Source organism: Amaranthus tricolor, chromosome 15, assembly GCF_026212465.1.
Source record: "Amaranthus tricolor cultivar Red isolate AtriRed21 chromosome 15, ASM2621246v1, whole genome shotgun sequence".
Lineage (NCBI taxonomy): Eukaryota > Viridiplantae > Streptophyta > Magnoliopsida > Caryophyllales > Amaranthaceae > Amaranthus > Amaranthus tricolor.
In genome coordinates this window covers 15,036,600-15,180,778 of record NC_080061.1, presented here as the reverse complement: position 1 = coordinate 15,180,778, position 144,179 = coordinate 15,036,600, and the positions used below count along the sequence as shown (strand labels likewise).

The following is a 144,179-nucleotide window of genomic DNA, read 5'->3' as shown; positions in this document are numbered from 1 at the left end:
TTTTTAAAATGAGTCTTAAATATAGAGGTGTTATAAAGTGATATCAGTAGGTTAAGGTTATGATCAATTGGGTAATATTTAGTTAAAATGGGTTAAAATAAATATGATAAAACATGTATAATTAAAATGACTTGGAGCAATAAATTAATTAAGTAATTTAATAATTGCATGTTTTGAGCATGCGATACGATGGGATACATATTTGGAATGTTTAATTTTTATGTTATTATTGCTTATATGTATTAGTATTTCGCATTATAATATCCTAAAGTATATTTTATTTATTTGCAAGATGATGTAAGAAACAACCCATCCAACTCAAAGCCTTTCATAATTTCTTGTAGCGAGTTATCTTTTACTTACTTTGAATTAGTAAGTTATTAGTTAAATTTTGACTATAAAATCGTGTAATTAAAATATTTCAGTGTTTATAAATTTTAACTTTAAGTTTAAGGATGAACTTTTATGTTAACGGAGAGTGTATGTAACATTCAAAATATTCTAAAAATAATAAATAAATAAATAAATAAATAAATAGTTAAATAAAATAGAAAATAAATAATTAATAATGTAAAATCCTGAAAATTAAATAAAAAAATAAATTTGTTAAAACAACTAAGTTAGACATTTTAAAAAATAAAAAAATATTTAAAAAAAACTAATAAGTTTGTTAAAAAAGAACTAATTAACCCGATTTTCAAAAAAATAAAAAGAAATAAGTTTAAATAAATAAATAGATAAATAAATCGGTACAAAAAATTTAATTTTAATTAAGTAAATGTAAAATCAATTTACCTGGTTAACTTACAAGTTATAACATCATATAACTACCCAAATAACATTTTTATTCAACCACTTTCTACCACTCTTATCCTCTAATTCTATTAATCTATCTTATTTTACGCTTATAAATTAAACCATTTTTACTCTTTTAATTCTTTCACCACTTTTAATTTTCTCTTTTTTCCTCCTAATTCTTTTCTCTCATTAATAGTTGTTTTTTTTACGTCCATTATCAATTTCTTTTTCTATCTACAATTACAAATAACAATTATACTTCAAACGTCAAGTTCGTAAATGAAGATTATAGGAGCGTACATTACATTCTAGGGCTGTTTTACAAGATAATTCTCAATGTTCATCCAATTAGGGTATCCCGTTAGTATTATGTGCTAGTTGATAATTGATGTGTTTATATGAAAGCGTGATTTTGTATGATGTTATACTTTTTATATTGTATTCTCAAATTATATTTACTACTAATTTGTTACATATTTAATTTATAATATTATTATTTTGATAAAATTTATATTATTATTTTATTTTAATAACGATTTAAAAATATGGTTGCATTTGAAAGGGAAATATATTATGATATTAATTGTTGTTGCCACCATAAAATGGTGATTTGGCAAAAAAGATCAGTTGGATATTCTTGAGATATATTTTTACTGGGAAAATTTATGATTATAAAATAAAATAAAATAGATGATGTATGTTTGATTATATGTTTTTGTGCTCGCGACTAATTATTAAAATATATTAAATCACGTAAAGTGAAACACGAGGGAAATGAAGCTCTTATATTTGTTGTCATCTAAATATAAGGGTGATGAACATGTTGCCCTGTTTTGTTAGTATAGTTGCCGACAGGTAGAGCTGTTCAAAACAAACCCGACCCGAAAATCCGACCCGGAATCGAAAATTATCCGACCCGAAAAAATGTAAGTTTTTAAGTTTACCGAACCGCAATTACCCGAACCGATACTTCACTCGAACCGTTTGATAACCGAAAAGGGCAAAATCGAACTCGAACTGCAACCGAATTTTATAACCGACATATAAACCTTAACCGATGTTACCCGAACTGAACAGTGATCGACCCGAGTCAAATCTGACCCGAATTATGCACGTAACCGAATGCAACCTGACTAAAACCGATTAAGATCGAATTATTTTTAACCCGAACTGATACAAACCCGAATCGATTATTAATCGAACTGTTTTTAACCCGAACTGATACCAACCCGAACCGATTGTTAATCGAACTGTTATAAATCCGAATCAATTTTTTCACATAATTTTAGCAAATTAAGTCCAATTTCAGTTTTCTAATTATACATCCACCAAATATAAATATACAAATATTAAGTTTTTAACCCCAAAAATTTACATCCATTACTTATACATCCACCAAATTAACCTATACAAATATCAAGTTTTTTACCCCAAAAATTTACATCCATCACTTATACATCCACCTAATGTAAATATACAAATATCAAGTTTTTAACCCCAAACTTTTACTCACCTACAAATATCATATCCATATAGCCAACTTCGGGTTGTGATCAAAGTCTCAGCACTCTCCAGTAGTAAGGAAGCTCTCCATTTTGTTAGTATCCTACTTCCCAAGCTAAAACTCGACTCGGAAGCAACAGTAGTAATTGGAATACTTAACAAATCTCTTGCCATACTTGCATACTTAAGTAATTCTAAAACCCTGCCGAGTTAGCATACAGTTACAAAATTAGTTATAATTTTTTTAATTAGACTTTAATCGGTTGGGCGACCGACTGTTACATTTATACTTTCAAAGTGGTTGAATTTAATTGATAGAGTTAATTTCTTGAAGATATTAAGTCATTTTTGCTTTCCAAAATTATTAAATTTGGACACTGAGCGATTGTCCTTTAAACTTATCTCAGGAACTGGTTCTGCAAATTAAACAACCTCTACGTATTATTATATTGTAAAATTCAATATTTTTCATTTTATAATTCACTAGCCTTAATCACTAATGGATACTTGATTTAAAAATTTAAAATCCCAAATCGAAAAAATAATGTCGAGGCGCTCTTTCTTCCCACTTAATTTTCCAAGCACTAAACAAAACTCCAAATTATCCATTTGCCACGTCATTGATCCTCAATAAAGTAAAACAACCAATAATATTGCCACGCCTGTCAATGACATAGAGCGTGAAGCATCTTCCTCTTTAAAATTTTAATATCAACCGTCCGATTATTATACAAAGTTGAACAAAATCAATGTAGGAAAAATGCCACTTCATCAATCCGTGTCCTTTCGTATATCTTCCAACAAAATCAACATTTTCTACCCTATAATTATAGACCTAAAATCATTATGTTTCATTGCAATCTACAATTCTGATAACCAGACACTAATCCTTCAAATCTCAAAGGGCATTACTATTTGTTCAAAACCCGTTTTTTGCGGATCGGGTTTTTTGGGTTTAGCGGGTCGGGTTCATAATTGACAGTTCTACTAATAAGTAATAGCATTGAGTTAACTGTAAATGATAATCTGTAACTGTAACTATAACTCTATAAACTAATTGAAATAAATTGATCTGCCATAAAATGAGCATACATCAATTAAAAACCTGATTATTAACTTATTTCGATATTGACCCGATCAATAGTTATCCGTAACCGATAATTACTCGAAAAATAAAGCTCGAACCCGTTCGGTACCCGAAAAAACCGAACCAATTAGTAATCGATGACAACCCGAGACCGATTGACACTCGACACGAACTTCAACCGACACCGAACTGATGCTAACCCGATAGCTTGAATAACCGATCTCCAACCGAACCGTGACTAACCGAGTCGACCCGAGTGTGACCCGTTGTAACACACAGCCGAAAAATAACCGATCCGAAATGCAACCGAACCGAATAACACCCATCCGAAACCGACCCGATCAACCGAATGAACACCTCTACCGACAGGTATTTTATGTCTGATATTTGATACGATTTTTTGTCTTCCTTCTTTTTGTTGTGATCGAAGTAGGAAGGGTGTACACACTAGGGTTACTTAAGGCTACTTTGTTGGCCTTAAATTATTTGGGGTGACGACCTCTTAATCAAATAGGTATAGGGGTAAAGCCTCGGGCTACTGGCGTCTCGCTCCCTCAAATTAATAACGGAATTTGTATTGGTTATTATTAACTATTAAATTAATTAATTGATTTTCGTGAATTTATATTGTTTATCAAATTGCTCAAACAAATACTCCCTCCTATTCACCTTAGGAGTCCCATTTGACTTTTTACGGATTTTAAGGAGAGTCAAAAGTGGGACCCTAAGGGTAGGAAAGAGAGTGGTATTATGGGTTTTTTAATGTAAGGAAGGAAAATTAGTATGGGTAATGGCGGATATTATTGAAAATAGGATAAAGTTACTAAAGGCATAAAAGTCAAAAACCCATACCAAAAATAGAAATGGGACAATTAAGGTGTATTGACCATAAAAGGAAATGAGACACATAAGCTGAATAGGAGGGAGTATTATTTTCTAAAATTATTATCAACTCATTTATATTTTATTTTCTTAAATTATTTCCAAATTTAATTATTTTACAGGATGGAGTTGGAATTATTCAATTTTCTAATTTTCGGAGTTTTTTCCTTGTCTTTCTTGCATTATTATTTTTTGAAGGTTATTGTTCGTGTGGGGATCGTGGAGTGAGGTTCACTTAGAAAATTAGTTTTTATTAGTAGTCATGTCTCAGTTAAAATTTCACCTTTAGTTGTAAGAATTGCTTAGTAGTTGAATTGTATAAAATAATTTTATATATTTGTTTAGCTATACATTTATTATTGATCATTTGTGGCGGTAATGCTCCTATGATTAGGTTTGGTTTATGTTTTAAAAAATTCTTTTTAAAATTTGACCTAATTATGGGAGTGTTACAAACAGCTAGCAAAAGAAGGGTAAGATTGTGGCAAAGGGTAAAACGACCACTTCAAAGGCATCATCTTAAAAAGACTCTTAAATGTAGTCTTGATTAGGAATTATGTACTATTAGTGCTATAAATGCATCTTTTGTGTAACTATGTACTCCCTCCTATTCACTTTAAATGTTCTATTTGGTTTTGACACATTTTCCACTAGACGTTTTCAATCTTAAATATCTCTAATTTGTGCTTGAGTAAAAATTATAAAAAGTTGATATTAATAAAATTTACGATAAGACGAATCAAACAAGATCCTAGTTGACTATATCGTTAACTTATAAATTAAAAACAAAACACATAATAAGAATAATTGATGAATACTATTTAAAATTCAAATGGGACATTTAAATTGAATAGGAGGGAGCATTCGTTCTTGAAATGCATCTTAAATGTAATGTGTGTAAATGCTTTTGAACTATATAATCCTAGTTAAGTACATTAAGTGAACATTGACTTATGTAATAGTGCTTTAAGACACTTTTATTAGAAATGCCAACAATTTGAATGAAAACAAAATTGTTACAATATTTGAGACCGTTGATGACTTCAACTTCTACTTATGTAGTTTTCACTGGAGTGTTAGTTGAAAATCTGACCATCACTAATGTCTGGGATCGGAAGAATATGGTGCTTGAAGATGGTGAAAATGGTGGAAAAACCTTTTAGGGAAGAAAGCTAGTTGTGTTGCTGTATAAAAACTGTTCAAGGAAAATAATAAAGAACACAACAAACACTTAGTAAGGATAGAAACGTCAAAGTATTAAATTAAATGGAAATAGGCAAGAATTCAACTGATAATACGTCAGTTAGATAGTGCATAAATTGATAATGCTACGTCAGTTAGATAGTGCATAAAATAGTAAATTAAATGGAAATAGGCAAGAACACAATTAAGTTCGATTGTACCATGTAGAATTTTCCTTAAATAAATTAAATAAAATTAGTTACCACCTAAATTGATCAAAATCAAAGTTAACTTGTAATAATAAAAATGTTATATACTTGTGTAAAATTATCCAAACATTGATTGAATGACCCTGATAGTAAGGTAATGTCGAACCATTGATCGACATGTAAAATCTCGGCGCCCGTGTTAGCCGGCACTTTAAAGGCGGTATAAGATAGGGGACCTATCCTATAGAAGCTTGAGCATAATTTTATTGGAGGGGTGACGATCCCCCACCACAGTTAGATGTAGGGCTTCAGCCCTAATTTAGCTAGACCCTTACACATATCAGGTGTCATATTATTGTTTTTATTGATTAGTGATAAACGTACATAGTGTTGATGTTATGATGCATGGTATGGTTATGAGTATTAATCAAATGAACTTACTTAAGTATTAAGATTACCGAATTGCATAAGTGACAGTAATGTACTTCTGGCATGGTTAAGAATAGCATCTTAATGACTTAAAGTATGAGCCAGTAAAAGAATATAGTAAAAGTATACAATGGTGTCAATTAATTATAAGTTCGTACTTTAATTATTATTTTGTAAACTTAATGTATAATTTTCGTATTATGGATGACAGCGTTTTACAAGATTTAGTTTTAGGATCCGATACAGGCCGCAACTACAATTTATTTGTGCTATTTTGGACTTAGTTACATTTTGTTATATACTTAATGTACTTAAATTTAATTATTTTTAGAACAAACGATATGTATTTTATTTTCCAACTTGGATGTAATATTTATCGTTTTCATAATCAGTTTTTTTAGTTGTAAACATTACCATCAATATTAATTACGTATCGAGACTGCCGCTTCTGCTATAGTTAAGATGTCTTCCTCGATCTAAGTGGGGTATACCAAGTTGGTATTTTGGATATATCGATTAGGTATTAGTTTTACCCAGTAGGTTTTTAAGGTATGTTAGGTAGGGGTGTGAGATATACCAAGTAGGTATTAGGTTATATATAGTAAGCAAGTATTTGGGGTTGTCACATAGATGTTTGAGGGTGTATTAAGTATGGGTTTGGGTATATAAGTAGGCATTTAAGGTGTGTCTAGTAGTTGTTTGAGTTATGTCAAATAGGTGTTTGAGGTTTACATGAATCAGATGATTAAAAACACCTACTTGACAACTACAACATGCTAAACATGCCTAGTTAACATACTATAAACCTCTATTTGACGTATCCTAAATGTCTACTAGAGGAATCCTAAAACCTTACCGAGTAAGCATGCAGTCACACTATATTTTTGTAACACCCCGGCCCCTCGGACCGCTGGTGACTACTCTTGGAGAGTGTAGACTAGCCCCACAAACCAACACAAGTCTTTCCAGCGCACTTTGGCCTCACTCGTGCGCACCCGGAAAAAATTCTCAGGAGGTCACCCATCCTAAGATTGCTCTCCACCAAGCATGCTTAACTGTGGAGTTCTTAGCAAATGGGCTCCTTAGAAAAGAAGATGCACCTTGTTGATATGAGTAGTCTATCAATCCTTTTTCAAGCTAAATTTGGGGTATTACACTCACCCCCACTTAAGAATACAACGTCCTCGTTGGACCGTAACTTCAGGATCTTTTTCCCCGCTAGGTGCACTAAACACTATCAGCCACGGTCGCAGGGTTGCTCTAATACCATTTGTAACACCCCGGCCCCTCAGACCGCTGGTAACTACTCTTGGAGACTGTAGACTAGCCCCACAAACCAACACAAGTCTTTCTAGCGCACTTTGGCCTCACTCGTGCGCACCCGGGAAAACTTCTCAGGAGGTCACCCATCCTATGATTGCTTTCCACCAAGCACGCTTAACTGTGGAGTTCTTAGCAAATGGGCTCCTTAGAAAAGAAGATGCACCTTGTTGATATGAGTAGTCTATCAATCCTTTTTCAAGCTAAATTTGGGGTATTACAATTTTTCATTTTTTAAAAAAATTATAATACGCCTGCCCAATTAGATACAATTTATCAAAGAAATGATCTCTTACAACAATTTGTGTGAAGAAAAATGTAATGGTTTAAAAACCCTTTGTGATAAAGGTAGATGTAAATTCGGGTATTGGAAAGGTAGGTAAAGATTCATCTAAAATCCATTGATAATGTGTATTTAGTCAATGGTTTATAGTTAAACTTTTTGAGTAATTTCACAAATATGTGAGAAAGGAAATAAAGATATTTTTTATCATGAAAAATGGATTGTTAAAAATACTAATACTGATAATAAATCTCAAACTGTATTAAGATACGATAATGTATATGCTTTCTGAACTAATGATATTATTTAAGTAAATTTCAAGTGTCTCAAAGCTTTGACAAATGAATCAAACTCTAGCACAAAAGGCTTGGTCATGTAACTATGCATATGCCTACAAAACAAGAATTGGCCAATAAACGATTGCTCAAATGATTTCCATCATTTGACACAACTTGTGATGTCTGCATTAAAGGTAAATAAGTAAAGAGTTAATCTAAACACGAAAAGATTGTAAGTACTTTAAGACCTTGTCAACTCTTGCATATAGATTTATTTGGACCAATGCATGTCAAAAGCATGTGAGGTAAGTTTTACATTTTTAATAACTGTTAATGATTATTCAAGATTTACGTGAGTTTAATTTCTAAAGGAAAAAGCGAGGCACTTAAACCTTTTTCAAAGCTTTGTAAAGAACATCAAACTCTTTTAAACCTTCATATTGTTTCCTTTAGAAGTGATCATGGAAGAGAATTTAATCAACTTGATTCTGATCCTTTTTGCAAAAAACATGGTATTCGCATAACTTTTCTGTACTACATACTCCACAGCAAAACAACAAGGTTGAAAGAAAAATTATTCTTTAGAGGAAATAGCTCAAACTATGACTATTAACAATGGATTACTTTAGTAATTAGGCAGAAGCAGACTTTGAAATATATTCCGAACCTCCTATCGATTGCACACCCACTAAAAATGTAGCACCTGAATAGTCAATCAGTAGTCCATCCATTGGTGCTTCTTCTACTTGTAGAAGAAGATTTAGACTCGCTTATCACATCCTCCAAATAACATCATCGATCATCAATCCCTAATAGAGATACTCAAACTAGATCTCCTATATATCAAAAATCTTTTTGCATTTTTTCTTTTGTTTCTCTTGTAGAACTTAAAGACTATAAAGGACCTCTATGTATATGAACTAGATTGAATCATTATATTGCAATGTAAAGGGAACTCGATAAGTTTGAGCACAATAAAGTACAGGTTCTAGTTGAAAGACCCTCAGATCGAACAATCATAGGTACAAGATGGGTGTTCGTAATAAGCTTAATGAAGATGCTAAAATTGTTAGAAAGAAGCATGGTTAATAGCATGGGGTTATAATCAAGAAGAAGTTATAAACTATCATGAAACTTTTACTCCTGATGCTCATTAAAAATCTATACGTATTATTCTTGCCTTTGCTTTTTATATGAAAATTAAATTATATCAAATGGATGTGAAGTGTGTTTTTTTAAACAGATATTTACAACATGAATTTTATGTTAAACAACCTCTAGGTTTTGAAAATACTATCCTTCGAGATTATGTTATTGAATTGAATAAGGCTTTATATCGTTTGAAACAAGTGCACTTTAGCTTGGTATTTATCGCTTTAGCTCTTATTTTCTAGAGAATGATTTACAACAAGGTAAAATGAATAAACTTTTTTATTAAAACAAAAGGTAATGATATGGCTTACAAGTATCGCAAACGTAAGATGGAATTTTTATATGTCAAAGCAAGTACATCAAAGATTTATTAAAGAAGTATAACATGAATTAGTGCGAAAGTGTTAATACTCCTATAAGTTTAGATTAAGATCTTGACAATAAAAGTTTCGATCCAATTATATCGTGGTATAATTGGTTTTTTACTAATTTTAACTACTAGTCGTCCATATATTATGCTTAGTGTATACCTTTGTGTTAGATTTCAAACTAATCCTAATAAATCTCATCTTACTATTGTTAAGAGGATGATCTTTAGATATTTTCATGCACCTAAAGACTTTGGTCTAGGGTACCCTAGTAGTAGTGATTTTGCCTTGGTAAGATATTCAGATGCAAATTAGGTAAGTCATAAGGTTGATTGAAAAAGAACTTCTAGATCATGTCAATTTTTGGGTTCATCGTTAATCTCAAGGCATTTCAAAACGTAAAATTTTGTAGCCTTATGAACTGCACAGGTAGAATAAATTGCAGCTGAGCATGTTTCTCTCAAATAGGATTTCACAACAACTTTAAGATCTTCACATAAATCTCAAAGGCATATCAATAAAGTGTGATAATACAAGTGTAATATGCAAAACCAAAAATCTAGTTCAACAGTCACGTACAAAACATATAGAGGTATGTGGAAAACGGTATTGTTTCACTTTCTTTTGTTCCTACTTAACATTAATTTTCTGATATATTTACTAAACCCTTGAATTCTAATCTTGTTAATTTCATTGTTGACTAATTAAGAATGATCTTAGGAAGAGTTTATTATCTTAATGAATGATTTTATATTAGCAAGAGTTTACTATATGTGCATGTCTTTTGTTCCTATTATCTAATTCAAGAATATTTAATATTCACAAATTAATTCTTTCTGTTAACTGTTCACACAAATTTACCTCAACATGAGAGTTACAGCAAGTGCACGGTGTTGTAGCACATACGCGTCAAACACAAGGAGAAAGGGTATGCAACTTTTCTTGTAATTAGTTTGGATAAAAAGGGGTTTATATTGGAAATGATAACAAAGAGAATATGCAAATGAAATAAGGATTAACAATCAATGATAAGAGGGGGTAAGGTTAACTCATTCATGACGACTATTTGATGGCAATACTCTAGCTTCTTAAGAGTCATTAAAGGGTAGCGAATCGCACTAAGAAGAGCAATCTGATCCTGATTGGGCTTGGGATTGCCTCCAAGCTCTTCACCATCCTCACTCTCGTGAGTGAAGATGTAGGGCTTGGGCTATAAATCATACGCTAGTTGCTCATCCTTCCTTACTCTCGTAGGTGGAGGATAAATCCCTTAGATGAGAGGGTGGATGCAAGGTTCAATCCTCATTGATCCCTTACACTTGATTCCATCCATTGATCAAAGATTAGATTACTCAAAATTGAACTCTCGTTGGTATATTGGAAGCAATCATGACAACCTTTGGCCAATGGGTAGAATAACTCCTCATATAAGCCATTATCATAAGGGTTGAGTTAACCCCAACCCTAGAAAAATACTCACTACTCATTTTATTGCTCCAAAACATCATAATGGATACTAAATAAGATATTGAATGATTAGCAAACACAAGAACACAAATAATAAAGCTATTGAGCAACAATGGTGAAAACCACAAACAAGCATTAAACAAGAACAAATTATCATAATAACTAAGGAGAAGTATTAGAAGATACCCACAAAAGATGAGTGCGATTGAAGAACAAAGTTGTAAAACCCATAAAATAATGAAGCTCAAACCCTCAACAATGGAGGTTGATGAAGAAGAAAAACTCCAAACTTGCGATAAACTAGTGGATTGAATAAACAATAACTACAATAAACCTTAACTAAAGTATTTTATGATTTTTAATATTAAGTTGCAAAAATTAAAAGCTAGGATTCTTTGTAAATGAAAACTAAATCTCCAGAAATAAAAGCTAGAGTAATGAAAATAGGGAAAAAACAAAACTAAGTATGTTTAATGCGTACCAACTCTCCTTATATAACACCTCCCAAAATGGTGAAACCCTTTTAGCCTAAAATTAGAGAATAATTCTTTGAATAACGTGTAGAAGGCCACCAAGTCAGAGAAATCAGCAAAAGACCCATCCTTGAAAAGAGATCGATTGATCGACCAATCAATCACTTAACTCCTTAAAATAGCTACTTCTGAAAGTTTGGGACACAAGATCGACCAATCGATCAAAAGAGATCGACTGATCAATCACTTTGCTCTTCAAAGGATGCTTCTAGATAATGTAAGCTACATTGATCAATCTAAAGTGATCGACCAATCAATCTCCAAATGATGTTGCTTAAGGCTTCTGGAAATGCTGCTGCAAGGGATCGACAGATCGATCTAAAGTGATCGATAGATCGATCTCATCAAAGACTCCTAAATTGCTCAAGCCTAAGTCCTTTTGCCTTCTTTCCTTTACATGAATGCTTAAGACTATCTCCTATCCTCGGTTTAGCACCATTCCCTCGCTAAAACCTCCGGGAGATTAGGGGCACATCGTCCCCAACTTGTTTTACTCGGAAAAAGGTGGCCAATCCTACAAAAACGAGTAAAACACATAACACCCAACACAAGGGCGATCAAATCCCATAAAAATAATAAGATGGAACAACAACTGCATGAAAATACACACTGAATAGGCATAACATAAGAGCAAAATAGAGGGTTATCATTAACCAATTTTCTTTATAAAATTCCGTGGAACATTAAATAGTTTTTTAATTAATTCTATGCACCATAAAAAATTTAATGTATCAACTCATAATTACCCCTAATCGATTAAGTCACATACAACCTATTTTAATCTTCCTTATCCCTATAATTCTTTAAAAGCCTTTAGATGACATCACATATGTTAAACGTAGCATCTGTAGACAGTGTTAGAGATGGGAACGACAACAAGAGGGGGGATGAATTGTTGTTTTAATAAGTTTAAGTATTTTAGCCTTGTTTTTGCGGAATTAGATTGAAGAATTCAAACTTAAACTTAGTGCGAAAAAGTAAAAGAGACAACACAATTTTACATGGAAACCTTCTAGGCCTAAATATGTTTTAGGCAATTCGTTACAATTATATAAAACAACTTGCTTCACTCAAAGCTTCTCTTACTAGGCCAACTTCTCTTTCTCTTTCTCTTTCTCTTGCTTCACTCGAAGCTTCTCTCTTAGTTTTACTCAAAGCTATTCTCTTCTCTAGCTTCACTAGAAGCTTTCTAATTCTCCCCTAGATTTACCCAAGGCTAGTTACAACAATTCTCTCGAAAACCCTTTACAAGGATAAATTCTCTAAAGATAAAATTAAAGAGTTGCACAAGAAAATATTATAAGTTAATTGGCAATTTTTGAACAAAATATTTCTTGTTAATTTTATCAATCTCTCGTATGAATTTTTATGGCTCATATGCAGCAAAAATTGAGGAACAAACAAGTCCTCTATTTATAGAGTTAATTTAGCTAATAAAAAGAAAGTAACTACCCATTATTCCCTTATCCCTAAAATTAAGGAGAATAATATGGATCTTGAATTACAAGGTCAAAACCCACGGTTAACACTTGTACCTTTTCTCATAAATAAAGGAGAAATAAGTGGAAGCTTGGTGCTTAAGCAAAAGCTACGGTTTCCCTTTTTCTAATAATAGGTAGATTAGTTACTTATTTAAATTAGATCCAAAATAAAAGCCTTTTTAAAAGGGGAAAAATAAGGAAAGAAATATTCCATACTTAGAAAATCACACGGTTATATTTTTAGGTGATTATAAAATATTTTGCCAATTAACTTAATTAATAAATAATGCAACAAATTAATTTTAACTAATACATCAACTAAAAAATCAGAAAATAACTTAATCAGAATTTTCCAACAGACGTAACTTCTCCAGACTCCAGTCTGGGAACAATGCACTGTTTCCATTTTCTAGTAACGTTAGATCATCAAACCTGGGAACAGTAGACCTCCTGTCTATATTTGACATCCTAAGCGATACACCTTATCTAACTTCTTTGGATTCTTTTGACAAGTACATGTTCATAGACAAAGTCATAGGCACTATCAACGATCTTAATCACGACCGGATATCGACCTACATACAATCTCTAAAAGTACATATGTTTATATAAAGTGTAGTCATCATCAAAACTTAAGAGAGCCAACAGCATCATTTGATCTTTCTTCATTGTTACTCCTTCTAATTCGTCATTTCCCTTCCCCATTTCAACAACCAGTTTTATCTTTCACTTTCTCATTTCTCAAGCCAATACTACTCTTCTGAAATGGCACCAAAGACGGAAACATGAAAGGAAGAAAAAGAAAATAAAGTATTGATGCAGTTGTATAATAAGACATTTCTTAATTGATTTCATAATTAGGTAGTATATAAACTCGATAGTGGTCAGAAACTGTTAAGTAGTATGTTTTTTGTCCCCGTGAAGTTGTCAATAAATATGAGTGTTATGATGTCAACGTGTTTGAATTTTCAACTCAAGCTCAAGATAAGAAGTATTATTTTTGTAAAACAACAGTGACTCAATTTTAGTGTTATCTATAATTTACGCAAGTGCTAAGCATCAATCATTGGTTGATGCCAAATTTTAATACTACGGGCGAGTACATGAAATATGAGAGCTTAAGTACTCTTGTTTCACGATTTGTCTTTTTTAATGCAAGTGGATGGATCGCAATTGACGATGCGTAAACAATGATGATCCTTATGGATATACTCTTGTAGAATTAACTCGTTTGCATGATAGTGAGGAAGCATTTATACTTGCTATATATGCTAACCAAGTATTCGACATTGTAGACTATGTATATAAAAAAAATGGTCTATTGTTGCATCGAGAAAAATAATTATGTTGGACCTCTTGAGTTTTGATGATGACTACACTTTATTTAAGCAAATATGTTTTTAGAGATTGTGTGCAGGTCGATATCCGGTCGTGATAATGATCGTTGATAGTACCTATGACTTAGCTTATGGAAACGTACATGTCAAAAGGTTTCAAAAGAGGTTAGCAGAAGCATATCGCTTGGGATGTAAAATGGAGACAGCAGATCTACTGTTCCTAAGTTGGATGTTCTAGCTAAACTGAAGTCTGGAGACAGCGCACTGTTCCTAAGCTGAAGGTTGACTACGTTGACTGAAAATTCTGGTTATTATATTTTAATTATTATTTTTAGTTAATGTATTTAATAAAATTAATTTGTTGCAGTAGTAATTTATTAAAATTAATTGGAAAATCGTTTTTCTTAAATAAAATGAATTAATGTCCTTATTTTCTTAGATCCTTTATTTTAGGATCTATTTTTAGTAAATATTGAATTTACTAAAAATAGAATTAGTTGTTGTTGAATGGGTCTTAGCTATCATTCTTAACCATCTTTATACCTACAAGTTAGTAAGTAACCATTCGTAATAAGCATAACCGTTTCTATTTATAGCAAACACGTTCCAACAATTAATACTGGAACAGGAACAGCTATTGAAGAAACTGCTGCTTAAAGGGAACATAAGTTATTTTAAGGCAAATGGGAACAGCGGTTATTTCTGTCTGGTTTGACTTAATCAAATAACCGTATGGTTGCTTTATCCACATTACTCCCATGATCTTTTGATAATGGGATAATGGATTGGAATATTCCATTTTCTTAGGAATCTTATTTTCTATAAATTGCTATGTTAATTCCGGTTTTTATAGATGAGAAAATCCAACGTTTTGTGCTTAAGTGTTTTCATACGATTTTTGGATTTTACAAGAAATATTTTGTTCTTAAAATTGAAAATTAATTTTATAATATTTTCTTGAGCAACTCATTGATTTTATTTTAGAGAATTATTATTCTTTTTGTAAGGGTTTTTGAGAGAATTTGTAATTAGACTCGAGTGAGTCTAAGGGGGAAATTAGATAGCTTTGAGTGAAGCTATTGTGGAGTTTAGCTTTTAGTGAAGCTAAGTTTGTTGCTTTGAGTAAAGCAATTTGAGAGAGAAGAGTTGGCCTAGTTGTTTCGCTTCGAGTGAAGTAAGGTGTTTATTGTAATTGTAACTAATTGTCGTAAACATAGTGGAGTTTTTAGAAATCCCAAGGGGTCGTGGTTTTTCCTTCTGTTTAGGCCCAGAAGGTTTCCACGTAAAAATCTCGTTGTCTCTTTCATTTATTTTGCTCTAAGTTTAAGTTTTGTTTATTTTATTCTATTCCGCAAAAATATCACAAAACGCTTAAACTAGTAACAACAACAATTCACCCCCCCCCCCCCCCCCCCCTCTTGCTGCTGTTCCCGTTCCTAATTGAGTCTACAATTGGTATCAGAGCCCTGTTCCCAGTAGATCAGGAAACCCTGAGGGCAGATTCTGGTGTTCCCGAAAATGTCAATTATGAACGAGAGAATGGAAGAAGGGTATTCAACTCAAAGACCGCCAATGTTCGATGGAAAATTCTATACATACTGGAAAAATAGGATGGAAATCTTCATCAAGGCTGAGAACTATCAAGTATGGAGAGTCATCGAAATCGGAGATTTTGAGGTAACCATTACTAACTCCAACAATGAAGTAGTTCTCAAACCAATAACCGAATATGAAAAAGAAGATTTTCAAAAAATGGAATTAAACGCTCTTGCAGTAAAATTGCTTCACTGTGGTCTTGGACCAAATGAACACAATCGTATAATGGGGTGCAAATCTGCTAAGCAGATTTGGGACCTGCTAGCCGTTACCCATGAGGGAACAAGTGAAGTCAAACATTCCAAAATTAATTTGTTAATGTCTAAATATGAAAGATTTGTTATGGAACCGAGGGAAAGCATTCAAGAGATGTTCACTAGGTTCACCAACATAACAAACGAATTTGTCTCTCTTGGAAAAATAATTCCCACCGATGAACAAGTAAGGAAGATCCTTAGGAGCCTTCCTCAAGATGAGCGCTGGAGGGCCAAGGTTACTGCTATACAAGAGTCCAAAGATTTTACAAAGTTTAATCTAGAGGAGCTGGCTGGTTCCCTAATGACACATGAATTACATTTGGGAACAGCCGACAGTTCCAGGAACAAGAGACTGGCCCTGGCAGTTGGGGAACAGGACGAGTCAGAATGCGATGAGGAAGATGCTGCCTTACTGGTACGAAAATTCAAGAAGTTCTTCAGGAACAGCAGGTATACAAATCAAAGAAACAACAAAGAAAGAAGAACAAAAACCGATCTTGAATGCCACAAATGTGGAAGTACCGAACACTTCATCAAGGAGTGCACTATGTGGAAGAATGAAAAGGGCAAGGGAAAGACAAGAGATTCAAGAAGACTGTTGAACAAAGAAAACTTTAACAAGACCGACTTTCGCAAGGCCATGATTGCTGCATGGGGAGAAACTGAAAGTGAAAATGAAACTATTGTTCCCGAAGAAGAGGAGACAGCTAACCTATGTCTCATGGCTACGCACGAAGGCAAGGAAAAGCAGGTAAATACTTCTAATTCATTTTCTATCCATCCATCCAATTTAAGTAAAAATAAATTAATTGAGTTGCTAAAAGAGACACAAGCCAATCTTGAAAATTGTAATGTTAAGTGTCTCTAATTAGAAAAGGAGCTCAAGATAAGCAAAGACCATGTCTCCTATATAAACACTTTTAGATATGATGTCCAAAACAGATTGTTCGGTTTGTTGGATCAAAACATAATCCTAAAGGAAAGTATGGAGAGAATTAAAAAGGAAAATGTTATTCTTAATATTGAGTTATCACAATACAAATTATTAGGCTTAAATGAAGAATTGAATGATGCATCTATTAAAGATTTATGCTATGATTTTCAAAATTTAAAATTAAATCAGGAATCCGACCATAACAATGATGACAAGCTTGAATTAAGTTCAAGAGAAAAAGGGAAAATCAAAATTACTCCCAAATGGATTCAAGATGCTAAAAGTAAAAATTCAAAAGGCCTAAAATATTTTAAGAATAACAAGAAGAAAAAGGCTTACGTTGATCTCCCTAGCGACAGGCTCTGTTCCTTCTGTGGAGGAACTGGTCATCTGAAGGACCAGTGCACCAAAAGGGAACAGTACACTGTCTCCAACAGAAACTATGTCGATAACATTCAGATTAAGAAAAATGATTCATGCAAAATCGACAAGGAACCCAAGAAAGTCTAGGTTCCTATAACTAACCATTAATTTTTTTTCAGGTCCAAGTGAGGGGGAACAGCTCATGGTATCTCAACAGTGGGTGTTCCAAGCACATGACGGGTGACAAATCTAAGTTTCTCTCACTTGAAGCCTATGATGGGGGAACAGTAAACTTCGGTGACAATATGAAGGGTGAGATAATAGCCAAAGGAAAGGTTGGAAGGTCCTGTTCCCATGCAATTGATAATGTATTTGTAGTCGAGAATTTGAAATATAACTTACTTAGCATTTCTCAATTTTGTGATAAAGGTAACTCTGTAAACTTTACTTCTGAAAGATGCATTATCTCTAGGAATGACACAGGAAACACCGTTCTTGAGGGAATCAGAAAAGGGAACACCTATGTGGTGGACCTGGACACTGTTCCCAGAAACAGTCTAACGTGTCTAAGTGTTATAGAAGACGACCCACTTCTTTGGCATAAGCGTCTAGGTCATGCTAGTTATTCATTGATTAATACATTAAGATCAAAAGACCTGGTTATTGGACTACCAACTATAAAATTCCTTAAGGAGGAAATTTGTGATCCTTGTGCCAAAGGAAAACAAATGAGATCATCTTTTAAATCAAAGAATATTGTGACCACCACTAAATCACTTGAATTATTACATATGGATCTATGTGGACCTATGAGAATACAAAGCCGTAGTGGCAAAAGATATGTGTTTGTTATTATTGATGATTATAGTAGATTTACATGGACTTTATTTTTAGTTAGTAAAGATGAAGCTTTTAATGAGTTTGTTTCCTTCGCTAACAAAATACAAAAATCTACAAATAATCAAATTATTCACATAAGGTCAGATCATGGTAAGGAATTTGAAAATTCAAGTTTTATGAGTTATTGCAGTGAACATGGAATAAGTCATAATTTTTCCGCACCAAGAACACCACAACAAAATGGTGTAGTAGAAAGGAAAAATAGAACTTTAGAGGAAATGGCTAGAACCATGTTAATTGCTAGTGGTTTACCTAGAAATTTTTGGGCCGAGGCTGTTAATACTGCATGTTACATTTTGAATCGTGTGTTAATAAAACCAATCACTTCTAAGACACCTTATGAATTGCTTAAAGGTGTTAAACCAAATATTTCCTATTTTCGTGTGTTTGGATGCAAATGTTTTGTTCATGTGAATGGTAAACGAAACATAGGTAAGTTTGATGAAAGAAGTGATGAAGCAGTATTCCTCGGTTACTCATCACATAGTAAGGCATACAGAGTTTATAACAAAAGAACAATGAGTGTGGAAGAATCCGTTCATATAATTTTCGATGAATCAAACTTTTTGTCAAGTGAACAGGATACAAATAATTTTAAGATAGGTCTTGCAAATCTAGAGGACGATGATGAAGAATTGAAAGTGCAAGATCAAGGAACACCTGGTGAACAGCCGGTTCCAGCAGAAGCAGAAAGTACTGATCAAGTTCAGGAACTGCCAGAACATCAGGAACAGCAGACTGTTCCCAATCCAGCTGTTCCCACAGATGAGCAGAACAATCCAGTAGCTGAACAGAATGTTAATCAAGCTGATGAACCAGAACATGCTACTGTTCCCACAAGAGATTTTGTGCCAAAACCTTGGAGATATCAAAAATACCATCCTCTTGATTTGATTATAAGTGATTTGAATAAAGGAACACAAACTAGATCTCAAATGAGAAACTTTTGTGCACACTTTGCGTTTCTATCATCTCTCGAGCCCAAGAATCATGAAGAAGCTCTAAAGGATTCCGAATGGATCATAGCCATGCAAGATGAATTAAATGAATTTGAAAGAAATAAAGTATGGCATTTGGAACCCAAACCAAAACACAAAAAGGTAATTGGATTGAAATGGGTGTATCGGAATAAACTTGATGAGCATGGAATAATTGTTAGAAATAAAGCAAGGCTCGTGGTCAAAGGATACAATCAACAAGAAGGTATTGATTATACCGAGACATTTGCACCGGTAGCAAGGTTAGAGGCTATTAGAATTTTAATTTCTTTTGCTGCTTTCATGAATTTTAAATTATATCAAATGGACGTGAAATGTGCTTTCTTAAATGGTTTTCTTGATGAAGAAATTTTTGTTGAACAACCACCAGGCTTTGAAAATACCTCATGTCTTGATCATGTCTAAAAGCTTGATAAAGCTCACTATGGCTTGAAACAAGCTCCAAGGCAATGGTATGAAAGACTATCAAAGTTTTTAATCCAAAATGACTTTGTTAGAGGTAAAATTGATAAAACCTTATTCTTTAAAAATAAAGGTTCTGATATTCTAGTTGTTCAAATATATGTTGATGATATTATTTTTGGAGCCACGAATGAATTGCTATGTAAAGGATTTGCTAACCTAATGAGCAATGAATTTGAAATGAATATGATGGGAGAACTAAACTTCTTCCTTGGGTTGCAAATTAAACAAACTGAAAATGGTATTTTTATTCATCAACAAAAATACATCAAATAATTTCTTAAGAAATATGGACTAAACAATGCTAAAACCAACCATACACCTATGGCTACAAATGTTAGATTAGATGAAGACCCAAATGGAACAACTATTGATCAAACCATGTATCGAGGCATGATTGGTTCTTTGTTATATCTAACTGCTAGTAGACCCGATATTTCTTTTAGTGTTGGTTTATGTGCTAGATTTCAGTCCAACCCCAAAGAATCACATCTCACAGCAGTAAAACGAATTTTGAGATACTTGAAGGGAACAAACGACTTGTCCTTATTTTATCCTAAAAGTGATGTTTATGATTTGAAAGGTTTTAGTGATGCAGATTATGCAGGTGATCTAGTTAATAGAAAAAGTACTTCAGGTATGGTACAATTTCTTGGCTCATGTTTAGTTTCGTGGAGTTCCAAGAAACAAAACACTGTTGCACTATCCACTGCCGAAGCTGAATATGTAGCAGCAGCAGCTTGCTGTTCCCAAATGCTTTGGATAAAACAACAGCTAAGAGATTTTGGTATTAAGTTTGAATGTGTTCCTATTTATTGTGATAATACGAGTGCCATATGCATATCAAAAGTTCTAGTGCATCATTCTAGAGTAAAACATATTCACATTAGGCATCATTTTCTTAAGGACAACGTCGAAAATAAAAATATTATCGTCAAGCATGTTAATACAAACGAGCAAATAGCTGATATCATGACAAAGCCACTCCCAAGGGAACAACATGAAAAGATGAGATTAGAACTGGGCATGATCAAGTTGAATTGAAGTAAGTGATAAATGTGATCCTTAAAGACAAATTGAAAATTTGAAAAAGTCGATCAACCACAAAAATCTTGATTGAAAAATCAATTATTGAAAGAATCAGGTACGCACTATTTAAAAGTATATACTTTGAGTGCTCTTATGATTGCATGTTTGATTTGATCAGATTGTGGTAGCATAAAATTTCCATTTATCTTTTATTTTCATAAAAAAAATTTTCATAATATTTGATATATTAATTTCTCCAGCAATTTTTTTAAGAAGTGGGAGTTGAATCATCATAAAATTCGTCTGTTTCCATTTCACATTATGTGTTCATATGCACGAATTAAATAAGGAACTTGAATCACTTAAACACACGTCCCCTCACATGCATTTTATACTCTCTCTCACGTCAAATCCTTCATTTCATCATCAATTGCATTTCACTCCCAAAACCGTCTTCAACCTAGCTTTTCTTTCTCTTGATTTTTCAAATCATCATGAAAGCTAAGAATCAAACCCCAAAAATGAAACAACCCAAACCTCTTCAAGTCATCTATCCAACACTACTCACTCCCAAAACTGAGTCTTCATCAAGAAAGCAACAGGAAACCCCTAATCCTTCTGAAGTGCATGAAAGTTCGAAGCGAAAAGGAGATGCTACAGTGAGGAAATCATCCTCAAAGAGGGCAAAGGTTAATGTTCAGGTATCTGCTGAAGAGATATCAAAAGAAATGATTGTTGGCTTCGGATTGGATAAAGAATGGTATGAATCAAACTTTTTTCCTCAATTTCACGCCATCTTGCAAAATCAAGCTTGGGAATCTTTAATGGGAAACTATTGCTGTAACCCAATGTATCCCAACTTAATGCGTGAGTTTGCTTTAAATTTTTCTTTTGACCATGGAGTCTGTACTAGTGAAGTAAAGGGGATCAAAATTGAATTTAATAACCTGATTTTAGGAGGATGGTTGGGTGTTCCCTCGACTGGTTTTGATAGATATGTTGTTGGGTCAAAAATTGATTTTTCTGGTATAAATGAGAAGTTAGTTTGGAAGTTTTTAGAGTTGAATGAAAAAGAGGAAAAGTTAGTCATAATGTGCTATCACCAATGCACAAACTGTTGTACAACATAGCAAGAAGATTTATTTTGCCTCGCACATCAAAAGAAGTGAGGTTAGTTTGAGGGATGCTACGTTGATCTACTGTCTGGCGAACCACATCAAGATTAATTTTCCTTCTTTAATGATTTGTCATTTAAATGATTGTATTTTTAAAAGGAATGTGCTAGGATATGGTGGACTGTTGACCTGGATATTTAAGAAATTGGGTGTTCCTCTTGATGGTCCAAATTATCCCATGGGTCCAAACAACAAAGTGGGTGTAAAATGTTTGAATAATTTACATCTAAGATTAACTAAAAATGGGACCCTTGAGAACATTTTTGAACAATCAGAGGACACCGATGAAGAAGAAGAAGTTGAAGAAAATGTTGAGGAGGAGGAAGTAAACAAGGAGGAACAGGAGGAGCCTGTTCCCTCTGCCACTAAGAAGGCAGAGGGGCATTCTGAGGAGGAAGAACAGGAGGAAAACTCTTGTAAGGGGGAAGTAGTGAAGGAACTGGTGAAGGTTGTTGTGGAGGAAGAAGAAAAGAAAAATGAGAAGGGTTCTTCACTTGGTTTAACCCCTAGGAAGAGTAGTAGGCTAGCTTCTAAAGGTAAGAAACCTGTTGTTGTTATTGATGATGACTCTACCTCATACACAACAGCACAACCAAGCCAACCTTCCTCACCTAAACCTGCCACACCGTCATTCCATATACCATCACCACCACAATCACCAATACAACCATCTTCACCACCAAAGTCACATATACCATCACCATCACCAGTACCTTCTTCACCACATCAAGGTTTAGGTGACACTACAGTTCCCACTGACCATCTAACCTCCATTCTTCTGAAACTCAATGATTTGCAGTCCAGCTTTCTTGTTTTTAAAGATGAAATTCGTGTCTCTATAGCCTCACTATCTGCTCAAATGGACCAAATGGAAGCACGTTTGGGGGCCAAACTGGACACAGTAGAGGTGGAGATAGAATATGTTGATGATGAAGCTCCTGCAACTTAATTTCTCCTTTTTCAATCCTTCTTATTTGTTGCAACTATCACTCTCATTAAATAATCTTTTTATGTTTTTCAATTTGTACCAGCTGGGGTACTGCTTAATACTCTGGATCATATTTTCCTTTTATGCTACTAACTTTTGTCATTTTAATCATTGTTGATCATGTTTGCATTCATTGCTTATGCTCTTTTAATTTGTGCATCCTTATTTTCTCTTTGACTATAATTATATGTTTAGTGCTGTGGCTTGATTGCTCCATTTCTTTTTGAATGATGTCAAAAGGGGGAATATTTAGCACAAACTTAAATAATGCTTGAGTAAGCTTAGTCTGATATACATTTATTCTGTTGAACATTAGAACTGTGGCTATGCTCTGGTGGCTATGCTCTAATGATTAATAAGTTTAGCTCTGATATACATACTGAGATACATACTTTGATTGTTATGATTTATATGCTCTGATGATTACTTGAATATTGTTATGATTTATATGCTCTAATGATTACTTGAATGCTATGATAAAAGTTCTTACAATGCTTAGAATTTTGGTAACTTTTGTTTTGTTTAGTTTTATTTGAAATCTTAAGTTATAAACTACTTCCGATGTTTTGATTATGCTTAAGTTATTTTAAATATTTCTAATTAATAGAGTAATTTGTTTTTAATGTATGCTTGGTAAATTATATTGTAACGAGTTAATTTACTAAGTAATGTAGAGTTGTTTTAATCTCGAACATGCTCTTCAATATTGATTTTACTCTATTTTGTTTAAGTTTGTTTAAAAAGTTTGTCATCATCAAAAAAGAGGAATTTGTTGGACCTCTTGAGTTTTGATGATGACTACACTTTATTTAAGCAAATATGTTTTTAGAGATTGTGTGCAGGTCGATATCCGGTCGTGATAATGATCGTTGATAGTACCTATGACTTAGCTTATGGAAACGTACATGTCAAAAGGTTTCAAAAGAGGTTAGCAGAAGCATATCGCTTGGGATGTAAAATGGAGACAGCAGATCTACTGTTCCTAAGTTGGATGTTCTAGCTAAACTGAAGTCTGGAGACAGCGCACTGTTCCTAAGCTGAAGGTTGACTACGTTGACTGAAAATTCTGGTTATTATATTTTAATTATTATTTTTAGTTAATGTATTTAATAAAATTAATTTGTTGCAGTAGTAATTTATTAAAATTAATTGGAAAATCGTTTTTCTTAAATAAAATGAATTAATGTCCTTATTTTCTTAGATCCTTTATTTTAGGATCTATTTTTAGTAAATATTGAATTTACTAAAAATAGAATTAGTTGTTGTTGAATGGGTCTTAGCTATCATCCATATTGTTGAAGGTGGAGGAGATGTTGTATTCTTCTGGTAGCTCAATCTTGAATGCATTAAAGCCATATTGTTGTAGAACTGTAAATGGACCTATGGCTCTTGTCATAAGTTTGTTCTTTCGTAGATGAGGGAATCTTTCCTTTCTGATGTGAACCCAAACAAGATCACCTACTTTGATAGGCTGTTTTGCTCTGTGATGTTTGTCAGCTTGCAACTTGTACTTTCTGTTAGACTCTGCAATGTTTTCCTGGATCTGTTTGTGCAAAGCTTCCATTGTCTTGACTTGATCTACTGCATCTGTATTCATCATATTCAAACAAGGCAAATCAATCATGGATATAGGTAACAAAGGATTAGTAGCATAAACACACTCAAAAAGTGAGTGTTTAGTGGCATGACTGGGACTGTTGTTGTATGCAAATTCAGCATGACAAAGCTTCATATCCCAATCCCTGATATTATTATTGACAAAAGTCCTAAGAAGGGTGCCCAAGGTCCTATTAGTAACCTCAGTTTGCCTATATGTTTGTGGGTGATAGGCAGTGTTAAACAACAGCTTTGTTCCTAATAAATTCCACAAAGTTTTCCAAAAGTAACTTAAGAACTTGCTATCTCTATCAGATACTATGGTCTTTGGTATGCCATGTAATCTAACAACCTTAAAAAAGTATAGTTTAGCTATATTCTGTGCATCATCTACTTTAGAGCAAGCTATGAAGTGTGCCATCTTAGAGAATCTATCCACAACTACCATTATTGAGTCCTTGCCCCTCCTAGTCCTAGGTATAGCCATCATGAAGTCCATGCTAACATGTTCCCAAGGTGTTTGAGCTACAAGCATGGGTAAGTATTCTCCCTTATGGAAGGTCACCTTGGCCTTGACACAAGTTTCACATCTCAGCACATGTTTGCTTACTATTCCTAGCATTTTAGGCCAGTAGAAGTGTTTTGCTAGCATATAAAGGGTCTTTTGTATCTCAAAATGCCCTCCCAAGCTTCCCTCATAGATTTCCTTTACCAACACAGTTCTCAAAAGGTGATTGTGGTATGCACAGTTTGTTTCCTTTGAACAGATAGCCTTGCTGCACAGAGAATAATCCTTGACGCTCATTCATGCTTTGTTTGTATACCTGTGAAAAGTCAGGACATTGTTCATATTGATCCTTAATCATCTTAAATCCCAAAATCTTGGTACCTAATATACTAAGAAGGTTGTATTTTCTACTTAATGCATCAGCTATCACATTAGCCTTCCCTGTTTTGTACCTTGCTGAAAAATCAAAAGTTTGCATAAACTCCACCCATCTGGCATGTCTCCCACTTAACTTGTGTTGGCTATTGATGTGTTTTAATGATTCATGGTCTGTATGCAACACAAAGGGTTGAATCCTCAAGTAGTGTGACCAGTGCTCAAGAGCTCTTATGATAGCATAGAACTCTTTGTCATATGTGCAGCAATTAAGCCTGCTGTGGTTGAGTTTCTCATTAAAAAAATCTACTGGTCTCCCCTCCTGCACTAACACAGCCCCAATACCAGTCCCACATGCATCACACTCTACTTCAAAGGGCTTTGTGAAGTCTGGCAGCTTAAGTATAGGTGCCTTGCATATGTGTTCTTTGATGTTGTCAAAGGCCTGCTGTGCTTCTGCAATCCGCTCACATTTTCCCTTCTTGGTGCACTCAGTGATAGGGGTCATAATGGTGCTAAAATTCCTAATGAACCTCCTGTAGAAGGAGGCTAAGCCATGGAATGATCTAATCTGTGTCAATGTGGTAGGTACAGGCCCGTCCTGTATGGCTTTTACTTTTTATGGATCTACTTTCACCCTTGTTTTACCTATGATATACCCCAAAAAGCATACCTCGGGCAGAAGGAAGCTACAGTTCTCCAATTTTCCATACAACCTCTGCTCTATCCAAGTGTTCTGCTAGCTCCCTACTGTATATAAGAATGTCATCAAGATAAACAACTACAAACTTACCTAAGAATGGTCTTAAGACTTCATTTATGAGTCTCATGAAGGTGCTAGGGGCTCCTGTCAAACCAAATGGCATCACAAGCCACTTATAAAGGCCATACTTAATCTTAAAAGTTGTTTTCCACTCATCCCCCTCCTTCATTCTGGTTTGGTAGTATCCACTCCTTAAATCTACCTTGCTAAACCACTGTGAACCAGCCAACTCATCAAGTAAAGTAGGCACAGCACAAGGACTTAAGCTCTCCCTCACATAACCCATCTGCATAAGCTCTTCCACTTGTCTTTGCAGCTCCTTAGTTTCCATGGGGTTGGTTTTGTAGGCTGGCTTGTTGGGTAGGCTAGCTCCTGGCACTAGATCTATTTGATGCTCAATCCCTCTCAAAGTTGGTAATCCAAGTGGTAAGTCTTCAGGGAAAACATCCCTATACTGCTCTATGAGGTCCCTCAGTTCAGGTAGTATAGGTGTAGGGCTACTGACCTCCTTGGTAAACAACAGATACAGCTCTTCCTTCCCCTTAATCTCTCTGTCACACTCCCTCCTGTTGATCAAGTGTATGGGTGGTTTAGGTGCCTTAGGTGGGATGGCTTTGTGTGGGGGTAAGGGCACTAACTCCTTCTTCTTCCCATTGTGCCTAAGGGTGTAGGTATTGGTGTAGCCATCATGTTTGGTCCTCCTGTCATACTGCCATGGCCTCCCTAGTAATAAGTGACATGCATCTATCTCAAGCACATCACACAACACATCATTAGTATATGTTCCTAAGGTCAAGCTAATTAAGCACTGCCTGTTAACAGACCCACTAGCCTTGTTGTCCAGCCACTTTATCTTATAAGGGTGAGGGTGAGGTCTGGTTTCCAAGCTCAGCTCACTGACTAACTGTTTGCTCACACAGTTGGATTCACTCCCACCATCGATGATCAAATCACACACCTTCCCCTACACCTTTGTAACAACCGTTTTTTTAAAATAATAATAATAATAATAATAATAATAATAATAATAATAATAATAATAATAATAATAATAAATAAATAAATTTCAGAAAAAATAAAAAAATTAAAAACATAAAGAAAAACATAACTCCCCATTAACAATAACTTCCCACTCCTCCCTCTAAACCTTATAACTAACCTCAATTACCTCTTATAAATCAAACCAATTACCCTTAGTTTCATTCACATTATTACTCACACTTCCTTCTTCTCCTACAAATTACTTCCTCCATCTCCTATTTGCTAAAAATTCAGTCAAGAAAACGCAAGATTTTGATATTAAAGGTATGAAATTTCATCTCTTAATAATATTGTTCTACCAATTTCAATCCAAATTACACATTTTGCATTTGAAAAAAAAAAATAATTCTGACATTAGCTTTATACGACGGTCACCGAGATACCAACGGCGTGCGACGGCGGCCACCGGAGCCACCACTGGCCGACACTTTCTCCTTCTCTCTCCTCCTTCCCTTTCTTCTTTCTTTTCGTGGGTTCCTGACTCACCCACTCTTCTCTTTTTTTATATATATAATAATTATGATTATTATTTTTTTTTTAACCCTTACAATTTTAAATCTTATAATAAAATGAGTTAACTATGTTATTTTAACCTTGCTCTTTTATACTACTCTTACAATTTTAAATTACATGTTTAAATTTAATTTTTTTTTTAAATAAAGTATATAAAATAAAAAGGAGTCTTTTAAATTATTTTTGAATGGGTTGATCGGGGTATTAAATTGAGATATATTATTTTCTCGTGTAGACAACGGATTCGTAGACAGAGTTTATTAGAAGCATACGTTGTCTAGGATCGCGTGACAAGGTAATTCTCAATGTCCATCTAATTAGGACTATCCCGTTAGTATTATGTGCTAAGTGATAATTAATGTGTTTAAATGGGTGCATGATTTGATATGACATTATTTTGTATGATGTTATGTTTTATATATTCTCAAATTCAATTTACTATTATTTTTATCAAACTTGAATTTATAATTTTTATTTTGATAAAATTTATATTATTATTTTGATAACGAAATTAGATACGATTTAAATTGGAAGAGAAATATTTGTGATATTAATTCCTATTGCCACCAATTGATGTTAGAATGGTGATTTGGAAAATGAGAATTCAGTTGGATATTCCTGAGATATATATTTATTAGGAAAAATTTATGATCCTAAAATAAAATAAATAATGTATGTTTGATTATATGTTTGCGTGATCGCGACTAATTATAAAAATCTATTAAATCACGTAAAGTGTAACTCGAGGGAAATGAATCTCTTATATTTGTTGTGATCCAAGTATAAGGGTGATGAACAGGTTGCCCTGTTTGGTTAGTATAGCTGCCGACAGGTATTATTATTATTATTATTTCTGATACTTGATACGATGTTTGGTCTTCCTTCTATTTGTTGTGATCCAAGTAGAAGGGGTGTGCACACTAGGGTTCCCTGAGACTACTCTGCTGGCCTTGAATTATTTGGGGTGACGACCTCTTGTTGAAGTAGGTATAGGGGTAAAGCCTCGATCTACTGGCGTTCTCGTTCCCTCAAATTAAAAATTGATTATGTGTTTGTCATTATTAATTATCAATTTAATAAATTGGTTTATGTGATACTATATATATTATTTTCTCAAATTGTTTACTATTAAACTCAGCTATATGTTGTTTTCTAAAATTATTTCCAATTTGATTATAATGTATTTTCTTAAATCATTTTCAAACTTAATCGTCTTACGGGATGTAGTTGGAATTACTCAATTTTTCTGATTTTGGAAGTTTTTCCCTTGTTTTTCTTGCATTCTTATGTTACAGGTTATTGATTGCATGGGAATCGCGGAGTGAGCATCACTTAGAAATATAGCTTTTACTAGAGTCGTATTTCATTTTAAATTTTATTAAGTTGTTTAAATTTTATATAGACACAAATTACGTTTCAGTCTTTTCTTTTGTTGTAAGACCTTTTGTTGGATTTAAAATCATTAAGTTATTTCTTAGTCGTTAAGCCTTACATTTATTTTATTAGAAATAGATGTGGCAGTAACACTCCCATGAATAGGTTTTGGCTCATGTTTTTCATTAAAGGTGTTTTCAAAAGTCCGATCTATTCTGAGGGTGTTACAACCTTGCACTTGGTCTAGAATATATTTTCCCTCTGGTCTGATTTCTTAGCCCTTGGTGTAGTGTGGAAGCTTCTCCTAATGATCAGGCTATACTGCTCCTCCTCAAGCAGTACCTGCTCCAATTCTTCCTCTTCCTCTTCTTCACTGTCTCCCTCAAACCTCTGCTCCCTCTCTATGTAAGTGTCATCTTCATCACTAAGACTGGGTGGGTAGATCTCTTCTTCCTGACCACTCCTTGAAACTAGGATCTTCTTAGGTCGAGTGTCCTGCCTAATCTCTTCCCATTCTCTCATGGTGAAAGCTCTAGCATTAGGGCAGTCTTTCTTATAGTGTCCCCTTCCATTGCATTTAAAACACACTATATCCTTTGAAGGTGTCACTACCCTCACAGTGCTGGTCTTCTGAGTACTAACCTGTGTATCCTTCTTAGGTGCAGCTGTGATACTGGGATTCCTTGGGGTAAAGGTCTTATTGGTCCTGCTGTAGGAGGTAGCTACTCTACCAGCATATCTCTCATTCTCAATGGCTAAGTTACCTGCTGCGTGTACTGTGAGATTGAGTGTGTAAATCAGTTGCCCCCTAATATCTTCCCTCAGCCATGCTATGAACTTTCCCACACTTAATTCCTCATCGTCATTGGCATCACACAACACAACGAGTCTTTCCCACTCCTGAATGTACTCCTTCACTGATTTACTTCTTTGTGTCAAAGTGTTAAACTGGACATATAGTTGTTGTCTGTAGGTGGAGGGTACATACTTCCTTCTCATGTACTTCTTAAGTTTTTCCCAGGTGTTAATCCTACCCCTTTCCTCCCTAAGTCTCTGTTTCTGCACCCCTTCTAACCAGGTAGAAGCAATCTTCGTCATTATCACCTTGGCCAATTTAAACTGTTGGTCTGAATATGTTTCCTTGAATTCAAAGTATTGGTCCCTCCTATTTTCCTAATCTAGATAATGTTCTGGGTCATGAGTATAACCATCAAAGTCAGGAATATCAATTTTCATTTTTTGATTTTCGTGGTTTCAAAAATTAGGGTTTTGCGGTCTATCAATCTGATTATTTCTCCCTAGTTGATTTATTTCATGCATCATTTTACGCATACCCTCTTCTATTAATGCAAACCTTTCCTCTGTGTCCATATTCAAGATTAAACAATACAAGAATTTATCAAAACAGAAATCACAAGAAAACGTCAAATTAACAAACACAGAAATCACAATCGCAATGCCAGACAGATTTCAGTGCACTGGTGTGTGTTTTGTGTCTGAAATGTGTGAAAATTCTTTAAATAAATGACAAAATGAAATCAAAATAGAAGGAATCACTCCCTGAATGTGGCAGAGACGATGTTGAATGATTCTGCACGCTTATCTCTTGTGATCGCCCTAAAATTTCCTTCTCTGAAATACTTAGAACAGAATGCAGACTCTTCTTGATTTATCCCTTTCTGTGCGCACTTTGTCCCCTTCGTGAACCGTGCTCTGATACCAATTTGATGCAAAACTAAGCCTGAATAGGGCCTTGATGATGCAATGATTAATGATGTGCGGAAATTTGGCTTGTTACTCTTCTCAGAAATTACAAATGATAACGAAAAGAACACCAAAGGATCACAACAGAACCAAGAACTGACTTCTTGATTTTCTAGTGATGATGGTTGATTTGTATTCCTTCCCTATTACTCACACTAAACTAACACGTTACAAAGTCTTCCAGACTTTGCTTCCAGGTTCCTTAAAGAATCAAGGTTGCTCCACAACTCTTAATACTCCAAGGATAAAGGAAGCTCCGCAGCCTTTCGTGAAGTTTGCAAACAAACTTCAGAGAAAACAAAAAACACTTTTCTGAATTACCTCTTGTATTACTATGAACGATCAAAACTAAAAGCTTCCTATTACAAAAGTGAGACTCTCCTTATATAGAGATTTCAACTAACATAACGGCTATAACGTCACAAGCCTAATTAAAACGCACGTGCTGATCAATGGCGCTTAAAACAGAAAACAGAAAGCAAATAAAACTTAGACAAATTCTGATTCTGCAAAACTGTAGACTAGCCCTCCTTCAGCATGGATTCTAGGGTTCCACTTGGATTTTTAGCATGGTCCTAGACCCTTGATGGCTTGGCCCGTGTGGGGAGATGATGTCCCAGGCTTTTTCAGGGTCCAGATGATCCAGGTCTGAATTCAGGAGGCTTAGCAAAGTCCGCTGGTTGACAGAAGGCTCTGTGTCCCTGATTCTGTTCTGTTTGCCTTATCATGCCCATGATGTTGTTCTTCGATATTGGCTTGGCTTCTTTGTACCCAATATGTGATCTTGGGCTCATTCTCAACTCTTGGAAGGCATCAAGGGTTGGCTCTTGTCCTTCATGAGCATTTGGCGTAGATGTTAAGTCAGATGCACTGTTTTGTTCTTGCACAATGTTTGTAAGGGCTTTATTACTTGAAACATTCATTTCAAATAATGAAAAATAAGATGAAAAATGAACACAAGTGTTTATTGAGATATCTTGGATACCTCCCCTCAAATGTAGTTTATTATATTGAACTAGTTGTATTACATTTTTGAATTTTATAATGTCATTTTATACACTTTTATTAACAATAATATGAATGAAAACTTTGGAATGTCATTGTGATGCAAAGTTGTGAAGGATGGAAAGGTTGAAGATGTATAAGTAGTAGTAGGCTACAACATTAATATAAGGCATGAAAACACATTGAAGACTTTATATGTTCAGTCATAGAGCGAGCTAAATTGTTCAAGAAACCAATTAATTCAAATACAAATGTAAATGCTTTAATACTATTATAAACCAACTGCTTGTTCAATAAAAAAATATTGAAATATTATATCTTTAAAAAAAATATAGTCATTTGTTTAATCTAAGGGTTAGAAATATATCATCATTGAGCATATTTCAATACAAAATTAATTGGAGATATATCGTTATTGAGCATATTTATTAAAAGTCACTATCAAATCTTTTATATTTTATGGTACAAAATTATTTTTTTATTTATCATTATTGTGTACTTTTATTATAAATCACCAACAAATCAACTTTGAGTTGTTTCAGCGCACAAAAAATTAAAGAGCGAATATTAGATAAGGCGCAATTGTTAATAAAATTGATTGGTTCAACACAAATTAAACCAAATCAAGAAAAAGTCTCAACTTGGATTATATCCAATCAAATCAACAATTAAAATAATTACTAGCATTTCAATATCCACTAATTTTGAGTATTTTGAATGCTCTCAAATCCAAGGCATAAAATGCATACAAGATATGTTATCATTGAGCTATTATTATAAGTTGTCAACAACGATATAAACCATGGTCTTGTCTTCAAAATGGTTCAATACAAATAAAATCAAAGTCTCCAACATGAAAATAACTATGAGCATTTTTCTAATTTGATTAAACACAACAAATTCAACATGGATAAACCCTAACACAAAAGAATACAACCAAACCAAGTAGTCATAAAATCACAAAATGATAGTAAGATTATTGTTCAAATAGATTAAAGAGGAAGAACCTAATGACAAGAGAGATAAAAGGAGAAACAAGAAAAAGGCAACAAAAAAACAAGAAAAATAAGAGAAAACATGAGAAAAGAGCGAAATAATAAAGGGAAAAAAAATGAAAATAAGGGAAAACAACAAAACTAAAAACTTTCCATCAGATCTTGTTTCGAAACCTTTGGTTTCGAAACTCCTTATTAACTGTTTCAAAAAAATATATTCCTCAATTGATTTTTTTCAAGGCCAAAAATATATAATAGTAATTATTTATATGAAAGCCTTGTCTATTTTTTTTTTCTTGTTTTTCCTAGTCTTTTTATTTTTGTTTTGTAAATTGGGAATATTATCACTGAATGGGTCGCGATAATAAGAGAACAATTGTTTATAGTTTTTTTTATTAATAATTGGTTTTTAGTGTTGTTGTAAATTAAATTTTAACATATTTGTTGTATAAACAGTAAATAAAGTTCTTTATAGGATTTTTAAAATAAAATATTTAATATTAAAAAATAAAAATTAAATTAATTTATACTATAACTTATTTGATATTTGAACGGTTATAATGGATAAAAAGAGTATTTCGTTTGGCTCAACTTGCAGAATCTTTTCCCATAATATTGCTTAAAAAAAAAATCCACATATTGCATTATTTGGGAAAGTATTTCCCACAATATCGTCCACGTGGAAATTTTTTTTTTTTAATTTTTCAGACAAAACCGCCACTTGAGATGGCGGTTTGCCTTAAGCACTAAATCTCGCCAATGATGGGTGGAATCAGTATGAGGTAATCATAACCCGCCTGACTCAATGCATCGGTCAACGACGCGTTAATGGAGCCTAGGGTCTGAGAACTTAGCCGATACCCCACATCAACTGGCGATGTAGCGGCCCCTTGAATCATGTCATTGCATTGTATGAGCACCGATCGGATGCGCTCAGCCTGTTTGTTATCATTATATTGTTAAATGAGTCACATAAAACTATTACAACATGTTATGCGTGTTGAAAGAATACCTACCAGTAACGTAGATGTCGAATGGTAATGTGATCCTGGCTGCGCAAATGTGGTGTTTGTTAGGCATAATATGGAGATACGCCTGTACCAACTCATTTACATACCAGAGCTATGACCTGTGAAGTTATCTCCTCGAACCAATGTAGATGCTCGGTCATTCCACGCATCTACATGTAATCTATGTCGTACAACATAGTTCTTGTCCCCAGTCCTCCAATCGATCACATGTAGTTGAGGTTGGGTATCACAGGCTTGCAGAATAACCTGCTCCAAACCGAATTGACGCATGACACGATCCGGGAGATGTAGCTCGATGATGTCAAAGCAAATAAGTGGAAAACACGATCTCAAAATCTCGTGGCCCGATGTACATATGTGTGGCAGAGCGTCCATCTTAGCCGCTGTGTAAGGCTGCCATGTTATCTGTAATAGAAATCAATATGCTCAGTAATATATACAATTTATTCATAACTAATACAAATAGTAAATGTTAATAACCTGCTCGTCCCGTTGTCGATCAAGTGCGTCTCTGTAGTAGACGAGAGTATGTGGGGAGTGGAATCTCGAAAGATATACGCAAAGCCAGCTGCAAACAAATGAACATTGTTTAACATTTCCATGTATCATAAAATAATGAAATTATGAATTTGAATAGTGAATTGAGTGTTGCTACCTTACTGCTAAAGGATCCATCCCGCGACGATGCTGTGAACTTAACACCGGTTCAAAATCATCCGCGTTATCTTCCTGATCATGTTGCCCATCGGGTCGAATCGTCCAGATTATAGGCCTCCCTATATGAATGTGCTCCCATGACCATATCTGTAACAACATCAAGCAGCCACCAATGTCCTTGGCACCCTTACGAGATGCTCGACATAAGTTACGATACAGATACGCTAGGGTAGAACTTCCCTAACTGTACTCATCTACCCGCTCCAAGTCTCCCAGTAGAGGGAGATAAATCAACTGCACTGAGTCACCACTCTTGTCTGGAAACAAGATGCCTACAAACAGGTACAAGATGTACGCTCGCACATGTCTATCAACCGTAACATCATCCGCGTCATCCTCTAGCGCGCTAAAATGCTCTCGGAGCCAAGTTAGCTTCAATGACGATCCAACGATGATCTTCAGCTGTGTGGGGTCTTGAGGGTTTTCAGGCCAAACCCCTAGTAGCTCATGAACTAATGCTGGCCAATTTCCCTCTCCATAACCTGTCACTACTTGTCCTTCAATGGGCAGTCTCATTATAACTGCCACATCTTGCAACGTGATCGTTGCCTCGCCAACTGTGAGGTGGAAGGTATGAGTCTCCGGCCTCCACCTCTCCACCAATGAAGTGATAAGAGCTCGATTGAGCTCTAAGCCCCCGCCCAACAACCTGTGAATGTATCTGAAACCAGCTAATTCGACTACCTCTAATACCCTGTCATCCACCTCCCAATGTAACGTACTCGCCTGGTAGTGCTGACGAGTAACCAATTGGGCAGTGGAGCCCTCCCACGCAGCTACGCTCCTGTGTGTCGCCTGAAGCGTAAGCACTGATGGATCAACTAGGCCCGGCATCGCCATGATCGTTGTTACATACATAAGTGTTATAAAAATCACATAAATATTATCAGACTCAACATGATATTACAAAATATTAATAAACACATACTTTGTTGCCCTTCGAGGGCATGTTTTCTTATTATGACCACTAAATCCACAAAAGCTACACGTGTTTTTCCCAGTCACCGGATAATTCATCTCCATTTTTAACATAAAAGAGTTGCGATCACAACCAATTACATCACAGATTTTACTATGAAGCACCTCAAAATTAGTATTCTGACCATGAATAAACATCACTATATTTAATCCTCCATTATACACAACATCGGATCCAGTATAACTTACTTCCCCACCCCAATACACTATAACGGGATAATGATCCATATTCTGTAAACACAAACATGTTTTTCATGTGATTTCACCTACACTTTATTGTTGCTTATGAGTAAGAGAAGTGTAAATGTGAATACAAGAATTTGTCATATTAAGGTATTAGAACACTTATTAGAACTTTCAATTCAAATATAAAGCTAAAGATACCATGAATATATACTAAAACCATTAAACTAACCCAACAAAGTAATAAACTTTCATTGAAACATTTCATCAAACACTTTATATGCATACAAACCAAATCATAAAATTCAACTACAAATGTGTAAAACGTAAGCTTAAATCATGAAATCAAGAGAATGTAACAAATAATCAATGTATTTATAACTTCAAATGACAACAATAATGAACAAAATATTCAATTTGCAAATTGAAATAAATTAGGGTTTATATTAATACCTTAAATGATGATGAATTGAAAATGAACAAGTAAAGAAAAAGAAGATGAGAATGTAGTTGATTAATTTAGTTGAATGAGAGGAATTGTGAATATGAAGTAAATGAGGATTGAAGAATTTTTTTTTTAAAAAAAATAGAACCGGTAGCAGAAAGGAGGAAGGAGGAAGGAGGAAGGAAGAACAAGTGAGAACAAGTGCCCAAATGAAAATAGAACCAGCCGTTTTGTACAGGTACAAAACTGCCACTTCAAGTGGCGGTTTGCTATATTTAATTTTATTTTTTTTAAAAAAAATTGAAATTCAACAAAACCGCCATTTCATATAGCGGTTTACTTAAGATTCTTAAACAAAACCGCCATTTCAACTAGCGATTATATTAAAAAAAATTCCAAAACCTATCCTACGTGGACGGTATTGTGGGAAATACTTTCCCACATAATGCAAAGTGGGAATTAATTTATTTTTGGGCAATATTATGGGAAAAAGATTCCAACTTGCAAGAATCAATATTAAAAGTTAAAAAAATTATAAAGAAACAAAAATAAAACAATTACAATTGTATTTACAATCAAATGTAAGTTTGTATAGAAAAAAATCATTATCCCTATACGGCTATATGCCTATACTTATGCTGATTTTTCTAAAACCCATTATTAAACCATTTTTCTCCCAAACTAATAAAATAGCTTGTCTCGGCTCTTCTTCTTCATTTCCATTTTTTCTGGTAAGAAACGCGCCCGGGATCTTTAATCTAGCCGGTAAGATGCGGTGGAATCAATCGATAAGCGCGTTGACGCGCCATTTTTCATACAGCGTTACAATTCGCGAGAAATTGGAATGGTGGTCTCCAAAACCGATATAGTTCGCCCGTTTTGTTCTGGAACGCCTGATATTTGGCACTATACACGTAGCCTAATTCTTCTCTCTATACTTTATTGTAATTCTTCGTCGTAAGAGTTCTTTAAACTCCATTGTTATTAGAAAACAAAGAAACTACACACCTCAGAGAATATATGTCAAATTGGGTGAAACTCGTAAATCTTAGTCTTGCTTTATTGCATTTTATTCCGACATACATTACCATTTCATAGCTAGAGTAATTTGTTCATCAAAGAAACTTCATACCTTCGTTATTTGTGATATTAAACATAAAGTTATATACTTTAGGTTCTTATATAACGCTCCATTTCAATTGGTATCAAAGTCAGGTCGTTGTTACGGAATTTGAAAGTAAAATTTTAGTGAAACCATTCTACAATGAAACTAGACAAAGAAATTTGATCTGGAATACACGGACACGTCCCTAGACTGGCGTGTCCCGTGTCAGACACGGACACGCGACGAACACGCGAAAATCCGTGTCCGACACGCCAAATGAAGTTTCCAATATTTTAATATTTTTTCGGACACGCGGACACGGCAAGGAACACGGCAAGGGACACGGCAAGCAGTCAAGGACACGTTTTTTTAAAAAAAAATAATTAAAAAAAAAAAAATCTTTTTTCCTCTTCTTTCTCTGCCACCACATGTGAGCGCCGCTAGCATCGTCGTCTTCTCCTTCAATATGTGCGCCACAGCCACTACTGACATCCTCACCTTCTCTGCTCCTCTACTCATGCAGTTAGGCCACCGCAGCAGGCCACAAACCACGCACCACCATTTGTTGCCCCAAACCGCACCACTATCACTTAAAATTTGTAAATTACTTATGTTGATTAGTTAGTATTATTATGTTCATCACTAATTCTTAAATGAGACGGTCTCACATATATACTTTTTGTCTTAAAGTGATCACTTATAACATTTAAATGATTACTTACAATTTTAAATGAGAAGATTTTATTTGTCTTGGCATGGCGGATCTTTCTCTCGATGAGCCCGAGTTGGAAACTACTTTTGTAGCGGAGGATGATGATGCATGTCATATGGATGATGGGTGATGATCAAACTTAAATTTACCTATTTATTTGGCTTTCTTTGATTTGGTTTGTACGACTATTTTTAAATACTCATGTTGTTTATTTGGTACTTATTTGCATTTTATGTGAGTTTTATGTTTTTAAAGTATTTACTTACATATATCAAATGAAAGATTGTAAAATTATCTTTAATTTGAAATATTTATTATATTACCATTTTCGTGTCCCCATGTCCGCCATTTTTAAGTTGGCGTTTTCCCGTACCCGTGTCGTGTCTGTGTCTGTGTCCGTGTCCATTTTAGTGCAACCTAGAATTTGATAAGAGTGTCAACTATGGCTCATGACTAGGGATGGCAACGGGTCGGATCTGGACCAGGTCCAGATGGACCCGGATCAAAATCTGTTTTCAAAAATAGGATCCAGATCCGACCCGGATCCGCAGGTCCAGTTTTGCAAGACCTAGATCCAGATCCGTAGATACTACGGATCTAGTACCGGATCCGGGTCCAAAAAGGGTCTGACTTGTTTTTTTTTTGTATTTTTGAATGGTTTTGAGATTGCAATAAAGCTATATTTATAGACTAACGATAATAATATATATAATTTCACAATCGATCACCAGCTATTTTTGAATTAACAATGATAAACAACATAATCCAGACAAGCTTAAATTATTCAACATGACAAAATTAAAAACATTAAATTTTTGAGAGAGAAATACAGTTAAAACTTAATACTTACCGATTAACCAGTAAATTGATCAGCATGCAAATACAGAGTGTTGAGAATCAAGAGTAAATAAAAATAATCAAAAGGCCAGCATTTTTATAAAAATACAATTGATAATAAATGAACTCAATCAAAATGAAAATGATTTATAAAAAGTGGTGAGCCCAAACAAAGAAAAATGGCCTGTATGAGACGAAATGAGAGTGGGACTGGGTCACTGGGAGCAGGGAGTCTGGGAGGTAATAAGAGAAATGGAGATTTGGCAAAATGAAATGGAAATAGGAGTTAGGATGGGTAGTAGTTAGAAGATTATATATTTAATGATTTCATATTAAAAAAAAAAAAGGTCCTCCAAATTCGCGGGTTCGGGTCCGGGTCTGGATATTTTTCTCTGATCCGGAACTGGACCCGTGAAATTTAAACAAATTCGGATCCAACGGGTCCAATTTTTAAAGTGTTTATTTACATATATCAAATGAAAGATTGTAAAATTATCTTTAATTTGAAATATTTATTATATTACCATTTTCGTATCCCCATGTCCGCCATTTTTAAGTTGGCGTTTTTCCGTATCTGTGTCGTGTTCGTGTCTGTGTCTGTGTCCATTTTAGTGCAACCTAGAATTTGATAAGAGTGTCAACTATGGCTCATGACTAGGGATGGCAACGGGTCGGATGTGGACCAGTTCCAGATGGACCCGGATCCAAATCTGTTTTCAAAAATAGGATCCAGATCCGACCCGGATCCGCGGGTCCAGTTTTGGAAGACCTAGATCCGGATCCGTGGATACACCGGATCCGGGTCCAAAACTGTCTGACTTGTTTTTGTTTTTTTTTGTATTTTTGAATGGTTTTGAGATTGCAATAAAGCTATATTTATAGACTAATGATAATAATATATATAATTTCACAATCGATCACCAGCTATTTTTGAATTAACAATGATAAACAACATAATCCAGACAAGCTTAAATTATTCAACATGACAAAATTAAAAATGTTAAATTTTTGAGAGAGAAATACAATTAAAACTTAATACTTACCGATTAACCAGTAAATTGATCAGCAAGCAAATACAGAGTGTTGAGAATCAAGAGTAAATAAAAATAATCAAAAAGCCAGCATTTTTATAAAAATACAATTGATAATAAATGAACTCAATCAAAATGAAAATGATTTGTAAAAAGTGGTGAGCCCAAACAAAGAAAAATGGCCTGTATGAGACGAAATGAGAGTGGGACTGGGTCATTGGGAGCAGGGAGTCTGGGAGGGAATAAGGGAAATGGAGATTTGGCAAAATGAAATGCAAATAGGAGTTAGGATGGGTAGTAGTTAGAAGATTATATATATTTAATAATTTAATATTACAAAAAAAAAAAAAAAGGTCATCCAGATCCGTGGGTCCGGGTCCGGGTCTGGGTATTTTTTCTCTGATCCGGATCCGAACCCGTGAAACTTAAACGGATTCGGATCCGACGGGTCCAATTTTTTAGGACCCAGATCCGTGAAAACGTATACGGATCCATGGATCAGGGTCGGGTCCAATACCCATTGCCATCCCTACTCATGACAAGTCAAGATAAGGGCAATATTGATACAAAATGAGGGTGTATAAAGCCCTTGAAGGTGTAGAGAACAAACCTGATGGCATGAGTGAAGCGAGATGAGAAGAGATAGATTCAAAGGCATTATATGCAATACAATTGTGTCTTTCTAATGAGGTGTTACCAATATACTACTCTTGAAGAGTAGACTCTACGATCTACGCTTGGAGGAAGGTAAATCCTTGAAACCACACCCAGATGATTTTTACTCAATTGTTATGGATTTGCAAAATATTAAGGTAAAGCTTAATGATGAAGACTTGGTTATTTACTTGATATATTAATTACCTCCATCTTACAAGCATTTTACAGAGACATTATTTTATGGTAGGGAGAATTTAAGTAGTGATGACGTAATAAATGTCTTAACTCAAAGGGATTTGATCAACTCACAATTATAACATAAAGCACTGGATGGCTCAAATGATGTTTTGTTTGTAAGGGGTAGATCTTTTAGGAAAGGTTCCACTAGTGAAAATGGGAATAAGGGCAAGGGAAGGTCAAAGACTAGGGGACCAAACAAAAATAAGACTTGCAACTATTATAAGCTTAAAGGCCACATTAAGAAAGATTGTTAGAATTGAAAAAAGAAAAATTCCAATAACGATGAGAGGTCTACGAATGGAATTAACAATTTCGATGCTAGTTATGTGAATGATAATGATGATGACGATGGTGTCTTAGTAGCTACACATAAATACAAGGGATGTGATGAATGGATTCTTGACTCGGGATGTTCATTCCATATAACACCCAATAAGAGTTTATTCTCTAAAAATGAGAGTATAGAAGGGTGAAATGTAAACATGGAAAACAATACAATTTGTAAAGAGGTCAGTGTTGGTAGTGTGCAAATGAAGATGTTTGATGGAATGATGAGAACATTGTTCGATATAACTTATAAGGCATGTTTTGAATTTGAAGAAGAATTTGATCTTATTAGGTACCTTGGATAAAAATGGGTGTAGATTACTTGTGAAGGTAGAGTTATGAATGTCATTAGAAGGTCACTAATTGCGATGAAAGGGAAGATGAATGGGAGTTTGTATGCTCTTGAAGGTTCTACTATATCCGACTCGATGAACATCTCCACAAACACAATCTCCGATCAAGAAACCATGCTTTGGCACTTGACACTAGGTCACATGGGTGAATGATGTATGCATGAATTATGTAAGCAACGTTTATTTGATGATAAAAAGTTCGGGAATCTTGAATTTTGTGAACAATGTGTTTATGGAAAACATAAAAGGGTGAGTTTTAAACCAGCCATCCACAACACCAAAGGGATACTTGATTATGTTAATTTTGATTTATGAGGGCCTTCTAGGAAGACTTCACTTGGTGGTGGTAATTACTTGCTAACTTTCATTAATGACTTCTCAAGGAAAGTTTGGTGTTACTTCATAAAATATAAGGATGAAGTATTTGATGTCTTCTTGGATTGGAAGAAGATGATTGAGAAAAGGATTGATAGAAGCATAAAGATTCAAGACATTAAGACCTGATAATGATTCTTTAATGTGTTGGTTGAAAATTTCTACAATATTATTCGAACGAAGGAATTGTGCGGCATTGAACATGTGCCGGAAGGCCACAACAAAATGAGGTTGCGAAGAAAATGAACAAGACATTACTGGATGGGCAAGATGTATGCTAAACCAAGCAAAATTAAGGAAGCATTTTTGGGCTGAAGCGGTGACTACGACATGTTACTTGATCAACCAATCACCTCATACAGCTTTGAAGTTCAAGTGTCCTTAAGATATGGGGTACAACACTCCAGTAAATAATTCTAGTTTTAGAGTTTTTAGTTATCCGACTATATTCATGTGAGTGATTAAAAATTAAAACCTTAGGTTAGAAAATGCATATTCATTGGGTATGGGGTGTGTATAAAAGGGTATAGGGTGTCCAAGGTCAGTTTTGAACCCATTAGAGATACCCAATCGCATAGGGCCTCCAGTTTTACAGAGCTTCATATTTTACATGCGCCATTAACAACTAGTATCACAAATTAGTGCAAAAGGTAAACATTTTGTATTTTGAACCAAAGAACTTGGGTTCGAATCGACATATTTTCAAGGTAATTTAAAAGTTCTATGACTGATACATACCTTTCAACTACTACTCCACATTATTTTTTTAAAAACAATCAATTACTATTTTTTCACTCTTCTCTTAATACTTGTGTCAACATTATCGGTGAATTCTCCATCATTCTCAAGTCCCAACATTCATTGCTTTTCTATTCATCTTCCCCCCAAAATTTATTACTATTGAATTTTCTTAATACTATCTTCCAGAATATTTCTTAAAATAAAACTCAAATTATACCATTTAGAGCACAAGATTAGAGATCTCAATCTTATAATTTCAAGATTTCAAATTTTATTCAAACTTAACGGAGTTGGAGAGGTAAAATTCACTTGAATCATTTCATATTTTTCAATAATTTATGTTCATCAAAAAAGAAAAAAATAGACTACAAGAATTTGGGCTAACTCCAATTCTTCTACTAGAATAATTTATCTTAAAATTAGGTATTGAATTACTTGATTCAATTCATTATACGTATTTTAATTTTTACCTTTATTCATTTCAATATGTAATTTGAATTGCCCTGGTTTTTAACTAAAGTGCTGACTTTTTAAGCCATATGTTGGTTCTCAATTATATTTTGTGCAATTGGAAAGTTGAAATGGAGGTAAGTTGAAGTTTTTTTTCGTTGATTCATGATAAAGGAGTAAGTTGTACAAGAGTAATGTGTTCATGGTAATTTAATGATATTTTAGGCATTTTGCTTTTTGTTATTTGAAATATGTTTCTAAAAAATTTCTCATAATTTTTGTTGTTGTTTGAATCTCTTGACCCAGTTGCCATTTAATTATATCCTTATAAAAATTGGTGTTTTTGTTAATATTAGATTGTATTTTAATATGACAATATAAATTTTTTTAGTGGAAGAAAGTTCTTTATTATAAAATTTTAATATTGGCCTCATTTTCGTAAATAATCACATAAATGGATAGGGCCTCGATTATCAATGCTTCGCCCCTGAGGGTGTCGTTTGAAAAATCAAAGAGAATAATAAAGTCTAAGGACGTTGTTGATGAAAATGCTATATTATTCTTTAGTGTAGAAAAATCCTTGTCTAATGAAGTAGATACTATCGATGATGCACAAGAGGAGAATCAATCTCCCAGTAATGTAGAATACGACAATGATGATGTTCAATAAAGATCTTCTTCTTTGTCCACTACAAGGAAAAGAGGAAGATCGTGGCCTCAAGAAGGTATATTAAATAATGTGATTATGTTGTATATGCTATCAACATAGATAGCAAAGTTGAATAGGTGAATGAACCTAGTATGTACAAGGCTATGGCCTCAAATGAATCAAGCAAATGGTTGATAGTCATGAAGCAAGAGATGAAATCTCTTGCCAAGAACAAAACTTAGGATATTGTTGAAGAAGAAGAAGAAGAAAATTATAGGGCATAATTAAATATTTAAGAGGAAGGAGGGTCCTTCAAATGGCGTTGCCCCCATCTAGAAAGCTATGGTAGTTACCAAGGGATACTCTCAAGTTGAAGGAATTTAATTTCTTGAGGTATTCTCACCGGTGGTGTAGCACTCTTCTACCAGGGAACTACTTGTTTTAGTGGCGATGGAAGATTTGGAGTTACATTAATTGCATGTAAAGACAACGTTTCTTCATGGTGAATTGAAAAAAAAAATTAATGAAGCAACTAGAAGGTTTTGAGGTCGTCAATAAGGAAGGGTGTGTTTGTCGTTTGAAGAAATCATTTTATGGGTTAAAGTAATGACCAAGGTCATAGTATAAAAGGTTTGATTCTTTTATGGTCACACATGATTTCACAAGAAGTTCTTATGGTAGTTGTATTTATCATAAGAAACTTGATAAAGCTTTTTTATTATATTTGCTCTTATATGTTGATGATATGCTAGTTGCAAGTGATAATTTGTTTGAGGCGGAGAAATTTAAAGAGTTGCTTCAAGTGAATTTGATATGAAAAATCTTGGTAAAGCCAAGAAGATACTTTGGATGGAAATCATGAGAGTTAGGACTAAGGGTGTCTTGTCCTTAGTCAAAGGAGGTATATTGAGAAGGTTGTGCAACGATTCTCCATGGGTGATGCTAAAAGTATGTCCAATCCTTTTTCTTCTCATTTCAAGTTATACAAGAAGTTGTGTCCACATACATATGAAAAGGAAGAACAAATCATAAGAATTCATTACACTTTCGCTGTAAGTAGTGTTATGTTTGCTATGGTATGTTCTAGGCACAATATTGCTAATGCCATTAGTTTGGTGAGTAGATACATGTCTAATCCGAGGAAGGGACATTGATAAGTGTTGAAGTGATTGTTAAGGTATTTGAAGGGCTCTTCAAATGTGTGTCTCATGTATGAGAGATAATTTAAGCGGGCTAACCGAGTTTTGTAACTCAGACTATGGAGGTGATTTGGATGCTAGAAAGTCTACTTCGGGGTTTGTCTTTACTAAGGGCGGGTCGACACTGAGTTGGAATCATCGGTCCCAAATGTGGTCGCCATGTATACAACCGAAGCAGAGCACATAGCCATTGCCGAATCATTCAAAAAGGCAAAATGGTTCAAAGGTCTAGTTAGTGAGATGTGCAACAAGGTGTGTTTGGAAAGTGTTTATTGTGATAGTCAAAGTGCAATTCATTTGGCAAGAAATCTAAATACATTTCATAGAAGGTTCAAACACATAAATATCAAGCACAACTTTATCCGAGATAAGGTTGAGCACAAAAGAGTGAATTTGGTGAAGATTGATACCAAAGATAACCCGATCGACATGAAGACAAAGTCATTGCCCACCAATAAGTTCACATTGTGTTTGGACTTGGTTGGTTTAGTTCCTTGTTTGATGTGATGCCCATTGGGGCATGTTTGGTGAGTAAGTTAATTTTAAATAGTATTTATGCTTGTTAGGAGTGTGTTGGAGAATGTTATATTGATTCGTATGATTTATAGAGCAAGGACGTTGGCTATACAATTCTACAATAGTTCTATTCAAGTAAAAACGCACCAAAACCATAATATCATATATGATTTCAAGTTCAGAAAACTAAATGTAACACCTTCAAAATAAGGGTATCAAAAAAACAATACTACAATATTGGTGCCATCCCTTCTGAAAATTACGGTTTCCAGATATTATGACAATGCAGTTTCTGCGGCCACCTAGAATGTGATCAGTGTGAATTTTTGATTTATGCTTCGATTTCCAGCTCCTTGAAGGTCAACCTGGAAGCAAATTTTTGAACTGCGCGAATGTGTGGATTGTCAAGGGTTACAATTGTTTCTACAATGCTTCAGCATAGTTCACACTCATAAAATCAAAGAAATGAATTGTAAATGATAAGAGGACTAAAACTGTAAAGAGAGGATATTTTTTCTTCATAGACGGGATGGTTCAGCATCAAAAGATTATTGTTGTTAACAAGAGCTCGGACTAGTAACTCCTTGGCTTCTTCATGTTTCCTCTTCAACATGTTGCAAATCTGAAAAAATGAAAAAAACTTGATATTTATCTCTCAATTTCACAAAAGTAGATGAAAAAAATAATGCAAACTACGAAGCAAGTTCACATGTTATGAGAGAAGATAGAAAGACATTCTTATCATGGACTTTAATGGGTAAGCAAATAGATACTGATTCGGACTTGTAAAATTGATAGTACATTAAGTGTCATAGTTGTTCTTTTACATATACCACCACATAAGTAAGCATTGATAAATCATACAAGATCAAGTACACAATTTCATGCATCCGTCTTTAATTAATCTGTGTGTAACAATTATATATATTAACTGCACCATATTGGAGAGCCTGGTACTGAGAAGGAGAAAAAAGAGCTCCCAGTGACGGAGAAATGTGTCTTTCTAAACCACAAAAGACACAAGACTAGACATGCATGCTGACTATCTTGGAAACAGAGAAAAAACAAACAAAATATAGCAACGTGTGGCTGCGTGCATATTAAACTTCAAAAATGTTGATAAGAATAATTCCAATTATGGTTGATTTTCCCATAATGATCCCAATCATGAAAGGAAGAAAACAATAAATGAAGCAAAATAAACAAAATCCAAAATTAAAATTACTCATTAAAACAAGTTTTTGGGTCAGTTGAGATCATTTGAGAATAGACCCCATATAGTTCGGAATAATCTTGTCAATTTTCCCATAATTTCAAGCACCCATATCATTTCTTAGAGTGTGTGGATAAAGAAAAAGGAAATGAAGGGAGGGGAAGGTGAGGAGGAGCAGGGGGGAAGAAAGAAAAATAAAGATAAGTTCCCTTCAAAACTCTCCAATACAGGAAAGTTGTTTTATCATAAAAATAAGAAGAATGTCATTTCTCCAACTCCCTCCCCTCCTCTTTCGCTATCCAAAAGGAGGAAAAACCAATCCCTCATTTCCCTCCCCCTCCTTCCCTCCGTTTCCCTCAATCCAAACACAACAATAGAAATAACACATGCTTCAAGCAACAATGAAAACTTGCAGCGAATATGTTGAAATGGGCTTGAGTTTAATCTCAGTCGTATTGAATTTAATGTTGAGTCCGACTAAGACATAACGTGAGACTGCAGTATGTTTGGATGAGGAAGATGGGTGAGAAACCTATTTTTCTCTGGTTTGGATATGGAATAGTGAATGAAAAAGCAAAGTAAATACAGAGGTCTAATTCTCATCCCATCTAACAAGTCAAAACCATCCATTATCTTGAAGATTTAGAAGGAAAATGCAAACTCGTTCCTTTAGTTTTCTTTAGAACCCTAAATTCACCTTCCCTCTCTTACCCATCCCCTCTCTATTCTCAAGAATTGTAAACAGAACTCTTCCTATTCTCTTTTAGAGGTCATGTTTGATTGATTTCAGTAAGTACTTACATTGTCAAGCTCATTGGCACATGCCTCAGCCTTTTGGACATTTGCATCATTCTCGACCATTAAACTGAACTGCAGAGCCTCTATTTTTGCCTCTTGATCAAAATCAAACTTAGGGGTCATGCATTCTGTTGTGACATTCTTTCTGTTTCCTTCCAAGAGGTTTTCTTGTGTTTGAGCCTATACACATGGTAAGCTAAATATTGTAAGATAACTTATGACATGACGTATGTTATCGTCATTTCCCATTAACAACTACAAATAAAAGATTGAAGCAGAATGTGTAGCACGTTACCCCATCATTAAGTTTTCCGGATGAAACTGTAGACAATCTGCACGTTGAAGCAAATTAAAACTAAATCCCGAAAGGTATTTTTGATGTTATTATAAGATACACCTACTTGCAGTATCAAGCACCTGTTTTCACTGGGTGAGACGCGTTTTGTCTTGTGAAGATATGCTTGATCCATATCACCAGCCTGCTCATTGAGGATAAAAGTTACTAAGAATGACTTAGTAATGTTATACGTCTTGAGATGACATGATTGTGGAAAGAACCTCAGATAGCTTGCGTTTCAAAGAGGGAGTTAACAATGTTTGTTTCTTGGGAAAAACTGGAGAGGCTATTTTGATACACGATTGGAGTCTTGTGCTTCTATCAAAATTTCCCACATTAACATTTTCTTGCACTCTGGCACCTATTGGATGTTTGTCTGTAATGGTATTTCTAAGGGGAGAGAAACTAATTAAGAAAATTAATCAGCAGAGCCAGTGAGCATATTAGAAAATACATCCAGAAGAAAGATAGTGATTGACATACCTAGTCAATTTCAAACTAGGAAGAGCAGACATTTTCTTGTCAATCTTTTGGGATGAAATTTTATTTCTTAAACCAATATCTGATTTCTGAATTGTGATGCTCGAAACCTTGTCTTTCACTTTTTCTAGCCCCTGGTTACCAACTTTAGTTCCCTGATTTAGTGGGATTGATAAAATCTCGGACCTGCTGAAAATTTAAACATGTTAAATGAATATGAGCAAAAACAAAAGATACTCCACAAGTTATGACCATATGTGGAGCTGTTCAACAGTTGCCAACACTTTTGCTCAGATGGAATGATGGAATGCACCCAACATGAATAACTGTCGCCAACTCAAGAAATTAAGAAAACTAGCACTAGGCCTCACTATCACATCCGGTTCCTCTATGTACCAGTATATACAGTCGAAGAAGGAAGCGTCTTAGAGGCACAGGAAAGGATGACTAATGGAACATCACTGAAATAAAACTCGAGCTTAAAAATGTAAGTTGCACATAAAAAAGTATGAACTAAAGATAAACACCATGACAAATAAGAGTGAGTTCATTGAAAATATGCCCTGCTTAATACATAATACTCCTTAGAACATAAGTTTCTCACTACTCAGGGCATAGAAATTGAGAAGCCTCAAGTGGATACAATATCACAAGAGATGAGAATGTAGTTATGTAGTAGACAAAGCAAGTAATTCTGCAGATAATCAAATTATATCAAGTGAAACCTCTACTCTGGAATCGATGGTGTAACACTAACACTAAGTCTTACCAAGAAGATTTGACACTGTTGATCGTCTTCGCACATTCAAGTGAAGAAAGACCATTCATTGCTGCTTTTTTGTTATCTGACTTTGTGTCAATGCTCACCACATTCACCACATTTTTGTAATCTAAATTTTATTAATATTAATTTTTTAAGTATAATTTTTAATTATGCTTAATTAGAGATATTTAGGATTGAATTAGTGCATTAGATAGTGTAAAAACCAAATGGGACAACTGGTGTGAATTGGAAAGAGTATAATAAAATTACCTCCCAGTGGTATGAGTAGAAGCCTTTGTCTCACTTTTCTCCAAAATTGGATCTTGTTTGATCAAATCTTTACATGAACTTGAACTGTCATCTAATTTCTTTTGATTACATTTACTGCTGCCATTACTGTTATAACTTGAAAAAAGTTAACAAAATTATTTTAGAATATCAAAGTAGGTAGAGAATTAAACAAATTCTTTTCAAAGAAAAAATAGATTTTAAAAAAGTATTTTTCTTATATTAATGTGATTTGCTTTTACCTTTTGTCTAAAGAACCTATATGTGTTGAGCCTTCTACATAATCTTCAAAAGCCAAAAACTCTGTCCTACCACCACCATTTCTGGGCTCTATGACAGAAAACTTTGAGTTCATATCTCCTGGAACCTTGTTCTTAGGTAGCATTGTTTTTGTAGCATTGGGCCCACTGAAAATGATTATATGAAGTTTAAGATAAGGATAAAAGATGCTCTCACAAACAAAAAACATTACAGCAGATCACTCTAATCTAACAAAGTTAGCCTCCGATAGTCCACCCCAGCTAGTCCTGCATACTTTATTTTGGTAACCCATTGATACAACAATGTCAAAGCCGTAATTCAAAGAATATAAGGTTGACTACTTGGACAAAAACAAATCAACGTGAAAATCATCGGTAACAAAAATTATACTTCATAAGGCTCTATTTAATACTAATTTACAACCACAAAAATCAATTCTAATGGACAATAATCATCTACATATATTCTCCTCTTTCATTCGTTCTTATTTATTGCCAAATAGTCCTCCCAATCTCAAATTGTCATTTCAATATTCACTTTAGTATACCTCATATTCTTCTAATCACTTCCCTTGTCTCAATGATCTATGCCAGACGAATAAAAAATAATTAATTTGTGTTTGGATTTGGAACTAGCCCAATATGCTACAGTAAAATAGTGATCCATGTGGATAGTCATACAGTTGAGAAAAGGGACCTATACTGTAGCCTAGGCAAGGTGAAAAAGCATCCTAGACGGTCTCAGCATGAAGGCGAGAATGAAAAAATATCATGGAACAACTCCCCTTCCCTTTTTTGTTTCGATGACCTTTCTCACCTTTTGGTAGACCTTTGATAATACAGAGATATTCCATATAAATGGAAAATAATCAATTTGGATAAAAAATCGAACAAAATGCTTTTATATAATTGCAATCTATGCTAATAATCATGTCTATTTTAGGCAAGAGTGAAAGAACATCTTAAACAGACTAAGCTTGATGCCAAGAATGAACATATTACCAAAAGCCACATCTTTACTCAATACTTGGTAAGACATGAGTGAAATGTGGTTATGTAGTAGGGAATGCAAGTAATTCATCGGGAATCAGATTATATCAAGTAAAACATCTACTCAGGAATTAATAATGTAAAAGTAAGTCTTACCCAGAAGATTTGACATTCTTGACCATCTTCTCACATTCAAGTGAAGTGAGACCATTCATTGCTGCTTTTCTTCTATCTGGCATAATGTTAATACCCTCCTCATTCCTGTTTTTCCCATTTACCCGGTCATTGTTATACCTACTGCTCAAAATGTTCAATGCGTAAGAATATAGTTCTAGCAGAACCGAACTATGCAATTAACTTAACACATCATTAATGGAATATGTTATATCCTATAATCACTTCACAATGGTACTTGTAGAAGCATTTGTTTCACTTTTCTCCAAAACTGGATCTTGTCAAATCAATTCTTTCATGAACTTGGACTGTCATCTAATTGCTTTTGATTATGTTTATTGCTTCTATAACTGCTATAACTTACATAGACGTTGAAAAATCATACTAGAATATCAAAGTAGGTAGAGAAGTAAATGATTTCTTTCCAAAGAAAATAGAGATACCTCTTGTCTGAAGAACCTTTATGTATAGAGCCTTCCCTATTATCTTTAAAAGCCGAAAAGTCCGTCCTACCTCCATCATTTTTGGGTTGTATGACAGGATCATTTGAATTCATATCTCCTGGAACTTTGTTCTTAGGTATTGTTATTTTTGCAGCATTGGGTCCACTGGAAGGATTATATACAATTTTTCAGAATGATGAAAGACGTGCTTTTGTAAGAAACTAAAATATTAGAGCAGATTACTATAATGATGTTAGCCTCCCGTAGACAGAACCTTCCCCAGCTAGCTCTCTTGGATCTCTGCCCAGCCCAATTCCTGCAATAAGTTAAGCTGAGTCCAATCTCACTAGTCACCCCACCGCACCCCCTTTTTTCTTTTGTTAAATTAAGTATCCCAGACAAATTGAAAATAATCAATTTGGGTCAAGAAATAGCACAAAATGCTCCAGTATAATAGCAATTCATGCTAATAATCATATAGTTAAATACGAGAACCTTTATTCCAGATAAGAGCAAAAGAGCATCCTACGGACCTAGACAGTCTGAGTATGAAGGCAAGAATGTAGATATCTTGGACCAAACTCCCCCTCGCCCTCCCCCTTTTCTATGACTTCCAAGGACCTTTCTCTCAACTCTCCTTTTAGTAGTGTGTGATAATATAGAAAACATACTAGATGAGTGGAAAATAATCAATTTGGATTTAGAAATAACATAAAATGCTCCAGTAAAAAAGCAGTATATGCTCATAATCATATGGTTAAGCAAGGGACCTCTATTCTAGGCAAAATTCTGAAAGAGGATCCTAACAATCTGAGCATGAAGGCAAGAATGAAGATATCAGTTAGTTTATAAGAAGTATTACAACTATCGCATGAACAACAAAGGTGGATAACCTGCCAAATGATGTTGCAGAAACCTTCAAAGTTGGCTTGTGCGTTTCAACAGTAGATCTGGCAGTAAAGGACAATGCATTTGAGTCGCCAGTTGAAGCAGTATTCCCAACAGTATCTATCGGATGCTTAGCACTAAACAAATCATCACCATCGGCAAGATCATTCTTCTCACTACTAATGTTCATTTTATCCATTGAGCTTTGCAGCAATGACTTGTCTACTATCTGTTTTTCATTCTCCGCTGTTGAAACAACAAATGCTGGAAGTCCTTCAATATGGGACCCACCTGTACATGATATATCATTTTTGTCCCTGACTAGAGAACTAATTTCCAATTTTTCTGAAAGAACATCTTGAATCGAAGCTTCAACCAAGCATATATTTGCAGAAACGTCCATTTGTTTCAAATGGGTACATTGTTGCTTGGAAGTTGTCTCTTCGTTTGACTGCAGTTCATCATCTGTAATCTGGGCAGTCATTGTTCTTTCAGTCTCTGAATAAATGTGCACTTTTGCTGATTCCACGGGAATCTGTGAGCCAATTAATTGCGTGGATTTGTTAACAGGAATCAGATCACTACTTTCTTTTGCTGGGTCATAGTAACTTTGAAGGTCCAGCTTTTGGGTACCCTCAGAAAATTTGTTATCAGATGAATTTGGTGTCTCGTTTTGTTGTACTATATGTGTCGACACCAGTAATTCTTTAGCAGTATTAACAAGGGGAATATCAGAGTTGTCATTACAAACCACTAAATCTTCGGATTTTGAAAATACCGCATTTTCACATACTGCAGGTTCCTCGACTACGGTATCTTTAGTAGTTTCTCTCATATTATTTTCAGCATGTCCAGGAAAGTCTCCACACTCAGAACCATCTTTTTCTATCTTTTTGTCAAAGCTCGCACCCTTCTCTTCTATACTTGAAGGGGCATTTAAGCTGAAGTCATCCAATCTAAATCCATACAGAGAGTTAGTATTAAGAATGACAGCATTGAAACAAAGAATACTCCTATAGTACCCCATTTGATTCTATAATAACTCCTTTCCCAGAACCAAACTGAAATGTATACTGTGGAGAAAGTTCATGACTACTTGCCCATCAAAATCAAAAGAAAAGGTGAACTTTTCACACTTGTCTAGACGATCTCCCTTGGCATAATCCTGTGCTGACTTATCCTTTGACTTTGCAGGTTTTTTTGGAGAACTAGAAAAATCAAGATCTGCCATATCCATCTTGAAAGACGGCATCTTACAAAATGCATCATCAAGAGAAAAATCCATATCTTCCCTGATAAAATTATTACACGAATGCAGACAAATTAATGCACTGTAGGCACAACTATCATCAGAAAGGAAGTAATACAAAAAGTATTGTAATAAGTTTACTTAACACATGTTTATCAAAATTACGGTGTACCAAAGGTGCTGAAACCTGGCTTAAGAAGAGGGGAGGAATACAAGGAATACAAAGGATGACATATTACAATTTACAAGCACCAAAGTACCATACAAGGACAATATAAAAAGTAAATACCAAACAGGTCACTTAGATATGCAATAACAAGCTATGAAACTATGATTACCCCAAGTAGAGTACAATTAGTATTAACTCCTTTGGCATTGTAGATAACCTTAGGTATTCCTTATGGCAGGAAATCAGATTGAGACATACAGTGATTATATGCTGTAAGAGAATTAAATGTGATCCTAATCCTAGTTAAATCATTATGAGAACTGATGTCGGGGATGAAGTGAACCCAAAAGAAACAGAAGCAGCAAGTAGGACTGCAGGAAGCATATCCCAACAATACGCTTGCACATATCATTAATATTGAAAATAACTAAAGTGAATGGAAAGTTATTTCAAAAGACTTACATGCCAAAGTTAAAACCCTTTTTCTTTCCCTTGCTAACTGGCTCGAAGTTGAAGTCCATATCATCTCCATCCGAGGCAGATGTAGACTTCCAAGAAGCAAGGAAGTCTTTAGAGAAGTCCTCATCTGTTTTAATTAGGTTAGATCAAATCAATGCTTTTGCAAAAGTGACAAGACACCAATTTTGTAAGTGTAATAGGACAACTAAAAGAAAAGCCTCTTGAAGTAGTAAAAATGAAAAGTGACAAAGTTTGTACTTTGGAATTTCCGTCAAAGACCATAGCGCAAAATACCGGCTGCATCACCACATTGCCACCACAATGTAAACTTAAACATAAATTAAATAAAATTTTTAACGTTTTTCTAATTAATTATTTATTATTTATTCATTAATTTTAATTTTTTAATTGTTAAATAACCATAAAATTAATTCTTATATGCTAAAATGTTGTTTAAACTTAAAATAAACATAAATCGCATAATAGGAAAATTTGTTGTGCTTAATTGATCTCTGATCAAAGATGTGGAATCAGTCAACCCTATGGCCTATAACTGCGTACCTATCTTCATGCTAAGTTTGAAAATTCTAAGTATGTTTTGTTTAGGTTTTTATATTATTGTTGTTTGCTGGAAACTAACGTTAGGCAGGTAGTTATAATATGCTTAAGTTATTCGAAATTCAAATAAAACTTTTGATCATACACTATAAGATATTGTTGTTATATTTGAATTTTGAATCAACATCAAGATGCATTTTTAAGTTGAATTTGATGTTGGACTAAATGCTTCATTCGTGGATTTTCTACATCAATCTAAAAGGGTGAGACGAATTTCTTGTGCAATTTAAAGGCAAAACTTCATCCCACTAGCCATCCTCTCTTCCTTACATCTTACTTATTAGGTTCAAAAAGTTATTATTGTATTAAGTAACATGTGTCATAAGAAAAGCCGCATGTAAGGAACCTTATTCACGGATTGTTTTTGTTTGAGTGTTTTGGGTTTTATCTTTCATTAAAAGGGAATTCTTAGATTGTTCTACAAGGGAAGAACGGGGTGTGTGTAGTAGATAATAAGATCTTCAAGTAGTGATCTAAGGTTCCAAGAATTAATAAAAGGGGATTGAATCCTACGGTTAAGAGAACCGTAGGTGGGGAGTAGGCTATTTGTAGCTAAGCCTCGATAAAAATTTGTTATCTTTCGTCTAAGTTTCATTTCGTTCTTTATTATTCCGTAACACATAAACCTTAAATAAACATTGTACTGAAAGTGATTGCAGAGTCTTGAAACGTATTTCAAAAGAAATTTCAAAATGAGCAAATTATCTATTTACCCTATCTCTGGAGAATATTAAGTCTCTTATTCGAACCTTCAATTGGCATCAGAGCATGGATTCAACAGGAGAAGATCTTTTTGCTTAAGGTCGCTCAATCACAAGGCCTCAACTCTTTTGTGGTATAAATTTTTCACATTAGAAAACCCTAATGCAATGTTTGTGATTGATAAGGACATGAAACTTTGGGAAATCATCAAGAATGGTCCTAAGGTCCCTATGAAGAAAGATGCAGACAAGCGAAGCTATAATCAAACACATTTGGAAGCCATCTCAAAGAATTTCCGTCTTATGAATCAATTGTGTTGTGCTCTCAATGGAATCGAGTTCAATAGAATCTCCTCTTGTGTGACTGCTAAAGAGATATGAGATAAGTTACTTGTTACTTAGAACTCCATTGCTTTAGTTTAGACAAGATACTACACACCTCCGAGTGAGTAGCCTATATTGGATGAAACCTCGTAAATACTTCATGTTTATTGTTTACATTTTAAATCCTTCAAACATTGTCAATTCATTGAAACTGTTATTTGTTCATCAAGGTACTTCATAAACTTTGTGTTTATTGTTTACATTTTAAATCCTTCAAACATAGTCAATCCATTGAAACTGTTATTTGTTCATCAAGGTACTTCATACCTTCGATCTTGGTGATATTAGAGTTTGAGTAATGAACTTAGACTCTAATCTAGCTCTCCTTTCAATTGGTATCAGAGCCAAGTCGTTACGTTGATTTAGGAGTCATTTGTTGGTGGAACATGTCTACAATGAAACTAGATATAGAGAAGTTTGATAGGAATGCAAACTTTGGCTTATGGCAAGTCAAGATTAAAGCCATTTTGATCCAAAATGGTGTGCAAAAGGCAATAGATCGTGTGGAGAAAATGCCCCTAGGCATGACTACAACGAGATGGGAAGAGATTTATAAAAAGGCACTATCGGCATTTCAACTATGTCTTTCAACGAAGTGCTAAGAGAGGTTGTTAAGGAGACCACAACCAAGGGGATATGGGAGAAATTGGAGCCATTCTACATGGCCAAGAGTGTCACCAATAGACTACTCTTGAAGAGTAGACCCTATAATTTACGCTTGGAGGAAGGTAACCATTGAAACCTCATATTGGTGAGTTTTACTCAATTGTCATGGATTTGCAAAATATTAAGATAAAGCTAGATGATAAAGACTTGGCTATTTATTTGCTTGTTCACTACCTCTATCTTACCAGCATTTTAGAAAGACTCTACTTTATGGTACAGAAAAATGGAATAGTGATGATGTGAAAAATTCCTTAACACAAAGGAATTTCATTGATTCACAATTGTCACACAGAGCACCGGGTGGCTTGAGTGATGGTTTGTTTGTGAGGGGAAGGTCTTTTGAGAAAAGATCCACTAGTGGAAGTGGGAACAAAGGTAAGAGAAGGTCGAAATTTAGGGGCCTATCAAAAATAAGACTTGCAACTATGTAAGCCCAAAGGCCACATCAAGAAATATTGTTGGAAGTGGAAAAAGAAAAATTGTAGAGAAGAAGGCTCGAGAGACGGAACTAGCAATGCCGATGCTAATTACGTTAATGATAATGATGATGGTGGTGTCCTAGTAGCCACACATGGGTACAACGGTGGAGATGAGTGGATTCTTGACTCGGATTATTCATTCCATATGACACCCAACAAAAGTTTCATCCTTACATATGAGTATAGATGGGGAAAACGTGACGATAGGAAACAAGACAACATTTTAAGTGGTCGGTTTAGGAGTGTACAAATGAGGATGTTTGATGGAATGGTCAGAACATTGTCCAATGTGAGGCATGTTCCAGGTTTGAGAAAGAATCTTATCTTCTTGGGTACTCTTGATAAAATCGGGTGTAGAATCACTTGTGAAGATGGACTTATGAAGGTTGCTAAAGGGTCACTAGTTGTGATGAAGGGGAAGATGAATGCGAGTTTCTATGCTCTTTAAGGTTCAACTATCTCCGTCTCGGCGAATGTTTCCACAAACACAATGTCCGATCATGATAAAAAAACTTTAGCATTTAAGACTTGGTCACATGGGTGAAAGAGGTATGTATGAACTTTCTAGACATGGTCTATTTGATGGCAAGAAGTTTGGGAATCTTGGATTTTGTGAACAATGTATTTATGGGAAACAGAAGAGAGTGAATTTCAAACTGGCCATACACAACACCAAGGGAATTCTTCACTATATTCATTCCGATTTGTGGGGGCCTTCAAGAAAGCCCTCACTTGGTGGTATACCTTTTAACATTCATTGATGATTTACAAGAAAAATTTGGTGTTACTTCATAAACATAAAATGAAGCATTTGTTGTTTTCTTGGAGTGGAAAAAAATAATAGAGAAAAGAACCGGTAGAAGCATCAAAATCCTTACAAACCGATAATAATCTTGAATTTGTTGACGGGAAATTTCTTTAATATTGTGCTCAGGAAGGTATTGTGCAGCATAGAACTTGTGCGGGAAGGCCACAACAAAATGGTGTTGCGATGCGAAGCGGATGAATAAAACATTGTTAGAGAGGACACGGTGCATGCTAAACTTAGCAAAATTAGGGAAGCATTTTTTGGCCGAAGCAGTGGCTACGGCATGTTATTTGATCAACTACTCACCTCATATCGCCTTGACATTTAAGTCACCACAAGAAGTGTGATACAACACTCCGATAAATTATTCTAGTCTTAGAGTCTTTGGTTGTCCGGCTTATAATCATGTAAAAGATGAAAAGTTAGAACCTAGGGCTAGAAAATGCATTATTGTGAGATATGAAGTGGGTGTAAAGGGGTATAGAGTGTGGTGAAAAAAGTGAAAAAGAATATTACTTCTAGAGATGTTATATTTGATGAAAAAAGCATTTTAGTCTCTAGTGTAGAAAATCCCTTGAAAAACGATTTTGTAATTCCCATTGATGCACAAGAGGAGATTCAACCCCCAATAATGAAGAAGAAAAATATGATGATAATGTTCAAGAAAGAACTTCTCCTTTGTCCACTACAAGGCAAAAGAGGAAGATTGTGGCTCCAAAGAGGTACATTAAAGAGTGAGATAATGTTGCATATGCTCTCAACATTGCTAGTGAATTCAAAGGGTTGAATGAACCAAGTACATACAAGAACGCATGGCCTCAAATGACTCGAGCAAGTGATTGATAACCATGAAGCAAGAGATGGAGTCTCTTGCCAAGAATGAAACTTGGAATATCGTTGAAGCACCAAAGAAAAAGAAAATGTTGGGTGCAAATGGATATTCAAGAGTAAGGAGGGTCCTTCTAATGGTGTAGCCCACATCTATAAAACTCGAGTAGTTGCTAAGGAATTCTCTCAAATTGAAGGTGTTGATTTTGAAGAGGTATTATTACCGGTAGTGAAGCACTCTTCTATAAGGGTGAAATGAAAGCCTCAAAGAGGTTCAACAATGAAAAACAAATGAAAATATAATGCAAAGATGAACACAAGTGTTTATGAGGTATCTTGGATACCTCACCCTCAAATGTAGTTTATTATATTGAATTCAACAATTACAAGTATAATAAACATCTCCTTATCTTGAGAACAATTCTCTCAAGATCACAAAATGCTAAAACAATGAAGAACACTCTCAAGTTTCAATCAAAGTAATAGCTCTCTCTCAATGTGTGTTTGTGGTACTTTGTTCTATGAATAATGCTCCCTTTTATAGAGGAAGGAAAGCATCACTCTTAGAACCACACTCAATGCACCATCAAAACACAATTAACACCCTACAATTAACATACATTGATCTTAGCAATGAAACACCCTCTTAATGCATACTCCCTCCACACCAATATAATTGTCACATTTCCTTATTTGGCAAAACCATATTAATTGTCACATTTCTATTTTTGTCAGTCTTTTTTTTACCTAAATATCCTTAGTTCACACAAGTAATTACGAATATACCCTCATATACCTTACTTACCCAACTACCCTTCACTACTTACCCTTCACTAATTACCCTTCACTACTTACCCAACTACCACCTTTTTCATGGACCCCACACCACTCTTAAAATCTGTGCCCAAGCAAATGGGACATTTATATTGGTGTGGAGAGAGTATTAAACATCAACAATAAACCTAATAAACATAGAAATAATGCCCACAATTATTCCTAGATTAATTGCCCCACAATACACCCTTTCAATACCTTAAACCGGGCATTAAATAGTCCAAAATAGCATCCTAGGCGCAAGGCTTCTTCATGGGTGATGCTAAAAGGTGTGTCTACTCCTCTTTCCTCTCATTTGAAATTTTCCAAAAAGTTGTGCCTACAAACAAAGGAGAAAGAAGAGCAAATGGTAAGAGCTAATGGTAGTGTTATGTATGTTATGGTATGTTCTAGGCCCAACATTGCTCATGCAGTAAGTTTGGTGAGTAGATATTTGTCTAATTCAGGTAAGGGACATTGGGAGGCACTAAAGTGGTTGTTAAGGTATTTCAAAGGTACTTCTACTGTTTGTCTCATGAATGGGTACGATTCAAGTGGGCTAACCGGGTTTTGTGACTCAAATTATGGTGGTCATTTGTATGCTAGAAAGTCTACTTCGGGATTAGACCTTACATTGGGCGGATCAGCGGTGAGTTGGCATTGCCACTTTAAGATGTGATTGCTCTTTCAACTACCGAAGCGGATTACATAGTCGTTGTCGAATCATTCAAAGAAGCAAAATGTCTCAAAGGTCTAGTTGGTGAGATGTGCAACAAGGTGGGTTCGGTAAGTGTTTATTGTGATAGTCAAAGTGCAATTCATTTGGCTAAAATTTAAGATACATTTCATACAAGGTCCTAACACATTGGTATTAAATATAACTTTATCTTGATATGAAGTTGAGCATAAAATAGTGGGTATAGTAGAGATTGATACTAAGAAAACCCAGCCGACATGATAACAAAACCATTGGCTGCCAACAAGTTAACTTTGTGTGTGGAATTGGTTGGTTTAGCTCCTTGATGCGATGCCCTTTGGGACATGTTTGGTGTTTAAGTTGAATCTATGTATTGTTAATGGTTGTAAGATGAAGTGAATTGGAGAACGTTTTGACTCAGGCAAACTCAAGTCAAGGTTGAGTTTGTTAGAGTCATTGTGACTTGAGTGCACCATTATGTGTTTCATAATAGTGTGCATTATGATGTGCATTGATATGTGCATTATGATGTGCATTGATATGTGCATTAAGATGGATAGGTTAAGTGTGGAGTTAAAGTGGTGCTTAAGAGATTGTTTAAGTGCATGAATCAATTCTTGAAGTTATGAAGATATTGAAGTCTGACTTAAGCATATGAATTATGGAGCATGATGAATGAGATTAATGAGGAAGTGCAAGAGTCATCTGGTACTGTACGTGGTGCTCGAACAAGGCATCCAAAGGAAGCAAAGTGTCTTAGACAAGCAACAAGATCAAAATGTTCTAGAAGGTGAAATAAGCATGTGCCCGAACGAGCAAAATTCTGCTCGAACGAGCAACTTGTGAGCTGCCGTCGGTGAAGGCTCGACGAGCACAAGGTTCCCTAGAACGAGCTATGTTGACAGCAAGCGTAGGATTCTGTTTCTTATTGTTTCATATGCTTGTTTGTATTTTAATCCCTTGAAATATTGTCAATTCATTGAAACTGTTATTTGTTTATCAAGGTACTTCATACCTTTGATCTTTGTTATATTATAGTTTGAGTATTCAACTTAGACTCTAATCTAGCTCTCCATTCACAAACAATAATGATTCTCCTATACACTAAAGTCACGTATACAAAATGATTATAAGATCACAGATTAGAATACCTAGTAGTGACATTTTTGTTATTGCTTCTCCGGTTGAAGAATTACCCTTTGACGAATCTGCCATTTTGATTATAGCACTAGTTGACTCTTTGCTCTACATGATTGAATATTTTACATTTAAGGTTAGTCAACAGAAAAAACATATAGGAGCAAATAACAAAAAGATAAAAAAGAGTGGAACAGTGATCAAGAATTTAAATGATAGATGGCTGGCAGACTAAGACTAGGTCCACAACTCTACACAGACCCAAACCACAGTTAACCTGAGTTTGATTGCATCAAAATGAAGAAACAACTTGTATTGAAGGTACGTAATATCAAAATAATGTGTCTCACAATCCTTATTTGAACTGAATATCTCACAATTCCTTAAAATTGATGTAACTTGGTAGTTAGGGAGTTTAACTTAGATAAAATATATTCAATTATAGTTTGTCAAGAATTTTGAAGATGTGATAATGGAGAAACAAACCCTCATAAAAGAGGAGTGGTGAGCCATTTAAAAATAGAATAGAGGTACAATAAAAGCAATTTGATATGGGACGTGCAAATGAGTTGGCCAAATCCTTTATCTACATAAATGTGGGACTACTCATATAGTCATATATGCACAACAAGGTGCTAAGATCATATTGACTAAACATGAAATATAGATTTATACCCACATCTAAATCAAATCGTCATTCAAAGTTGAATTATCTTATTTCTTGTCTTGTTGATTAGTGACCCATTTAAAAGTACTTTAAAGATTCTACACAAAAATTATTTGGATGTGGGAGATAAAACCCTAAGGAAAATGAGTTGGTTACAGTCCTATATATACTTTATAGTGGAAGAAATCATATGCGAACAACAAGGTACTTAGATCAAATTAGCTGACCATAAACCTTCAATTTAAGCCCACATCTATATTTAACATCATTCAAAGTTGAAGTATCTTATAGAATTTCTAAGTAAATGACAGAGGGAGTACATAATACTTTTTGTGATCTTTCGTAAGTGCCCTTGAAGGTTCAAAACTTAAACTTCTAAACAGGAACAAAAAAAAAAGTTTTTATTGTTGCATTTGGCAATCATAACTCACGAATAATATGTTGCATGGATAACTCATGTAGAGACAGGTGACCAGATAATATGAACCAACAATGATAAGAAAGAAAGGAAGCTCAATATAATAAGACTTCCTACAAATAAACCTAGCTTTCAATCTCATATTGTCCTAACCCCTCAAAACTAGGATAAAGACGTGATTTACTGAAAGACTCTTTATGATATTGCTTAATTCAACATGCGGCATATTGGAAAAAAAACTACCGCGAATAATATAACATTTCGTTTTTCCTACAATAATACCAACTTTTGATTAACCATGAATAACACCAACTTAAGGGGGTCTTTCAGAACAATACCAACTTTAGTTTATTAACTAATTTACCTACTTTTTTGTCATATAATATCCTATAGTTTGACTTTAAACATATTAGGGATATTCTAGGAAAACCCCCTAAGTTGGTATTATTCATGGTTAATCAAAAGTTGGTATTACTGTAGGGAAATAAGTAAAAGGTTGTATTATTCCTAGTAATTTTTCCTATTTGAAAATGTAATCATGAACCAATACCATATATAATGCAAAATATCGACGCATAACAATATGTCAATATCATGAACGCAAAAGAACGTAATGTAAAGATTTTTGAGCAAGCAACGACTGAAATATAGGTCAAATCAACAACGGAAGCCTCATCGTAAAAGTTGTTTAACAGTTGTAGTGACTGTGACGAAAACCATATTTTTCACTATGATACCACCTTATAAAAGGTGGCAATGTTTTCATAAATAATATAAAAAAAAAACTATATTTAACCGTTAATTCCTAAGGGAGGGAATAGCTTTTAATTAATTTTAGATTCTTTCACCTAGAGATAATGATTTGAACATCATTATTATTAACATTCAAGCACACTTACTTTCAAATGCCTACTAATTACCAATTAACGAATTGATATAATTTATCACAATAACCATTCAAGATTGAATTTAAGGTATCTGTGCACCTCTCAACTAGCAAATATATAGCATCTCCTGCATCAATATCACCATCTCCATCATTGATGCACAATTTAAGTCCAGAAAAATCAATCAAGTTTTCTTGCATAATTCAAGTTGATGAAGACATTTAAATTTAGGCTTTATCCTGTTAGAATAAAAATCATTCTCTTACTCCTGTCCTATCAACACCAAAGCTATAAGCGACACCACTAATAATAACAACCCAAGCTAATTGTAATCTGATATTCAAATATGACTCTTAACTTCAACTATTCTTATCACACTGCACAAAAAACCTTGTCTTTTAAAATCAAAATCAACAAAAAAATTTCCAAATCAAAAACAAAAATCAACACAAAATAAAATTACCTGTGTATGCTTTGACTTTTAGCGAAGCTTTGGCAAATTGAGAAAATGCCAGAAAGATGATTCGTCACCACCAGAACCTCAGCGCTGATCTTCTCAGCAGAAGTCGAAACCCTAACTACACTAATTACGCGTCTTCACTGGAAATTTCGAAGTTTCTAGAAGAAAGCGCCTTAAGAGTTGAGTATTAGCAGAATTCACCTCCTATTGTAAAATGAATTTGATTGGCTGAATCCAGCTTCACTATTTCAACGTCTGCAAAACATAAATTGATTTTAACTTTTGAGGAATTAGCAGAATTGACTGCTGATTAAAAATAAGCTTAATTCACTAAATTGAGCTCAGACTCAAAGTCTGCGGAACTTAAAATTGGTCATAGATTAATCGAGGAATCAACACAATCCACCGGCGATTGTCAAATGAGTTGATTTCACTGAATTCAGCTAAATAAATTCAAGTCTGCAGAACTTAAATTCATCTCCAGTTGTAAAATCAGTTTAATTCACTCAATTGAGCCTAACAATTCAATGTCTGTGAAACTAAAATTGATCCTAAATTAGTTGAGAATTAGCAGAATTCACTTTCCATTGTAGAATCAGTTTAATTCGTTGATTTGAGATTCACAAATTTGAAGTCTGCTGAACAAAATTGTTAAAAAAAAAAATTTTTTAATATAAAAGAAGAGAGAGAATCAAAACTTATGAAAGAGATCGGAATAAAGAGCAGCATTAAAGAGAGAGAGTGAAGAAGACATACCTGCTGAAGTTGGTAGACGCCATTGTTGTTGGGACTTGGGAGAAAAAATGAAGATCAACATAAATCTGTGAAAATAGATATTTAAAGCAAGATAAAGGCGGAAAAGGCAGTGTATTCACAAATTGTACGTTTTCCTTTTTTTTGAATATTCACAAATTGCACTTGACACCGTGTCGTTTAGAGAAAGTTTAAAGAAGATAAGCTTTATAGTCAAAAGAAGTAAGTTCTCTTCGTTATTACTATTAGCTAACAATGAAAACATCGATCAAATGAAATCAAGCCTTTGTTCCCTCTTAGTAACGGCTAACAAAAATTTGACCTTATTTGATCAGATTTCTTTTATTTACTATTACTAAAATTGAACAAAATTTTTACTATTTCAGCTGGTCTTGGACGAGACGGCCTCATAATGAGACTGTCAATTAGGGTCGGCCCAATTCGCGCATGTAACAACTTGGGCATTTTTTTTCATTTTCTGAGCATTTTTCAATTTTGATTTTAAAGGTATCAATTTTGACCTTAAAAGTATCAATTTTCAAAATTGATACCTCTAAGGTCAAAATTAATAAATGCCCAAAAAATTAAAATGTTGTTACTCACGCGTGAAATGGGTCATTCCACACTTCGTCTCAACTTGCGATGGTCTCGTACAAGTTTTTGTGTTACTATTTCTGACTTTTTCTTATGGTTTTTGGTCAAACTAGTCGTGAAGTGATCAAGATGAATGTTCAACAAATGCTCTATAATTACATTTCCTTATAGCTTATTTCATTCCATCCAAATTCATTCAAACTATCAACATAATGTTTTAAAGCTAAGGTATTTTTTATAACTTATGCTGATTGTTTAATGTTATTATTGAATTTAGGAAAAAATATAAGAAACTACTTAATGTATAGGTCTATTTGCGCAAAAACTACCTTATGTGTTTTTTTCTTTTGCAAAACACTACCCAATGTGATGTATTTTTTTGCAAATAAATATCACTCACCAAAAAACGTTAATTGATCGTTAAGTTTGAGGGTTTGACCAATTTGAGATATTAAGTTGTGTATGTAGCAGTGTCTCATTTGTCCTCGTATTTTTAAATAATTAAAAATGAAAACACATAAATTATCAAAAAAAAAAAAAAGATATTTAACGTTATTTTTACTCATCATAATGATCTTTTTTCAAAAAAAACGGACGACGCAATTATCCTTATGGGAAAACTCTTTCGAAAATCTAACAGACACAAGTACTTATCCGCCTATTTCCTAACACGTAAACCGAAAAAATATTTAACGTCATTTTTACCCATAATAACGATAATTTTTCGAAAAATAAATGTCGCAATTATCCTTATGGAGTAATTCTTTTAGATATCTAGTCGAAAAAAATACTTATTCACCTAGATTTTGACATGTAAACCAAAATAAATATTTGTTTCGATCGTATTTTCGAAAAAGTTACCCCGTAAGGATAATTGCAAAGTTCATTTTTTGAAAAAATATCATTATAATGGGTAAAAATTATGTTGAATATCTATTTCGTTTTACCTATCGGAAAATAGGCGAATAAGTACTAATTTCGACCAGACTTTTGAAAGAGTTACCCCATAACTGTAATTGCGACGCTCTTTTTTTGAAAAGTCATTATTATTATGGGTAAAAATGACGTTAAATATCTTTTTCGATTTGCTTGTCGGGATATAGGTGAATAAGTAATTATTTCGATCGGATTTTCAAATGAGTTACCCCATAAAGTTAATCACGACGGCCATTTTTTGAAAAATATTGTTATGATGGGTAAAAAATGTAGAAAAAAGTAAAAGAAAATGAAAAATGAGTAGATGAATTTTTTTTGTTTATCTTTTTTTATAACTAAAAATTGATTTAACCAGCCAAAACTTGACATGTGCTATTTCATTTTAATTTATCTTTTTATTTCGGTTAAACCTTTAAATTTAACGGTCAGCTAACCTTTTTTCATTAAGTGATAGTCATTTGCAAAGAAATATATCACATTAAAGCACTCTAATTGGTGTTCAAAAAAATTTCCTCACAAATCTCTCTCTACACTTACCCTCTCATCCAAATCAGATTTTCATGTGAAAATTTTTTACATAAAATATATATTCCATCAATGAGAAAACAAAAAACTTTTCTCACCACTTTTTAAATACTAATTTATGTAGAATTGAAAAAAATAAAAAATTTAAAGCATATTAAAATATAGCATAATAGGTGTCTAATTATATAGCATAAAATTGTATGACCAATAGTATATTTATATATAATTTTAATTTATGTATAAATAAAAAAACCTATTTAAAAACTAAAAAATGTTGTTTGGACATATGTCAAGTTTTTATATGTTGGGTGAAGGCGTGAAGCCGGTGAACAAAGATGTTTAATGTTTTTTAAAAATTTCCCACACAAGTATTTTTTTGTTAGGAACATTTGGGAATTTTTTTTTGGTTTTCACCTTTGACATACAATTTTACCCAAAAAAATTTTTACTCAAACAAAAAATCCCCATTATTGGGATAATTCTTAGAGTTTTTTGCAAAACAAAATACATATGGTAGTTTTTTTTCAAATAGACCTATATATTAGGTAGTTTCTTATAATTTTTCCTTGAATTTAAGTTGATTATTTTTCTAAGTAATGTCATTATGTTATTTCATTAGTATATGTCAAAACTTCATTCAATGAAAGAGCATTATCATTGTGGTCATGAAATTGAATACGGTCGTGATTGGAACGATGTTGATCCTGATCGTCAATATGTTGTCTGTTCACTTTTTCATGAACTATTGGGATGTACAGTGGCGGACTCAGTAGTAATAAAGAACTAGAAAATGGCAATAAACCAGTTGGTATAGGCGCTTTTACCATCTCAACCTAGATGTTCCAGGTTCGAAACTCGTGTGCTCCTTAACAATAAATTTTTTGGCTTTAAAATTTACTGTTTTTCCAATTATGCCATAAATTTCTTAGAGGACTTAATAGGCTTTCAATTCCCAAGAATTCTTTCAATATTGAATGTCGCAACATTGTGCATATGATCATTTGGCAACAATTTGATAATTTTATAATTGAAAATATGTTATGCTTTAACCAAAAAAATTATGACAACTTCCACGTGGTAACTCTGAGGTTTTGAATTTTCCACGTGGTAATATAAACTTTTAAAAAAATCTACGCAGTAACCCTGAGGTTTACCAAATTGTTCCACCATAACCTTTTTACACTAAAATGTTAGTAAACGTTAATTTCGAAGCTTTAAGGTTGTTGTACGCCTATTTATATGACTCACCATTTCAAATGCCATCAGTTTCAACCTTTTTCTCCAAAACATAAACCTTAATTCTACCATCTTTCATCCAAATCATATTCTTTCCCCTAAATCCAAAGATGGTAAAGTTAAGGTTTATGTTTTGGGGGAAAAGATTGAAATTAATAGCATTTGACATGATGAGTCGCATAAATAGGTGTACAACAGCCTTAAAGCTTCGAAATTAACGTTTGCTAACATTTTATGTGGAAAAAGGTCACGATGGAACAATTTGGTACACCTCAGAGTTACAGCATGGATTTTTTTGAAAGTTTTGGTTACCACGTGGAAAACCCAAAACCTTAGGGTTACCCACATGAAATTTCCCAAATATTATTAGGAAATCAGTTTGTACTTTAGTATGATGTAATTTTTTTAAAAGGGTCTTAATTAATATTTTGCATAAAGCCCCTAAAAGTTTTGGATTAAGTATGTCGACCTTAATGATAAGTTAGATAGTATTTACACAACAAGATATTTGATGAGTTTTTAAGTGATTAAATTTTATTTTATTTTATTTTGATTGTGATCTGTTTTAAAATTTTTCATCATTGTACACCGCTTTTAACATATGAAAACTCAATATGGACAATTGACTTGATTAACAAGTTGTCTGACGTAATTTTTTTTTTTTGCTTAAATGATTGACATAACTTTTTTATTTTTGTTTTTTTCTGGATCTACCACTGGACTGTACCTAATGTAATGCATTGCGTCAATGGGTCCAAGGGCATTATCGACATTTTGTATTTAATTAGTCTTTGTATTTTGTAATTAGAATAGTTGTTATCTTTTAGTTGTCTTTTGGGGCTTAGTCTATATAGAGCCACCCTTGTAATAATTGATTAGCTTTTGATTAATTGAATAAATAGAAGTGTCCTTTAAGGAGTTAGTGGGCAAACTAAAGTGTCCATTCATCTAGTTTCGGTAACAGGTCCAACTGATCTGTTACAAATGTTTTCAGAGCACCCAATGGCAAAAAGAAATTATTATTAAGCTTGATAAAGGGAATAAGGAGCTTAAAAATGAGATACATAATTTGAAAAGAAAAGCAATTGATAAGGCACATAGGAAGGAAGAGACTGAGAGAATATTAAAAAAGTTTCAAAGCAATCTTAGGCTCTAATGGTTTAATTTCATGAATGAACTATGTATTTGTAATCATTATTATTGAAATTATTTTGAATTTTCGGCATCATTTTCCCTAATTTATGAATCCTTTTTGTTTGATTAACATTATCGTAAGCTATTACTAGTCATTATAGGCTAATGTATTTTCCAGGCGGGATTATTCATCGCCAAAATTCAAGCATTCATTAGTCAAAAGAATGCATAAGTTAGATTGTTGTCTTTACTCAACAGTTCTACTAAACAACTTCTTTATTTGAGCATTATCTATAGCACGATTAAAGTTACTAAGCAAATAACGTAAGCATAACTTACAATAAGGCATAAGGAGGTTGCCATTCCGGCTCCTCCATAGTCGCTAAAATTCCCGCATGTTTTTCAGAAATAATACATAAACACAATAACACATCTTCTGTGTGACATGCTTACGAATACAAGCTATAAAATAAGACCATGCAATTATGCATTCCTTCTCTCGCAAAGCAAATGCAAGTGGAAAGATTCTCTTATCACTATCTTGGGCAATCGTAGTCAATAAGGTATGATGATACTTACCATAAAAGTGTGTGTCGTCAATGGCGATAAAAGGTTTTGTAACACCCCCATAATTAGATCTAATTTTCAAAAAATGCTTTTATCGAAAAAGATAAGCCGAAACCTACTCATTTGAGTGTTACTGCCACATATATTTCTAAGAAAATAAATCTAAGGATAAATGACTAAGAAATAACTTATAGAATTAAATGAACTAAAAAGTCTTACAACTTAGGAAAATTTTAAACTCAATCTATGTCCATAAATTAAACTTAAACAACTGAAAGTAAAGTTCAAACTGACACATGACTATAATAAAACTAATTTTCTAGGTGATCCTCACTCCACGATACTCACTCAATCAATAACTTGCAAAATAATAATGCAAGAAAACAAAGGAAAAAACTCCTAAAATCAGGAAATTGAATAATTTCAATTCTATCTCATAAAACAGTTAAGTTTAAAACAATTGAGGAAAAATAATACTCCCTCCTCACCAATATAATTGTCACATTTCCTTATTTGGCAAAACCATATCAATTGTCACATTTTTATGTTTGTCAGTTTTTTTTTACCTAAATATCCTTAGTTCACACAAGTAATTACGAATATAACCCTATATACCTTACTTACCCAACTACCCTTCACTACTTACCCTTCACTAATTACCCTTCACTAATTACCCTTCACTACCTACCCAACTACCACATTTTTAATGGACCTCACACCACTCTTAATATCCGTGCCCAAGCAAATGAGACATTTATATTGGTGTGGAGGGAGTACTATATAGTTGAGCTAAAAATCAATTTGTGAAAACAATATAATATCACATGAACCAATTAATTAATTTGATATTTAACAATGACAAACACTGTAACATCCGTTTTTATAAAAAAAAATAAAAATAAAAATAATAATAATAATAATAAATATAGTAATAATAATTCTATAAAAAAAAAAAACAAATTTCAGAAATTAAAAAAAAAAAAAAAAAAAAACTCCCTATTAACAAATAACTTTTCACTTCTCCCTCTAAATCTTATAACTAACCTTACTTACCTATTATATATTAAACCAATTACCTTTAATTCATTCACATTATTACTCACACTTCCTTTTTCTCCTACAAACTACTTCCTCCATCCTCTAATTACTTAAAATTTAATCAAGAAAAGACAAGATTTTGATATTAAAGGTATGTAATTTCATCTCTTTATAATATTGTTCTACCAATTTCAATCCAAATTACACATTTTGTATTTGCTAAAAAAAAAATAAATTATTTCTGACCTTAATTTTCCGGCGATACGACAGTCATCGGGATACCATCGGCGTGCGACGGCGGCCACCGAAGCCACCGCTGACCGGCACCTTCTCCTTCTTCCTTCTCCCTTTCTCCTTCTCTCTCTTCTTTCCTCCCTCTTCTTTCTTTCTGCGTGATACTGTGGGTTTTACCCATTTTATTTCTTTTTTTTTATTATTATTATTCCTTCAACCTTATTATACTTATTATAAAATATTATTTATTTTCTTTTTCTTTTAACTTTATTATGTTAACTTTTGTCCTTTTCTTTTAAAAATCATTTATAATACTCTTAATATTTATAACTAAATTTTGAAACTACCTTTTTGAATAAATTATATAAATATATATATATATATATATATATATATATATATATATATATATATATATATATATATATATATATATATATATATATATATATATATATATATATATATATATATATAAAGAGTCTTCTAATTTATTTATTTCGATGGGTTGATCGGGGTATTAAATTGAGATATATTATTTTCTCGTGTAGACAGCGGATTCGTAGACAGAGATTATTAGGAGCGTACATTGTCTAGGATCGCGTGACAAGGTAATTCTCAATGTACATCTAATTAGGACTATCCCGTTAGTATTATGTGTTAAGTAAGAATTAATGTGTTTAAATAGGATGCATGATTTTATATGACATTATTTTATATGATGTTATGTTTTATATATTCTTAAATTAGATTTACTATTATTTTTGTCAAACTTGAATTTATAATTACTATTTTGATAAAATTTATATTATTATTTTGATAACAAAATTAGATACGGTTTAATTTGATAAAATTTGATAGAGAATTCCACTGCTGGTTTAGCAAATAAATTGCCTGTAATTGATGTTGCTATTTTTCGTGAACTATTAGCTCTTGCAATTGTAAGACATGATCTCCCTTTCCAATTTTTTGAATATGAAGGGATTAGGAGATTATTTAGTTATTTGAATCCTACGACTAAAACGATTTCACGTAATACATCTAAGTCTGATGTAGTTAAGATGTATGAAAGGGAGAAGGGGAATTTGAAGTTTTTGTTAGGTTCAATTAGTAGTAGAATTTGCCTTACTTCTGATTGTTGGAGTTCAATAACCTCAGATGGATATATCACTTTAACTGCACATTATGTTGATGATAATTGGGTCTTAAAAAAGAAGTTGTTGAATTTTTGTTTTATGCCTCCTCCTCATACGGGAGTTCTTTTAAGTGATCATGTGTGTTCCTTGTTGAAAGAATGGGGTATTTTGCAAAAGATTTTTAGCATTACTCTTGATAATGCGGCTTCAAATGATGTGTTTGCGAATTGTCTTAAGGGGGAGCTTGAATTGTTATGTGCAGGAGAATTTTTTCATGTGAGGTGTTCTGCACATATCATGAACTTAGTAGTTCAAGATGGATTGAAAGAAATTGATGATGCTGTGATTAAGGTGAGAAAAAGTGTGAAATATTGTAAGGGATCACAAGCTAGAAAACAACGTTTCTTAAGTTGTATTGAGCATGTAGGCCTTCAAAGCTCTAAGGGTTTAAAACAAGATGTCATAACACGATGGAATTCCACATATTTAATGCTTGAAAGTGCATTGTATTACAAGAAAGCTTTATTTCATTTTCAGAAAGTTGATGCAAACTATATTCATTGTCCTACTGCGGAAGTATGGGCTAAAATTGAAAAAATTTTCAAGTTTTTAAAAGTTTTTTATGAAGCTACTCTTGCTTTTTCTGGGACTAGATATCCTACTGCTAACTTATACTTTCCTAATGTGTTGAGGGTAAGATTGCTTTTAAAAAGTGAGATGGAGAGTACGGATGGTTTTATGAAGAAAATGGCTTGTAAGATGTATGAAAAATTTAGGATATATTGGAGTGATTTTAGCATTATTATGGCAGTTGGTGTTGTGTTAGATCCTAGGTTTAAGCTTCAATTTGTTCAATGGAGCTTCTAAAAGTTTATATAGATGGTGTTGATTATGAGGAACAATTGGCTAAGGTGAGGGAGAAAATACAAGAAATGTATAATATTTATACTCTTAAACTATCTAAAACTTCTCCAAGACAAAAATATGGAAGTTTACATGTTGAAAATATTGAAGATGCTACCGATGAGTTTATGACCGTAAGTTTTTGATTTTTTTTCCATAATTATATAAGTTTTTTGTTTGTTTCTTTACCTTTTAGAGATTTGATGTAAATGCTTGTTTTATAGGACTTTGATAGTTTCTCTAGTGAGCATAGTACTGTGAGTATGAAATCTGATTTGGAGATGTATTTTGAGGAGCAACTAGTGCCTCCTTCAGTTAATCTTGATATTCTTGCGCATTGGAAGACAAATGTATCTCGTTATCCGGTACTTTCTTTAATGGCTAGAGATATTCTTGCCATTCCTATATCTACCGTGGCTTCCGAATCTGCCTTTAGCATTGGTGGACGGGTACTTGATTGCTATCAAAGTGCTTTGAAGCCAAATATTATCCAAGCTATTGTTTGTCTAAAGGATTGGACATTTGAAGGAGGTAATTTTCTATACACTAATATGTCTAAGTTAATATTGGTTTTGGTTAGTTGCTTTTATTGGTGTTAATATTTTTGTTTGTTTGATAACTTATATTTTTGTTTGTTAATGAAGCAAAAATAGAATCACAATTGGATGAGCTTTGTGGGATGGTAATGAAGATTAAAGTTGATGAAGAAGAAGAAGACATATCTTACCCTAGTCCAAGTCCAAGTCCAAGTCCAAGTCCATGTCAAAGTCTCGATCAACATGAATTCAGCTCAAAAGCATCTTCCTCGGCCACCATATTTTAGATTGTGATGATTTGTAGAAACTAGAAACTATTTATGATACTTGTTATGAATATGATGAATGATGATAGATTGATAGTTGAACTTTGAAGCATGTTTAATTTTATTATGAAATGTAAATATAATATTTGGATCAAATGGGTCAAATGGGTCAAATGACCTGAAATATATGGGTTTAATGACCCATTTAATTAGCAGGTTAAATGGGTCATTAGCAGGTTGATCCGACCTGCTACAAATCAGGTCGGGGTTTCAATTTTTGACCCATTTAATTAAATGGGTCAGGTTCAGGTCAAGGGTCTATTGACCCATTTATATATGACCCGAACCTGAAAATGACCCAACCCGACCTGTTTGACACCCCTATTAAATTAGGACTATCCCGTTAGTATTATGTGCTAAGTAAGAATTAATGTGTTTAAATAGGATGCATGATTTTATATGATGTTATGTTTTATATATTCTTAAATTAGATTTACTATTATTTTTGTCAAACTTGAATTTATAATTACTATTTTGATAAAGTTTATATTATTATTTTGATAACAAAATTAGATACGGTTTAATTTGATAGAGAAATACTTATAATATTATTATTTTGATGAAAGTTATATTATTATTTTAATAATGATTGTAAATGCAATTGAATTTGAGAGGAAAATATTATGATATTAATATTGCAATAGGGTTTTAAGTTGAGCAAAATTTAGGGCTTAATTTAGCACCCCTTAAAATGAATTGTAATCAAGACTTAATGAAAATGTTTGAGAACTTACCTCATAAACATATGATTTACATTTGAGTTGGGGCACTTGAAGAGATTTGTTGGAAGAACTCCCAATAATAGAAAGAGTTACGCAAACAATGAATAAAAAAAGAAAGAGGTCTAAGACTCATAAATGTGGTAGGTGCAAGGAGTTTAGGTATAATGTGTAGACTTGCAAGGGTGGGTTCACAGCTAAGCAGAAGGGTAAAAATACTTGAACAATGGTGAATGAGAAAACTAACAATGGAGGATTCCAATTTAGAGAAGATGAAGTTTTTGCGGCATATAAATGCATGTGCTTCAAATTCAAAGTCGTCCTCCCACCCTTGGTAAGGGTATAAAAGTAATCCCCTAAAGATATAACAAAATCTATAAAAATTAGATCAATAAAACTATGTCAATTGATAAATGCATAAACATGTCGCTACTATGAGAAAAATCTTTTAAAAAAAATACCACTCGCATTTCAAAAAAACATATTGCTATCATATGGAATTTTTCATACTTTTATAACTCTTTTTTTAAGTTTTGTTCAAATAAAATAACATTATATTCGGTTATCAATATAAATGTTTTTTTTGCAAGGCATTTTTTAGAGGGACCTAACTAATAATTTCACGTAGGACCCTCGAAAGTTCAAGACCAGGCTTGCCCTAGAGTATAACCGATCTTACAACAACTTGCAAAGAGTTGCATTGTATTAGGTGACTCAAATTACCAACCAAAAAAGGGTTGTAGGACGTAAGCAAAAGAGGAATCTTTTTATTGAATATATACCAACGAAAAAGGGTTGGAATGTTAAGATCCCCCAATCCCTCAAATCAGCTCTGTAGCCAAATTAGTTTTCTTTATCTTAGTAGTGCACCAGGCATACTTTTGATAGCACTTTGAAGTACTAGCTAGTATTATAACAGTAGTTACATAAATTCAAGAAATCCAGAATAACTATACCAAAATTCGTCTGTAAAGGTTTTTTTTTTTCGGTACTTTTAAATCCCAATAACCTCGTTTGGTCTGCAGGAAAATTCTTGCCAGATTGCTAGCCAGAACGTCTCAATACGAGTCAGAAATGCTCAAATTAATATATTACATTGCAAAATGAGGTGAGCTCACTACAAACAACAAACTACACCAGAAGTTTCTAAAGAACTTATTCTGAAATATTGGCAGCAAAATGGTGAACTCCACACCAGCGATCACTGGCTTCTGATGGTTGTCTGATTTGTATCGTCTAAGTGAAGAGATTCCCTGATGCAATTGCTTTAATGTCAATGTGACCTTCTATCAATCAACCCATTACCTAAATCCTGCCATTTTAAAACCAGATACACAAGTTAGACAATTCACGAGGATGCTGATCATAATTCTATACACGAAACATTTACTAACGATATCATCAACATAAGCAAATCCACCTACAATTATCTTTAATTCCAGAGTAAAAAAAAAATAGAAAATTCTTGCTAGGTGCCCTTGAGATCAGTAAACTTCACAAAACTCACTCCTAGAGTTTCCTACAAGTCTCAAATTTTAGTCAATATCGCTCTTACGGGTATTCGATTATCAAAAGCTACTTAATTTTAGTGAAAATATTGAGCACTAAGAACAAGATATCGTTTATTGTTTCTTTCAGTACCTTCATTAAACTTCAGTACCGCTCTACACCTCCTTCAACATCTCATTTAAAGTCTTTTGTCCCCTTCTTACTTTTATGCGACCTTGAATATGCACAAAGAGGAGGGAATTCCTTCTTATCAATAGTTATAACAGCTTCTGCAGATCGGCTTAAGGGGGGAAACTCCTGATCATCTTTCAGCTGTGGTGGCTGCACTAGGCCCAGCCTGTATTTCCAAAAAGGGGGGTTGGGGAAGTAGGTGAGTGAGACGATACAGCAGCAAAGAGCTGGGGTGGGGGTAGAATCTAAACGGAATATAAAATCAAATTCAAAAGAAACTAGCTATGAATGGGAAAAGAAAGTACGGTATTTCCTTGATCTTTGATGATTCTTGGCCTTCTGATATTGCCACTGTTGGGTCACCCACTAAGTCCAGATTAATTGAAACATCAGAATCAGACTGCTTGCTTGTTTCTGACACTGACGGAGATATTGATGGCGAGTGTTTGAAGTTGCCAAACTCAAGGCTATCAAATGATTCCGAATTGTCATTGACTTGAACAGTTTCAAGGCAAACCTTAATAGGTATGGGCTTACTACCAGGAAGAACAGGGAACTCTTCTATCGAATAATTGAAGGGTTCTGTATTTACAGCCTCATCAGAAGACAAATTTGCTTCTCGCGGAGAGCTAGTAGGAGAGTCCACTGTTTCAACCACCTTTTCACTTTCAAGTTCCTCCTCGTTTTCAAGTTCCTTCTCAGCTTCATTTTCCTCTCCATTTGCCACCGAAACAATGTTCCTCCGAAGTCTATGGTACTGATTTTAATAATAAGATACAAAAAATGAACAGTCCGGAATAAAACCTGGGGTATGGAGTTGGGGAGATAAACAAGAAAAATGCTCTCACATATAAGTTAAAGAAAATATCTCGAGTTTACAACTTTAAGTTTAAGATTCTCTACTTTTTCTCTTATGGGCATGCTTGTATTGGAAGTAAATATTTTAAAGGAAAATAAAAGCCAAACTAAGAAAACAAGGTTATTGTCAAATGTAAGAAACAGTGGTAAAGTTAATCATATTTCTAGTCCATCTTATTCATACCATTATATTCTTTATCCTTAGATGGCGATTAGAGTTGTTTTGATTATTATAAAATTTTAAGACTACAATGGACCTATTATAAAATCATTTATTTACAACGGAATGGTGTACAAAGTCAACAGATCTCAATGTCCCCTTTCAAATTCCCCTTTACTTACCTTCATTTGTATAGTTTGACTTTTATTTTTACCTAAAATATTTACCCTCATTACAAGCATGTCCTAAGTTGTAAACATCATCTTTTTCTCTCTCTACTTTTTCCTCTCCTTTGCGCTATAACGGCCCGTTTGGTAAGTGTTATTAAACGGTAGTAATGAGAATGAAAACTAGTGTAATTTTAGTTGAAAAATCTCTTGCTACCTTGATGACCATGCTTTTCCAACTTCAATCATCTCATTTTCTTTATAAATTTAATTCCAATGCATCACCATTGGGAGAGGTGGTATAGGTGGTAATGAAAATTTGTAAACAACAAAATTTTTTTGTGATCAAAGTTTCATCACCATGGGAATGAAATGGGACTTTTGATGAAATTTTATACTAAAAACCATTCCCATTACCACTATTTAGTACCACTAACCAAACGGGCTGTAAAAGTAATTGTTAATGTAAATACTAGGAATACAAGACAAAAACCACCAAAAGAAAGAAATATAGCCTTACAGGATAGGGGATGAATGTGCCCGTTCCCCTTGATTTTCTATTCTCTTTAACAGAAGCGGCCTTGCTGGGTATTATACTTCTCACACCATCAAAAGATGATGGTGGGCTTTTGTCAATACTTTTACCATAATAAATGTTCTGATCACATTGCGCGTTATAAACCATTTCTGGCCATCGATTATTCCATACTTTGTCACTTTCTGATGTGTTAGACACGATAGGATATATCGCACCATAATAATGAACCCACAGACCATAATGTAATCCAGAAAGATGATCATCGCCACTATTGCCAGAAGAAGTTTCTGAACCATATGCTGACACAGGAACATCAACATCTGCCCGTGATCCTTTTCCGTTTCTCTCCAATGTATCCTTGAAATATATTTCAAGCCCATGCTTAATATTTTCAAGGGGTAACATCAAAATGTCACCCAGCTTTTGAGCACCATAAGAGAGAGCACTTCTGATTCGATGGAAGTTCCCTGTTATGAGTATCATAAAAATAATTAAAAAAAGCAGGAGATAATGAATATAAAAAAATAGGGAAATTCCATGTGATGACCGTGAGTTTTTGGCTTTTCCACGTGGTTGACAAATTTTTTTTAAATCAGTTTGGTAACCTTGAGCTTCCAACTTTTCCATGTGGTAGACAAAATGTTAAGTTTTTGGTTAAATTCAATGCTTATTTCGACTGCATTTCGAAATATGTGGTCAATTAGGGTGATCACAACTTTTGTTTGCAAAAAATGTCATTATGTTGGGTAAAAATAACGTAAAGTTAACAAAATAACATCCCTTTTGTCTACCACATGGAAAAGTTGGTTGGTCAAAGGTGACCACGTGGATTAAAAAAATGTTTGTCTACCACATGGACAAGCCGAAAATTCAGGGTTACCACATGGAATTTCCCAAAAAAATATTGAAATACTCGAGTGTTTTAAGACTGTGATACCCTTGCTAACACTGCGGCCTAAGTTGTTATCATCTCTTAGAGGATCCAAAATGTTGAGAAACTTAACAGGAAATGCAGGATTTTTAGATCCAACAACTCCCATTCCCATAGCAGATAAGGTTACTTCTCTGTAACTTCTTAAAATAGCATCACTCAGAAGAGCATCATCACATTCAGGTGGTGACAGCACTGTGAAGCGAAAATAGAGTTATTAGTGAAGAACGTTAATCGACAGTTGGCAGCTCAACAGGCAAAAACCAAGCAAGACAATGGAAAATTTATTACCTACTATTTCAGGAAGAGTTGATATCAAGACAAGACCATCAACTCTAACACAATACTTGTTCCACTCAAATGTGCTGTAGTATTCCAAGAATTTCTGCAAAACCTGCAACTCAAAACAAAACATATAAACGCTTGTTTAAACAATGCCCTTTGAATCAAATTTGACTAGATTTTAAACATACATAAAACAACTAAAACCAATTTATTTCCGATTAGGAATGACTTATTGGTATATAGTTCTTTCGTAAAACAGAAACCAGAAGAACTATTTAACAAGAAAAACTTACAGCTAATGGACACGGTAGTGTAGAATGGAAGAGATTGATAACATGCAAGACCATAGTCTCCAAAGCATATGTTGATATTAGGCCATAATATCCACCAAGGAGTCGACTCTCATAATAGCACCATGCTTTGATCAGAATCACACTACGCTTGAAAAGATGATCTTTTCCAATAGATTGGTCAACCTGAACAAAAATTAGACCAAGTATAAAGTAAGTGAATATTCGGATGTGCTTTAATTATATTGTGCACAAGACACGGAAACAGTACAGGCAGAAAAATAAATTTCACCAATATCATCCTTTTATTAATCAGTGAACTAGCAAAACCAAATCCATAGGCCACAGCTACATGTATCAGCATCTAGCAAAAGCAGTACATTTTGATCCATACCCAAAACGCACAGGGCATAAAATATGATGTCTAAAATTGACATATTTGAAGATTAATTATACATAAATGCTAATCTTGTTTTCTCAAAACATGGCAACGAAAACTTCAACCAACGTGGAGAGCAAGTTTGGCACAACAAAATAAAGGTAAGGAAAGATAGGTCAACATCCAAGAAAATTTAGCCTAACCTTATCAAAAAAATATAGTGCATAAAGCCCAGCCGTTTGATTGAAGGATATGTCGACACATATACCATCCACAGTGCATTTAACAACTCTGACCTGCAACCACCATAGAGCTGCTTAAGTTGAAGATTTTCAAACTTATAGCAGAAGAAGACAATCTTCAAATACAGCACAAGCACTTTGCAACCATTGAAGTAATGCAAGTAAATATTTAGCAGAACTGAAGACAATAAAAATTTCAGTAGAATACAGGTCCATAGAAGGTGATTCAGAAATTTTAAAAAGCCAGATAAAGACAAATGGATGACCAAAAAACTCTAATAGTTGCATATTGCTAGAAACACTTCATGCTAAAACAAAGGCTATGAGTAAAACGAATGAAAGAATAAAACGTAATCCGATTTCACCAAGTCCAAGCATATTAGACCAGTGGACTCTATACATGGAAGCCAACTTTTCTAAAACACATCCATGTGCAAGCATGCATGCAAGTGCATCACAGACAGTGAATTATAGTGCAAAATATTGGATGCGGTTGCGGTTGTAGTATCAACCGCAAACCAAATATTCTATCTACTTCTGGATCAACATATATTCTGTTCAACTTGCACCTACAACCAACCAGAAAGAGAAACCTATGACCGACTGCAAGAAACTCAATGTTCAACTTGCATGATCCCAAATAAATCCAAATAATCTATCTACTTCTGGATCAACATATATGAATAACTAAATATTGATTTGTTTACACAGAAACTGACGCACAGAAAGGAACTAGTCAAATGATCCTCTCTTTTAAGATATAGGGCATCAAGTTTGAAGTTAGAAAAGCTTAGCATTTACACATCAATAATATTCCAGAAAGGCACATTGAAGTGCATTTGCAATATTTCTTGAAGAAAATAGGACTTGCCCCTTTGTTTACTCATTTGTACTTGCACCTCTTTAAGATCAAATAGGAGAAGCGAAGGTGATTATCAAAAATAAAAAGGCAATGAACAACCACAGTTGAACATATTTGATGATAATACTTTGACCACAACATGGGCAGGAGTCATCTCTTGGATAATTATAAACAAAAGGGTGAAAATTCTAAATTGTGATAGTGTTTGCTGCTAGAATTGAAAGTAGAATCTGGCAACGATCCTTGGGTAAAGAATCCGACAAGATAGATGTCAATCCATGAAAAACTCACGAGTTTGTAAATTAAATAATGAAAATACCGGTGCCTAGCAGTTATTTTTGGAACAAGCAAGCAAATGGGAAAGGAAAACATTTTATAATGCAATGAAGCGGATATAATAATGCCAAAGCCTTAACCTCAACATTATAAAGAGGATATAAAATTTACTTATATCTAGAGTTCAAGAAATTTAAGCTATAACACTAGAATTGAGATAAATTATGGTTAAATTCATGTCTTTGGATGATACCTAAAGGATGATGAAATATTCGCCAAGTTCACACCAAGAATTTCAAAAGAAATGAAAAGGTTTGCAACTGGGATACAATGCACCAATAAGAATAGGCTATTCATACACAGAGGTATGCGCTCCTTAATGGTTGGTGTAGTGTCTCAAGATCCTAGCATTCGTGGTATGGAAAGACAATTACAAATTGCTAATAGAATGTAAATAAACTATAAGAATATTTTCAACCGCCACGATACAGCCTTCCCCCAATCCATATCTGATATCAAATCGTTGCTCATTTTCTTAGAACATAAGCGATAAAAACTACTCTAGCTTCCATCACTACATTTATATGTATTACAGGGCCCTTTAACAAATCACAAAACCAGAAATTTCAACAAAACAATTCCATAAAATACAGAAGAATGTAATCAAAAGCTTATGAAAACATCATAAACATCTTCGATTTATCACCAACGCAATCAAGGTTACTTCTTTCAAGACATAAACATTGTTTCTTATATTTCTCTGAATAATGTCCTCACAAAGCAAAAACAACTAAAGAAACTCCTTACAGGGGCCTAATCCAAAAGTTTAATCTCTCACCCAACTACAAGACTTTGAGCACAAACTTTAGGCCGACCTTTTCTTCAACTAAAGAAACTCCTTACAGGGGCCTAATCCAAAAACCTTCAAAGAGGTTGCAGCAATTGAGAGTGAACGGTTCATTCTTTTCAATTTGGGATCCTTTCTAACAGAAGAAAAATGTATTTTATAAAAAAGGTCACAAAGTTTTTATTTGGTATACCACAAGGTTACATGTGGATTTTTAAAAAAGTTTGTCTACCACATGGAAACCCAATACTTCAAGGTTACCACGTTGAATTTCTCAATAAAAGAAGGTGGATCCAACAACATAAAACAATTAAAACCCACAAATTCATATATTATAGTCATGCCCAATGCTCCAAAAGAAGCTCTTGTCATGGCAATGTAAAAGTCCGTGAATAATAAGTCTTACCACACCGAGAAGCGATCTCTAATTTTCCTTTAACCAGAAAGGCGAGGGAGTTAATATTTTATAAGTACATGCATCTTATCTTAAATCCTCTTAATTCTAACAAAGGCGAGGGGGTTAATATTTTATAAGTATATAGCATGAACCTAGAAACAAACCTGTGCAGGAACACAAAGCACATCCTTCACTTGAAAAGTAGTGTTGTTCCTCGCTTCATTTTCTAGGAGACTGCATATCCCAGCAGCTAAGTCATCACTAGATATAGAATAATTAACTGCAGTCAAATCAATGTCTCCATGTGGAAGGTATGTCTTTAACGGCACAGATCCAAATGGAAAGACCTACCAATTCAAAACAAAATATGTCAGCTAATGATACTATATTGAAACAACCTAAAGGCTATGATTAAACAAATGCATATCTCACATACTCACATATGGGACGAGAATAGAAAATTATAGCTAATAATGACATGATGTTATCAACATGAATGTTTACCACTACAAGTTCTCCTATCTATATTGATTTTGTTAAGTGGAAATCAATACTCCCTTCATTGATCTTACCAAAAAATCCTTATAATCAATCATTGGCAAGGATTCCGGCTTCTCATATCTTGATTGTTGTATCCCAACACATAAACTGAAACCTAAATCAAACAATTCACTCATGGGTTTGTTGCGGTCTTTGTTGCAGTAGTGGTATTGTTATCAAATAAAGACATGCAAACTGCTCTACCTTTCCGTTAGATGAAGAATAAACTAGAAATATGTCCATATCCATAAATAGCTTATGAGGAGAAAAAGAATACTAGACAATCATGGATAAATAGCACAACTCTCCAAAAAGAATCAAGCCTATTCAACAGCTACAAAATTGACTCAAACAAAAGATTACAGAGAGTATACCTTCAAGGGCCATTCCTTACCCCTCAAAAGAAAGCAAAATTAAGATTACAACACAAACACATCTCTAAAAAAATTACTTAACTATAAACACAACAAATCTCTGTACAATATTCACCAAACTAGTAATCACCCAAGGTGAGCTACATTTAAGCATGAAAAGTGATAAAGTGATCATTTTTAGACTAGCCAATAAAATCAGGTAATTGTGTTCATGCATCGGTCAGCATAAAATGAAAATTTTAAAATCAGGAAGTCGAATTGCGAATACTTAAATAGATGATTCATCATACTTTGGAAGATAGAATTTGAAACAGGACATAGTCGCAAAATATTAAGGATATAAGATGAAAGAAAAACGTTTGAGGTGGCTGGGCATGTACAATAACATAATGCTGACAAACCGGTAAAGAAGATAGAATGTTGATACATGGCGAACCGGTAAAAAGGATATGAAGAACCAATATTAACTGGTCGAGATGGTAGATAACTAGAATGGAGTAGGAGAATTTATGTGGGCGGCTACAAAGATTGATTTAGTGATTTATCGTTGATGTAGTTGGTCCCAAGCTTTTGCGCGTACAGCTTTGGCATTGTTGTTGTAATTGGCTGTCATACATGGCATATTCCTAGGGTCATACATAATGTTAAAGAATAAAAGTTAGTTAGAGTTGTATTTTAGATTGTTATGTTAGTTAGTCTTTTAATAGCCTTTATTCTTGTTTGTATTTTCCCCTCCCATCTCTTATAAATAGAGGGGAGTATGAGATGTTTTGGAGGAGGAGATATCTAGAGAGAAAAGTGAAAACGCTTAGGAGTGTTTGGGAGACTGGAATGTCCCATACTTAGGAGTGTCTCGGAGACTCAAACGTCCCATAGTATCGTTCTTGTATTCATTAATAAAGTCAGTTTTGATTACCATCTTGGCTGATCTGTTACATAGGTATCAGAGCAAGAATTTCGATCTAGTGGATAGTCTAGATAGATCAACTGGAACAGAATTTTGATAAGGTTGAAGAAGGCGTTGGCGCTAGATCTTTTTCCCAAGGAAGAAATAGGATATCCGAATACTGAAGAAGAAGATCTTGATGCGTTTTTTAAGGGTTTCGGGGCTGAAATTCCTCCGTTAGATATGCTCCAAAAGGCTGTCCAGAATGATTCTATTCACTCATTCGAAAAACATCCACAAATGAAATTTACGAAAAGATGGAAAAAGGCATTTGTGAATTTTGTGATGAATATGTTGTTGAGGCAGAAATGGCGGAACATGAATGCGGTCACAAGGCATTTTCACTTCTCATCTTACATCAAGATATGGAAAATGAATTAATGGCATTTGTATTCCATAAAGAAAGAAACGAAGATATCCAAGAAGAGATTGTAAAGGTTGATGAAATGGGAAGGAAAGTAAGAGAGATGGTTATATGTGAGGGTCAGCAAACAGATCAGCAATCCAAGAACCAAGAAGAGGATTCAAGATTGGTAAAGGAACAAATAAGTTCGAGTAAAAAATGTAAGAAATTGTTACAGCAGAAAAAGACGAATACTCAAAAGAAATGTAGAGTAAAAAAGAAAGGGATGAGAAACAAGAAGAGGGTTATGTTCCTGCATCATAAAGAAAAGAACATAACCCAAAAGAAAAATAGAAAGTACTGGGAAAAGAAGAAAGAAGTCATGGGAATAAAAATAATAATGAAAAAGAAAAGAAAGGAAGCACATTTGAGTTGCAGGTCTGGAGGAGGTTCGAGTAGGTGGAGCCGGAACAATGGGAAGGTAGGGGCGGTGAAGACAGTGGCGGCGGTAGACAAGGTCGGATATTTTTTGGGTGGCTCACTGGAAATTGGCGGTTGTTGACTGACAAGAGGAAGAAAGAAAGTGCGAAGGAGGCAGCCGGAAATTATAAGTTGCTCTCCGGTGACGTGAAAAGAGCAGAAAAGGAAGAAATTATCGGAAAATTCCAGACGAGGGAAAGGAGAAAGCGCCGGCAGGAGAGAAGAGTTAATGCTATAGTTTCGGTGTGAAGTACGGTAGAAATTTTGGGAGTGCCTAATTTAGGGGATACCGTGAACTGGCTACAGGTAGGGATGGTCATGGGGCGGGTCTGGAGCGGGTCTGGCCAGACCCGGACCCGGACCCTATTTTTTTTTTGGATCCAGACCCGGATCCGGACCCTAGGGGTCCAAAATTTTCAGACCCGGACCCGGACCCTACGGGTCTGACAGGGTCTAGGGTCCTTAATGGGTCTTATACAAAGCATCTTTGATTTGTCAAAATTGAACCTTTTCCGAGTTTTTTTGTATTTTTGTCAAAAGTTTTTGTATTTGGCGGGTCCTACAGGGTCCTGGACCCATGACCATCCCTAGGTCTGGGTCTTAATTTTTGAGACCCGTCGGATCCGGGTCCGAGTCTGGATCCAAATTTTTTTTTGACGGGTCCGGGTCCGGGTCCTAAGATGAAGACCCGGACCCGGACCCTAAACTTTTAAATTTTAAATTTTATATTTTTGAATTCTGATATTATGAATAGATGGGCGTGGAACTGGGAGTGGGCCATTCTCATTCTCAAATCTCAAAAATCCAGTACATTCTCAAATCTCAAAAATCTCAAAAATCTCAAAAATCAAGCAGGAAGCAGAGTAGCAGGTAGCAGCCTCGAAAACCCTAATTTTTCTTTCTAGTTTCTCTTCTCGACTTCTCCTCTAACCTCGTCCTCTGGCTCTAGTCCTCCGCCTCTGCGACATCACCATCGCCATCGCCTCGAAAACTCCAGGTATTCCATTTCTTTGATTTTGTTTAATTTTTGTTTAATTTTTCTTTGTATTGTGTTGAAGATTATAAAGATATACTAGTGGCCTACTGGGTATTAATTTTCTCCATTTTATGTTCTAGAATCATCTGACTTGTAATATATTTTGTGGGATCTCAAGAAACTGACTTGTAATATCTGAAAATTTGGGTCTTTTGAAACTGACTTCTCTTTCATTATTAGGGTTTTCGTTTTCTGCTGGAAAGAGTTATGATATCAGTTCTTATTTAGATTGTATATGTATATATTCTATAGTGCTAGTTATGATACTTATGATTGTTAATTTTTTTGATTTATATGTAAGTTTTAGCCTTTCTGTTTTGGAATGTTATAAGTTTTGTTTTCTTAAGTTGCTACTTCTTTGTAAGTTTTGTAATTTTCTGTAGGAATGTTATGATACTTATGTTATGAATGTTATAAGTTATGATATCAAATAGGACTGTGTGCTGTGTCTGTATCACTGACTCACTGTATCATCTGTATGCCCTCTTAAATCTATTGTTATGATTTGAAAACAAATTTAGATTTATTGTTATGATTTTGATATGAAATTTATTGATTGAATAGGTATTTAAATTTAGATTTATATTCGTATTCGTATAGATAATGGATGAAAATCAATCACAATGTACATCCAAATCAGTGGCACAACCACAAAATGATTTTGGCATGGAGTCAAAAAATACATTGAATGTAGATGAAGAAGGGTTCGTTAATGATAATGTTGATGGTATTCCAAGTTCTTGCACAAAAGATAAGGGAAGGAAAACAACCTCTGAGGCATGGAATTATTTTGTAAGAGAGGAAGTAAATGGTGTGATTAGAGCTGTTTGTAAGCATTGTGGTGTTAGTCTAGTAACAGGTGGTAGTAGTGGAACTTCTCATCTCTTGAAACACGCAAAGAAAGTTTGTTCAGGAAGACATTTGAATCTTGCACGTGGTCAAACAACTTTAAGAGTTAAGAAGGAATGTGATGGGTCAAGTTCTCTGGAATATAGTGGTAAAAGCAACCTTAAAGAGTTCGACCAAGAATTTTCGAGAAGGGAATTAGTTTCCATGGTTATTATGCACGAGTATCCATTGTCTATGGTGGATCATATTGGGTTTAGAAGGTTTGTTGAAAGCCTTAATTCCAATTTTAAGATGATTTCTAGGTCCACATTAAAGCGAGATATCATGAAGATGTTTAAAGAAGAAAAACTTTCTCTACATAAATTGCTCGATCATAATGAAAGTAGAATTGCAATCACTACTGATATGTGGACTGCAACCAACCAGAAGAAGGGTTACATGGTCATAACTTCGCATTTTATTGATAAACAATGGGTCTTACGAAATCGCACCTTAAGGTAAAATCTTACTTATTTACTCATGTAATCATGTTACTTTTAATTTTATCATTTATCCTTTGACTAAAACATATATTATGTTATTCTATATAGGTTTTGCTATGTGCCTTGTCCTCACACCGGAGGTGTTATTGCAAAGGTAATGATGGATTGTTTGTCTCAATATTGTTTAGAAAATAAAATATCTGCTGTTGTTGTTGATAATGCCACTACTAATGATGCAATGATGAAGATTTTAATGAATAAGTTTGAGAAAAGGTCTTTGATGCTTGAGGGTGATCTTTTGCATTTACGTTGTAGTGCTCACATATTGAACCTAATAGTTCAAGATGGATTAGGGGTTATTAGTTCTGCAATTGAAAAAGTTCGTGATTGTGTGTCTTTTTGGATGTCAACTCCTAAAAGAATTGAAAATTTTGAGGAGGCTTGTCGTTTTTTGGACTTAGTTAACATTAAAAGACCTAGTCTTGATTGTAAAACAAGATGGAATTCAACCTACTTGATGCTTAAAAGTGTTTTGTCGTTTAAAGATGTGTTTTCAAGGTTAAGGCGAGTGAATAAAAAGATGAATTTTGTTGTTCCTAGTGATAAGGATTGGGAATTAGCTAAGCTTGTTTGTGATAAGTTAGAAATTTTTTACAATACAACTAATGTTTTTTCTGGAAGAAAGTTTATCACTATCAATCTTTTTTTCCGAAGGGTTTGTGAGATTAAGCTTGCTATGGGTAGGTGGTTACAAAGTGATGTTGAAATTATTAGATTGATGACAGAAAATATGCTTGAAAAATTTGACAAGTATTGGGAAAATATGTGTGAACTTTTGGCTATTGCTACTATCTTAGACCCGAGAAATAAAATGGATTGTGTGGAGTTTTATTTTAGGAAGTTTTTTGATGTTAATGAGGTTGATATGCAATTAGCAAGAGTTCGTAGGTGTCTTGATAATTTGGTTGTGGAATATCAAAGGAAAAGTGATATTGTGAAAAATGTGAATGATGTTGGGCAAAGTAGGAAACAACCTGCACCAAGTTCTATAGACGGTGCACAAGATGAATTTGCTCAATCTAAGAGAACTAAGGTTAGAAAGGTGAATAGGTGTGAATTGGATTTTTATTTAGAGGAAGAACCATTATCGGATGATGAGGATTTGGATATCCTTTATTGGTGGAAAGTAAATACGAAGTATCCGACTTTGCAAAAGATTGCGAAAGATATTCTTGCCATTCCTGTTTCTTCCGTTGCTTCAGAAAGTGCTTTTAGTACCGGAAGAAGAGTTATTAGCCCTCATCGTTCAAGACTTCATTCACAAACTTTGTAAGCATTAATGTGTTTACAAAATTGGATGATGGAAGACATAAAAGGTAAAAGTCTAACTTTTACTGATTTAGTATTGGTTTTGTTTTTGGTTGGTGATCTTAATTTGTTTTTGTTTTTAAAATCTTTTTCTAAGGTTCTTCGAAAGATGCTTATGCTTGCTCCACAGTAATTGATGATTCGGATGTTGATGAAGAACAACAAATAGATGCGATTCAACTAGTACGCTTTAACTTTAATGGATTTGTTTTTATTTACTTTTTCTTTATTGAAAAACTAACTTATACTTGTTTGATATTTCCTTTAGGATCTTGATGAAGTTGAAGAAGATTAATCAAAATTTATTGTAATTTTTAATGTTATGAAATATACACTATGTTTCTCATTTAGTCTTTCATAATTGATTTTTAATCATGTATTTAGACAAGTGTTTTTACGTTTTAGTAATTATTTTGTATTTGAATTTCATGGACTCGAACAAGTATTTGTAATACGATAATAAGTTGCTTACAAAAATACAAAAAAACTCGAAAAAGGTTCAATTTTGACAAATCAAAGATGCTTTGTATAAGACCCATTAAGGACCCTAGACCCTGTCAGACCCGTAGGGTCCGAGTCCGGGTCTGAAAATTTTGGACCCTTAGGGTCCGGATCCGGGTCTGGATCCAAAAAAAATAGGGTCCGGGTCCGGGTCTGGCCAGACCCGCTCCAAACCCGCCCCATGACCATCCCTACCCAGACCCTTATAAAAGGGGCGGGTCCTACAGGGTCCTGGACCCATGACCATCCCTAGCTGCAGGGGAACAGCGAGGAGGACCTCAGGTGTTTTGTCGGCAGGCGGGAGAAGACAGAGAACAAGGGTGCGATTGTTCAATTTGGGTTTTTTGGTTTTGGGGTCTTCGGAATTCGGTGGTGGTACATCGGCGGGAGAACAGAGTGTTGGCTGGCCAGTTGCATGGGAGAGAAGTTGGAGAGAGAGTTTAATATTTTAGGGGTTTTTGAAAGAGGAGGCATTTTGGAATTTCAGCCAGGAAAGATGAAGGAAACATTAGGGTTTCCTGGTAATGATGTCATGGTTGACATCATCAAGGCTGATGACATCCTGGCATCTTAGAATTGGGGCATTTTTCCGCTCTTTCAATTCATTGTGAGAATCACCCCAAAATTCTTTAAGATTTTTAGGCCGTTTAAAATCAAACCGGTGCATTTAGTTGATGTTCCTAGGCACTCGCATCTTCAGATTAAGGTTGACGAGTATATGTCATAAACTGCTGGCATTATTTTTGCTATTGATTTTTTGGAGCTCTTGCCAAATTGCCGCTTTGCCGCATAGTACTTGTACGATATCCTTACCAAGGCTAGTGTTGTAAAGAAAAGGATCCCCATACTTATTGTTTGCAACAAGACTGAAAAATCTGCTGCTCATTCCAAGGATTTCATTTGTAAATAGCTGGAGAAAGAAATAGAAGTGAGATTTGATGTTATCAATTCGACCCAAGTTACATTTTACCCACCTTGATGACAAGGTGGATCTTTAGGCGGCCGGTATTGTCATACATGACATATTCCTAGGGTCATATATAATGTAAAAGAATAAAAGTTAGTTAGAGTTGTATTTTAGGTTGTTATGTTAGTTAGTCTTTTAATAGTCTTTATTCTTATTTGTATTTTCCCCTCCCATCTCTTATAAATAGAGGGGAGTATGGGATGTTTTGGAGGAGGAGATATCTAGAGAGTAAAGTGGAAACACTTAGGAGTGTTTGGGAGACTCGAACGTCCCATACTTAGGAGTGTTTGGGAGACTCGAATGTTCAATAGTATCGTTCTTGTATTCATTAATAGTCAGTTTTGATTACCATCTTAGCTGATCTGTTACATTGGCCTTTTAAGGACAGCGGGAGAGAAAACTTGAGAATTTATCCATTATCACTTTTTTCATACTGTAATTTTCCATTTATACCATCTTTTATTTAGGGGTGTCAAGGGGTGAAGTTACTTCTTTCTTCGTCCCATCATATACTTTTTTCAAAGGACTATCAAATATATTTATGTACACATTTCACCATTAATACTACTACATAAATGATTATACATACTCTAATGTCTTACATATCAACAATATTTTATCATCATTCGTTAAAGTTTTCAAGTTTAGGCTCTAAAGAAAGAATAAAAAGCGTCGGAGAAAAATAAAAATAAACAGTGATAAAGACAAGAATCCACAAGGGTTTTTCATTCCCGCAATAATATCTCCCCAGTTCTTACCCCTCCCTACATTTAATAGTTGAAAAAAATAGAATTAAGAGTCACAAATGTGCCAGCCATTCACCAAGTACTCTGATTCCCTTCCTATCTTTCTCCTTTCCTCACCTTCCAAACCTTCATGGCTTTACCCCTCCTATCAAATGTCTTTGTAATCCAAATGCAAAATAAAACCAAATCTTTCCCTTAACATCAATTCCCAAATTAGCTCCATTCACATTGAACAAGAATCAATTACACAACATTTCAAAATGACAAATTGAGAATGAATACTGTAAATTGATCAAGATAGACTAGAAAGGGGGAAAACTAAAAACTGAGGAGAAATAGTTGCAGAAGAATCTTTTGGCATGAGTGACTCAACAAAGAAAGGCTGGTTTCTGAATGGACAAAAAGACAGTGCTAGGGAAGTGAGAAAGTCATATTGAAACAACTATTGTTTCCCTTATAGTAAGAAATTAGAAATACGTCAACTTCAATTGACTAGAAGAATATTTGTATATAGTCTTTATACATACATTTACAAAGATGGTTTAAAAAGACAGCAACTTTTTTCACTTCATAAAAATTTCCAGCAGGCTTCCATAATCTAGCTCCCATTGAACACAAATTGAAAGAAAAGACCAGCTCTAAGAATGTGAGGAACATTTAAAATAACAACAATAGTGAAAGAAATTAGCATAAACAATATCAAGTTTCACTCATAAGCTTTAACTAATCGTAGTTTATACCCAAAATAATTAATCCAAGGATTTGGAGGTGCCCTGTCCAAAGACCACAGCATGTAGTATTCCAAGGATATTTTAGGCATATTTTGCATACTTGTAGGAAAAGTAACCTTATCGATTGCTTTGAGGAAAAACTCAAAAAACTTGGAATTGATCTTGATTTTAAATGACTAAAAGTTTGTGTAGTCTGTGTACATCAAAAAAGTGTGGGAAACTCGGGAACATAGGCATTAATTTTTTCTAAATTAAAAGGTCAAAAAAAACAGAAAAAAAGAAAAAGTACGTGTTTGAAAAAAATAATATTGTTCAGAAAGATTTAGTATAGGACTATAAACTTGAGAAACATCTTATCCTCTTCCCATTTACAAAAGCATCTTTAAAGTTATAATTACCAAATATTACTTGATAATTTATGCTTTCTGTGAAAATGAAGAGCTTGCTCTTCAATCATTGGAAGGGAAACGAGAAAAAAGAAACTAAAAATTTTCGATAACGACAGACAACATTTAACAAGAAGGCAAGGTGTATTTTTCAAGTGACAACTATAAATCTATGAGTTGAAGATAAGCAATCAAGTTAATACCTTAGTTTTAAAAGCATACTCAATAAGCCTCTGAAGATATTTGATGATCCTTTCCCTCCTATTCTCAGAACCTGCATTGGGCTGGATAATAGACAGTATTTGCTCAGCCATCTTATCACCTACATGCCACCTTCCGGCACCAATGGATAGAGGTTGCAGGTCACAGTTAGATGAATCCGAAAAAGTTGAAACTGATGATGGAAGAGGTGAATGTAAATCTTGAATATCCATCATGTCCAGAAAACTTCGAACTTTATCCCTAGAAAAAGAAAATCAAAGAACTCTCAAAAAAAAACAGCAAAACCAATCAACTGCATAAAAGATGTACAGAAAAGCAATCAGAACTTCACAGAACACGACAGATAAATGAAGAACAATGGCTGACTGATTTATGCAGAACACTAGAATAATCAGAAGAAAGAGGGGCACAATTGAATTAAGACAACATAGAAAAGCAAAGAATTGACTGGTTAACCTGAGATTCAAGAGAACAAAACTGCCGTTACACCAGAAGTGAAAACCAAGTCCCAAAGTTTTGTGTTTGATACATATGTATCCCCCTACCCTTGCTCTAGGTTTAACAAATGCCAACTAGATCTTTACCGTCAGCACTATCTAAGGGAAAACTTCTTTAGAGTAAAATTAACAAAGAAAATTCAAAAGTAACAAAATTAGCGTACAATCTCATTGAATGGTCATGATATAGTCTGACTAAACCAAATAAAGAACATTTACACTGTTTGGATAGATGAAAATGAAGGGAAAAGGAAGGAAGGGATTTGGAAGGATAAAAAATCCATTGTTTAGATTAAAAGAAAGGGAGGGGAGGGATTTGGAGGGGAGGGGTTTGGAGGAAAAACATGGACAAATTTTCTTAAAAATACAATCTCTACTAATGTGGAAAGATTTGGAGGGAAAACACTCATTTTCTATCTTAATTTGCTATCCAAACATAGTGTTAAGTCAACAATTTCACCATTTGGAAGAAATCTTTATGCTCCAAAGAATATAAAGTCAATCCCCAATTATGTGCGAAAACGCACACAAACAAACAAACCATTTATGGTAAGTAATAATATTCATAGAAATCAAATCACATATAAAAGCAAGAAAATTAGGATGTTTTTGGATTTCGTTTGATCTGTTACTACCATAAATGCATTCTCGACTACATCAAATCCTCATCAAAAATCTCAATCACACCATAAATACATGTATTTGAATCTATTAGGATATGCTGCCACATCAATGTTGAAAGAATTAGACGTTTCATTTAGGTTCAAATTACAATTTCACGTAACATATATCTAACTTATACGACAGGTTTTGCGCCTCAAGCCTCCATAGTCCATAGACCCCACCTACAACAAAATCCTCTCTGTTATGTATTTCCATGTAGGTTCTACATTTAAATTCAGGAGCAAATAAAAAATAACCAACATCACACTATCCAGAGACTAATTATAGGATAAATCCACATTAACAAAAGTTCTTTGGCCTTAGTTTAAACTGATATCAAAAGCACAGCCATAGTGCAAAAATGCAGCAACAGTCATGGTTATGCTTACGCACAAAGTGATGCGGTAACAGGGATGATGAGGTTGTCGTATTGTCATGTATTTTCCTAAACCATGAAATATCGCATGGAACAACCTAAAACGCGGATTTTTTTTACATCTTTTAGATGCGGTTAATTCTGGTTTAGTAAATTTGAAAATCTTTAAGATGTGACCGGTATGATATGATGCGACCTTATTTTTGCAATATGAGCACATCTGGCACACTTTCTATGATTGACTTCAATCATGAACGTTGACCATGAAGACCTCAATTAACAGTTAAATAAAGAAAACTTAATTTCAACGTTTGAAGGTAGGTAGATCAATGGAAACAATGTGATCATCACCAACTTTACAATTTTATTTCATTCTGCGAGCTGCGAGGGTTTCAAACATAAGCTAGACATTCTCACCCTATTTGAACTTCTCTTAGGTTTAAAGGTAAATTCGTCTAAATACATCATAAGCATAAATATTGAGAATAGTACTTTAAGTCCGTTGAGTAATTTGGGGAACTGCGATGTGGTTGACTTTCACATCACCTATTTGGCTTACCTTTGGGTCTCAACCCCAGAAGGAAATCATTTTGGTCAACAGTGATTGAGAAGGTGTCTAAGAGGATTGATGGTTGGAAGAGGCTTGATGGTTGGAAAAAGGCTTACTTTTCTCTAGGAGGAAGGATTAATTATTAAGAATTGTTAATGCCAATATACTTGTCTCTATTTAAAGCCTGCGGAATATCCTTTAATTTTTCGATCTGCTTTGCACATGACCTAACCAACATAAATGATTTTCCCTTATTTTATTTTCGATAATCGAGCACTCTCACAAATGTCTAAATTTTGGATCATATCATTTAATGCATTTTCACTCATCCATCTTATCTTGCACATCTCAACTATCCTAATCTTCTTACTGTAGTCTCTCCTAAAAGCCTAAAATTACGATCCGTACCGGTAGAACTTAACCTCTTGATCAATACCTTCGTTCTTGTTAAGCATTGAGTCAAGGTACTTGAACTACCTACTTAAAACGAGATGTTTTGTATCTAAGCTCTACCACAACTCTAATATAAGGATCTAGCATGTCGTAAGGGGTTGCACGTGCTGCACCTTATTTGTTTGTAATTAATAAACATTTTAAATACTTAACGTAAATAACATGTTACTATTATCTAATATAAGATGTATTTAATTTTCCAAGAAACCCACCTTAGCTTCTACAGTTAATATTTTTTTAGTGATGTCTTTCCTTTTTATCTTTAATTCTTTTTCAAATTGTTGTAATGTAATGGCTTATTTTATAAAATATTAAATTTTGTGAAAATCATTGTTCAGATTAAATTAGTGAAAATTAAGGGATTTTAGCAAAATTGAATCATTATTTTGTTTCTATGCAATTTTTTTGTGAATCAATTATTTTATTTATTTAAAATTATTGATTTGGTTCATATAAAATTAAGTGAATGAGACTTTATACTTCAATCATTATATTTCAATGGAGCAAAGTTCTATAATTCTTTGGTTTCGGATTATAATGGTCTATTCTAAATGACTCATTATTTAATGTGCACTTCTTATTTATGTAAAGTTGCACATGATGTTTGCTACCAACTGTCAATCGAAAACAACCTATTTGTTAGTGTTAGCACTAATAAGGGTAAGGTTGCGTGCATCTGACACTCCAAATCCCACTCTAGGTGGAGTCGCTTAATGACATTAAAGTAATAAAATGTTGTTGTTGAATCATTATATTTTCAAAATGAAATGAATAAGACTGAACAATCATAAACGTTTTTTTTAAAAAAGAAGGCATATGAAGAACCTAGAGAAACTCTTTCTCGAACCAACACAAACTCAATTACCCACCGCAAATCAAGCATCAACTCCTTTACCAATTTATGAACCCATGACTCAAACTCAAATTCTAAATCCATGTGAAAATGATATTCTTTCTCATGAACATGGTACAGGATTAAAAAAATCTCAATCCAACTCCTACAACCTTTTATCTTACGCTTTCTAATGTTAATTTAGAATTTACTTTAAATATGCTAAGAAATATATATTTAACTAGTGCAACATTATCCCTCAAATCTAGGTCCGCCCCTGCTCATATGATCCTTCATGCAAAAAGGACAATCCATATAATCTATCATTTCGACTCAGATTATACCTTTAACTTGGCATTTCTCTAGTTTCATCCAATAATACAATGTCATTGGAGAATAACATACATCATAAAATGTTAACAGAAATATGTCTTGTTATTTCATCTAAGAAACTCAAAGCAGATGCTTGATGTACACTAATTATGATTAAACAACCATTTGTCGCTCCACCACAAGTCCTAACACTTGTTTGCGTTTCCATATAATTACCTTAAACAATATTGATATACTTATGTGACATACATTTTTCTTTACTCTAACCCACCAAAGTACGTCCCTTAGTACTTAGTTATGTGTAGATCTAATATATTTATCCTTTAACACTCCAATTACTACTGTATTAGATGAGCAGCTTCCAAAATCACGACACAAACTCCAACTGAACTAAATACTTATGGCATACAAGCATCGAAACTCTCATGCAACCACACATCAAGAAAATATCAGCCTCCCTTTGCTATATCACACAACATCAATATCATCACTAAGAATTCAAGAAAAAAATTAAAGACCAACAAGTGCACTTAATTTCTCCACAAATGTGGCATGCTCTAGAAAATAAAAATCATAAATTGAAGTAAATCAACACCCTTGCCTCAAACATCCAAGAACATCAAACTTAAAATAAAAGCATCAAACTTTCATCAAGAAGCATATCCACAACCCACCAACCTCTCCTCAACATGACATACTACACCATTGTCACCTAGATGCTAAAATCCACAACAAAAAAAGAAACATGTAAGTGCATTTAATTTCTCCCACGATGCAGCACACTAGGCAACAAGAACCATAAACTGAAGTAAATTAACAAGGGCGGATCCATGGTCAGTCAATGTAGTTAATGTTGTCAATAGACAACATTCAACTTATGTATAAAACCATATACAACTGGCAACTGATAAGTGTATTTATTTGCACTTATTTTATTAGTACCAATTATACTCCTTTTTGATGATGTTTTGGACTTGTTTATATGATTTTTAATGCATATTTGTATATATTTTCCTTATAAACTTAATTGTGATGTTTAATGTAATTTTGAGGGAAAAATTAGAGTCTTCTTAAGAAGTAACAAAAGGGTGAAGGCTTGGAAAAATCGCCTAAGACCCCTCTCAAATGTAAAAATATGTGCGAAAGACGAGAAAAGAAGAAAAGTTAGAGTCTTAGCTTTTGAAGGTAAGGTTGCCACGACTCGTCACTAGCTAAGTGAAGCAAAAAACAAAGTCAGAAGAAGCGACGAGTCTTCACAAACTACTGGAAACAAGTTTATTAAGAAATGAATATGCCACGAGCTTGCAACGACTCGTTTTCAGTCTCTGGAATGTGTTGCACGTCTTCCTACGTTTTGTTGGTTGGTGTTTACTTTTATTTATTAAATTTTTAGAAATAAAAATCATGTTCTTGGGGAGAGTATTTCCCAAGTGACCTATTAGTATAGATAGGAAATTCTTAGGTTTAGTTTTTCTCTCTACTTTTTATTTTGTACATCACTCTTAGTTTTAATCTATCCCAGACAGTTTTCTTTTGGAAAAATTACCCAGAACAATCCGACCTTTAATCGATTTTCCTACAATAATCCCAACTATTGATTAACCATGAATAATCCGAACTTTAAGGGATATTTGCCAAAAATAAACTATAATGACAGGTGACCTGTACAACAGGTAATTTTTATAAAAAAATTAAATTAAAATAAAATCAGAAAATAAAAAATTTAACTAAAAAAACTAAATGAAAAAAAAAATAACTACCCATATCCATGCCCCTCCCAAGTCCCAACCTCCACCACTCTATCCCATCTCTTTGCCCCTCCAAACCTGCCACCAACCCCTCCCCAATAGCCACCACTCATCCTCTCTCCAACAGCCACCAACCCAACAGCCTTACCCACCGACCACCACTACCAAAAGTCTTGTTGCGTCATCCACAACTGCTGATCTACACCAACCTTTGTTGGGTGGTCTTTGTTTGGGTGATGAAGATCATGAAAAGTAATTGAAGGTGATAAAGAAGAGGGGAGGGTGTTATTGAGTAGAGTGAAGGATGGCATGACAGTGCATGAGTGAGGATGGGGCATTTTTTTTTTTCTTTTTCAAAATTTTTTTTATTTTATTTTTCCTTTTTTTTGATTATTTTACCTATAAAAACAAGTCATAATGTGCACAATAGCATTCTTGGATATGTGACCTAATAGTTTAGATTATTCATGATTAATCAATAGTTGGGATTATTGTAAGAAAATCAACTAAAAAATTGGATTATTCTAGGTAATATTTCCTTTTTTTTAAGTTTCGCGTAAAATTTATTCTCCTAGTTTTCTAGTTTTCTTAGTTCTCTAAATTCCTATATTCTGTAATTCATTTAGTTCAATAAAAAAAACAATCGCCATTGATCTCTGTAAGTTTTCATTTTTCCGTTCTTTTAATTGTTGTTTGATTTTGTTAGTATTCATTTTCTAATTTATTTAACTGTTAATTATTTTAGGGCTTCATGTTATTAGTTTAATCTGGCAATTTTCATTTTTCTAGTTTATCTTAATTGCTTCCTATTAGTAAAAATTATGTCTAGAATCATGTCAAAGGCTTTAATTGTTGTTTTTATATTAATTTCTATGTCTAGTGAGTAGTTTATTTTCTAATGTAAGGGATTGATACTAATTCGAAGTATAAACTAAAGTTTATTTTGAAAGTGTCTATTCAAATTAGATCAGTAATTAAATTAAGATAGAAGAAGTGAGGATGCTAATGAACTTCTAGACGCAAGCAACTCCAACTCAAACTGTTACATTAATAAGTTGAGTTAAGCAAAACCAAACTCGAATTTATTGGGATAGAAATTTGAAACGGGGATATGACATTGTGCCACTTGTCTTTTCTAGATCTTACAAAAATTTGTAAAAGGCCAACTTCAAAGGGTAGATGTTTCTCTATATAACCAAATCAATAGTGGTCAGACAAAGGATTCTTCGGCACAAGCATTAAAAGGTACGCAATGGAAATGTATCCTATTCAGCTTCTTATGTAAGCAATGACTTATCATACATAAGGAGCAGACTATTAAAGAAGACAAGGACTTCTTTAATAAGCAATGCCATACAAGTTGCAAATTACCTTTTGCATATAGCCTAGAAAACAAACACAGTCACATCAAGATAATTCAAAGGCATTCCTCGCATAAGTCCTTTATTTTATTGATTTGGGGATGACATTGTTGTTAGAGTTAAGATATTGTACACTACACGTATTTAAGAATGGTGTATATATAAAATTATAAATGCAGAAACGAAGCTAATATTTAAATATCAAGGGAAATACAAAACTAATCATTGATTGTGTAGCCATTTCTATTAGCATTGGCCAAAAGAGCATCAAGTGATCCAACATTTAGCAGTTAGAGTTCCTAGGATGTAGTATGTCAAAACGATCAACCTACTTTAGTTAAGCTAATTCTAAATAATACTCGTACAAATATACCATGAACCAAGTACTTGTTTACACATTGCAAAAGCAGTCCAAATGTGGAGCCCGAAAACTAGATGAGAATGACAATAGTCTCATGCTACCATCAAAACATACCACGCTTCCCAACTTGAGTTTCCTCAATCCAATCAAAAAATAAACTACTACCAAAAGATATGTAACTTGGATTTGGCAAATGTGGTTCTCGTACCTGTGTCAACGCGACACAACATGTACACCAACTGTGTGATCTATACATTTGGGATGCTGGGCATTGCTACTTGCTATATTTATCTTTCATCTTAAATTTTGATGTTAGCACTTAGCACTTGTGCTTTATTCTTTTAATTTTCAAAGTATCCCAACATTAAATTAAAACATTAAGATTAAAATTTCAATTCTTTTTTTTTAAAATAAATTAAATTTCATACTAATCCAATTTATTCATCAAGATGAAAGTATTGTTGTGTTACGAATCTAACTAGCAGACCCATGTAGGACGCAAAACTTGGATCTGTAAACAGAAAACATAATCTAAAACAACTTAAACATCATAACAGAACCAAAACAAGACTCATACATTCCCAACAACCTTCCATTACTCCGATGTCACTAACTAGCTCCCACTTAGGATGGATTTTCAGGGTCAGATATATGCAACCATACCCTTGTTACTGATAATACTAACACAGAGGTTGTTTCCAATTGACCTTTGGTATCAAGCGTCATGTACAACTTCACATTACGTAAGCCATTACTCCATTATAATCCCAAATCAAAGAACTATAAATCTTTGGCCTAATTGAAATAAGGGACACAAAGACGAGACACATAAGAAACTTTAAATAAAGTTGAAAACTCAAAACAAAAAGATTAAACTTAAAGGAACATGATCAAAATTAGAGGAATCAAAAAAAACTATTAAAAGGGTGATACCAACCAGGAGTTAGACATTTGTATGTACAATAGAGTAACTGAAGATCCAATTGTTGAAGATTCTGATGTCAAGACTTTATATTGCTGAAACAGAACACAAAACATCAGTTGACAACAAATACATAATAACAAAAACAAACTTTAAAAGAATAAAAAGATTAAATCTTTCAAACAAAAATTAAACAATAACTATAATTAGCAACATGGTAATTAAAAAATTATTAAGAAAAAGAAAAGCAATGTATACCAGTATAAAACCCTAGGTCTTTGCAGTGCTGAAAATCCATAGTATGTAAAACCTTTCCACAAATGGAGGTGCCCTTGTCATTTGATAGCAATAAAATAGCTCTTTCAGCATCTCTTCAAAGAACTCACCAGCAGAAATGGGGGCAACGGGCAACCCATAATATATGAAATCCACAATAATAATAATAATAATAATAATAATAATAATAATAATAATAATAATAATAATAATAATAATAATAATAATAATAAATGATGATAATTATGATGAAATAAAAAGGGCATGGGTAAGTGTGAATCATGTTTATTTAATGAAAATATTGTTTGCTAAATGGAGAGAAGATTAAACACAGACAGTATAAAGCTTCTACAAGAACTGAACAAGTGAATTGGGCAGCAAATTCTCAAGTGCCTCTAATTTGGAAGGATTTTGTCCTAGAAAGAGCAAGAGATGAAGTCAAATTTATTTATTTAAACGAAACCCGGAAAACTGCCATAACTAAAATCTAGATGAACTTTTTTTGAGTACACAGACACAAGATAATCGAATACTCCCTTAGTTCCCTGCACCATTTGCGTTTTGGATGAAGATTAGTGAGGGGAATCGGCTGGAGAAGTTCAATAAATCTATGCATGATTAGATTAAAAATGCAAAATTAATACTTATTTTGTTCCATATTAGTTGCAATATTTGGAAATTGACACTATTTAGTCATCACTTTTAATTTGCGATTAGTTTTTAAACTATAAGTTAAAACATAATTAAGTGAGATGTTATTTGATTCGTTTTCACTGCAAAAATTATTAATATCAAATTTTTATAATTTTTTATTATATATAATTAGAGATATTAAAGATTGAATTAGTGCATTGGATTGCGTGAAAAAACAAACGTTACAAATAAATTGAAACGGAGGAAGTACTACGACTTAAAAGAAAGTTGTATAAGTAAAGGGCACACCAAACAAGAGAAATCTACTCAACGAGTAAGCTATTGTGTTTTGGGTGTTTGCTACCTAGGAATAGGAATTTAAACTTACGTGATCTTAGGGGGTGTTTGGCATCTAGGAATGGGAATTTAAACTTATGTGATCTTAGGGGGTATTTGGTACAAGGGAATAAGACTTGTGAGACTTTAAGATGAGACTTTGAAAATAAAAAAGTCTAATTTTTTATTTGGCATATTAGGGACTTAGAAAAAATAGATGAAATGAACGTCTCATCAATTACCATTTACCACCCTCCCCCAAGACTTAATTCATAGGGACTTTTTCATTTTTTATACTCATTTCCTTTAAACAAATAAGGACTTGGACTTTTTTTGAACAAAGTCTCATTCCCTTCCCCGAATCCCACGTGCCAAACAACCCCTAGTTATTGTGTTTTTATGGCCATGTTCTACGTAGGCTCGCCCTATGTAGGCCAGAAGAGCAACCACCCAAAGTCAAATGTATGTGCAAAGGGATCCGTGTATGGTATAACTTCAAACAACAAAAAAGTCTTTAATATCTATCCAACCTGAACGAACAACATGATAACTAAAGGAACTTTAAGAGAGTAAAATTAGCATGAATTTATCTTCGATGTTCTCTTAAAATATCAGCGTATTCACTTTTTTTGTTCTTTTAACCTAAGCTTTCTTATTCAGTTCTTTAGAACGTTTTAATTCTTGCTCTCAGATTTTGTCATATATATTTTATCTTTTGAGTTGATATTTTTATAGCGATTTTTGTGTAGTGATACAAGTAGTAAATTAAAAGTTTGGTTTTCTAATTAATTGAGTGGTAAAAGGAAGCCATAGATGTCAGGAATGTTAGAATTAATATGCGGAAGTTGTAGTGGATTATTGATTTTGGTTAATAAATATTGAAGATGCTAGTATGAAAAAAATAAAGAGGAAAGTTGATGGTTTTTGTGAAAAATAAGGTTTTTTGTATTATGTGGCTTGGTGACAAATGAGAGCATGCAACATATATATATATATATATATATATATATATATATATATATATATATATATATATATATATATATATATATATATATATATATATATATAGTGCTTCTATGTTGGTGCTTTCACCATCATTATGTTTCTAGTCTTTTCTACAACTTGTAGATAGTTCTAGGCTATTAGCTTTAGGCTGTTAGTCTAGATATTTCTAGGATATCATAGATTTTTGTTTACTTATTTCTAGATACATTATTCTCTAGATTTTTCTAGATTATATTATTTAACACTCCCCCTTAATCTAAAAAATCTTAGACTCCTAGCTGTCTTCTGAATTTGATGAACTTTTCTGTTGGAAGTGCCTTGGTAAATATGTCTGCGAGTTGCTCCCCTATCTTGCAAAATTGTAGCTCGATCTCTTGTTTCTCGACCAATTCTCGAATGAAGTGGTGTCGTATCTCAATATGCTTTGTGCGACTATGGAAGACTGGATTCTTTGTCATGGCTATTGCTGACATATTTCACAATAGATGGTAGTTGCATCTTCTGTCTTTTGTTGTAGATCTTTTAGGATTCTTCTTAGCCATACTGCTTCACATGCCGCGCTTGTAACTAATACGTATTCTGCTTCTGATGATGATAGTGCTACCGTAGCTTGTTTCTTTGATGACCATGAGATAGACTTGGACCCTAGCTGGAACACGTATCCACTCGTACTTCTTCGATCGTTGATGCTTCCTGCCCAGTCACTATTCGTGTAGCCTATGAGCTTGTAGTCTACTTCGAACTCGTACATTATCCCATAGCTTTTTGTTCCTTTGATATACCTGAGCATCCTCTTGGCTGCTGCTAAGTGAGCTTTGCTTGGGTCACTCATAAACCTTGAGATGATGCTGACTGCATGAACGATGTCTGGTCTTGTATTTGTAAGATATATGAGAGATCCAACTAAACTTCGATAGATTGATGCATCCACCTTTTCTTTTCCATCATTCTTTAAGAGCTTCTCATTTGTAGCCATTGGTGTAGCCATTGGCTTACAATCGCTCATGTTGAATTTTTTGAGCATATCCTCGACATATTTTTCTTGTGAGAGAAATATTTTACCTGGACTTCGCTTGACTTGCATGCCAAGGAAGTACTTCATAGCTTCGAGGTCTGTCATTTTATATTCTGACATCATTGTCTTTTTGAAGTCTTCTATCATCCTCGGATCGGTGCCTGTGTAGATTAGATCATTTACGTATAGGCATAAGATGAGAAACTTTGGCCCTTGGGTCTTGATATAGAATGATGGCTCATTTAGGCTATTTGCAAAGCCATTTTGGAGAAGATATCCATCGATTTTGCTGTTCCAGGCTCGAGGGGCTTGCTTGAGCCCATAGAGGGCTTTTCGAAGGCGATACACCTTATCTTCTTTTCCTTTGATTATATATCTTTGAGGTTGTTCGACATATACCTCTTCTTCTAGCTCCCCATTGAGAAATGCTGATTTGACATCTAATTGATAAACTTGCAATTTAAATTGAGCTGGTAGAGCTAGGACTGACCTGATTGTCTCCATACGGACAACTGAAGCATATGTCTCGTTGAAGTCAATTCCTGGTTGATGTGAGTATCCTTTTGCAACTAGACGAGCTTTGTACTTTTGAATGGAGCCATCTTTATTGTGCTTGATCTTGTAGACCCATTTGAGACCGATCACGTCCTTGTCTTGAGGTTTGTCAACAAGCTCCCATGTGTCGTTCTTTTCTATCATCTTGATCTCCTCGTTAATGGCTTCGATCCATCTTTCTTCTTGAGCTGCTTCTTGAAAGTTTTGTGGTTCTTCTGCAAAGAGTGCCATGATGGTGTGATTGCATTGATAATCTTCCAAGTAGCTTGGTGGACATCGATCTCGTTGTGATCTTCGAACTTGTTGAGCTGGGCTTGAGTGACTTGACTCCAACCTTGAGCTTTGTGATGTAGATGGATTTCTTGGGCTCCTTGATGGTGTTCCTGGATTGGTTGATGGTGATGGACTTGCAGATGATTGAGTTGGTGACTGATTTGGATCTTCTCCTTCATCTGAGCTTGGTGGTGGAATGACTTCTACTTGAACTTCAACATCGTTCTCGTTCCATAGCCATTGGGCCTTTTCGTCGAATATGACATCTCTTGAGATGATCAACTTCTTAGATTCGGGCTAATAGAGACGATATCCTTTTGACTCGTCACTGTATCCAATGAAGATACATTTTTCTCCTTTTCCATCTAGCTTGTCCCGATTCTCCTTCGGAACGTGGGCATATGCAATGCATCCGAAAACTTTGACATGCTCGACCTTTGGTTTCCTTTTTTGCCAAGCTTCGTAGGGTGTCATACTCTTTAATGCTTTCGTGGGAGATCTGTTGAGGATGTAAATAGTTGTGTGGACAGCTTCTGCCCAAAAATATTTAGGCAAATTTTTTCCTTGCATCATGCTGCGGGCCATTTCAGCAATTGTACGATTTCTTCTTTCTGCAACGCCATTTTCTTGTGGTGTGCGTCTGACTGTGAGCTCCTTTTTGATGCCATGCTCTTTATAAAATTTTTTGAATTTATTACTTGTTAATTCTCCCCCACGATCGGTTCGTAGAACCTTTATTGAATGCCCACTTTGTTTTTCTGTGAGGGCTTTGAATTACATGAAATGGGATAATGCTTCTGATTTTTTCTCCAAGAAATATACCCACATCATGCGTGAAAAGTCATCAACAAACAACTGAAAATATCTTTTTGCGCCAAGAGACGGATTCTTGGTAGGGCCCCATACATCTGCATGGACAACTTCTAATGGAGCTTTGGCCTTCCAAGACGAGGTTGGAAACGACGATCTATGCATTTTGCCATATATACAACCCTCACAAATTTTCTTTTCATTAGTGATTGGTCGTAGCCCAATCACCATTTCTCTATTTTTCAACAGTTTTAGACTGTCGAAATTTAAATGCCCGAATCTTAAATGCCACAAGGTGGATTCATCCATTATTGAACTTAGGGCAATATTAGACTCCGATTGCATTTTAAGTGGGAATATTTTATTAGGAGCCATTTTAGTAGTGGTAATTAATTGCTCCTTTTTCTTGTCATATATGTGGCATTGATTATTATCAAATTTTACCATGTAGCCCTTTTGGACTAATTGTCCCACGCTTAACAAATTTTGTGCGAGCCCAGGGACTTAAAATACATCGGGGATGAATTTAGAGGAGCCATTTTTTGTTTTAACAACAATTGTTCCTTTTCCGGCAACTACTTGGTTACTTCCATCACCAAGTGTTATTTGTGATTTTATATTTTCATCAAGATTAACAAATGAATTTTTATTTCCGGTCATGTGGTTAGAGCAACCACTATCGATGTAACATGTGTCAGTTTGCTCTTCTTGAGCATTCAGACATGTGTAAAATAATTGATCATTATTTTCTGTGAAATCAGCCTCTTCCTTTTGCCGGAAATAACAATCTTTTTCAAAATAAGAGTGTCGTGTACATCTTTTGCATTTGTACCGACAATCTCTTGTGTTATGATTGTTTTTCTTGCATAATATGCAATAAGAGTTGTTATATCGGCTCCCTTGATTTTATTGATTTCCTCTCCACCTACCACGGTTGTTAAAATTGCCCTTTTTTGGTTGAAAATTTTTACCGCGGCCATTTATATTTTCTCTATTATTAGAAAATTTTAATTTAGCCAAAAAGTTTGTTCAATTGGTTGCTCTTCAAATTTATGCATTCTTTCTTCATGTGCTAATAAAGAGGCCATTAATTCAGTCATGGTGAGTGAACTTAAATCTTTATTAGATTCTTCTATAGCAGCCACAATATGATCAAATTTTTTGGTTAAAGTTCTTAATATTTTTCGAATTATTTTAACATCTTCAATGGTGTCTTCATTGGATCGAATTTGGTTAACAATATTTGAGACTCGGTCGGTATATGATTGAATTGACTCATTATCGGTTATTTGCATACTACCAAATTGACCCCATAAAGATTGTAGTTTGAAGAGTATTACCTTTTCCGAGCCTTGATATTTTGTCTCCAAAGTGCTCCATGCCTCCTTTGCCGTTGTAGCGGTCATAATTGTTGGTAGGATCGTCTCATCTACTCCACGATATATTATAGAGAGGGCATAATGATCCCTTCTTTTGTTTTGCTTGTATTGACACTTTTTAGTGTCATCCCAAGAAGCCTCTTTATTGACATCTTTGGGTTGTTCATAACCATCTTGAATGATTTCCCATATATCTTGAGTAATGATAATTGATTTCATTTGCATACTCCATTGATCAAATTTCTTCCCTTTAAATATAGGTACCCAATTAACTTGGGGATTAAATGTGTTTGTGTTTGTGTTTGAATTTGGGTTAGGGGAGGCCATTTATATATATGTGGATTTGGTATTGATATGAAATTTGGATGATATATGATTGAAAAAAAAAAGAAGGCTTTGGATTAGTGGCTCTTGATACCAAATGTTAGAATTAATATGCGGAAGTTGTAGTGGATTATTGATTTTGGTTAATAAATATTGAAGATGCTAGTATGAAAAAAATAAAGAGGAAAGTTGATGGCTTTTGTGAAAAAAAAAGATTTTTTGTATTATGTGGCTTGGTTACAAATGAGAGCATGCAACATATATATATATATATATATATATATATATATATATATATATATATAATATATATATATATATATATATATATATATATATATACATACATATATATATATATATATATATATATATATATATATATATATATATATATAGTGTTTTTATGTTGGTGCTTTAACCATCATTATGTTTTTAGTCTTTTCTACAACTTGTAGATAGTTCTAGGCTATTAGCTTTAGGGTGTTAGTCTAGATATTTCTAGGATATCATAGAATTTTGTTTACTTATTTCTAGATACATTATTCCTTAGATTTTTCTAGACTATATTTACCAAGGAATGCTATATCTATTGGATTATTTATCAACAACAATAGTTTGGTGCGTTTTGATCATTTGGTTGGTTCCACTTTTTTACTTTTTTGTGCATTATTAGTTAAATAAAGAGAAAAAAAATAAAGAAAAATAATTGATATTGTTTGTCAAGTGAAAAATTGGGGATGTATAGTGATGAAGTTATAAAGATAAGCATTTATATGTCATTTCATAGAAAATATTTCCACCTCTCTCTTTTTAACTTGCTAAGTGCTAACCATCATCTATCATTTTACTTTAATTATATGTTGTATTTGCTCCATTTGATTTTGATATTCAATGATTTCATTTTACATGTATTAGATAATGAAATAAACTTTATAGTTGTGTGAAACAAATTATTTATTAGTTGTCACTTGTGGTGTTTGTATTAATTATTCAATTTATTTAAAAATAAAACTATTGAAGAAAGATATTTTTCCCACCTTTTTCAGTACTTTCTCCCCTACCACCTTTACCACCACCATATATAACTCACCCCGCACCACCCTTCCATGCAACAAGTCTTCCTTCCTACCCCCTCCCACTTGAACCACCACCTAAACCACCGTCACAATTCAACTTGCATCATTAGGTTGGCTAGGGTTTCAAAGTAATAATAATTATTTTCATTTGATGAATGGGGTGGATTGTGGTGGAGGAGGGATAGAAAGAGAGTATGGTGCTTATGGGTGAGAGATTTTGCTGCATCATTAGGGCTAGTGGTATTCTTAAAGTTGCAAGTTGGTGATTTTTGTGGTTGGTGAGTGGTTTATGGAGAGTTGGAAAAGGAGGTAGTAGTAGGGGAGAGGAAGAGATTTCATGTTGGTGAGATATGGTGGTGATAGTGGTGGTAAGGGAGGGAGTGTTGAGAAAGGTGGGTGTTGAAGATAACCGGTGGCGGACCCAGGGCTTTAACTCCTTGGAGGCACCAATGTATAAAAGAAATTTTACGAAAATTTTGGCAGGAATTTTGTTTATAAAATAAATAACTAGTTTTTTTCATTCCGTCAAAGTGACATGTACAAGCACAATAATTTCAAGGTAAGACAAAACAAAGATAAAAGCACTCAATCATAGAAGAAAATTGAGCAAAATAAATCAACAGACCTAAAAACAATATGACAAAACTACTAAAAATAGAGGAGCAATGCATCAAAATAAAACAAAAAAAATCAAAACAAAAGAAGGATGTTCTAGTAGAGCTAGGTAAGGTTGTTTAAGAGTAGTACTAATTGCCTACAAATTCAATCATAGATTTACAGAGCTTGTTACTGACTTGGTTTAGGTCTTTCTGCACACAAGTACTACTAATTTAGAGTTTTGTCTAATGAGAGTAGCAAAAATATGGGTTAGTAAAGAGATAATATTACATGTTGAGTATCTCAAAGAAAGAAATATATTAAATGGTTGGCAATAGGGGCATGTTTTCCAAACAAACTTGGCATTCTCATCAGACATCAGGTAGTTAATTAGCTTTAGACTTGGAAATTTTTTCTCAAAATCACCTAGGGGCACGTGCCACCCCTGGCCCTTAGGTAAATCTGCCACTGAGATATAACCCTTATTTGAGTTCAACTTCATCCGTCATTTGAGATTTCTTTTTTTCTGTTTTTTGTGGTTTAAAAATTATAAAAATAAAAATAAAAATAACTTGGCTAACAAGTTGCAGGTGAAAATAAGGTGCACAGGTCCAAATTTTCATAAACAAACAAAAGATAGAATTTTTACAAGAAAGCCACGTAATTCATGTGGAATTTTACTAAATTGTATGATTTACATACTAAAAACTTATACTTCATATATCACAAACACATGGAGAATGCCACGTTTAATTCAACCAATAGTTATATTGCAAATGGCAAATCACTAAAAGAATGTCATGTGAAATTTTACAGTCTTTTTATTAGATTGTATGATAGGAACACATATCTAATCTATATCTAATGTTGCAACATTCACTACAAGAAAACTTGTTTTTAGCAACAAGTTTTAGCAACGACTATATTTTTTTCGTTGCGAAAAATACAAGTTGTTGCGAAATCCGTTGTTGTTGCTAAATAATCGTTGCCTTAAAAAAAATGAGTGCGGACTTTGAAATAATTAATATTTGTTTTTTGCAACGATACCAGTCGTTTCTTTAAAGCATTATTAGGTAACGCAACAACACGAGTCGTTGCAAAAAATTGTTTTATGTATTGCAACAACAATGTCATTGCAAAATATCTGAGGTATATTTTAATAAAATGTGAAAACACACTAAACCTAATTTCATTTCACACGCATTCTCCTGGCTGCCTCCAATCTCCTGTCTGCCTCCAATCTCCATCTCCATTTCAGAAGTCGCGCATTCTCCTAATCTCCTCTCTTCCTCGCCTTCTCTCTGATAATCTGTTATCTGATTCCTCGCCTGACGCCTCCTCTCCCATTCCTTCTTCGAGGCTTCTGTGCTTCTATGCTCCTATGCTTCTTTGATAATCGCCTCCTCGCCTTCAACCCATCGACAATCGAGTATCGACAGTGCTTCTGTGCTTCTTCGAGGCTTCGACGCTCCTCCTCCAATCTTCAAACTCCAATCTCAGCATTCACCACGAAATCAAGTGTAGAATCTCGTAATGTAAGTATATTGGTTGATTTTTTGATTTTTTAGGGTTTTTTCAAGCCTTCTGTTTGATTTGTTTCATACTTTCATTTGGATTTTTCTTGTTTTTGAACTTCAGTAGATGGATTTTGTAGTGTTGTTCTTCATATTTCGAATTTCAAGTGATGAATCTTGTAGTTTTTTTCCTTGTTTTCGAATTTCAATAGGTGAATCCTGTAGTTTTTTCCTTGTTTTGGAATATAGATGAATTTCAGCTGATGAACACAACATATCCAATTTCATAGTCAGTACTCTGTAGTTCTTTTTTTTGAATGATTGTTTGGGAATTGGGAATTTGGGATGACTGTGATTCATTGGATCTGTATGATTATTGTAGATGATTGTTTCTAGTGTATATTTCTCTCTTAAAAGAACCACATACAGTTTCATCCAATTCTTCCTGCAAATTATGGTAATTGTTTTATCTATTCAATTCTTTTGTAAAGCGTAAATTTCAACCTAATTTTAGTGAAAGTTTGGGTTTTAGTGATTGATATTAGTGCTGGGATTGATATTTTAGTGATTGATATTAGTGTTGGAATTGATATTTTAACCTAATTGTAATCAATAATTGATATTTCAGTGATTGAAATTAGTGCTGGGGTTGACTGCTAGAGCTTTCTCATTGGTGGCTGAGGAATAATTTTGGCTTTTGATAGCCCCAATACTTGATCTTCATGAGACATATTTGTATTGTTGTACTAGTTTTTTGATCAACAGTAAGGCGTTTGCCGGGAGTTTGAATGAGGAGAGATGCTTGGCTCTTACCCCGGGGAAGATTAAAGAGGTATTGGGTTTGTTTGAGAATGTATGTTTAGGAAAAGAAGATGAAGCCGAGAGTGAGGAATTAGGGTTGTTGAAATTGATTATTAAGGAGAATGATGAGATAAGAGGAGGAGTGGTTCCAAGTCATTATCGAATTCTTCCGTCAAAGGTGAGATGAAATCGTGAATTAAGATTTTCTTCGTAGATAAATAATTTCAATTGTTGAATTGTATTGTTTGTTTAGGTTTTGAATTCGAACATTGAAATTTGTTGTTTGTTTGGTTAAGCACTTAAAGCTTGCATTGTTCTATGTAATTTGGGAAGGAATCTTGGGTTTTGCAGGAAATGGCTATAAGATTCATGGATTATAGAGGATAAGCTTCATGCTAATGATGTCCATTTTTTGCCTTTAAACAAGTATTTGATTTCCTTTATCGGTATTCTCTGTTTCAAAATTCAGGCTATTCTGTATATTCTTTATATCACAAGGTGATTTTGGGCTATATTTCTCGTCTAGCAAGCTTGGTTTCTATTCTTCTCAATAACATTTGCAGAACCTATTTGAAAAAAAATGACTAGAGTCTATAGCATTGCACAAACTTTACTCTTGTAAAGAACCTGCTAGATGCCTAGAGAGTACTCTCATTATATTGCTGAATCCTTGCTTTATTTATATGCAATGATAAGGTTATTTCAGCCTTTCAGGTGCCCTTACTGGTGTTGTTTTATCACTCTATCTCTACTTCTTTGTTAATGATCCCAGAACATACTGACATGAGCTAAATGAGGTTGGGAGAAAACAAGCCATCATAGTAAGTGAGTTATGCTATTCTGCTCTAGTCTAGGTTATCTTGTTGAGTAAACCTTTGATTTTAGTTTTTCTCTAAATATATAATATAATATTATGAGATATGGTTTCAGTTTTGATTTCTAAATTATATGACAAGATTCGAAGGGGCATACTCCTCTGTCCCGCTCATTTTGCATCATTTAGGTGAAAAAGCTCTCACTTCCTAATTCTTAGTGATATAAAATTAATGGGACAGAGGAGTAAGTAAGAGAGTAAAATGTGAAACATTGTCCATTGAATGTTTTCCATCTACAGTGACTTACTATACACTTATGTAGAGAAGTGAGTTTTGGAAATTTGTTTCTGTCAAAACATTGATAACTGTTTTTTCATGAAAAAAAGAGTTTGTCTTCTAAAAGGTGTGATGAATTATTATATTATTATTATTTGTTAATAGAGGATGGTGAATCACGCTTATGGTTGTCTCTAATCATGGATTATGGTAGCATATGAAAATTCATTATCATTCATATTCAAATTTTGCACTTCTGTTTTTACAGCACCAATTATTTTTTTAGGGAAGTCTTGTCTATTGGGTGACCAACAGTTCGCTAAGCCTAGTGCAGGTGAGTCTCTGCTTTGTCTGTAATGGAGAAGTAAATATAAGAACTGAAGATTTCTTGATTTAGTTTGCTCACATGTGCTACTTTCCATTTGTCTTGTCTTGTCTTGACTGACTGCTTCTTCACCTTGGTGCATTGGTCTTGTCTCAAAAGAGTCTATATTTCTTCCCTCAAGTTTCACTTGTATGAATTTTCTCATTACTGTCACTTTGACATGGTTTTCTCCTTGAAGTGTCTTCCCATGGAAAGTCCACCTTGACTAAAGTATTGAATTAGTGCTATTAAGTATTGAATTATCGCTATTAAGTATTGAATTAGTGCATTGACAAATATGCAAAAAGCAAATTGGTGTATTCTTAATTACTAACAAAATTATTTGGTGTAGGCAAACATATCTTCATTGGAAATTTTTTGTACTCAATGACGAAGTTGGTGATAGCTACAAGCATTTTGGATGCGCGATGTTTTGGGTTATGAAGTAGCTATATGTGCACTTGTATATTTTTTGACTTTTTCAAAGTGCCTATCACTTGTAAATTTTTGCATAAAAACTTGTGTATGGTTGGAGAATTATGTTGGAAAATTGGTTATCCAATCCGTTACATGTATATGAATTACGTATATTTTTGACACACGATAATATTTGGGACGTGTGATATTTTGGGATACGAATTAATATATAATGATAATCGGTGATATTAGTTTAGTTTGTTTTAAATTATTTATTATTTTAATTGTCTAGTTTATTGTAGGTTGTTTCAAAAGATAAATAGTTGTTGCGAAAAATGATTGAAGGTTTTTTTGCAACGGTAAAAGTTGTTGCGAAAAATGTGTATGTTTTTTGCAACGGTAATAGTTGTTGCGAAAAATGTGTCAGGTTTTTTGCAACGGCAATAGTTGTTGCGAAAAATGTGTATGTTTTTTGCAACGGTAATAGTTGTTGCTAAAAACATTAATAACAAATTTTACTTTATTGTTTTTCCTACAGTAAAGTCGTTGCAAAAGATTGACTATCATGTATTGCAACAACTTAAATTGTTGTGAAAAATAGAAATTTAACAACGAAAATAGTTGTAGCTAAAAATGAAGGAAATTTGGCAACGAGCTTTTTTGTTGCTAAAAACGTTTGAAGGAATTGCAACGACATTTTTTTTTGCAACAATAGATCTCGTTGCAAAAAACAGATACCTTTTGCAATCACCATAGTCGTTGCTAAAACCTTTAGCTACGGCTGTACCCGCAACAATGGAATTCGTTGCAAAAAACATTTTTAGCAACGAAATCAGGTTTTTAGCAACGACTTTTTCTGTTGCTAAAAACAAGTTTTCTTGTAGTGATTAATAGTTTGCAAAAGACTAACGTTCAAGTAAGCATTATATTAAAGCAACAGAAAATTAAATTCACAAATTTAAATAATATTCTAATGACTTTTTTATTATAATCTATTGCATTTTCAGCTCGTTTTACTAACACTAAAAAATAAAAAATTTTATTGAGAAAACGACACAATAGGTTAAAACAATATTTTTTTTAATTGAAAAAAAAGATAGATAAAAATTAACTTTTATTTGAAATAAAAATCAATAAATATAAATATATAAAATATGGAAGAAGTTTCAGTAAGAACCATCCTTATATATAAATCGTGAGAATCAATTTGTCTGACAAAAATATGTTACTTTTTTACTAAAAAGATGTTACTATTAGGCAAAAATGTGTTACTTTTTGTTTCAAATAAAAAAGATGGTACTTTTAGGCAAAAAAATGTTACTTTACGAAAAAAATTCTCAAAAAAACTCACAAAAAGGTGTTACTTTATACATAAGGAGATGTTCCTTTTCGAAAAAAACATGATAGTTTGTATTATATTTGTTTTTTTTGAAAATATGTCTTTTTAAGTAACACTTTTTTTGCTAAAAAGTATCAATTTTTTTTAAAACAAAAGTAACATTTTTTGTCAAAAAACACATTTTTTGTAAAAAGTAACACATTTTTATCAGGCAGATTGGTTCTCAGGTTCTCATATAAGCTTGGATCTGCTAGAATAGAATTATTAGAATATTATGTAAATATTCATATCTTAGATATTATAATGCAAATATTTAGTTTCCTAAAACTCTTGATTGTATTTTGTATATATTCTATTCTCGTGAAATGAAATGGCAAGGAAATCATTTCTAATACGGTATCAGTTGCCTAGATTATTGCTTTTTTTTTTTTTTCCATTCTTCCTCCTTCTTGGCCGGCAGCCTTTCCCCACCGGCTGTGCCGCCACCTCTTCCACCTTCTTTTTCTTCCTTGTCTTGTTCTTTCCATGGGTTCCTCCAAAAAAATGCATCTCAGTACTTTGATTACTAACATCAAAACATGTGTCCCTATTCAATTTGATGAAGATGGTTCCAACTACATTGTCCGGCTAATCTTGTAAATTCTCATATCATTCCCGATGACTCTTCTAAAGCATCGGTCACCAAAGACTTCAATTGGAAATGTCTTGATGACATTGTTCGTACATGGATTTATGGTACTTTTAGTCCCACCCTTCTTAAATTGATTGTCCGTCCCAATGATAGTGCTTTTGATACTTGGACTCGCATTGAGAACAATTTTCAAAGTAACAAAACCTCTCGTATTCTTCACCTTGAGTCTCAATTCAATGATATTTCTCTTGCTACTTTCCCGAATGTGAAGGCTTATTGTAATGAACTTGAGAATATTGCTACTTCTCTTAACAATCTTGGTGTTTCTATCTCCGACAATTGATTGGCTCTTCAAGTTCTCCATGGTTTGACTTGCGACTACCGTACTTTTTGTTCCTTGGTACAACACATAAGTCCCATGCCATCCTTTAATACTCTCCGATCTATGTTAGAATTAGAAGAACATTCTCACCACCAAGATGTCTCATCTTCTCATGACTCGGCTCTTGTCACTACTTCTAAACCATTGGTGGAACGTTCCGACAATTTTGAATCTCGTGGTGGCTCTCATCACCGTGATGGCCGGAACAGCCGTGGCAACCACCACGGCTCCAACTCCAACAGCTACGGTTATCAAGGCCCAAGGTACAAAATTCAGCAGCCTTCCTATAGGCCTAGCTGTCACTCCTCCAATCCAGGTCCACCTTAAGTTCCTTGGCAGCAGGCCCCTTGGCCTTACTGGGCTTCACCCACCTAGGCCCAGTCTCCTCCTCCTTTTCCTAGCTCTTCTTGGACTCCACCAAAGCCAGGCTCTCATCCCAACACTTCGGTTGTTGGGCTTCTTGGTCCAAGACCAGCCCAAAATTTTTGTTCAGGGTCTACTTCGTCTATGAACTACTCTCCTAAAGATATTAATCAATCCATGCACACCCTATCCTTATCTTCTCCGGATGAGCAATTCTATATGGACACTAGTGCAACTTTTCACATGACTCGTTCTCAAGGTACTTTAATGCATTATTCTCCTTTAAAGCATCATTTAAGTCATGCTATTATTGTTGGTAATGGTCATATGATTCTGGTTCATGGTTACGGGCATATCCTCATCTCCCAAACCCCTTACCCTTAACAATGTTTCCATTGAATTTGATCCTTTTGGCTTTTCTGTGAAGGATTTAGCTACGGAGAGCATCGTTCTGAGATCTAACAACACTGGTGATCTTTATCCGTTTCACCCAACACATGGAGCTGCCATCCCATCACCCACATCTTCAGATTTTTCTGTTTTATCTTCTAATGTTTGGCATTCTCATTTAGGTCATCCGGGCAATGCGATTTTAGATTTCTTGTACTCTTCAAATTCTATTAAATGTAATAAAAATCCGTCTTTTGTTTGTCATTCTTGTCCTTTAGGAAAACATAACATCTTGCCTTTTGTTAATTCTAATCTTGTAAGCACTCAACCATTTGAGATTCTTCATAGTGATATATGGACTTCACCAATTTCAAGTCCTAGGTTACAATAATCATTTCTCGTCATGTGCTTTTTGATGAGGCCCATTTTCCTTTTGCCCATCAATCCAAACACTCACCTCCCCAATACACTTTTTTAGTTGATTATCCACCTTCTCCTTTGCTTCATTTATCTGGCCCAGCTACAGAACAACCCCAGCCCACCAATCCTAATCCTACTCCATCACCTACTGGGCCAGCATCCAGCCCAGCTGACATAACCCCAGCCCAGATACCCCATTTCTCTTCCCCTCATCCTTATTTAGTTTCTGGGCCTCCACCACAATCCATCCCACCTACTTCCCCTACCCACCATACCCCTGCTAGGCATGCTTGTGACGGTTCAACCCTATCTCCTTCCGGCCCAACATCCTCTCCATCACCTCCCACTCCTCCCTCCCCTCTTGGCATGGTTACGCGTAGTAAGTATGGTATTTTTAAGCCCAACTCCAAATATACCTCCCAAGCCCTATCTGTTTTTTTCTCCTATTTCCAAAAATCCCATCCATGCCCTTCGTGACCTAAATTGAAAACAGGCTATGCAGGAAGAGTTTGATGCTTTACTTGAGAATCATACTTGGGAGCTTGTACCTAAGCCTTCTCATGCTAATATTATTCAGTCATTGTGGATATTCCGAGTGAAGACTAAGTCTGATGGTACTTTTGAGCGCTACAAAGCGTGTCTTGTTGGTGATGGTAGGTCCCAAGAGGAGGGAATTGATTATGCTGAGACTTTTAGCCCGGTTGTCAAACCCACATCTATTCGTATTGTTTTAAGCATTGTATTGTCCAAATATTGGCCTATTCATCAACTGGATGTTAAAAATGCCTTTCTCCATGGTCACTTGAATGAAACTGTGTATATGCATCAATCTTTGGGTTTTCAGGATCGCACTCGACCTGATCATGTGTGTCTTCTTTGTAAGTTTCTTTGTGGTCTAAAGCAGGCCCCTCGAGCTTGGTATCAATTGTTTGCTGATTTTGTGGCTACCATCGATTTTCGTAATAGCATTTTTGATAACTCTTTGTTTGTTTATTGCCATGGCTCTGACATTGCTTATAGTCTCTTGTATGTAGATGACATCATACTTTCTGCCTCATCTGATTCTCTTCGTCAGTCCCTTATGTCTAAATTGAGTTCAGAAATTGCTATGAAGGACTTGGGTCCTCTCAGCTATTTCTTGGGTATTGCTGTTTCTCGGAATTCTGCAGGTCTTTTTCTCTCTCAACACAAATATGCTTCTGAGATCCTTAACAAAGCTGGCATGTCCTAATGCAAGCCTGCTCCTACTCCTGTTGTTACTTCCGAAAACTTTGTGCAAATGCTGGTTGTCCTTATGATAATCCCACTTTGTATCGTAGTTTGGCTGGAGCTCTACAGTATCTCACTTTCACTCGCCCATACATTTCTTATGCTGTTCAGCAAGTTTGTTTATTTATGCATGATCCTCGGGTTGAACATATGGCTGCTATTCACCGCATTCTTCGATATATTCAAGGCACTCTTGATTATTGTCTACAATTGTATAAGACTCCCATCTCTTCTCTCTTGTCCTATACTGATGCTGATTGGGGTGGTTGTCTTGATACCCCCCGCTCTACTTCTGGCTACTGTGTTTTCTTGAATGATAATCTGATCTCTTGGTCTACCAAGCGTCAACCTACCGTCTCTAAGTCCAGTGCCGAAGCAGAATACCGGGGTGTTGCTAATGTTGTCTCTGAAACTTTTTGGGTTCGCAACTTACTTCTCGAGCTCCATTGTCCTATTCGTACGGCTACTCTAGTTTACTGCGACAATGTTAGTGCTGCTTATTTTTCAGATAACCCTGTTCATCATCAACGCACTAAACACATTGAGATGGATATCCACTTTGTTCGTGAAAAAGTCAAACGTGGTGATGTTCGCGTTCTTCATGTTTCATCCCGGTTTCAGATTGTCGACATTTTTACCAAGGGTCCTCCTCAAGTCCTCTTTGATGATTTTCGCTCCAGTCTCAGCGTCCACAAACCTCCTGATTCGACTACGGGGGTGTGCTAGAATAGAATTATTAGAATATTTTGTAAATATTCATATCTTAGATATTATTGTGCAAATATTTAATTTCCTAAAACTCTTGATTATATTTTGTATATATTCTATTCTCATGAAATGAAATGGCAAGAAAATCATTTCTAATAGGATCTCACTAGAACTTTACCTTATAACATATAATTTAATACTTAAAAATTAAGTTTTCTAAAGTAAATACATTCCAAAGTAAGAAAATAAGCACAAGATAAAACGAAGCGTTTAAAGTTACCTGTATTTACTTTCGGCCATGTGACTCACTCGCCACTACACAAGATAACACAGTTCCAGACTACCAGTCTTCCAGTGTTCGATAGTATTCACCAACTATATCCAAAAAAACCCGCGAATAAAAAACACATATACCCAAAACGCTGCGAAATTCAACTCCGAGCAACAACCGATTCTAATAAGTTATCCCGCCAAATAACCTGCTTTAAATGTCAAGTTTTTCAATCCCAATTCCACCTTCTTCAAATTACCAAACAGAAAGAGGTCTCCAATTCCAAGTAGGTGATTCTTTTTTCCGCCGTGAAAGCTTCACGGGTCGAGACCTAGGCGTCCTTGCAGCCGCACATTATAAGCGTTCCAACCTCGAGTTACGAGTTCTCGACGCAATGTGTGGATGTGGGGTACGCTCGCTTCGGTATTTAGCCGAATCCGAGGCGAATTTTGTGCTTGCAAATGATGCAAATGATGAAAACAGGGGATTAATTATGGGTAATTTATCTCAAATTCCGAGATATTTAGAGGGTAAAAAAAGATGGGTAGTAACCCATTTTGATGCAAATAGAGTAATGAATGAGTGTTATTTACAAAGGGATTTTTATGATTTTATTGATGTTGATTCATTTGGGAGTGATTCAAGCTTTTTAAGGTCTGCTTTTAATGCTCTGAAATTGAGTGGGTTAGTTTATGTGACTTCAACGGATGGATATTCGGCTGGAGGACACCGTCCCCATAAGTGAGTACTACTACTTCAATTTCTTTTTTAATTTTTTTTTTAATTTTTTTTAATTTTTACTTTGTGAAGTTTATACAAATAAATACTGCTTATTTTCTTTTGCTGTATGCGGAAACGAGATCTTTCCATATTCCATTTATGTGGAGTAAAATCAAAGGATAGAAATGGGAAGTATTTTGAGTTAATTATTTTAGAAGTGTATGCCCACCAATTATATGTAGATTGACTATTGTGTCTGTGATTTCATTTTCGTGAATTAAAATTAGTAAATCCCAATTATTGTGTTGTGTTTGTTAAAATATTTAGAAGAGTTTGTCGGTATTTACATTTTCATCCACGTGATTCATCAAGTATACGTCTCTTTCATATTACCCCTTCCTCTCAATTCTCATTACTCAATTTGCATCAGCCATATAATGGATAGAATTTATTTGAGGAGGGAATTAGATAAATGTTTCCTTTTTTATTCTTTATAATATAACTATATTTAATTCATTCATCCTGATCTTTAATAAATATTTTTGATTACTGCTACACTTGGGCACTTGATTATATTGGGATATATTGATGTATTCTTTATTTCTTTTTAATATAAATTTTATTCAGAAAAATAAAAATTTCTAATTTTGTAAATTTGATCAATTGTTAACTTAAAGAGAATCTTGTATTTTACTTATGTAATTTAATATTTTTGCTTTAAAAACATAAGAATTTAATTTAATTTAGCATTTATTAATTTAGCATCAATTAATAGTACTTTAGAAGAAGCCAATTGTGGTCATTTACCTTTTAATAGACTTAGTATTTTGTTTCCTTCAATAGAAGATTATTTGTTAACGAAAACTTTCTTTTGTACAGTCTGTCCTGCAATAAGACAAACTTTCTTTAGTATTTAAACTTTTGCATGTAGACACTTGGGGTCCCTTTAAACACAATACAAGAGAAGATTCACATGGGTACTGAAATGAGAGCTAGATTATATTTTAAGAAACAATTCTCAAACTCAGATATCACCAAGATCGAAGGTATGAAGTACCTTGATGAACAAATAACACTTTCAATGAAAAGACAATGTTTGAAGGAAATTGAAATCCAAACAATGGACATAAGTATTTACGAGGTTCACCCGATATAAATTACGTCCTCGGAGGTGTGTAGTTTCTTTGTTTATACTAGAACAATGGAGTTTCAAGAACTCTTACAACAAAGTAATACAATTGAGAGTAAGAGATTATAGGCTATGTGTTTATGCTAAGGGCTTGTGTTTGATGATTACAATTGAGCATATAAGCTTTCTATTTATAGGACTAATTACATTAATGAGTATTGCATACTTAAAGCCAAGAATAATTGCATAATAATCAGGTCCAAGAACTTTAAAGGTCGAAAAACATAATCCTATGAGCATCAGTCAAAACTGCTCGTTTAAGGCAAGCTTGTGCTCATTCGAGTCTGCACTTCAGAAGGCTATTGTTTGCACCAGCAGTGCCCGTTTGAGCACTATTCATGGTCGTTCGAGCACTACTTTTCTGCACCTATTGGATTGTTTTGATCAGCTGCTTCATTCAAGGCACTTTGGATCCTTTGATTGCCTTGTTCAAGCACCTTGTATGGAATCAAATTCTTAGTCTTCTACACTCCTCATTGAGTACTGTCATTATCCCATTAACATCACCATTTACATCACATGTTTAACACTCTTCAGCACCTTCATAATTTCATGCATTGAACACCAACTTAAACACACACTTTAAGTCACACTTAAACACCCATCTAAATTCACATCTTTATGCACACATCAATGTGCATCATAATTGGTGCACTCAAGTCACTATTACTCTTAACGGGTACATGTTGTTGAATACAAGAATGATTATCATACTGTTTTACAATAGTTCTTATCTTATGTTGAAAGACAAATGAACACAAAAGTTCAAAGCATTAGATCTAATAATGCCAAAGAGTAAACAGAAGGTGAAACAAGAAAGTTTTTACTCAAACAAGGTATTGATATTCAATCCTCTTGTGTGAACACTCCACAACAAAATGGTGTTGTGGAGCATAAATATAGACATTTCTTGGAAACATCAAGAACATTATATTTTTAGTCAAAGTTTCCATTATTCTTCTGGAATGATTGTGTGCAATGTGATGCACATTTGACTAATAGAATGCCTTTGCAGGTTTTAAGAGATATTTCTCCATTTGAGAAAATTGTTCAAATCAAAACCTAACTACACTCACTTAAGGGCTTTTGGTTTTATGGTTTTCCTTAACCCTTAGAGATAGGCATAAATTTGCACCAAGGGGTGACAAATGTGTTTTCCATTAATCTTGTTCTTCAGATTCTTTAGTTTGTTTGGTCACATGGGTTTGTTGTCTGTTTGAGCTTCTTGTAGGTTGTTAGAAGTTGTTATAAGAGGACAGTTGTACCATTTCTTTGTCAGTTTTACTTCATGTATCCTATATATATATGTAGATTCATAGCATAGATTTGTTATCTTTATTCATTGTGTAATATCCTTTGTATACTTTTTGATGTTATGATCAGTCATAAGGATTGATTTTTACATTCTCTAATTGTGTTTTTTGTATGGTTGGAAGTTCGTTAGCTAGCTATGGAGCTTATATTAGGCCAATGCCTTATGCGAATGAAATAGGATTGAGAATGCTAATAGGTGGTGCTGTTCGAGAAGCTTCTGTAATGGGATATAATGTCACACCTCTCTTCTCATATTACTCATACCATGGACCTGTTTTTCGAGTTATGCTCAGAGTTAACCGTGGCAGGCTTAATAACATTAGGTGATGCTTCTATCTTCTAACGCTCTTTATTTACTTCTTATCTTATTACGTTTAGCAATTATATAATCACCAAAATCATAATATGATATTCATTATTCATTATGTGTTTAGTTCAATGGAAAATGTATTTGAAATTTTTTTAAAAAAACAAATTTCCACTAAAATAGTTTTAATCATTATTTTTCTTATGTTTTGTTTATGGAAATCTATAATGCTAGTATAGAAATTAAGGCTCTAGACTTGAATTTGGAGCAATTGAGTGCTACAAATTAACATAGGAAATTGCTTTATGTTGTGTGTCAGGCATTATGGATTTGCAAGTTATTGCCACAAGTGTGGCAATTCTCAGGCATTTAGTTGGGATGAACTTGGAAACTTTTCCTGCTCATATTGTAAACATGAAAAAGTAAGTATATATGCTTTAAACATCTCTGTAATTCTTTATGACAACTGATTTCTACACTTTGGTTATTGTTAGCTAGTGATGGCCACGGTTCGGGTTGGGCCGGTTCCGTTCCGAGTCCATCGGGTTCCGGTTCTACCCAGTTTCGACTCCATATGGAACCTGATTCGAACGTTCCGGTTCTAGTTCCGGGCGGTTCCAAACGGTTCCTTGGCGGTTCACGAGGCGGTTCCAACTCGCGGGTCGGGCGGGTCGAACCATCGGTTCCATTCTTATTTTTCCTTTAAATATAATATAAAAATACTATAATAATGCGGACGTACATTTGATGATTACTTTATTATTACCGAAATTCATTGCTTGTCATCGTTATTAAAATATTTACTAAAAAGAATGAAAAAAAAAATTAATAAGAAACGATAAAGATGATTAATAAAAAAAGAGGGAGAAAATAGACTTGAACCTAGTACCTGAAGGAATACTAAGCTGCCTACGTATCCCGAAGGAATCAAAGCCCACGTAGTTCTTTGTCATACCTTTTATTTGTAGTTGTTGAATGTTGATTGATCGTTGTCTGATTGATCCTATTCGTCTTCGTCATCATCATCTGGTTAGTTAGATGCTTCCGCTGACTCTCCTCCTGACGATGATGTAGATGTATCCATCATCATCCATGGATCATCATCGCGTTGATCATCATCGTTCTTGAGTCCTTGTGTTTGGAGCTCCGCTTGATCACAATCTTTCTTGCAAACACATATTTGAATAGTATGTGGAGCAAGACGAGATCTCTTTTCGTCTAGAACTCTTCTACCTGCACTAAAAGCAGACTCCGACGCAATCGTAGAAACAGGAATTGCAAGGATATTCTATGCAATTCTCGATAATATGGGAAATTTTATGGATTTATCTTTCCACCATTCTAAAATATTATAGCTACCTTGGTTAATGTCAAAGTGATGTTTAAGATAATTATCTAATTCTAAATATGAAGTGGAGGGTGAGGAAGAAGATGGTCCTGCAAAACTATCATCTTGGCTTATTATGTTAGCTATTACGGGATTATAATAAGTGGGACGTGCCGAGACGCTAGCACGCCTAGACGTATCGCGACTTGGGTTATATACACTAGCATAGTAATCATAAAGTTCTGCTAAAAGTCTTTTACAATTTTCAACATAATTATGTATATTACTAGGCGGGCGATCTAATGATTGGTAGTAAAATCCAATTACTTCCGTAAGGATTTCTGTCTTAAAAAATGGGTCTAAAATTGTGCAATTCCATAAATAAAAGGAAAATCTGTAAAATACGTCTTCCACTAGTCCATCATATCTGCAAGAATCGGCTTTAAATATATGTTAGTATCATTATGCGAATGTTTAAGAAGATGATAAAAAATAGTAATACATTCAGTTATTACTAAGTGGACGTTTGGTTCGTAAACATATGAAAAAATCTTAGTTGCGTGGACATACGTTTCTAATATTTTCTGTACGCCTATAGCTAGTTCCCATGTTTCATCACTTATATGGCTATCTGTACACTCACTATACAGTTGTGTTATAACTGGACGATAAGTAATATCTTTTTTTTAATAAATCATGGGTTGAGCCCCAACGTGTAGGAGTATCTAATGATCAATACACTTTTATACGTTGTGGTTGATGTGTAAGAAATAATATAGTGAAGTAGTTATTTGTTTTAATCGTTTAATTGTATACTTTCATGATAATAACTTTTTATAATTTTTAGTTGTGCATATTTTAATATATAAATGATCAAAATAACGCATGAAGTTGCGCAAAAAGTCAAATATAGCAAATAGTCACTGTGATGCAGTTTTAATAGCATTAATTATGTGGATTAAGATGGTTATTTTTTGATGTAGCATTCTACAGGTTCGGTAGTTGTCTCTGGTCCACTATGGACAGGGCCACTTCATGATGGCAACTACCTTACAGAGTTATTGGAATTAGCTAAACAATGGGGATGGATTGGAAATGGTGTGGGTCTTGATTTTGAAAAGTTCTTTAATCTTATGATTGATGAAAGCAATCCAGAATTACCATTTGGTTACACCAAAATAGATGAGGTTTTTCTTTTCCTTATCTAACTTCTATTTTTCTTATTTATATGACTTTTACTCTTAAATTCTGCATTTATGAGCATAGTCGCGCATGTTTTATGTTAAAGACTAAACACCCGATGTCATTGTATACAAGTGAGAAAGGGTGTGGAAAATACTAAAAATGCAATTACAAAAGTGATAGCCATGTTACTCAGACTCTTCTTTTCTATCTTTTCTTCTAGACTTTTGGGATTTTGAATTATATTTTTACACTTTTCCCCCTATTTCAAGTAGGAAGGATTCTTATGGGTAAGAGAAGGGAGAATTAAAACTTTGTGTAGGTAGTGAAAATAAAAATCCTATCACAAAGGTTAAAAAAAACTCAACAAATAATATTCTCATTTCGACACTTCAGTTGAAGCCAAAATCAAGAATTTCTTTTCGAACACTAAAACAACACTCTAGTCTCACACAAGTGTCCAACTCTAAGTAACATAATGAGCATGATTTAGGCCAAATCCATGAAGTTTTTCACTAAAATTACCGAGTCAAACATTTTGACAACATCCAAACCCAACATAAGTGCTGAAGTTTCAGTAACATAAATCATGGTGTGGTGAATAAGTGAGATCAGGAGGTTTTGTCACTCTTTTTATTCATAACTCTTGCTTATTGCTTATAATTTACTCTATTAACTTCTCCTCAATTTCTGACAGATATCTAAACGTGCTAAAGTCAATTCTCCGCGCCTCATAACGTTGATGACAACTTTGCATGAGGTACTATTTCTAGACTCTAGTAGTACTCTTCTTTTCCATACTAAGAAAATGACCCATGACATTGATTAGGAGTTTGATTTTGTGATAGGGCAAACCAACACATGGTTTTAAATCTTTATGATGAACAAACTCGTATTATTTTTTTTTTTGAAAAAATAAATGTAATTTTAATTGAAATAAACATCTATCTGTTGAAATATAGTGTGAAAGGTAATTAATGAATATAGTGTGAAAGGTAATTAATAAATTTATCCTAGTGTGAATGCATTCAATGTAATTGCAGATGAACTTGCCTATAAATATGGAAGTTCACCAATGTAAAAAAACCATACCAATGAGTAAAAACATCTCCATCTTGTAACTTTTACTCATTCTATTTCATCCTTATCTCTCTAAGTTTTAACACGTTATCAGCACTAGCTCTACCCTTAATAATCAAGAAGGTAATATTTTTAAAACCTAATTAAGCATTTTTCTTCATCAGTACCCACAAATGGACCAACAATCAAATGGTATCAACATCGTCATCCAAGGTGTTTCTAACACATTTTTATATTTTATAATTGAGCATAATTCCATACCCTTCACTACAAACCCAGCAAAGAATGATTTAAATCAGCTCCGACATAATAATCTCAATAATACTAATGGTCCACTAGTACCACCAACTCGTAATTCACATGTACGACCAACTAATAATCCACTAGTTCCACCGACTAATATTCCATCAGTACGACCAACAAATAATTCATCAACACAACCAACTAATAATGCTCCAACAACATCAACTGAAAATAAACCCTCACCAAGTAATAAAAGAACCAAAGATAATGAGGAAGAAACAAGTACTAAATGCTGCAAGATGAATAACCCATAAAATAATTTATTGGACAATACATTACCTTTACGGATGACAACGACACTTTATTGTTTTTGTTATTATTTTATATCGCCTATATGGCTGGTTAATTTTTTTTTACCGTCCATTTAGTATTATTTATTTCTTTTGTTACTTTTTAAACCGCCTATATGGCTGGCTAATTATTTTTCTTTTATCGCCTAAATGGACGGTTAGCATTTTTTTATTCTCGTATATTTATATGTGCATTTTTTTATTTGCAGTATTTGCATTTATATCCATGTGCATTTTTTTATTTACCTTTTTCTTTACCTATTTTTTTTAAGTATACATAAATAATACGGTATATTGTACAATTTGGGATAACCCTCTATAAAATTGGATTACCCAAATTTTTTTTACCACATACCCCTTATCCTTTCAACTTTACTCTTTACATCAAAACCCTCTTTCTCCTTCTTCCTTCCACCGACAATGTACCCCTATCACAAAAACAATCAAGCTTCTTCCTCTTCCCATACTTTTAGATTTGAAGAAAATTTTCCAAACTCAAATTATATATCTCCTTAATTATGGGTTTGGTGGTCCTTCTTGTCGCATTAGGAATTATAATAATTATGAAGAAGTAATTTATTTTGAAGAAGAAGAAACAAAATGCACAAAATTTTCTTTGTCATATTTTCTTTTGTTTATTAGTGCATTTTATATGATAAATTATACTAATATATTATGTATATGCTATTTTTTTTACCCTCTTTAGCATTTATTGTCTTTAATTTTTTTTCTGTTCTTCTCATTATTATTATTATTATTATTATTATTATTATTATTATTATTGTTGTTGTTGTTGTTGTTGTTGTTGTTATTTCTCTTGCTCTTGATTTATTCCTAAATTTATTATCTACAACAAATTCATAATAATAAACCAAGGGGGAGAAGATAACGAAATTAAAACATCATAATTTTTCTAATGGTTTATTATTATGAAAATATAAGAATTATTGCATTGTCATATACTTACAAAACAATTATATATTATGTAGCAAGTATGACAGAAATTATCAAAAGATTATTCAACATATTAGACTTAACTGGACAAAGTTTCTTAGAATGGAAAGAAGATGTCATCATGAACTTAGAAACTCAAGGATTTGAACATACTGTATTGGAAGTAAAAGAAAAGGATCCAATAGATGGAACTCAAGCTACTAAAATAAAGGTAGCTACAAATCAAGAAAAGGCCAAAGACTTAGTCCTCTTGAGGCATCATATTCATGATAGCCTTAAATCTGAATATTTATTTATAAAAAATTTCAAAACATTATGGGACTCTCTTATTGAAAGATTTGATCACCACAAAAGAGTGCTTCTTCCACAAGTTAGCCATGAGTGGATGAATTTAAGATTTTCTGATTTTAAGACTCTCAGTGAGTACAATTCAACATTATACTGAATTGCATCAATGTTGAAATACTGTGAGCACCCGGTGACTGATGCCCGGTGACTCATGCAGAAATGATTGAACTCACATTATCAACTTTTCATCCGTCAAACATTATACTGCAACAACAATATAGGCAAAGAAATTTCAAAAGATATTCAGATCTGAGTGTAATACTCTCACTGGCTGAACAACATAATGATCTTGTCTGGAAAAATCATAATATGAGACCTATTGGATCTCAAACTATCAGTGAGACACACTCTACTAAAACACATATGCCTGAAGCACATGCTGTTGAAAATAAAGGCCGTGGAAATTATAATAACCGTGGAGAGGATGCGGAAATTTCCGAGGAAGAGGACGAGGACAAGGTCGTGAAAATTTTAATGGATATGGTAGAAAGTTTCAAGGATTCGATAGAGGCCACTTTCCCCAAAATTGTCAAAATGGTCATTACAATAATAATTTTTGAAGGGGAAAACAAATTGGAAATCACAATAAAAATAGCCATCAAGAAGGCAAAGAAAGTATTTGTTACAAATGTGGCATGACAGGGCATTGGGTACGTACATGTTGTACTGCCAAACATTTGGTGGAGCTGTATCTAGCTTCTCAAAAGAAAAAGGAAAAAGATGTGGAAGCAAACTTTAATGAAGCAAGCACCTCAATGCCTAATGTCGATCCTTATAACAAAGCAAGCACGTCAATGCCTAATCATGACCTTTCAGACTTCTATTAGATGGCGATGAAAATGATAAAGAATATGACGAAGATATTTGAATTTTTCTTAACAATGTTGTGGTGCTTATTTAGTTGTATTTCCTTTTTATATGCAATCTTCTTTTTATGTATTGATATCATCTAATGTTAATGAAATTTTATTTTAACTATCTATTTATTTAATAAGAAGATATGGATCAAAATGGATTCAAATGTCAATGCCTCTTAGATAGTGGAATAACTCACACTATCCTAAAGCACAAAGAATACTTTTCTGAGTTGAAGATGGTGAAAGCAGATGTCACCACTATCTCTGGAACTACTATACTAATAGAAGGATATGGAAAAGCTTAAATAATACTTCCTAATGGGACAAAACTAGTAATTAATGATGCTTTATATTCGAGTAAATCTCGACGAAATCTCATAAGTTTCAAAGATGTACGCTAAAATGGATATCATTTAGAAACAATGACCGAAAATCATACTGAATATTTATGTGTAACATCTGAAAAATGCGGCAAGAAAAGCATTCATGAAAAATTACCAGCATACTCATCGAGATTATATCGCATTAATACAAAACCGGTTGAGATAAACATGATGTCTAACCAGAAGTTAGATAATAAAGAAATGATGAATTTATGGCATGACCGATTGGGTCATCCTGGTATGGGAATGATGCAAAAATTATTGAAAATTCAATTGGGCATCCAATGAAGAAAATGAGAATTCCCCAACCAAATGAATTAGCATGTTCTGCATGCTCACAAAGCAAATTAATAATTAGACCATCTTTAAATAAAATTGCTACTGAAACTCCTAAATTTCTAGAAAGAATTCACGGAGATATATGTGGGCCAATTAATCCTGCTTCTTGACATTTAGATATTTTATGGTATTGATTGATGCCTCAACACGATGGTGACATATAAGTCTTCTACAGACTAGAAATGTGGCATTTGCGAAATTACTTGCTCAAATCATTCGATTGAGAAATCAATTTCCAGATTATACAATTAAGCGAATAACGCTTGACAATGCCAGAGAATTTACATATCAAACTTATAATAATTATTGTACGTCAATTGGAATTGACGTAGAACATCCAATAGCTCATGTTCATACTCAAAATGGTCTAGCTGAATCATTGATTAAAAGACTCCAATTAATAATGCAATTAATAGCAAGACCATTATTAATGAGGTTGAAATTGCCATCATCTGCGTGGGGCCATGCAATAATACATGCATCGTTATTGATAAGATTGAGGCCAAGTGCTTATCATAAATATTTACCACAACAATTAGTGCATGGTCAAGAACCAAATATATTACACTTGAAAATATTTGGATGTGCAATATATGTCCGTATTGCACCACCCTAACGTACAAAAATGGGAACACAAAGAAGGTTGGGAATATGTTGGATTTGAATGCCCATCAATTATCAAATATTTAGAACCAATGACTGATGATTTATTTAATGCTAGATTTGCAAATTGTCATTTTAATGAGACAATATTCCCATCCTTAGGGGGAGAGAAAGTGGACCAAAATAAGAAGGAAATAGATCTTACATGGAATGCAATGCATTTGAAAATATATGATCCAAAAACGAATGATCTGAACAAGAAGTTAGAAAAATCATCCATAATCAATATATTGCAAACAGATTACCTGATGCATTCGTAGAAATAAAACAAGTGACAAAATCATATATTCTTGCGGCAAATGTTCCACGAATTGAAATTCCCATTGATAACAAAGCCACTGAAAATGAATCTATTGCATGCCGGAAGCGTGGAAGACCACTTGGTTCAAAGGATTTGAAACAAAGAAAATCCAAAAGGTTGAATGAAATGGCAAATGTTATCAACATTACTTCTCCAAAAGGACTTAAGTTGCCAGAAAACCACAAATCACGAGAAATGTTTTCCATAAAGCTAAAAAGGTCACTTTATGGACTAAAACAGTCTGGAAGAATGTGGTACAACCGTCTTAGTGAATATCTCCTGAAAGAAGGATTAAAAAATGATCAAATCAGTCCTTGTGTATTTATTAATCGGACTCAATTAGGATTTTCTATAATTGCAGTTTATGTGATGATTTAAATATCATTGGAACTCCCAAAGAGCTTGAACAAACTTCAAAATACCTGATGAAAGAATTTGAAATGAAAGATCTTGGAAAACAAAATTTTGCCTCGGATAAAAAATAGAGCACTTAAGGGGTGGAATCTTTGTGCACCAATCCAACTATACAGAAAAAGTTCTAAAAAGATTTCATATGAACAAAGCTCATCTGCTGAGCTCTCCAATGATAGTGCAATCTTTAAAACCAAAAGATGATCCATTTCGACCTTGTGAAGAAGATGAGGAGATTCTTGGCCCTGAAGTGCCATATTTAAGTGCAATTGGAGCTCTGATGTATCTAGCTAATAATATAAGACCTGATATTGCTTTCGCTGTTAATTTATAAGCCAGATATAGCAATTCACCAACAAAGAGACATTGGAGTGGGATAAAACATTTGTTACGCTACCTTCGAGGAACTAAAGATCTTGGACTATTTTATCGATTAAAGCAAGATGCTACTCTTGTTGGATATGCAGATGTTGGATACTTATCAGATCCCCATAAGGCTAAATCACAAAATGGATATGTATTCACATATGGAGGTACCGCAATATCTTCGAGATCCACGAAATAGACACTAACAGCTACATCATCAAACTATGCAGAATTGATCGCCTTTTATGAAACAAGTAGAGAATGCGTTTGGTTAAGGTCAGTAATTGGTCATATTCAAGAAGAATGTTGAATATAATCTATAGTAAATTCTCCAACTGTAATTTTTGAAGATAATACCGGTTGTATTGAACAAGTTAGTGAAGGCTTCATAAAAGGGAATAGAACCAAAACATACAGCATCAAAACTTTCTTTGCACATGACCTCCAGAAGTATAAAATAGTAAAAGTCAAACAAATTCAATCAAGTGAAAATCTTGCAGATCTGTTCACAAAGTCCCTTCCATCAAAGAGATTCGAGCAACTTGTATATAAAATTGGAATGTGTCATCTACGAGATATCTATTGAACTCAGGGGGGGATCATACTCACTGCACTCTTCTTCCCTTCGTTCAGGTTTTTATCCCATTGGGTTTTTCCTGACAACGAGGCAGTATTAAATAGAAATATTGTAATAATATTTTTTTTTTACATAATTAAAATGCATTCAAGGGGGAGTGTCGAAATATAGTGTGAAAGATAATTAATAAATATAGTGTGAAAGGTAATTAATGAATTTACCTTAATGTGAATGCATTCAATGTAATTGTAGATGAACTTGCCTTTAAATATGGAAGTTCACCAATGTAAAAAAACCACACCAATGAGTAAAAACATCTCCATCTTCTAATTTTTACTCATTCTATTTCCTCCTTATCTCTCTAAATTTTAACACCATCTTCATTAAACCAAATAAAGAGAAGCCAAGGTAAAGAGACCTTAGGGAATAGGATTGATACAAATTTATTCATCAGTACCTCCGTATCGCATCTAGCCATAACAATATTACTGCTTCTATGCACATGATTACATTGGATATCAATAAAAGAGATTTAAGGGACATATTACGATCATAAATCAAGAAAATCGAGGCAAAGCCACAAGCTTTGTTGTGAAGAGTAGCAATGGAGTTTCATAGAATCATCGTCAAGGTGGATTTGAGGGAAACCCGACTCGAGACCCAAATCGACACAAAACAACGCCGCAACAGCTTTGCTAGAGCCAATTTACCATATCACCTTCAAACACCTAATGCCTGCAGCCACCACCTTACCATTATTGTCCTGAATAACAGCTCCAAACCTCTGTCACAGTCATTAGGATGGGCTCTACGATTGATAACTTCTTAAACCCCATTATGTCTATCATAAACCTTGAAAGCATATATCTCTTCTCTCTAGATGCATCTTGATAAAGCTTAGTGTTGTCTTGTAAGGATCAAGATCTTCATTTTTAAAGAGTTTATGATTGCACGAACTAAGCAGCTCAGATCAACACACATATTTTAGTTACCTCATCTTTCGACAATGTTCCACGATTCTGTAAAAACAATGCTGCAAAGGTTTCTCGAGGAGGGAACTAGTAAGAGGATTATCAACCCAAATGGTGTTACCACCCCAACTGGTGTAACTAGCCCGACAACCACGAGATATCGACTGCATGTTGGATCTTGTAACCAATCTGCCAATAATTTAGTTTTATTACAACCTCAAGTTTAAAAAGTCTCTAATTAATAATGTCGTTAACATAATATAATGCATCTTTGATTACAGCATCCCAAAAGAACTTGCATAATATCATTAAACACAAAAATAAGGCACGATCCCAAGATGAACTTATCACTGACCATACCTATAAACAATCATCGTCACCTACCAAGTGACATGCCACAAAAAGGACGAAATCGTTCACAAATCAGTATACATTGCAATTTGCATATACATATCTAATTCAATTAAAACACTTTGGTGGATTTCAAGAAATAAACTAAGTTTAAAATATCATACATCAAGGCTTTTTTAAAAAAGGAATACTATAAACAACATTGAAACTCAATACTTATCAAGTTTAAAATAATCAATATCTGTGAATTCACAAGAATATTATTTGAACGCACACTAAAGTGGGAAACTTAGTTCTCGAACCTCCTGTAGTTGGGGATCATCCGTCCAGAGAATATACCAGACCTTTCTACTTGCTACAAACATAATCATCATTCACACACCAAAATAAATACTTTTAAAATATTTCTTGCAATACATAAATCATTATCTCTAATACTTGTCAACACAATATTCTTATTTAACAAAGTCCCTTTGATACGAAACTCTTGTCATCAAAGAAAGAAAAGAACTTAACTTTTGAACATAGCCCCTTCGATACAAAATCCTTGTCATCAAAGGTAGAAAACAACTTAAATCATTTAATATTTCATTAAAAGATAATTAACTAAGAATGTCATTTAATAATAAACCACACTTAAGTAGTAAATTGAAGTAACTTTTCATAAGAAACTACTATAAATAAAAGTTTTTAAATACATAACCATCTCTTAAAACGCTTTAGATAATACGAAATTTTGTTTGAATCTGAATTTTTATAAAGTTTACTATAAACAATCCATTTTTCTCAATTCAGCAAGAAGGACTTCTATTGAAAAACTTTACTCTTCTTTAGGGAAACACATATACTTAAATAGTCTTTATATATATAAAAAAGAATACTTTGTATAAAATAATCTCAAATTAAGTACTTGTAAATCATTTTCAAGATATATATTTTACAACATAAAGTAAGTACATTTAATCTAAGGATCAAACGAAAATATAGTTATTTTCTTTAACATTGTTCACCAAACCCCTCTTTTGATTTTGATGACAATAAAATCTTAATTTAATAACTTAAGTTTATTTTGAAAATATTTCAAGATTTAACATGTATGTGGATGAAATACTAAAAGATGTGCTTATAGTACACTCATTTGCTAATTTAAATTGATTTTAGATGTAACATAGTTTGTAAGAATTATTTGCAAATACCATAACAATTTATAATAGTAAACCAAATAAATTTGTATATCAAATCAACCAACTTTAGAAGGAAAACCAAATGCAAATGGACTTTAATAAAACAATGAGCATTGAAATCTTTACTTTGCATCTAACAAAATAAGACCTAATTCATTCAAACTGAAAAGTTTTTGAACTCCGATTATTTTTTACACTTGAGGATAATAACTAGAGAAGTTACTAGCACTAATCCAAACTCAAGGCTTAAAGCTAATAACCATAAACCATATTTTAATCAATTAGAGGATATTTCTCAAGCTAAGAGACTCTATGGCCACATCTTTCTTTATGGGTATGGATTGCCGTCTTTCTTTCCTCACCAAACTTTAATCTAGTTTTTACTATGAACGGGATACACTTGGTATAATGATGATGATGAATTGAGAAAAACATTTATTTCAAAATAATTGTTGATTTTTGAAATGATAAAAATTATATATAAAGGGTATATGTTTGCAGAGTGTGGCTTATTAAAAATTAAGGCATATACAAAATTTTACCTATACACATCTTTTTATGACCATGAAGTTGATGTTCTTAATCTTACTGATGTTTTTTTTCTTCATAAAATTTCACACATTTTTTTGTTTCATTTTTTAATAAATGTTATAGTTTTTTTGTGTTTATAGTCTAATTTTAAATGCATTACATTTCAACATGAAATTTTTAGTCCATGATTGTTTTATTTTGATACAATTATCATAAAACTTGTTTTTAAAATTTATAAAATTCACATCAATATCTATTTATTGTCTATATAATTTTGGTGTTTGAAAAAATTTACAATCAATTCAACTATGAAAAAACAACTTCTAGAAATCAATGTTGTCGTGCTAAAAAAGGTAGCAAATAAGGGTTGGAGAGCGTTTTTTCGGGAGACTTCCTCCGAAGACTAAGTCAGTAGTGTTTAACAAAAGGTGACTAACCTTTTTATTAGAGTACACAAAGGTTTTTCGCTCTAATAAAAGAAGATTCGGGGCTTGTTTATGGATGTGAAATTCTTTTTGTGACGTATGAATGAGTGTGTAAATGTTAACGTACCTTACGACTATGCATGGGACTGTATATATAGTCTAGGTATTTGGAAATGTGTTCCCAAACCCTAGTTGCTAGGATCAGACAAAATTACCTTTAGAATCTTCCTTGGGATCGTGGAAAGGTACTGAGGACCAACGAGATCATATGCACTACTTTTGTGGAGCTCATTGATTAGCTATTTATCACCTACAACTTATGTTGCTTTGACTAGGGTATGGGTATCGGATACGTGTGTGGATCTTAAAATCCAGTATAGTAATTTTAGAATTTTAGGATATGCGGCTAGCGTCCTATTATTGGATACGAGTATAAGGATACAACAAAATAATTTTTAAAAATCTCATATAATACAAATATACTTAAAATTGCCTAAAAATGTAAATAATTAATAAAATTAGTAGTGGGCAAACAAATGAGAATGTAAGGATTATTACTATTATTATTAGTAGTAGTATTTCCTCTATTTCTAAAATATACCTTAACGTAATAAAGAAAAAGAAAGAAAAAGTAAAAAAGTAAAAAAAAAAAAAAGAAAAAAAAAAGAAAAAGCTTCTCTGAGAAGCTTTAAGAACCCATGACTCTCTTGAAATTAATTAATTAACTAAATAATAATAATAATAATAATAATAATAATAATAATAATAATAATAATAATAATTTTGTTGTATATAACTAAAAATTTCAATTAAATAATCTTATTGAACTAATACCAATTTCATAATACAAATTGTAGCGTTTATATATCATGAATATTCACTGAATCACTAGTAGTAAAATCATGAGAGTGTTTTAATTATTTATGGGAAATAGTAAATAGGCACTATTCCCTAAGAGACTTGTCCTTACTCATTACTTTTCCATTTATCTCTTTCAAAAGAGACCTTTAATTTTTTCGGAAATCAGTATTACTCTTTCTTTTCCTTTTCTCTTTCTATGTCTTTATTTTCTTTGTTAAATTCTCTTTATTTTTTTCTCTTCAATAATTCATGCTTCATCTTCTTCAAAAATAAAAATTACTCCCTCCTTTCATCTTCTTTGTTTGTTATTCTTCAACCCTTCTCCTTTACTATAAATAAATAAACAATAAGCACAACAATAGTTAAAATGGATTTAACACAACAATGGTGTTAATTATGCCACACCAACATTCAATCCGGCGTACCGGACACGTATCCCGCACCAGTATTCGTATCGGCCACCAGACATCGGTGAGACGGTAAAAACGAAGAGTTTGTGTAACATAGCCTACAACTGCCTTTTTGTCACCTTGTTATAAATGTGGTAAGCATAGTACAAGGTTGATATTCTCCTTTTTGGTATTGTTTCACCTTGTACATGCATGGTACTTTTGATGCACGTGATTAAAGTTGTTCACCTATCTTTCTTCTTGCTAATGAACATTAATGACCTTGGGACATGCCCCAAGATACAAATACCTCTGTCATAGTTGCACTCGTTATTGCTCTGGTAGGTTTTCCCCTGGAGATCCCGTCAATTTGAGGGCCTCAAGTAAGGGTGACTTAGCCTTTACTAAGACCATGGTATCTTTATTAGGAGGTTGGGACATCTAGGGGAAGCGTGAGAGATCCTTGGCGGTATAGGAGAGGAAACATGGGTCTTTCTCTCCTAAGGGGGTTATTGGGGTACTTAAATCGGTCTAAGGAGTTGGTTAACCCTAATAACAGAACGCTAGGACCTGTACTATAATCTTGGCATGTACAATACTAATCACTAATCATTACATTCTACCCCACCAAATTAAAGATACTTGGTGGAAATAAAAAGGAATACCATAGAAGATTTTGTGCATACAATATTCTAGCCCTACAATTCAATGATTATATAATTCTATTTTTTAACTTTTATGTTATAAATAATAAAGGTAATAATAAAATTATATGGTTAGTAAATCTCATTAATACATTTTCGTAGACCATTTATAGCATGCGTATTCAAAAATATTGTTTCGCGCGATAACATTTTCTTTCACAAATTGACACGTGTACAGTTAGTTTTTGCATTAGTAACTGTATATGATATATTATATATGATATGATATGATGATATGATTTTGAATTATGATTATGGTTTGGTTCTGAAACTACTCTTTTAGACTGGATACTATTTTTATTTCTTTGTTCATTGAAAATAAAATTTTTTTCTGTTATTTGTTGTTTTCCAGGCAGGTTATGTTGCAAGTCGGTCTCACATTGCATCAAATGCGATCAAGACAAATTGTCCAATGACAACATGTATTAAGATGATGAAGGACATTTCCATTCACTAAGTGAATTGAGTATTATCTACACAATGATTGGCCGTGCATTTGGCTGTTGTCATGAACAACAAAATAATGTAAAGCTTGTCCAATTTGTAGTCAATAGCGCATACTAATTTGAATGGAGATAATAATATAAAAATGCACAAGTGTTTTAAACTAGTTTTTGACTTTTGGTGGAAAAAACTTGTTAAGATAGATAACATATCTTAAGACCTCAAACAAAAGCTTAAGTTGATGGTTGAGGCACTAGGATATGTTATGTACTCTAACAAAAATAGATTACTTCATAAGGCACATGATCGTATTTCATATGTTTGATCATTTTTCTATAGTATGACATAATATCTAATATGTTATGTATCAATGTTTAACATTCTTGTTTAATGCTAAGTTTTTCCGACAACTAATTGATGTTTGTGGAAGTTGAGAAGTTATGACTCTAAAAGACTTTTATTGATTGTTTCTCATTGCTCATGAGGAAGGTGAATGAAAATTTATATACTTCATATTCTCATACATTGTTTGAGTTGGTTTTTAAGAGGAGTTTTATGGTGATGCTTGAGTAAAGGCTTAAATTGTGCACAATCTGTTGCCGCCTGTCTGTCTAGCTGGGCTTGGGCTTAGGCTTAAAGAATAGAGTTAAGGTTATATTTTATACCGGCTCTAGATAAGTGTAATAGTCACTTATTACTTTTTCAGTCTAGATTTTGTAAGTATGATTGACACAATAAAAGTGTAGACCTAGTATACGGTTGAAACCATAGACAACTACCAAGACGTTGTATACGGTTGAAACCTCAGAAGGTTTCAACTGTTGAGCATTTTTCATTTCGTTAAAGAGAGGCCTCAAATTCTCTTAAAGACACACATCTCTCAATTTCATTAGAGTCTTCCCCTTTTTCTATCTCCAAGTGTCGCATACTAGTGGTGGTATTCAATACTACTGTGTTAAATTTAGCGAACCACTAGTGTTAGGTCGTAATTTGCATTCAAGTCAGCGATGTTCTACCTTGGCCTAGTGATTATACCGTCCTTCATTCCATTTTTATACTTATGGATTTACCAAATGTAACTTAAACATGCAGCTCATAATATAATCATTATTGGCAAGAAGAGGAACATAAAGATTAGACATGGTATTATTAAGCAATTTAACTGATCCATTGAAAAATGGGTTAACAAGGAAATAGGCCCTTAAAACATCGAGGGGGTGGAGCTTAAGCCCTTGGGTTGAGGTTATGTGGTGGATACCAATATTTCGGTCAAACTAAGCCATATAGTTTTGACATTCACTACATATCCCATCCATATGGAGCGTGGTATTGCTTGTATAAATCCATAGCTTTTATTAGGTGCTATTGAGAAGCACTTGATGGATTTGTAGTGTTGAGGTTGAGCTTTCCGCTCTTAATGGTGGTATTAGTGGGAAACACTTGATGCACTACGTACATAAGTGTAAAAGTATGCTCGCCTTCTATGGAAATAAGGTTATTTCCTCAAGCACTTGTGAGAATTAAGATAAAAATAGTACATGACTATAAATGTGCTAGAAAGATATTGTGGAGTTTTACACTCAATTAAGGTAGACATGTGTTGTGGGGGTCTCAACCAAATGCTAATGATTTTAGGCGTAATTTTACTCACTAGTAAGTAAGTTGTTGCCTCACTTCATTATGTGTTAGTTCAAATCGAACGATATTGATGCTTGAGTGCTTTTCCTTGTTTCTCTTTTGTGAGTCTTTGTGGGGGATTGTTAGGAGTTGAGGAGTTAAGACTCTAAAAAGACTTGTATTAATTGTCCCATATTGCTCATAGGGAAAGTAAATGGTCATATTTCTATAGTTCACCTTCCATACATTGTTTGAGTTGGTGTTAAGAGAAGTTCTATGGTGATTTTTAAGTATAACCTTAGACAACATGCAGGTTGCCGTTGAATCGTGCTTTTTGGGCTTGGAAAATGGAGTTCTGTTGAGCTTATTTTTACAAATTTTGGGATTAAGGTATGTAATTTCATTCCTTTATCATGGGTTTTGATATTCAAAAAAAAAATGTTCTACCAATTTCAAATCTAAATTACCCATCTTATTTTGAAAAATGAAAAATAAAATTTTCTGACCTTATTTTCAGCGGCACGTCAGTCACCGAAATACTCGCCGGAGTGCATTTTCGATCAAGCTCATGGTTGCATTCTCTTTATTTGTTTCCTTAATATTATAATATATTATTTACTTTTAAAAATCCTTTTTGTTTTAATTTTTTTATTTTATATTTTTAAACTACTTATACGTTCTTTTAATATTTTAATCACGTGTTTGAAATTACCCTTTCTAAATAAATTATATAAATGAAAAGAGTCTTTTAATTTTAGTGGGTTGATTTGGGTATTAATATGAATTATATTATTGTTATCTTGTAGACGTAGACGAGGATTATTAGGAGTGTACGTTTATATTCTAGAACCGCTTCACAAGATAATTCTCCATGTTCATCCAATTAGAGCTATTTTGTTAGTATTATGCACTAAATGATAATTCATGTGTTTAAATAGGATACATGATTTTATATGATATTATTATTTTTTGATGAATTTATATTATAATTTTAATAATGATTTAAAATTTATGATATTAATTCTGTTTGCCACCAATTGAGATTAAATTTTTGATTTGGCAAATGAGATTATATTTGGATATTCTCGAGATATATATTTGTTGGAAAAATTTATGCTCATAAAATAAAATATATAATGTATGTTTTATTAAATGTTTGTGTGCTCATGCTAATTATTAAAATATATTAAATCACGTAAAGTGAAACACGAGGGAAACGAAGCTCTTATATTTGTTGTGATTCAAATATAGGGGTGATGAACAAGTTATCTTGCTTGGTTAGTATAGCTGCCGACAAGTATTTTTATTTTTGATCCTTGATACATTTTTTGATCCTCCTTTTATTTGTTGTGATCCAAGTAAAAGAGGGGTGTGCACACTAGGGTTACCTGAAACTACTACGCTGGCGTTGAATTATTTGAAGTCACGATCTCTTGATGAAGTAGTTATTGGGGTAAAGCCTCGACCTATTGCATTCTTGTTCCCTCAAATTAATAATTGATTATGTGTTTGTAACACCCTCAAAATAGGTCGAACTTTTGAAAACACCTTTAATGAAATACATGAACCAAAACCGACTTATGGGAGTGTTACCGCCACATCTATTTCTAATAAAATAAATGTAAGGCTTAACGACTAAGAAATAACTTAATAACTTTAAATCCACCAAAGGGTCTTACAACATAAGAAAAGACTAAAATGCAATTTATGTCCATATAAAATTTAAACAACTTAAGGTAAAATTTACTCTAATAAAAGCTATATTTCTAAGTGATCCTCACTCCACGATTCCTACGCAATCAATAACCTGCAACATAAAAATGCAAGAAAAACAAGGGAAAAACTCCCAAAATCAAGAAATTGAGTAATTCCAACACCATCCCGTAAAACAATTAAGTATGAAAATAGTTTAAGAAAATAAAACATAAATTGAGTTTAAAATAATTTTGGAAAATAATATATATCTAAGTTTAAAAAAAACAATTTGTGAAAACAATATATATAATATCACATAAACCAATTTATTAATTTGATATTTAATAATGACAAACACATAATCAATTTTTAATTTGAGGGAACGAGTACGCCAGTAGGCCGAGGCTTTACCCCTATACCTACTTCATCAAGAAATAATAATACCTGTCGGCAGCTATACTAACCAAACAAGACAACCTGTTCATCACCCTTATACTTGGATCACAACAAATATAAGAGCTTCATTTCCCTCGTGTTACACTTTACGTGATATAATATATTTTAATAATTAGTCACGTGCACACAAACATATAATCAAACATACATTATACATTTTATTTTATGATCATAAATTTTCCCAATAAATATATCTCAATAATATTCAATGTAGAAAACCTATTTCGTCCCATACATAAGTAAGTAACAATGTCATCTTTCTCTCTTAATAATAAGCACCATTATTCAATTTCCTTATGTTTCTACCACCATTACAAACGCCACCAATGCTACCACCACTGCCGCCACCACTACGAAGAGCAATTTTGAAGGAGAAATCTCTCATTGAAGGAGTGTCATTCGAGCGTTAGGGTTTAGTGGAGTGGCCATATTTGGTGTTTGGATGTCGGAGCATGACGCCAGTAGTGCATGAAGAGCAATTTAGAATGTGATGGTTTGGTGGTGCGGGGGGAATACATACGGTGGGTTAGTCGGCGTTGGGTCTGTAGAGTGGTGTTAAGCTTTTTTGGTGCATGGGGGTGATTGGTGTGTGGGCTAAGATTAGGGGTGTTCAATAGGCCGGATATGAGGAAGGAGAAGATTGGTGCATAAGTTGAAGAAGATAGGAGGTAGATTCAATCGACTGCTTTGGTTGTTCAAACTGCCATGAAAATCAAAATTGAAGAGAGAGAAAATGTTGGAGGTTTAATTTTTAGGGTTTTGATTTGGGGAAGTTTAAGAGAAAAGATTAGAAAATGTTTTCTTTTTTGTTTTTTATATCCGATTTTCATAAATCATGTATATTATAACCCATTTACTCAGGTTATAAAGGCCTCTTTTTGGCCCATATTATAACCCTTTTGAAGCTCAGTCCACTTTAATATCAATAGAGCCTATTTCCAGCCCAATCTATTTTCAGCACAACCCTCCCATAATCCTCCAAAAAATGGGTCGGATAAAGGCTGAAAATGGAGGCCCGGCCTCGTGAACACCCCTGCTTGGGATGGAGATGGTTCATTGGTGTCGATGAGAGGTAGCGGTAGTTTTAGAGAGGTTGGGATGGAGGAATGATGATGTGTCTTAGTTTGTTTGTTTGGGTGGGAGTTGTTAGGAAAATACACAAATAGGACTATAATTTGAGCAGTTTTTACTTTTTAGGGCTGAATTTAGGACTATAAGTTTACACATCTTTCCAATCCATTATCAAATCTAACAAAGTACCCTTATGATCTTTATCATCTCGGTTTAAGTCAATATCATTACATAGCCATTTAAACCTTAACTCCACAAATTCACTCATTTCTGCAAATGAAAATCAGAGTCGCAATCAAAAGCAAATTACAACCCTAATTTTTGCGATAAAACTGTAAATGAAAGACACAATCAAAAGCAAATAACATGCAAACATTAACAATATTACCATTAAGCCCTAATTTCAACAATAAACTAGTAAATGAAACAAATTCAAAGGTTCAAATAATAACCATTAACATAATAATAAAAGCAACAAACTATAATTTTTTGCATATAAATAAACTCGTAAAAAGTTAAATTTATAAAAGATTACCTCAAATTGCAGAAAAGAGTGATTGAATTTTAGCAACAACCGAAAATTAGACTGAATTTTAGGTTACAATGAAAGGGAAGAAGAGTTCATGGAAGAGACGTTCAAGGAGTGAAGAAGACTAGTTTGATGCCTTCGTGGAAATTTAAAAAATGGACTTTTTTCATTTTCTTTTTTTTTTTTTGAATAATGCTTGCGACAATTATATTAAATCAAGCAAAATTAGAGTTACAAAACTTTGAGGGAAAGGATACATATAGATAGTTTCCCTAACAGAGCCCGAGTTCCAACGAGCTACCATATGAGCCGCGGTATTACCACTACGCCGAACAACACTACTATAGAAACCAAAAAGAGACAATATAAGGTGATATAGTCTATCGAGAAGAAGGAAGAAAGGAGAGCATCCAGTCGGCTTACCGTTGATACAGTTCATAACATTTAGAATATCTCCTTCAAGATGGATATAGGAGTATCCCAAGAAAATGGCTACCTCAATACCATAAGCTGCTGCAACAAGCTCACTAATATTAGAAGGCCAGAGTGCACATAACCTCTTCACACTAGCTTCTAGGAGGGCTCCACTGTTGTTGCAAACCACCGCTCCCATCTCTATCAGCATTCATAGCCACATGTGCATCAACATTTATCTTAGCCCAATTATCCTTCAGGGGAGACCAATGGCTAGGCATAATGAGAGGAATATTACAAGAATGAAAAACTTTGGACGCATAAGAGTTCCGATCACGAACCATAGTGGTAATTTGAGTTATAGTCTCAATAGTGTTCAGGGAATTGTCTTCAAACATGACTTTATTTCTGACAAAGCAATTGGCCCAACAGGTTGTAACACCCCTGAATTTTCCTTCCTTCACGATTTCTGGTTTCGTGTAAGGGGTTGGAAATTCAGGGGTGCTACACAGGTGGTGGCCGTTAGCAGCACTAATTTCGTAGAAACGGTTTTCATAAGCCAATTGAAAAGAGCATAGAAAGAAGAGCGGAAAGCATTCTGGAGCAAGAGACCAACTGGGTGATTTTTTCGAACCTCAACATTTGAACTACGATCCACCTAAGCATGAAAAATGGATTCCGTGCATGAGTTACACCTACCACAAACAGAAGAAGGTGCAATGTGCCTCCGGTGACGCTCTTCGTTAACTGCAAGACTTCACATGCAAGCTCTTAAAAAAAATGGTGAAGTTTGGGAAGGCATTCTAAGTTCCACATTGTACTCTAAAACCCATCAACAGACGAGGGCCATATTATCAAACCCACTTAGTCTACCCAACCAATATCCCGACTTAACCGAATATCCGTCGTCCTAAGTGTGCATCCAAAAAACACAGTTAGTAGGCCAACTGAGAGATAGAGGAATACTCAAATAGCATTTCGAGTCTTCTCATCCACATCATGCGCAATATCATCCAAAATTCTAATGGCCTTGGTTGGCGTCAATATGGTCGTTCAGCAGTAGCAAGTTATCATTAGCAACACTACTACCCAACCCACGAGCAACACCATTTACAGTAATCCACTTATCAGACCGAGGATTAATGGAAAGCTCATTACCAACCCTCCATAAGGGGAGATTTTGAACCCCATAAGCTCTTC

At 33.9% G+C, this 144,179-nt stretch overlaps 6 protein-coding genes across 22 annotated transcripts; 2 read left to right on the top strand and 4 right to left on the bottom strand.

The window, feature by feature from the left end:
* Window positions 1–26,179: 26,179 nt before the first annotated feature.
* LOC130801075 (uncharacterized) lies at window positions 26,180–30,279 on the bottom strand. The gene is made up of 2 exons (XM_057664836.1): window positions 29,524–30,279; window positions 26,180–27,217 (listed from the first exon to the last, which is right to left on the bottom strand). Exons 1-2 carry the CDS (start codon window positions 30,277–30,279, stop codon window positions 26,180–26,182), a joined length of 1,794 nt encoding a protein of 597 aa, XP_057520819.1.
* Window positions 30,280–33,625: 3,346 nt separating this feature from the next.
* On the bottom strand, window positions 33,626–34,836 carry LOC130801533 (serine/threonine-protein phosphatase 7 long form homolog). Its single transcript, XM_057665405.1, has 4 exons — window positions 34,632–34,836; window positions 34,457–34,544; window positions 33,962–34,381; window positions 33,626–33,883 (listed from the first exon to the last, which is right to left on the bottom strand). The coding sequence occupies exons 1-3, from the start codon at window positions 34,790–34,792 to the stop codon at window positions 34,055–34,057; spliced, it is 576 nt and encodes a 191-aa protein (XP_057521388.1). The 5' UTR covers window positions 34,793–34,836; the 3' UTR covers window positions 33,626–33,883; window positions 33,962–34,054.
* A 10,119-nt stretch (window positions 34,837–44,955) lies between these two features.
* Window positions 44,956–70,757, bottom strand: LOC130800828 (uncharacterized protein At4g18490). 13 transcript variants are annotated; one of them, XM_057664520.1, is made up of 18 exons: window positions 64,322–64,468; window positions 63,569–63,820; window positions 61,148–61,241; window positions 59,519–59,639; window positions 54,006–54,129; window positions 53,226–53,417; window positions 52,131–53,081; window positions 51,238–51,402; window positions 50,777–50,917; window positions 49,613–49,777; window positions 49,353–49,487; window positions 48,323–48,508; window positions 48,061–48,244; window positions 47,920–47,981; window positions 47,798–47,834; window positions 47,506–47,682; window positions 46,003–46,113; window positions 44,957–45,885 (listed from the first exon to the last, which is right to left on the bottom strand). In XM_057664520.1, the coding sequence occupies exons 5-18, from the start codon at window positions 54,062–54,064 to the stop codon at window positions 45,823–45,825; spliced, it is 2,628 nt and encodes an 875-aa protein (XP_057520503.1). In that variant the 5' UTR covers window positions 54,065–54,129; window positions 59,519–59,639; window positions 61,148–61,241; window positions 63,569–63,820; window positions 64,322–64,468; the 3' UTR covers window positions 44,957–45,822. The 13 variants fall into 13 exon arrangements, with proteins under 13 accessions (XP_057520501.1, XP_057520504.1, XP_057520505.1 ...); XM_057664512.1 differs by lacking the exon at window positions 59,519–59,639 and adding an exon at window positions 70,595–70,757 and having other exon boundaries at window positions 44,958–45,885; window positions 64,322–64,386; XM_057664516.1 differs by lacking the exon at window positions 59,519–59,639 and having other exon boundaries at window positions 48,323–48,505; window positions 49,353–49,478.
* A 4,194-nt stretch (window positions 70,758–74,951) lies between these two features.
* On the bottom strand, window positions 74,952–118,576 carry LOC130801417 (uncharacterized). 4 transcript variants are annotated; one of them, XM_057665265.1, is made up of 13 exons: window positions 118,436–118,576; window positions 100,440–100,552; window positions 100,197–100,276; window positions 92,067–92,325; window positions 82,279–82,461; window positions 79,694–79,786; window positions 79,115–79,297; window positions 78,828–78,930; window positions 78,543–78,731; window positions 77,588–78,072; window positions 76,188–76,639; window positions 75,844–76,048; window positions 74,952–75,514 (listed from the first exon to the last, which is right to left on the bottom strand). In XM_057665265.1, exons 3-12 carry the CDS (start codon window positions 100,208–100,210, stop codon window positions 75,886–75,888), a joined length of 2,124 nt encoding a protein of 707 aa, XP_057521248.1. In that variant the 5' UTR covers window positions 100,211–100,276; window positions 100,440–100,552; window positions 118,436–118,576; the 3' UTR covers window positions 74,952–75,514; window positions 75,844–75,885. The 4 variants fall into 4 exon arrangements, with proteins under 4 accessions (XP_057521248.1, XP_057521249.1, XP_057521251.1 ...); XM_057665266.1 differs by having other exon boundaries at window positions 100,440–100,512; window positions 118,436–118,574; XM_057665268.1 differs by having other exon boundaries at window positions 100,440–100,491; window positions 118,436–118,572.
* Window positions 114,363–114,966, top strand: LOC130801074 (uncharacterized). The gene is made up of 2 exons (XM_057664834.1): window positions 114,363–114,388; window positions 114,597–114,966. Exons 1-2 carry the CDS (start codon window positions 114,363–114,365, stop codon window positions 114,964–114,966), a joined length of 396 nt encoding a protein of 131 aa, XP_057520817.1.
* Window positions 118,577–118,643: 67 nt separating the features above from the next.
* On the top strand, window positions 118,644–137,494 carry LOC130801419 (tRNA (guanine(26)-N(2))-dimethyltransferase). Of its 2 annotated transcripts, none has more exons than XM_057665269.1 (6): window positions 118,644–119,167; window positions 121,772–121,972; window positions 122,276–122,378; window positions 124,267–124,470; window positions 125,163–125,225; window positions 137,106–137,494. In XM_057665269.1, exons 1-6 carry the CDS (start codon window positions 118,644–118,646, stop codon window positions 137,208–137,210), a joined length of 1,200 nt encoding a protein of 399 aa, XP_057521252.1. In that variant the 3' UTR covers window positions 137,211–137,494. The 2 variants fall into 2 exon arrangements, with proteins under 2 accessions (XP_057521252.1, XP_057521253.1); XM_057665270.1 differs by lacking the exon at window positions 137,106–137,494 and adding an exon at window positions 125,314–126,781.
* Window positions 137,495–144,179: the final 6,685 nt, after the last annotated feature.

What these genes read in the sequence shown, in the direction of transcription:
- LOC130801075 (XM_057664836.1), bottom strand. Translation starts at nt 30,279, where the DNA reads ATGACGAAGATTGCTTCTACCTGGTTAGAAGGGGTGCAGAAACAGAGA. An exon ending in AAGAGGAAGAATTGGAGCAG is followed by an intron (nt 27,218 to 29,523) that starts GTACTGCTTGAG and finishes ACAAAGGTGTAG; the next exon opens with GGGAAGGTGTGTGATTTGAT.
- LOC130801533 (XM_057665405.1), bottom strand. Translation starts at nt 34,792, where the DNA reads ATGTTGTTACAGATATGGTCATGGGAGCACATTCATATAGGGAGGCCT. An exon ending in ATGGATCCTTTAGCAGTAAG is followed by an intron (nt 34,545 to 34,631) that starts GTAGCAACACTC and finishes ATTTGTTTGCAG; the next exon opens with CTGGCTTTGCGTATATCTTT. An exon ending in ATCGACAACGGGACGAGCAG is followed by an intron (nt 34,382 to 34,456) that starts GTTATTAACATT and finishes TTTCTATTACAG; the next exon opens with ATAACATGGCAGCCTTACAC.
- LOC130800828 (XM_057664512.1), bottom strand. Translation starts at nt 61,211, where the DNA reads ATGGCAGATTCGTCAAAGGGTAATTCTTCAACCGGAGAAGCAATAACA. An exon ending in ATAGGTTCTTTAGACAAAAG is followed by an intron (nt 49,488 to 49,612) that starts GTAAAAGCAAAT and finishes ACTTTTTTCAAG; the next exon opens with TTATAACAGTAATGGCAGCA. An exon ending in TCTACTCATACCACTGGGAG is followed by an intron (nt 48,509 to 49,352) that starts GTAATTTTATTA and finishes TTAAATTTTCAG; the next exon opens with CAGGTCCGAGATTTTATCAA.
- LOC130801417 (XM_057665265.1), bottom strand. An exon ending in AGTATGCTTTTAAAACTAAG is followed by an intron (nt 82,462 to 92,066) that starts GTATTAACTTGA and finishes TTGAATTGGTAG; the next exon opens with GTCTTTCCATTTGGATCTGT. An exon ending in TGCTTTGTGTTCCTGCACAG is followed by an intron (nt 79,787 to 82,278) that starts GTTTGTTTCTAG and finishes TGGTGGTTGCAG; the next exon opens with GTCAGAGTTGTTAAATGCAC.
- LOC130801074 (XM_057664834.1), top strand. Translation starts at nt 114,363, where the DNA reads ATGGCAAGGAAATCATTTCTAATACG. An exon ending in AGGAAATCATTTCTAATACG is followed by an intron (nt 114,389 to 114,596) that starts GTATCAGTTGCC and finishes AATTTGATGAAG; the next exon opens with ATGGTTCCAACTACATTGTC.
- LOC130801419 (XM_057665269.1), top strand. Translation starts at nt 118,644, where the DNA reads ATGTCAAGTTTTTCAATCCCAATTCCACCTTCTTCAAATTACCAAACA. An exon ending in GGAGGACACCGTCCCCATAA is followed by an intron (nt 119,168 to 121,771) that starts GTGAGTACTACT and finishes TATGGTTGGAAG; the next exon opens with TTCGTTAGCTAGCTATGGAG. An exon ending in GTTACACCAAAATAGATGAG is followed by an intron (nt 124,471 to 125,162) that starts GTTTTTCTTTTC and finishes AATTTCTGACAG; the next exon opens with ATATCTAAACGTGCTAAAGT.